We start from the raw sequence: 107767 nt of genomic DNA on the forward strand, positions 1-107767 counted from the left end.
AGTCCCAGGTATTCAGGAGGCTGAGGCAGGAGAATGGCATGAACCCGGGAGGCGGAGCTTGCAGTGAGCCCAGATCGCGCCACTGCACTCCAACCTGGGCGACAAAGTAAGACTCCGTCTCAAAAAAAAAAAAAAAAAAAAAAAAAAAAAAAAAGTGAACTGTGATTGTGCTGCTGCACTCCAGACCCTGGACAGGGTCTTAAAAAAAAATTTTTTTTGACCAATTTAAGATGTACAGCATAGTCACATTTAGTACATTTACAGTGTTGTACAACCATAACCTCATATATTTCCCAAAAGGAAACCTGTACCTGTTAAGTAAGTGGTCACTTTCCACTCGCCTTCCGCCAGCCTCTGGCAACCACTAATCTACTTTCTGTATGGATTTGCCTATTTATTCTGGACATTTTATATAAATGGAATGATACAACATGTGACCTTCTGTGTCTCTGTTTCCCTTGGCATAATGTTTTCAAGGTTTTTTCAACTTGTAGTGTGTATCAGTACCTCATTCTTTTTTTTATGGCAGAATCATCTGTTGTATGGATATACCATATTTTGTCTATCTGTTCATCAATTGATGGATATTTGGGTTGTTTCCACCTTTTCGTTATTGTGAATAGTGCTGCTGTGAACATTGAATATGTTTTCAGTTCTTTTGCGTATATACCTCACAGTGGAATTGCTGGGTCGTATGGTAATTCTTTGAGAATCCACTAAACTTCTCCACAGCAGCTGAACCATTTTACATTGCCACCAGCATGCACAGGGGTTTCAGTTTCTCTACATCTGCACCAACATTTGTTTTGTTTTGATCATATTCATCCTAGTAGGAGTGAGGTGGCATCTCATTCTGGGTTGTTAGTCTTTTTGTTGTTGAGTGTAAGTGTTCTTTATATATTCTGGATGTGAGAGTCTTAGCAAAAAGACTAACAGCCCAACTTAAAAATGGGCAAAGGATTTGAACATTTTTCTAAAGAATATATACAAATGACCAGCTAGCATATGAAAAAAAAAAAAGCTCAACATTATTGTTTGGGTGAGGGAGAAAGGACAAGATGGAGGAAGGTGAACAAGGAGGCACAATCCATGTTGCTTCCGGGTTCTTCCTCACCAACTTTCCCGCGTGCGGGAAAATGCAGCCCACGCCCGGGAAGATGCAGATCAACTGAGCATGCGCCAGGTGACCTCAATCCGAAGAGATCGAAACTTACCCGGCCACGCCTACAGAGACGCCCCTATCACGCCCTTATCCCGTCCGCTGCCCTCCCCCTTCCAGTACCAATGCATAAAAGTCCGCCACCAGCAGGAGCCGGTGTGACTTCTTCGCCCACGGGGCCGGGGAACCTAACCCGAGAGTGCCGGTGGGACTTCCCTGGCCCCCCCCACCCACCTGAGGACCAGAGAACCTCGCCTGAGAGTGTGTGCATATTTGCAATAAAAGACTGCCACTTTCTTACGTACTTTGGCCTCATGTTTAATTACTTAGCTCTCCTAAATTAAGTTACATTAAATTAAAAGTTATCATGGAATGCAAATCAAAACTGTGGCATTAGTGTAAGAATAGACACAGAGTGATGGAATAAAATCAGGAGTCAAGAAATAAACCCATCCATCTAAGGTCAATTGGTGGTTTTTTTTTTATTGTTTTGTTTTGTTTTGTTTTTTTGGAGACAGAGTCTTGCTCAGTTGCCCAGACTGGAGTGCAGTGGCGCGATCTTGGCTCACTGCAAGCTCCGCCTCCCAGGTTCACGACATTCTCCTGCCTCAGCCTCCCAAGTAGCTGGGACTACAGGCGCCCGCCACCATGCCCGGCTAATTTTTTTGTATTTTTAGTAGAGAGGGGGTTTCACCATGTTAGGCAGGATGGTCTCAATCTCCTGACCTCGTGATCCACCTGCCTCGGCCTCCCAAAGTGCTAGGATTACAGGCGTGAGCCACCACACCCAGCAACTGATTTTTGACAAAAGTGCTGAGACTGTTCAGTGGGGAGAGAATAGTCTTTTTTTTTCTTTTGAGACAGTCTCCCTCTGTCGCCCAAGCTGCAGTGCAGTGGTGTGATCTCCGCTTACTGCAACCTCAGCCTCCCAGGTTCAAGCAATTCTGCCTCAGCTTCCTGAGTAGCTGGGATTACAGGCACATGCCACCATGCCTGGCGAATTTTTGTATTTTTAGTAGAGACAGGGTTTCACCATGTTGATCAGGCTGGTCTCGAACTTCTGACCTCGTGATCCGCCCGCCTCGGCCTCCCAAAGTGCTGGGATTACAGGCGTGAGCCATCACGCCCGGCCCGAGAGAGAATAGTCTTAAACAAATTTCTTTTTTCTTAAACAGTTCGTGCTGGGAAAACTGGGTATTCACATAAAAAAGAATAAAGTTAGACCCCTGGCTCACATACACAAAAATAACTGAAAATAGGCCAAGGACAGTGGCTTACACCTACAATCCCAACACTCTGGGAGGCCGAGGCAGGAGGATCCCTTGAGGCCAGAAGTTTGAGAAGACCCTGGGCAACATAGCAAGACCTTATCTCTACAATAAATAAATAAATTAGCTTCCTGCAGTGGTGTAGCCCTAAGTACTTAGAAGGCTGAGGCAAGAGGATTAGTTGAGCCCAGGAATTTGAAGCTGCAATGAGCTATAATGGTGCCACTGCGTTCTATCTTGGGTAACAGAGTAAGAACACATCTCTAAAAACAAACAGAAATGAAACAACAGAAAGCAGATCAAAGACCTAAAGAGAACTAAAACTACATAAGTCTTAGAAGAAAATACTGGGATAAATCTTCAAGACCTTGGATTTGGCAATGGGTTCTTAGATACAAAACCAAAAGAATAATCAATGAAATAAAAAATAAATTGCACTTTATCAAAATTAGAACTTTTGCAAATCAAAAGACACTATCGAAAAAGTGAAAAGACAGCCTACAGAATGGGAGGAAATTCCAGAAGAGGAATAGTTGGGTATATGGTAAAACTAATTTACATTTCTGGAGGAGCCTCCATACTGTTTTTCATAGTGTTTGTAGCATTTTACAATCCTACTGACAGTGCACAAGGGTCCGATTTCTTCGCATCTTCACCAACACTTGTCATTTTTTTCATTTTTTGATAGTGGCCATCATAATGGGTGTGAGATTATATCTCATTGTGATTTTGAGGTACATTTCTCTGATGATTACTGAGAACATCTTTTCATATGCTTGTTGGCAATTTTATATCATCTTTGGAGAAATGTCTATCCAAGTTCTTTGCTCTTTTTTTTTTTTTTTTTTTTTTTGAGATGGAGTCTCGCTCTGTCGCCCGGGCTGGAGTGCAGTGGCCGGATCTCAGCTCACTGCAAGCTCTGCCTCCCAGGTTTACACCATTCTCCTGCCTCAGCCTCCCAAGTAACTGGGACTACAGGCGCCCGCCACCTCGCCTGGCTAGTTTTTTTTTTTTTGTATTTTTTAGTAGAGACGGGGTTTCACCGGGTTCGCCAGGATGGTCTCGATCTCCTGACCTCGTGATCCGCCCGTCTCGGCCTCCCAAAGTGCTGGGATTACAGGCTTGAGCCACCGCGGCCGGCCTCATTTTTTGATTGAGTTACAATTGTCTTTCAGTATCCATGGATGACTGGTTCTAGGATACCTCCACCTTCGCCCCAAGATACCAAAATTCATAGATGCTCAAGTGTCATATAAAATGACATATTATTTGCATATAAATGTCCTCTCATATACTTTTTTTTTTGAGACGGAGTCTTGCTCTGTCCCCCAGGCTGGAGTGCAGTGGCGCGATCTCGGCTCACTGCAAGCTCCGCCTCCCGGGTTCACGCCATTCTCCTGGCTCAGCCTCCCGAGTAGCTGGGACTACAGGCGCCCACCATCTCGCCCGGCTAGTTTTTTGTGTTTTTAGTAGAGACGGGGTTTCACCGTGTTAGCCAGGATGGTCTCGATCTCCTGACCTTGTGATCCGCCCGCCTCGGCCTCCCAAAGTGCTGGGATTACAGGCTTGAGCCACCGCGCCCGGCCCTAAATGTCCTCTCATATACTTTAAATCATCTCTAGTTTACTTACTTTACCTAATACAAAGTAAATGCTATATAAATAGCTGTTATACTGTGCTGTTTAGGGAATAATAACAAGGGAAGAAAGTCTGTACATGTTCAGTACAGATGCAACCATACATTTTTTTCCCAAATATTTTCAATCTAGGATTGGTTGAATCCACAGATGCAAAATCTATGGACATGGAGGGCCAATCGTATTTGATTTTTTTGTTGTTGGGCTGCAGGAGCCCTTTATGTATTCTGGATATTAACTCATAATTATCAGATATATGCTTAGCACATATTTTCTCTTATTCCATAGGTTGTCTTTTCACTTTCTTGATTGTGTTCTTTGATGCACAGAAGTTTTAAAGTTTAATACAGTTCCATTTGTCTGTTTTTTGGTTTTATTTATTTATTATTTTTAAAATTTATTTATTTATTTTGAGACGGAGTCTTACTCTGTCGCCCAGGCTGGAGTGCAGTGGCACGATCTCAGCTCACTGCAAGCTCCGCCTCCCGGGTTCACACCATTCTCCTGCCTCAGTCTCCTGGGTAGCTGGGACTATAGGCGCCAGCCACCACGCCCGGATCATTTTCTTGTATTTTTAGTAGAGATGGGGTTTCACCGTGTTAGCCAGGATGGTCTCGATCTCCTTACCTTGTGATCCGCCCACCTCAGCCTCCCCAAAGTGCTGGGATTATAGGCGTGAGCCACCGCGCCCAACCTTTTTTTTTTTTTTTTTTTTTGAGACAGAATCTCATTCTGTCGCCAGGCTGGAGTGTGGTGGCACAGTCTCGGCTCACTGCAACCTCCACCTCCTGGGCTCAACCAGTTCTCCTTCCTCAGCCTCTCCAGTAGCTGGGACTACAGGCGCACGCCATCACGCCCGGCTAATTTTTGTATTTTTAGTAGAGATGGGGTTTCACCACGTTGGTCAGGCTGGTCTCGAACTCTGGACCTCAAGTGATCCGCCCACATTGGCCTCCCAAAGTGCTAGGATTACAGGCGTGAGCCACCATGCCTGTCCAGAATTGTCTTCTTAATTTCATGTTTAATTATTTATTCATTGATACTGTATAGAAATATGACCAATTTTTTGGCTGGGGGCAGTGGCTCATGCCTATAATCCCAGCACTTTGGGAGACCAATGAGGGGGTGGATCACCTGAGGTCAGGAGTTCGAGACCAGCCTGGCCAACATGGTGAAATTTCATCTTTACTAAAACTACAAAAATTAGCCGGGTGGTGGCATGTGCCTGTAGTCCCAGCTACTCGGGAGGCTGAGGCAGGAGAATCACTTGAACCCAGGAGGCAGAGGTTGCAGTGAGTCAAGATGGTGCCACTGCACTCCAGCCTGGGTGACAGAGTAAGACACTGTCTCTAAAAAAAAAAAAAAATGATTTATGTATGTTGATTTTGTACTCTGCAATTTTGCTGAATTTGTTTATTAGCTTTTTTTGTGGATTCTTTAGGGTTATATATTATATAATATACAAATTATACTGTATATTATATATATTTTTATACATATATAATCCATGTCATCTGCAAATAGAGATAATGTTACTTCTTCCTTCCCAATTTGGATGCCTTTTGTTTCTTCTTCTTGTCTAATTGCTATGGATAGAACTTCCAGTACAATGTTGAATAGAAATAGCACAGGGAAAGTGGGTCTCCTTGTCTTGCTCCTGATCTTAGGCAGATAGTTTTCAGTCTTTCACCATTGTGTGTGATGTTACCTGTGGGCTTTTCATAAATGCCCTTGACCATATGGAGGACGTTCTTGCCCTGCATTTCTTTTTTTTATTATTTTTTAAATTTTTTTGAGACAGAGTCTCGCTCGGTCGCCTAGGCTGGAGTGTAGTGGCACTGTGTTGGCTCACTACAACCTCCGTCTCCTGGGTTCAAGCAATTCTCCTGCCTCAGTCTCCCGAGTAGCTGGGATTACAGGTGCCCACCACCACATCCAGCTAATTTTTATATTTTTTAGTAGAGATGGGGTTTCACCATGTTGGCCAGGCTGGTCTTGAACTCCTGGCCTCAGCTGATCCACGCACCTTGGCCTCCCAAATTGCTGGGATTACAGGTGTGAGCCACCACGCCCGGCCCTTGCCCTGCATTTCTGCTTGTTTCTTGCCCTACATTTCTACCTGGACAGCCCTTTGACCTCTGCTCAGGCAGAAACCTTTTCTTTCCTGTTCCTTCTGTTGTACACCTGTCATGTATTTGTTGCAGTACTCATAAAGAGAACCATGGATTTTTGTTTTCAGGTAACTTCAGGGTGAATAACAAAGGCTTATTCATTCCGAATCCATTGCCTTTGACCAGAACATGTGGAGCAGAAGTAGTGTAGGTGGAGAAAGCAATTGTGTTTATATTCTTTTAGTGGTTTGTATTGGTCGTTAACCACCTAGTATATGCCAAACATTATTTATTGCTGGGATACAGAGATGAATGGATGGCTCCTGCCCTGTTAGAACACACATGATGAAATGTGCAAGTACAAAGGGAATCAGTGGAAATACGATATAATTCTGTCTGGAAGTACTAGCATAGATTTCCCAGAGAAAGGCATTTAACAGTGAGTTCGAATTTGCCTACTAGAGATATAAGAGAATTCCAGATAGTGGGGCAATTTGAGAGAAGGTAGTCATATTCTATTACTCAAAAAGACAGAGGAGACACTCAAGGAGAGCGTTTAACCCTGGGGTTCTAGTATATGGCTCCCTATCACTTACTATTGAAGCCTTTTTTTTTTTTTTAATTTGAGACAGAGTCTCGCTCTGTCACTAGGCTGAAGTGCAGTGGCACAATCTCAGCTCACCGCAACCTCCGCCTCCCAGGTTCAAGCAATTCTCCCACCTCAGTCTTCTGAGTAGCTGGGAGTACAGGCGCACATCACCACGCCCAGCTAATTTTTGTATTTTTAGTACAGACAGGGTTTCACCATGTTGATCAGGCTGGTTTCAAACTCCCGACCTTAGATCTGCCCATCTCGGCCTCCCAAAGTGTTGGGATTACAGATGTGGGCCACCGCGCCCGGCCTATTGAAGCCCTTGAGTGGCTCTCAGATCACAAGGCATAGAAACAAACCCAGTAATACGGGATTCTCATGGATCTGGGTATTTGCTCAGCTTCAGGAAAACCCTATCTCCATTCCATGAGCCAGCCAACTCTTCTTATCACTGAGAACCTCCATAACTCAGGAGCTGTGGGCTCCTAGAACTGGGAAGAATCAGGTATCCAATAAAATGAATTCATATGGCAGATATTTGAGAGCCAACTATGTGCTGGATTCACACTAGGCTCTGGGTGTATAATGGTGAGTAAGACAGATATGGTCTCCACTCTTATGAAGTATACAGTCTGAACGTCCAGCACAATGTGGGAAAATAAACAATGTGGTAAATGTTCTGTGTGACAGGAGGAGGAGGGAGGCACACCTAGTGTGGTTCCTTCCAGGATCCCAGGGTTCTGAATGGGAGCATTAACATCTGTCCATTTTCCATCTCACTTCTTCAGTTCTAAATTTTACCCTCTCTAGTGCTGTTTATCCTATTCTCATTATTTCAGAGGTTCTTGAGCTAGAGACACATGGATGGGCTTGAGAAGATCCCTGGATCTCTTGAAATTTTATGGAAAATTTTGTATATGTGTATCTCTGAGGAGAGTCTATATATTAATACCTCAACAGATCTTTTAAAGCTACATTGTCCAATGCTAGCCACATATGGGTATTTAATTAAAATTAAATAAAATTTAAAATGCATGGGAAGCCGAGGCAGGTGGATCACTTGAGTCCAGGAGTTCGAGACCAGCCTGGCCAATATGGTAAAACCCCGTCTCTACTAAAAACACAAAAATTAGCCAGGCATGGTTGCCTGTGCCTGTAATCCCAGTTACTCGGGAGGCTGAGGCAGGAGAATCGCTTGAAGACGAGAGGTGGAGGTTGCAGTGAGCTGAGATCGTGCCACTGCACTCCAGTCTGGGCAACAGAGTGAGACTATCTCATAAAATAAAATGCAGGCCGGGCATGGTGGCTCACGCCTGTAATCGCAGCACTTTGGGAGACTGAGGCAGGCAGAATGCCTGAGCTCAGGAGTTCGAAACCAGCATAGGCAACATGGTGAAACCTTGTCTCTACTAAAAATACAAAAAAATTAGCCAGGTGTGGTAGCAGGTGCCTGTAATCCCAACTACTTGGGAGGCTGAGGCAGGAGAATCGCTGGAACCCGGGAGGCAGAGGTTGCAGTGAGCTGAGATCGCGCCACTGCACTCCAGCCTGGGCTACAGAGCAAGACTCTGTCTCAAAAAAATAAAAATAAAAATAAGCTGGGCGCAGTGGCTCATGCCTGCAATCCCAGCACTTTGGGAGGCTGAGGCAGAGAATTGCTTGAATCTGGGAGGCAGAGGTTGCAGTGAGCCGAGATCGCGCCACTGCACTCCAGGCTGGGGACAGAGCAAGACTCTGTCTCTAAATAAATAAACATAAAAATGAAACAAAATGTAGTTTTTCTGCTGCATTTACTCCATTCCCAGTGTTCAAATCCACTTGGTCTAGTGGCCACCATATTGGACAGCACAGATATAGAATACTTCCATCACCTAGCAAAGTTCTACTGGGTGGCATTGCTTCAAAGGATCTCTACACAAAATAAGAGTTCCTAACTACAATTACTCCACTAGTCTGCAGACGCCTAAAAAACAGGCTGTGTGTGTGTGTGTTCTTCTATCTTGCACATACTAATCAAGTAATTGGTCTCTCTGTGTTAATTAAATGCTGTGCTTGGGTCTAGTGCGTCCAGAGTTGATTCCTTCGGGTGGGTTCTTGGTCTCCCCGACTTCAAGAATGAAGCCACAGACCTTCTGGGTGAGTGTTACAGCTCTTAAAGGTGGCACGGACCTAAAGAGTGAGCAGCAACAAGACTTATTGTGAAGAGCAAAAGAACACAGCTTCCACAGACCTTCTGGGTGAGTGTTACAGCTTTTAAAGGTGGCACGGACCCAAAGAGTGAGCAGCAGCAAGACTTATTGTGAAGAGCGAAAGAACACAGCTTCCACAGTGTGGAAGGGGACCCCAGCGGATTGCCGCTGCTGGATTTTGGAGGGGCTGGGGGGTGACCAGCTTTTATTCCCTTATTTGTCCCTGCCCATGTCTTGCTGATTGGTTCATTTTACAGAGTGCTGATTGGTCCATTTTACAGAGTGCTGATTGGTGCGTTTACAATCCTTTAGCTAGACACAGAGCGCTGATTGGTGCATTTTTATAGAGCACAGATTGGTGTGTTTACAATCTTCTAGCTAGACAGAAAAGTTCTCCAAGTCCCCACTGACTCAGGAAGTCCAGCTGGCTTAACCTCTCACTAGAATGTTAATACAAAAACCTGTGACAAAGGTACTGCCTGTAAGGAGCTCAGGTTGAATCTAGTTGGCCTTTGCTATGGTTAACAGCTGGCTGTTCTTGAATGTGTTTTTTGTCCTTATAAAATGGTATCCTTTTGGCCGGGCGTAGTGGCTCATGCCTGTAATCCTAGCACTTTGGGAGGCCGAGGTGGGCGGATTGCCTGAGCTCAGGAGTTCCAGACTAGCTTGGGCAACATGGTGAAACTCTGTCTCTACTAACATACAAAATAAATTAGCTGGGCGTGGCAGTGTGTGCCTGTTGTTCCAGCTACTCAGGAGGCTGAGGCAGAATTGCTTGAATCCGGGAGGCAGAGGTTGCAGTGAGCCGAGATCGTGCCACTGCACTCCAGCCTGGGCAAGAGAGCAAGACTCTGGCTCTCCAAAAAAAAAGGTATCTTTTTAAGCTTTTATTTTAGCCCCCTCCCTTACCCCTACGCTGGAGGTAACCACTATTAATAACTAAGGGGTCTCAAAGGGGTGGGGGTGAGGCAGGAGAATAGGGTCTGGAGGCAGGGAACCTAAGGCCATTTCACACTGACTTCCTAGAACTAAATTGATAGGAAAGCCCTAACTTTCCACTCCTAAGTAACAAAAGGACCAGAGGTTACTCCCTTTGCAAACCCCCAACTTCTCTGCCTGGCAGATGGGAAATTGAAAGTACCTCTGATCAGATGTTTGCGTGGGAGTGTGACCTTTGTAACATCACTTCAGCCTCTGATTGGTTGCTGTCTGCAACCAATCGAACTGATTGCTGGCCAAGTCTTCGTTTGCATAGAAGTGCAACTTTGTAACTTCAGTTTAGCCTCTGATTGGTTGCCTTCTGCAACCATGAGGTGAACACCACGTGGCCAACGGGAAACCTCTAGGGGCTATTTGGACCCGAGAAGATTTTGTATTGGGGGCCCTTGAGCCACTGCTTGGCCCACTCCCACACTGTGGAGTGTACTTTCATTTTCAATAAATCCCTGCCTTCATTTCGTTCCTTTCGCTGCTTCATTCTTTCCTTGCTTTGCTGTGCATTTTGTCCAACTCTTTGTTCAAAACGCCAAGAACCTGGACAACTTGCAATCAAGACCCTCTAGTGGTAACGGGGAGGGGGAAAAATAATGATAAAAATTATTAAGGGTTCTCCTGCCTGTTTTCTACTCATAGATACACAAATTGATATGTATTTCCTTTAATAAAAATGAGATCATGCCATACAAATTGTTCTGCAACTTGATTTTTTTTTTTGAGACGAAATCTCTCTGTCACCCAGGCTGGAGTGCAGTGGCGCAATCTTGGCTCACTGTAATTTCCGCCTCCTGGGTTCAAGCAATTCTGCCTCAGCCTCCCGAGTAGCTGGGACTACAGGCGCACACCGCCACGCCCGGCTAATTTTTTTTAAATTTTTAATACAGACGGGGTTTCAACATATTGGCCAGGCTGGTCTCAAACTCCTGACCTTGTGATCCACCCACCTCAGTCTCCCAAAATGCTGGGATTACAGGCCTGAGCCACCGTGCCCGGACTTGATTTTTTTTTTTTTAATAGCTGCATTGTGTTCCATTGTACTGCAATCTATCTCCTGTTGCTGAAATTTTAGGTATTTGCAGTTTTTCACTATTCTCAAACCATAGTAAACATCCTTATACCCTTCCACACTTGTAGCATAGTTTCTACAGGACAGTTTTTTTTTAGTGTAATTATGGGGTCAATGGCTTTAAATATAAATAGGTAATAGGAAACTGCCCTCCAGAAAGATTATACCAATTTTCATTCTCTCCAATCATGTGAGAGGCTGAGGCAGCTGAATGCAGCAACTGAAAATGCAGCTGATCCAGCAGCTGCATTTTTAAAGTTCGCATTAGTTCCAGCCAGGGGTTGGAACCATGGGTTTTCCTGAATGTCTGTATCTTTTCATGGACGACCTAGACTTGCTTGAGTCAATCTTGCTTCCAAAGACTTGAGAGAAAATTGACTCATTTCAAAGCCTTTCAAGGTTTGGATGATGATCCTCAAGACTCACACATTCTAGAACATAACGATTATTGAAAACCAAAGATAGAAGCAGAGCAGCCATGGAATGTGACCAGTTTTTAGTTGGATAAGTTTACTGTGGTCCTGACAAGGTATCATCACCAAAGGCACTCATTCTGCTTAGAACATTGTCTTGTACATGGTGAACAATATTGTCTATGATTATGATTATTGTTTTCTTCCCCTCCAAGTCCTCTGTCCCGTCTTCTTTTCATTTGAAGCTTGTCCACGTTTTCAAAACTGCAACATTTTTGTCAGCCATTAACTAGGTGAAAACAGTTAAGAATTGCCTACTAAAGTTGAACACGCACATAACCTGTGACTCTACTTCTAGCTATCTACCTACAGAAACACTGTACATGTGCCCCAAGAGACATATAAAAACAGTCACAGCAGTGTTCTTGCAGCAAAAAACGGGAGATAACAAAAATATCCATCAATAAGAGAATGGATACCTAATTGTATGCTCAGACAATCGTAAAATAATCAGCAGTGAAAATGAATGAATTATATGGATAAAACAGTGTCCAGTGACAGTCACAGATGAATACATTATATAAAATGAATACATTATATAAAATTCAAAAACAGACAAAACATATTTAAGACTACAAATATGTATAAATATGTATATTTGGTAAGAAAAACAAGAGGATGATTAACATGAAATTCAGAAAAATAGTTATCTTTGCCGGACATGGTGGAATCCCAGCGAAATCAGGGATTGAATCCCAGCGCTTTGGGAGGCCAAGGCGGGCAGATCACGAGGTCAGGAGATTGAGACCATCTTGGCTAACACGGTGAAACCCCGTCTCTACTAAAAATACAAAAAATTAGCCAGGCGTGGTGACACGCGCCTGCAATCCCAACTACGCAGGAGGCTGAGGCAGGAGACTGGAGTGCACACCACTGCACTCCAGTCGCGGCAACACAGTGAGACTCCGTCTCAAACAAACAAACAAAACAAACAAACAAAAAGTAGTTATCTTTTTTTTCTTTTTCTTTTTTTTTTTTTTTGAGACGGAGTCTCATTCTGTTGCCCTGGCTGGAGTGCAGTGGCAGGATCTCGGCTCACTGCAACCTCCGCCTCCTGGGTTCAAGCGATTCTCCTGCCTCAGCCTCTCAAATAGCTGGGATTATAGGTGCCTGCCACCACGCCCGGCTAATCTTTTTTTTTTTTTTTTTAAGTAGAGACAGGGTTTCACAATGTTGGCGAGGCTGGTCTCAAACTCCTGACCTCGTGATCCGCCCACCTCGGCCTTCCAAAGTGCTGAGATTACAGGCGTGAGCCACTGTGCCCGGCCAAAGTAGTTATCTTTTTGGTGGGAGGATGCCTCCAGGAAGGGACACACAGGAAGCATCAAAGGTGCTAGTAATCTGCCACCTGCCAAGAGGATAGAAAAAAAAAAAATAATAATTTTTTTTTTTTTTTTTTTTTTTTTGGGACGGAGTCTCACGCTGTTGCCCAGGCTGGAGTGCAGTGGCGCGATCTCGGCTCACTGCAAGCTCCGCCTCCCGGGTTCCCGCCATTCTCCTGCCTCAGCCTCCTGAGTAGCTGGGACTACAGGCGCCCGCCACCGCGCCCGGCTAATTTTTTGTATTTTTAGTAGAGACGGGGTTTCACTGTGGTCTCGATCTCCTGACCTTGTGATCCACCCGCCTCGGCCTCCCAAAGTGCTGGGATTACAGGCTTGAGCCACCGCGCCCGGCCTAAATAATAATAATTTTTAAGAAAAGAAACAAAGGGGCTGGTAATGTTCCATCTCTCAAACTGGGTTGTGTATATACAGCATTGCTTTTTTTTTTTTTTTTTTTTTTTTGCTTGCTTGCTTTTTTTCTTTCTTTCTTTCTTTCTTTCTTTTTTTTTTTTTTTTTTTTTTTTCAGAGACAAGGTCCTGCTCTGTTGCCCAGGCTGGAGTGCAGTGGCATGATCATGGCTCACTGTAGTCTCGACCTCCCAGGTTCAAGTGATCCTCCGACTTCAGCCTCCTGAGTAGCTGGGACCACAGGCATACGCCACCACGCCCAGCTAATTTTTACATTTTTGGTAGAGGTAGGGTTTTGCCATGTTTCCCAGGCTGGTCTGGAACTCTTGGGCTCAAGTGATTCACCTATTTGAGCCTCTTGAGTAGCTGAGAATGTAGGTACATACCACCACACCTGGCTAATTTTTAATTTTTTGTAGAGACAGGGTCTCACTGTGTTACCTAGGCTGGTCTGGAACTACTGGCCTCAAGCGATCCTCCCCGACCTTGGCCTCCAAAAGTGCTGGGATTACATGTGTGAGCCACTGCACCTGGCCTTATTATTGTTATTTTTAAACTGTACAGGCATATTACATTACATATGTACATATTGTATCATTGTGTAATACTATCAAGATGAAACTTTCAAACAACAAGTATTAAAATATCTCACCTCTTTTTTTAACCTTTGGTTATCTCTGAAATAGTGACTCTCCTCTTTCAGTCTCACTGCACAACTCGTTAAGATCCATTTGACCTTCACACAGCTGGTGGGTGCTACTCCAAAGTGCCTAGACCATGGGTCGTTTTTCACCAGTGATGAAAAGATAACACCATACACCTAGTATTTTGGAAACTAAATGATAAGCAATAATTAATAATTTGCAAAAATGGGCTGGGCACGGTGGCTCATGCCTGTAATCCCAGCACTTTGGGAGGCGAGGCAGGCGGATCATGAGGTCAGGAGATCGAGACCATCCTGGCTAACATGGTGAAACCCTGTCTCTACTAAAAATACAAAAAAAAAAATTAGCCGGGCATGGTGGCGGGCGCCTGTAGTCCCAGCTACTCGGGAGGCTGAGGCAGGAGAATGGCATGAACAGGAGGTGGAGCTTGCAGTGAGCCGAGATTGTGCCACTGCACTCCAGCCTGGGCAACAGAGCAAGACTCCATCTCAGTAATAATAATAATAATTACTATTATTATTTGCAAAAATGACTAACTGCTTTTATTTGCCTTAGCAGATTCAAATACGACTCCTCCATCATAAAAGAACCGAGGGATCTAAAAGCAGTTCATGGCTTTGGAATTCTAGACCCAGCATGCTCTCCGACACAGAGAGCCCAAGAACTTGCGTCTTCTATCTCTTCATTACCAAGGCACCTAGACAAAAGGTTCTTGAAAATGTTTCAGTAATTAAAGTAAATAATAAGTGATGCAATTATTCTGGTTCTTTTTTCTTTCCAACATTCCAAATGTTGATGTTAAAGTAGTTTAGGAATTTTAAAAGGAAAGCTTTATATCTGATCTAAATGCCAACTCTTTCAGAGTCACAACTGAAGCAAAATCGCAAGGATTAGTAATTTTATAAGCCAAGATACGCCAGAACTGCCAGTAAACTACAGAAGCTAGATGAGCTATGTGAAATAGATTCTCCCTCACACCCCTCCTATGGAGCCAATCCTGTTGACACCTTGATCTCAGACTTTAGCCTCCAGAACTGGGAGACAATACATTTTTGTTGTTTAAGCAAAATTTTTTGGTTTTTTCGAGACAGCCTGTCACCCAGGCTAGAGTACAGTAGCATAATCATGGCTCACTGCAGCCTCTAAATCCTGGGTTCAAATGATCCTCCTGCTTCAGCCTCCTGAGTAGCTGGGCCCACAGGTATGCACACCCATGCCTGGCTAATTTTTTTTTTTGAGATGGAGTCTCACTCTGTCTCCCAGGCTGGAGTGCAGTGGCACAATCTTGGCTCACTGCAACATCCATCTCCTGGGTTTAAGTGATTCTCCTGCCTCAGCCTCTTGGGTAGCTGGGATTACAGGCGCATGCCACCATGCCCGGCTAATTTTTGTATTTTTAGTAGAGACGGATTTTTGCCACATTGGCCAGCTGGTCTCAAACTCCTGACCTTAGGTGATCTGCACGCCTCGGCCTCCCAAAGTGCTGGAATTACAGGCGTGAGTCACGGCGCTCAGCCGCCTGGCTAATTTTCTTAATTTTAATTTTGTGTAGAGACAGGGTCTCACTGTATTACCAGGCTGGTCTCGACCTCTTGGCCTCAAGCAATCCTTCCGCTTAGCCTGTCACCATGCTGGGATTACAGGCATAAGCCATGGCGCCTGGCCTCAAAAAAGAATTCTAACGCTTTGCATCTTGGGCTGAAATAAAGGCCACCTCTGATACTTACTAGGTTATATAAAAAATGATTACTGACAGTCATTGAAAGGAGAGTTGATAGGAAGTGATCCTTTTAGTGAGTTCCCAGAAACCGTTATTAAGGAACTATTTCAGTTTTTTTATTTTTTTATTTTTATTTTTTATTTTTTTTTTTTTTGAGACGGAGTCTCGCTCTGTCACCCAGGCTGGAGTGCAGTGGCCGGATCTCAGCTCACTGCAAGCTCCGCCTCCCGGGTTCACGCCATTCTCCTGCCTCAGCCTCCCGAGTAGCTGGGACTACAGGCGCCTGCCACCTCGCCCGGCTAAGTTTTTGTATTTTTAGTAGAGACGGGGTTTCACTGTGTTAGCCAGGATGGTCTCGGCCTCCCAAAGTGCTGGGATTACAGGCTTGAGCCACCGCGCCCGGCCAGTTTTTTTAAAACTAAAAAATCAAAACAAAACATTTTGGCTGGGTGCAGTAGCCCACGCCTGTAATCCCAGCACTTTGGGAGGCGGAGGCGGGCGGATCACGAGGTCAGGAGATCAACAGCATCCTGGCTAACACAGTGAAACCCCGTCTCTACTGAGAAATAGAAAAAATCAGCTGGGCGTGTCGGGAGGCTGAGGCAGGAGAATGGCGTGAACCCGAGAGGCGGAGCTTACAGTGAGCTGAAATCGTGCCACTGCACTCCAGCCTGGGCGACAGAGCGAGACTCTGTCTCAAAAACAAAACAAAACAAAACATTTTTTCAGATGTCAAGTTTCTGTGTTATTCAATAATTTAAAAATCAGAATTCTAAGCCAGGCAGGGTGGCTCACACCTGTAATTCCAGCACTTTGGGAGGCTGAGGGGGCGGATCACCTGAGGTTGGGAGTTTGAGACCAGCCTGGCCAACATGATGAAACTCCATCTCTACTAAAAATACAAAAATTAGCTGGGCGTGCTGTGGCGTGCATCTGTAATCCCACCTACTCGGGAAGCTAAGACAACAGAATCGCTTGAACCTGGGTGACAGAGGTTGCAGTGAGCTGAGGTCGCGCCACTGCACTATGGCCTGAGTGACGGAGTGACTCCATCTCAAAAAAAAAAAAAAAAATCAGAATAAACAACTGGCTAACTATCCATCACCACCTCAGCTTAAGATATACCATCAAGTATTATTCCCTATTTCCCCGAGTCTTTGGCATTTACTCATTCATCTTGGCTTTCCTAAACAATGTTTCTAAAACTGGATTTCCGTTTTGCTCTACTGATCTTCAATATGAAAATGTTTAGTTTTCAGTTCAGTAGACATTCCTAGAAGCTGTTGTAGTATTTTCATACGATAGCATGCATCTCAGGGAATGATTTCAGCAAAGAAAAACATTTTGGGTCGGTGTTGCAGACTCAAAGTAGAATGCATGGATTCACTATGGAGCCTTTCCAGACCCTGTCATCACTGTGTTCCCAGAGATGGTTCTCCAGTGAGAGAACCTGATGGTAAGGAACAAATTGACTTCACTTCTGTCATTGCTTGCCTCTCAAAACCAGTCTTTGTAAGTCTTGGAGCCTGAGGTCCGGGTTTTTCTTGCAAGAGTTAAGAAATAAACTTTAGATGTGTCCAAAAAAAAAAAAAAAAAAAAAAAAAAAAAGCCAAACCAACCACACAAAAACAAAGCATTGATTTCAATTCTTCCTTCAGAGCTATGTCATATAAGGGCAGCTGCTGACACATATAGCCTGTCTGGGCTGTGGACCAGTTTATTATTTCATAATAAACATTGGCTGGCCGGGCGCGGTGGCTCAAGCCTGTAATCCCAGCACTTTGGGAGGCCGAGACGGGCGAATCACGAGGTCAGGATATCGAGACATCCTGGCTAACACGGTGAAACCCCGTCTCTACTAAAAAAAATACAAAAAACTAGCCGGGCGTGGTGGCGGGCACCTGTAGTCCCAGCTACTCGGGAGGCTGAGGCAGGAGAATGGCGTGAACCCGGGAGGCGGAGCTTGCAGTGAGCCGAGATCACACCACTGCACTCCAGCCTGGGCAACAGAGCGAGACTCCGTCTCCAAAAAAAATAAAATAAAATAAAATAAAAAATAAATAAATAAACAAACATTGGCCATTGATTCCCAGAGAACCTCAATTTCAAAAGAGGGAACTGGTCCTCTTAAAGCTGGCCCCAGGCCGGGCGCGGTGGCTCACGCCTGTAATCCCAGCACTTTGGGAGGCAAAGGCGGGCGGATCACAAGGTCAGGAGATCGAGACCATCCTGGCTAACACTGTGAAACCCCGTCTCTACTAAAAATGCAAAAAATTAGCCGGGCGAGGCGGCGGGCGCCTGTAGTCTCAGCTACTCGGGAGGCTGAGGCAGGAGAATGGCGTGAACCCGGGAGGCGGAGCTTGCAGTGAGCCGAGATCGCGCCACTGCACTCCAGCCTGGGCGACTAAGCGAGACTCTGTCTCAAAAAAAAAAAAAAAAAAAAAAAAAAAAAAGCTGGCCCCAGATAATGAAGACCCATTACCTGACACCCCAATAGTAAAAGAGCTGGAATATCTTGGTAATATATTTATGCAACAGTCCTTTCTTGCGGTCTTCCAGAGGGTGAGGTCTCCTGCAGTAGTTGAGGATAGTATTTGCAAGGAAGAACATCGGTGTTGGTAGAGAATGATTTCTTTGAGCTGTGGTTTGTTGAAGAATTTGGGGAGTTAATAGAGATCTCTGTAGACAGAGCATCCATCCCTGTAGATAAGAGCATCTTGTCCAAGTCTTGCGGTAGCTCAGCTGTTCCAGTAGATGGCGCCTCTAACTCTTTTCCTGTCAGCTGCTGCTGCTTTTTTTTTTTTTTTTTTTTTTTTTTTTTTTTTTTTTTTTTTTTTTTTTTTTTTTTTTTCTGAGACGGAGTCTCGCTCTGTGGCCCAGGCTGGAGCGCAGTGGCGCCATGTCGGCTCACTGCAAGCTCCGCCTCCCGGATTCACGCCATTCTCCTGCCTCAGCCTCCCGAGTAGCTGGACCACAAGCGCCAGCCACCACGCCCGGCTAATTTTTTTAATTTTTAGTAGAGACGGGGTTTCACCCTGTTAGCCAGGATGGTCTCAATCTCCTGACCTCGTGATCCGCCCGTCTCGGCCTCCCAAAGTGCTGGGATTACGGGCGTGAGCCACCGCGCCCGGCTTTCCTGTCAGCTTCTTACAAGTTTCTCTTTCCGTTTCTAATTCTAATACTTCTTTACCTTGACTTTTTTTTTTTTTTGAGACGGAGTCTCGCTCTGTCGCCCAGGCTGGAGTGCAGTGGACCGATCACGCCTCACCGCAGCCTCAACCTCTGAGGCTCAAGCCATCCTCCCACCTCAGCCTCTGTAGGACTACAGGCGCTAGCCACCACACCAGCCTCTTTTTTTCTTTCTTTTCCCTTTCTTTCTGTGTTTTTTTAAATAGAGACAGATTCTCCCTATGTTGCTTGGGCTAGTCTCGAACGCCGGGACCCAAGCAATCCTCCCACCTCAGCCTTCCAGAGTGCTGGAATTACAGGTGTGAGCCATTGTACTCGGCCTAAAAAAGTGAGTTTTCAACTCACAATTTTTTTCTTTTTTTTTTTCCTCTATATTCTGCCAGTACATTTCATTTTCACAACTTCTACAGCTGAAGATTTTCCTTTGAAAAAATAATCTTCCCAGCCCGCGCAGCACGACGTCCCATCTAGCATGGCCAACATGGTGATGCTGTGGGACAATCAAAAGATGGGAGAGACCGAACAGAGTGAGTTCAGGAAACGTCTTTATTAAAACTTGATCACCTGGGTGAGTAGGACTAGCGTCCAGGAAAGTCTAAGTCCGGGACAAAGAAAGCAGTCAGTGGCCGGGAGAAACGTGATGCAGGAAGCGGACTTACAGAAGCGAGAACAAAGACAGTTGATCAGTCTTTTACATTTATCTATATTACATGTTCCACATCCCTGAGAAATCAACCTTGTATCAACCTTGTAACTTTGCAGCTGCCCTAGGGAGGTGAAGCAGGAACTCGCTGAGCCTCAAGGAATGTGAAACTAGCAAGTACAGATAAGGCTCGCTGAGCACAGAAGGAAAAACAAGCAGTTAGTATTCTTCTCTAAGTTAGAGTGGCGGCGGGGAGTGGCGGGGGAGGTGGCTACACTACACTTAGCTTTTGAAGGAAAAAGTAAAAAATTTTAGTTGTCTTTGATTATACTTGTAAAATTCATGAGTTCCTTCTTCAATGAAATCCCGCCTCTCCTAAAAATGAAAAATTAACAGCGTGGTGGCACACGCCTGTAATCCCAGCTACTGGGAAGGCTGAGGCAGGAGAACTGCTTGAACCTGGGAGGTGGAGGTTGCAGTGAGTTGAGATAGTGCTACTGCACTCCAGCTTGGGCGACAGAGCGAGACCCTGTCTCAAAAAAAAAAAAAAGAAAGAAAGAAAGAAAGAAAAAATCTACCCATACTCTGCACAGACATTGATAGACCTATAGTCATCACTGCAAGAAGCTGGCAAACCTCAGAAAATGATGCAGCCCTGGCGTCTCTAGAGAAGTTGCAGCACTAATGGGCAATGTAAGTAAAAATCTATTTACAAATGCATTCCCGGCACTTTCCTGGCATGTGCTGGGAAAAGCCTAGCAGGCTACAGAAGGGTCTAGGAGGGTTACAAAGGTCCAGAAGCAAGAGAGAGCACAGGGGCTAGTTGAAATGGAAGAGGGAGCTGCAGGTTGCAGGGCTTGTTGATGGGGGTGATCTCTAAGCTGAGATCCAAAGGAGGAGCGGCAGCCAGCCAGGAAGTTACATGATGGGAAAGAAGAGGGTGGGGTCAGGGGTATGTTGCCGTGAGAGGAGCAGGGACAGTATCTACAAACGTGTTATGGAAAGAGAAAAAAATCCTACTGAAGGAAAGGTAAGATCAGTGTCTCCAGGGAGATTTAGAAAGGTATCTCTCAGGGGCTCTTAACATTTTTTTTTGGTGACACAGACCCTTTTGGCAGTCTGGGGAAGTCAAAGGATCTCATCTCAGAATTTTTTTAAAAATTTTGATTAAATTTTTAAATTTTTTTGTAGAGACAGGGGTCTCACTATGTTGCCCAGACTGTCTTTGAACTCCCGGACTCATGGGCTACTCCTGCCTTGACCTTACAAAGTGCTGAGATTTCAGGCATGAGCCACCATGCCTGGCCAGAATGTTGTTTTTAAGTGCATAAAATTAAATATGTTGGAATACAAAGGCAACCAATTGTGTTGGAATAGTTGCCAAAATATTCTCAAAATTTGTGATGTAATAATATAATAAGGCATGCACTTTTTTTTTTTTTTTGATGGAGTCTTGCTCTGTTGCCCAGGCTGGAATGCAGTGGCACGATTTCGGCTCACTGCAACCTCCACCTCCTGGGTTCAAGCAATTCTCCTGCCTCGGCCTGCCGGGTACCTGGGACTACAGGCACATGCCACCACGCCTGGGTAACTTTTGTATTTTTAGTAGAGACAGGGTTTCACCGTGTTGGCCAAGCTGGTCTTGAACTCCTGACCTCAAATGATCCACCCGCCTCAGCCTCCCAAAGTGCTGGGATTACAGGCGTGTGCCGCCGCGCCCGGCTTGATGCATGCACTTCTTTATGAATGCGTAACATTACAAGATCTAATAGCACGTCTAAAAATTACCATAATTTTGAAGTAGCAATGAGCGTAAAGCAGTAACAGTAATCTGGTATAAAAATATCTGTGATTTCTATTAGTGACAAAATAATGGATAAGGTTAACATTACTGTAGTGAGCTGCTTACCGTTACTGAAGAATGTGCTTTCAATTAGGGAGTATGGAAATAAGGATGAAATCTTTATTCTGAACCAAATAATCCACTGAATTCTATCCATGGACCCCTTGGAAATGCATGGAACCCAGCAGAAACCCTTTCTAGCAGCAGGGTGGAGAATGCATTGGAGAGCAAGGCTAAGGAAGGTTGACTCAATGTCCTGAGCCCAAGGAGGTATCAACATTCCCAACGGATTTGGATCTTTAACAGGAAGGAGCCACTGGAGCCAGCAGAGAATGGGGCCACCGCTTTCCATACTCAGTGCCCAAACCTTGCTGAAGCACCTGCCAGGTGCTGGGTTGTGGAGCATGGTGCAATGCAGACAGCCTCGTGGAGGAGAGAATCTGTAAACCATGGCTTCAAAAGATTGATAAATACTGATTATTAATCTATAGCACAGTACAGGATTGATAAATACTGATTATTAATCTACAGCACAGATTAGGAGGGTGATTAAGCCAGCGTCCAGTAGATTTGGGTTACACTGTTCTTTCTACAATTTAGAAGCTGATAACCTCGGGCAAGCTATCTTTCAGTCTCCTCATCTGTAAAACGGAGTAATAAAAATATCTGTCATGATCAAGGGTTATAGTGATGTGCCTGTAGATAATAAATACCGGATAAATAAAGTGTCTCGTGGTAGCTTTTGAAGTGAAACCTGGTATTTCATAATCCGGACAGGTGTTAAAAACCCGAGTAAGAGTGTACAATAATTGAAACTCCTCAGTTAGGAGCTATGTTAAAGTTGGAACAGAGCAGCATTGGAACATATGGGATGGTAATAATTGTGGAATTCTATACACTGTTGTTAACTTCATATAAAAATAAATTCAGCGCGTTTTCTGATTCCTGGAAAGTCTCTTTCCCTCCCTTTTCTTTATCTGTGATGTCGGAACGTTCCAAATACTGTATTTCAACTATTTCATACCTGAGATTGATGGTGCCGGATTAATTGAGTAATAAATAATGAGTATTCAACTTTTTCCGCTCTGCAAATTTACTTTGGTTATAAAAAAAATTTATTCCGCTCAGCCGGGCGCAGTGGCTCACACCTGTAATCCCAGCACTTTGGGAGGCAAAGGCGGGCGGATCACGAGGTCAGGAGATCGAGACCATCCTGGCTAATACGGTGAAACCCCCCCCCCCGTCTCTACTAAAAATACAAAAAATTAGCCGGGCTTGGTGGCGGGCGCCTGTAGTCCCAGCTACTCGGGAGGTTGAGGTAGGAGAATGGCATGTACTCGGGAGGTGGAGCTTGCAGTGAGCCGAGATCGCGCCACTGCACTCCAGCCTGGGCGACAGAGCAAGACCCCGTCTCAAAAAAAAAAATTTATTCCGCTCTGCAAGTTTACTTTGGTTATAAACAAAAAAAAAATTTGCCGTTATTTCGACGAGGATGGGATTCGAACCCACGCGTGCAGAGCACAATGGATTAGCAGTCCATCGCCTTAACCACTCGGCCACCTCGTCCCCGAAGCATACACTTTCCTGATTGCTATAGGGAGTAATATCAAGGGGATGTGACGCAATGTTATGGAAGCCGCCATTTTGTACGGAAGCCAAAATCCAATCATTTCCTTAGCAAGCAATCGAAAGAAGATGGCCGCTCCCATGTTTGTGGGGAGGTCTGCAGTGGGGAGAGGCAGAGGAAATTCGGTCGAAAATGAGATAAACTTGAAGGAAATAAAATTGGCACGGAGGCTAGGAAAGTAGTTTCCTTAAAGGAGTCTTAGAAATAGGGTTGATGTGGAGCCTAAGGGGCGGAGCCGACGCGTAGAGCCGCTTTGCGCGTGCGCAGCACCTAGGCGGTTAGATTTGAATACTTCACTGAGGCGAGCCGGGCGTTGTGTGGTGACGGCTAGAGGCGGCGCTGAGTTTCCGCTCTGAGGAGCGTGTGGACCCCAAACCTGCGCAAAATTGGTCGAGCAGGTGGGCCACGGCAGGTAAAGAGAATGACCCTTTGCTTCTGGGTTCCAGGGAAGGCTTCGGGTTTTGTCTGGGCGCCCTGAAGTTCCCGCGGTGGGAGGTGGGGAACGCTCCCTCAGCCTGGCGGCCTCCGTTAGCGCCGGGCCGAGTAGACAGACGCCTCTGCCCCGGGCCGGGCACACTGCTCTTTTTTCGTCTCCTCGGCCTGTAGGTTATGGCGCCTCCCGCTTCCCTAATACTTTTCCGCCCGCACCTGGGCCCCACCGGCCACCCGGCTCTGGCTGCTCGTCGGTCGCTCTCTTGGCGTCCCCTTCCGCCCCGCCCTGCGGTCTTCTGTCAGGGCTCGCGGACTCTTCTTGCACCCCTGCTGCTCTTCCCTAGGGACCTCTAGGCTGTTTGTATTTCTCACTTAAGCTTTTCTTGGCTCTAAATGAAGTGACAGCAATGAGTGATTTTAAAATTCTTAGCTCTTCGTGGTTTAAGGTGTCTGCTCGGAGTGCTGGCGGCACGTAACAGATTTTTCGTTTCCTGCAGATATAACATTAACAAATAAAGCCAATATTAGTACTCCGCAAATTAGTTTTTAAAAATCCTTCTCCGTTCATTATTCCTCAGAATTTAAGCCCCCGTTCTTGATGTTTATTTAAATACTGAAGTTTGAGGGGGAAAAAATAATTCAGATAGGTTTAATAGGCATTAACAGAGACAGGATGTGGATGAAGACCAAAGCAGAAGCTTATTCCAGTCTAGATATTAAAATTGACGTTTTCACTTCCGTCTAATCCCGTAGGTATTTATTGGGTTCGTTATCTTGTGATAGGGCTGGGGACAGATGATTCAGAGTCCCAAATCTAGAGGGGTTTACAATCCAGAAAGGGAAATAAACTAATATACCCAAATAACTAGAACACAAGACAGAATGTAAAAGATTATACGACATTCTAGAGTGGAGTGGGAGCATAGAAAAGGGAGAGCTCATTTGATGTTTTTGGTGATGGATTCGTGGAGAAGACCGCATTTGAGGTGGATGTTCGTTGGAGAGATGATTTACAGAGATGGGAGTTAATATATGGTAAAATTTTGGTAATTAAAGGTTAGGGTCAAAGCAGTATAATTCTTGACTTTGTGAATGGCTGGAAATCTTAACAAGATGATAAATACATGTAAATTGAATAAAATGTTTGGAATGGTGGTATTAATGATGTATTCGATGTTAAATAATAGACTGTAAAAGATACTTCAGATATTAACAGTAAAACAGTGCGGTCCAATAGGGCTCCCTGTGAAAATGATAATGTTTTGTATCTGCACTCCAACATAGTACCCATTAGCGACATGGGACGATGGAGCACTTGAAATGTCATTATTGTGACCAAAGAACTGATTATTAAATTTTATTTTAATTAATTTAAATGTAAATAACTACTGTATTGGACAGCACAGGTCTGGAGTCTCTGTCATTTCACTCTTACCCTCCTACAATCCCGGAAAATACTAACTCTAGATATCGGTTATATAAATGTAGGAGTGGGCAAAGAGCCAGATAGTAAATATTTCAGGCTTTGCAGGCTACATGGTTTTTGTCACATTTTCTTTGTTTAGTTGTTATTGCTTGCCTTGTTTTCTTTTTTTTTTTTTTTTTTTTTTTTGAGACGGAGTCTCGCTCTGTCGCCCAGGCTGGAGTGCAGTGGCCGGATCTCAGCTCACTGCAAGCTCCTCCTCCCGGGTTCACGCCATTCTCCTGCCTCAGCCTCCCGAGTAGCTGGGACTACAGGCGCCCGCCACCTCGCCCGGCTAATTTTTTGTATTTTTTAGTAGAGACGGGGTTTCACCGTGTTAGCCAGCATGGTCTCGATCTCCTGACCTCGTGATCCGCCCATCTCAGCCTCCCAAAGTGCTGGGATTACAGGCTTGAGCCACCGCGCCCGGCCTGCTTGCCTTGTTTTCTACAATCCAATAAAAATGTGAAAAAACACTCTTAGCTCAAAGGCTAATTGGGCTCAGTAGCTATTTGAAGACCTATGGATTATTTAGACGAGTGGTTCCTAAATTTTCTTGATGCATGGCACCCTTAGATCAAAAGAAATACTTAACAGTCTATTTACTGAGTACAGTGGTTGGGTCCAAACATTAAGTATATATGTCCCAAACTTAGTAGCCAATTTAAAAAAATACAGAAATTGAAGGAAAAGATTATTTTTTAATATTTTATTTATTTATTTTTTGTCTCGCTCTGTCACCCAGGCTGGGGTGCAGTGGTTCTATCTTGGCTCATTGCAACCTCCGCCTCCTGGGTTCAAATGATTCTCCTGCCTCAGCTTCCCGAGTAACTGCGATTATAGGCGCCCACCACCACGCCCAGCCAATTTTTATATTTTTAGTAGAGACGGGGGTTTCACCACGTTGGCCAGGCTGGTCTTGAACTCCTGACCTCATGATCTGCCCACCTCAGCCTCCCAAAGTGCTAGGATTACGGGTGTGAGCCACTGTGCCTGGCCAAAATTTTATTATTAAATAATCACACTTACTGATTGGATATGTGTGCCTGTTGGACACTGCACAACTTCTGAAACTTTGGAATCAGTTTATACCCTGTCACCCTCATGTCCTGTACTACCTTAATAAAAAATACTTGCTTTTGGGCCGGGCGAGGTGGCTCACACCTGTAATCCCAGCACTTTGGGAGGCCAAGGGGGCAGATCACCTGAGGTCGGGAGTTTGAGACCAGCCTGACCAACATGGAGAAACCTCGTCTCTACTAAAAATACAAAATTAGCCAGGCGTGGTGGCGCATGCCTGTCATCCCAGCTACTCGGGAGGCTGAGGTAGGAGAATCACTTGAACCCGGGAGGCAGAGGTTGCAGGGAGGCGGAGGCTGCAGTGAGCTGAGATTGCGCCATTGTACTCCAGCCTGGGCAGCAAGAGTGAAACTCCATCCCAAAAAAAAAAAAAAAAAAAAAAAGTACTTGCTTTTTATCACAGCAACTGCAAACAGTTTATCTTTACAGTGATAAGTTATTAAAACTAATGTAATGCATATGGTACTGTTTTGAGCTAGTAGTTCACACAGTACCTGACAGATGTTCAGAACTGCTGTGCATCTCTCAGAATTTTTAAATATCCCAGGACACCATTGTGAGTATGCTGCAGCACCCTTGGGTGCCAGGTACACAGTTTGGAATCAGTAACTTTTTTTTTTTTTTTTTTTTTCTTTTTGAGACGGAGTCTCACTCACCCTGTTTCCCAGGCTGGAGTGCAGTGGAACCATCTTGGCTCACTACAATCTCTACCTCCTGGGTTCAGGGGATTCTCCTGCTTCAGCCTCCCAAGTACCTGGGATTACAGGAGCACGCTGCCATGCCCAGCTAATTTTTTTGTATATTTAGTAGAGACAGAGGTTTCACCATGTTGCCCAGGCTGGTCTTGAACTCCTGGCCTCAAGTGATCCTCCCACCTCGGCCTCCCAAAGTGCTGAGATTACAGGCTTGAGCCACCACACCCAGCTCCTGGAACCAGTAACTTAACGTGTCAGTGATCAAGAGTTTGGCCATAACAATGTTTTATAAATGAAGCTTAACTTGTGAGTGTGGAGTCTTCTATTTGTGTTGAAAGTGGAACTTAACAGTTATAGAATATTTTAAAAGGGGGACTTCATTAAGCTTGAATTTCATCAGTTAATTGCCAACCAGTTGGTCTACAGGTTGGACAGGAATTATGCTTAATGACTATTTTAAACAACAAAGATATTTAGGTGATCTTGAGTTGATAGTAGTTAATATTTTTATCTGTATGTTGCATATAATTTGTCATTAAAAATTATTCTTGGGAGGCCGAGGCAGGCGGATCATGAGGTCAGGAGATCGAGACCATCGTGGCTAACACAGTGAAACCCCGTCTCTACTAAAAACACAAAAAAATTAGCCGGGCCTGGTGGCAGGTGCCTGTAGTCCCAGCTACCCGGGAGGCTAAGGCAGGAGAATGGTGTGAACCTGGGAGGCAGAGGTTGCAGTGAGCTGAAATCACGCCACTGCACTCCAGCCTGGGTGACAGAGCAAGACTCCGTCTCAAAAAAAAAAAAAAAACATTAAACATCCCCCCACCCCCCGCCCCCCGAGACAGAGTCTTTCTCTGTTGCCCAGCCTGGAGTGCAGTGGTTTGATCTCTGCTCACTGCAGTCTCCGCCTCTCAGGCTCAAGCGATCCTCCCACCTCAGCCTCCAGAGTAACTGGGACTACATGTGCGAGCCACCATGCCCGGCTGTTTTGTATTTTTTGTAGAGATGCGGTTTTGCCGTGTTGTCCAGGCCCCTTTTGAACTCCTGAGCTCAAGTGATCAGCCTGCCTCAGCCGCCCAAAGTGCTAGGATTACAGGTGTGAGCCATTGTGCCCAGCCCTAAACTTTTTTCTTCATCTGTTGAGATGATTATATCATTTTTGCCTTTTAATCTGTTAGTATGGTAAATTGCAAGGTTGATTTTTCTGATATTAAACTGTGCATTCCTTTTTGTTTGTTTGTTTGTTTGTTTTTTAAGAGACGGGGTCTCACTATGTTGCCCATGCTGGAGTACAGTAGCTATTCACCGTTGCAATCATAGTGCACTACAGCCTGGAACTCCAGGGCTCCAGAGATCCTCCTGCCTCAGCCTCCCAAGTAGCTGGGACTACAGGCACATTACCCCATATGTGCCCAACCAATTTTGCATTTCTGCAAAGAAACCAACATGACCGTGATATATTATCCTATTATCCTTTTTACAAATTGCTGGATTCTTTTTGCTGATATTTATTTGGGATTTTTTTTTTTTTTTTTTAGACGGAGTCTCACTTTGTCGCCCAGGTTGGAGTGCAGTGGCCCCACGTTGGCTCACTGTAACCTCCATCCCCTGGGTTCAAGCAGTTCTCCTGCCTCAGCCTCCTTAGCAGCTGGGATTACAGGCACCCACCACGACGTCTGACTAGTTTTTATATTTTTAGTAGAGACGGGTTTCACCGTGTTGGCCAGGCTGGTCTCAAACTCCTGACCTGAGGTGATCCACCCGCTTTGGCCTCCCAAAGTGTTGGGATTACAGGCGTGAGCCACCGCACCCGGCTATTTGGGATTTTTATACTTTTGAGAATGGCATGTAATCTTTCCTTGCTGTGTGTGTATGTGTGTCTTGGAGGTGGTTGCAGGAAAGGGAGTTAAATTTTTATCTCCCATGGTGCGAAGACAGTTTAATGGCTAAAACTAGAAAAATAGCTGGGCACAGTGGCTTTTGCTTATAATCCCAGCACTTTGGGAAACAGAGGCAGGTGGATTGAAGCACATCAGACATCTTTCAGGTACCTGTTTACTTATTGCTAAAAGCAAGAACATTGATCCTGTTTTTGTGTATTGTATTAATTTAGTGTTGTGGCAGAAATGCTAATATGGTCGAGTCAAAATCTCCAGCTATTCTTTTTTGAAATCTGCAGTGGCATTTTTTTCTTACCCAAGAATGAAGTTCTAAAGTTAATACATAAAGTGAAAATCAAATATAGTTATAGGGAGGCAGCAACTGAGACCAGTTGAGGAAACCTCACATTATGCCTCTTAATTCATATTCTTTCCAGGGCAAATACTCACTGAGTTAAATTTAAAGCATTATCAGCTATGCTAATGTTATTTTCATGTGTTAATTTTTTTTGCTGAGTACTTATAGTTGACTTTTCCTCAGATAAATATACATATGATGCAAATTCACTGTATTTAGATATCTAATTCAGGTGTCCCCAACCCCCTGGGCCATGCATGGAACGGTATAGGTCCACTGCCTGGGTGGCACAGCGGGAGGTCAGCAGGTGAGCATTAGCGCCTGAGCTCCTCCTCCTGTTGGATCAGCAGCGGCATTCGATTCTCACAGGAGCACAAACCCTACTGTGAACTGTGCACACGAGGGATCTAGGTTGCGGGCTCCTTATGAGAGTCTAATGCCTGATGATCAGAGGTGGAACAGTTGCATCCCGAAACCATCCCCCATCACACCCTCCTAGTCTGTGGAAAAATAGTCTTCCACAAAACTGATCCCTGATTTGGAAAAGGTTGGGGACCATTTATCTAATTGATGTCCATTTTGGGAGTAGATTATTAAATAATCTGCAAACTCTTATAAGCTAGGCCAAATTTTTATTTGAACCAGTGAAGTCCCTATCATCCTGATCAAAGTTAGTCACTGATTTTATCTTGAGTATGAGAATTTTCCAGGAATGTTTATTATAATAGTGGTTTAAACTCCTTAAAATGAGTCATGTTTTGTATCTTCCTAAGTATAGTGGTGTTTTCCTTTTTTTTTTTTTTTTTTTTTTTGAGATGGAGTTTTGCTCTTGTTGCCCAGGCTGCAGTACAATGGAGCGATCTCGGCTCACCACAACCTCCGTCTCCTGGATTCAAGTGATTCTCTTACCTCAGCCTCCCGAATAGCTGGGATTACAGGCATGCGCCACCACGCCCGGCTAATTTTGTGTTTTAGTGGAGATGGGGTTTCTCCACGTTGGTCAGGCTGGTCTCAAACTCACGACCTCAGGTGATTCGCCCGCCTCGGCCTCCCAAAGTGCTGGATTACAGGCATAAACCGCCGTGCCCAGCCTTTCCTTCCCATCTTTGGTCTTCCCTCAGAAAGTAACCCTGAAGTCACCAACTGTACTCTTAATCTCTTCTTAGATTGCAGTTGCTTTTCCTTTTTCCTCATCTTTTCTAATATTGTATATTTGTTACAGAAAAGTTTTCTTCAAAAATGGATGGGGCATCTTCAGAGGCTAATGAAGAAAAGTAAGTTCATTTAATGCAGCTAAGAATGTTATATTCTATCAGAGAAAGATATTTTTCTAATTAGTAGGACCTATCCATAACTTCTGAGATCTTTTTCCATTGTGTTCCAATAAAAAGAAGTAGTTTTTTTTTTTTTTAATTTAAGTTCTAGGGTACATGTACACAATGTACAGGTTTGTTACATATGTATACATGTGCCATGTTGGTTTGCTGCACCCATCAACTCATCATTTACATTAGGAATGTCTCCTAATGCTATCCCTCCCCCATCCCCCAGCCCTGGACAGGCCCCAGCGTGTGATGTTCCCCGCTCTGTGGCCAAGTGATCTCATTGTTCAGTTCCCACCTATGAGTGAGAACATGCGGTGTCTGGTTTTCTGTCCTTGTGATAGTTTGCTGAGAATGTTGGTTTCCAGCTTCATTCATGTCCTTGCAAAGTACATGAACTCATCCAAAAAGAAGGAGATGTTACAGACTCATAGTTTTCCTTGCCATTGCCATATCTTTGTATAAACTCATCTACTCTGGGCATGGTGGCTCACACCTGTAGTCCCAGCACTTTGAGATGCTTAGGCGGGAGGATATCTTAAGCCCAGTAATTTGAGACCAACCTGGGCAACATAATAAGACACCCCCGCCCCCATCTCTACAAAAAATAAAATTTTTTAAATGGAGGGCTCTTGGCTTTACCAGCCAGGGAGGATGCTTGGCTTTGCTCAGAAAAGAATTCGGCCGGGCGCGGTGGCTCAAGCCTGTAATCCCAGCACTTTGGGAGGCCGAGACGGGCGGATCACGAGGTCAGGAGATCGAGACCATCCTGGCTAACACAGTGAAACACCGTCTCTACTAAAAAATACATAAAAAACTAGCCGGGCGATGTGGCGGGCGCCTGTAGTCCCAGATGCGCGGGAGGCTGAGGCAGGAGAATGGCGTAAACCCGGGAGGTGGAGCTTGCAGTGAGCTGAGATCCGGCCACTGCACTCCAGCCTGGGCGACAGAGCTAGACTCCGTCTCAAAAAAAAAAAAAAAATTCATGGGCTAGCCAGCGGTGTTAAACAGCACTTTTATTGAAGTGGCTTAGTGTAAAGCAGCAGCACTGGTATAGCTCCTTGCAGAGCAGGGCTACTCTATAGGCACTAAGCCCACAGTAGCAGCTCAGAGGCAGTTCTGCACTCATATATATATATATATATATATATACCCATTTTTAATTATATGCAAATTAAGGGGTGTTTTATGCAAACATTTTTAGAGTGAGGGTAGTAACTTCCAGCTTGTCTGGTCATTGCCATGGAAAGGGCAGGTAACTGCTGGGTTTTTGCCGTGGCAATGGTAAACTGACAAGGCACCCTGATGGGAGTGTCTTATGGGGAAGTGCTTTTGTCCCAGACCTGTTTTAGCTAGTCCTCAATTTGGTCCTGTATCCAAGCCCCACCTCTGGAGTCAAGTTCTGCCTCCTACCTCAAGATCCTGTCTCAAATATCATCATCATCATCATCATCTCATCTAGAGTCAAATCTGAGAGGGACTTTAGATACTATCTCCCATCTCTTCAATTTAAGGATGAGAAAATTGAGAACCAGGAAGATAAAATGATTTGTCTAAAATTGCCATCACAATCTGATGGCTTGTTTGCAGCCTTTAGTCATAAGTTTTTGGCTTATACATAATGTTTTTTGATTGTTTCTTTTTAAGAGACTGTGTCTTGCTTCGTTGCCCAGGCTAGATTTGGACTCCTGGGCTCAAGTGATTCTTCTGCCACAGTCTCCAGGTGAATAGCTGGAACTATAGACATGGGCCACCGTGGCTGGCTTTGGCCTACACATGTTTTTTAGTTTTTGAATTAGTTGCCAAAACTTCAAGATCTCAAAATTTTGTACAATTGGGTTTTCAGCTTCTCTTGAAAAATCAAGCATGGCAACGCTGGGCTGGTATTCTTGTTTGGCAACAACTAACCACAGCAGAGGAATGACTGACCTTTAGGTGAGAGAGGAATTCTCTAGGTCATTACATTTCAACACTACCTATTTTTCTTACTCCTAAAAAATTATCTGTTTAGCCTCAGAGGCATTTGTATTTCCAAAACCTGCTCTAAAAGTCATATAGTAGTAAAACCAAAAGTAGCGTCTCTTGACTTACAGCCCTTTATCATATTATTATATCTCTGTAAATATGGTAAATTATGTTGTACTGATTATTATTCAAGAGATAGTCTCGTAGTACACAGTATGTATTTTAAAACACTGAATTCCTAACTGAATTTAAAGTCTTGTATATAAATTTTGCTTGTCAGAGTGCTAAGTGAAAGTGATGACCAGTTTGAAAGCATGTAAGGGGTGCTGTGATGATCCCTTTTGGGAATTCAGTTGTTTATCAATGTGTTTATAATTTTTTTTTCCTTTTTCAGTGACAATATAGAGAGACCTGTTAGAAGACGGCATTCTTCAGTAAGAAAGACTTTCTTGAATTAATAATTGTCAGCTTTTATTTAATGATAACTATATATCACAGTAGTTTTGACTGTGGCTTCACCATCCTACCCTCACTGGCTTCCTATTGCTCTCTAGGTAAAGACTCAGATATTTAACGTGGTTATGCAATTCTGTAAATATACCAAAATTCATACTTTATGAATTTTGTAGTAATTTTACGAATTTTATGCTATGTAAGTTATATTTCAATAAAGCTATTTAAAAGATATGTTTAACCTGTGGTACAAAGCTGTTGCAAGAGACAAAAGACCTACTCAAACTGTTTTTGTTTTTTGAGACAGAGTCTCGCTGTGTTGCCCAGACTGGAGTGCAGTGGTGTGATCTCGGCTCACTGTAACCTCTGCCTCCTGGGTTCAAGCGATTGTCATGTTTCAGCCACCTGAGTAGCTGGAATTACAAGCGTGTACCACCATGCGTGGCTGATTTTTTTATTTTTTAGAAGAGATGAGGTTTTGCCATGTTGCCCAGGCTGGTCTCAAACTCCTGACCTCAAGTGATCCTCCTGCCTCAGCCTCCCAAACTGCTGAGCCATTATGCCCAGCCCAAACTGCTTTAAGCACAAAATACATTGGGTTATGATACTAACAAATCCAAAGAAGGGATGGCTTTAGGCACAGCTTACTGACCAGAGATTGTAACCATGACACCAGTACTAGGATTTCCTTTTTCTTTTTTTTTTTCTTGAGACGGAATCTCGCTCTGTCACCCAGGCTGGAGTGCAGTGGCGCGATCTCGGCTCACTGCAAGCTCCTCCTCCCAGGTTCACACCATTCTCCTGCCTCAGCCTCCCGAATAGGTGGGACTACAGGCACCTGCCACCATGCCCGGTTAATTTTTTGTATTTTTAGTAGAGATGGGGTTTCATCATGTTAGCCAGGATGGTCTTGATCTCCTGACCTCGTGATCCGCCCCATCTTTGGCCTCCCAAAGTGCTGGGATTACAGGCGTGAACCACTGCGTCCAGCCTCCTTTTTCTTTTTCTACTCTTAGTGCTTCCTCTGGGTAATCTCCAGCAGGTAGATTCTTTCCCTGTAATTACTGTGGTACATCTAGCTCTTTTACTTCCAGGCTTAAGTTCTACGTGAAGAATAGTGTCTTTTTCCTGAAAACAGAAAAGACTCAGAATTGAATCATTTTAGCTCGATTATCCTGATATGGGTCAAGTCCTCATTCCTGAACAAAATCATCATTGACAAGAGAATATCACATTGTTCTAGACAGAGCTATGTGTTTTACCCTAGAGTTGGTGTGACGTTCACTCAGACCACATGGGATGAGAGTGGGTAAAATAATTGGAGAGGATGGGCAGGTAGAAGGGAATAGATGTCAGATATTTAAATCTGCCACACGGTGTAGCATTGAGCAGAATGAATTTGAGGAGTTTCAGAGTTTGTAATGAAAATTTTAGCTTTCTACCTATGATATAACTTGAAATAAACTGATTCTTAATAGATATGCCAAATTTTTTTTTAATAATTCTAATTGTTACCACAGATTTTGAAACCCCCAAGGAGTCCTCTTCAGGACCTCAGAGGTGGGAATGAAACAGTTCAGGTAAGTCTCTTGTGCAAATACTTTATAGATGACTATTTTCAGTTATATTTTTAAGTCAAGAACTTTATTAGCTATATGAAGAGGGAATGTGTAAGCATCCCATGGCTTTCCAAACACTTGAATATACTGGCATTCATGATTTTTCTTTTTTCTTCTCTTTTCTAGAAATGGCATCTCCCTCACTTACCCAGGTTGGAGTGCAGTGGCACAATCATAACTCCCTGTAGCCCTGCATTCCTGGGTTCAATCAGTCTTCCTGCCTCAGCCTCCTGAGTAGCTGGTACTACGGCACATGCCACCATACCTGGCTATTTATTTATTTATTTAGAGACAGAGTCTCACTCTGTTGCCCAGACTGGAGTACAATGGTGCGATCATGGGTCACTGCAACCTCCTCCTCCTGGGCTCGAGATCCTCCCACCTTAGCCTCCTGAATAACTAGGACCACAGGAACATGCCACTATGCCTGGCTAATTTTTTATTTTTTCTAGAGAAGGGGTTTCGGCATGTTGCCTACGTTGGTCTTGAACTCCTGGGCTCAAGCAATCTACCCACCTTGATCTTCCAAAGTGCTGGGATTACAGGCGTGAGCCACTGTACCCGGCCCATAACATTTTTTTTTTTTTTTTTTTTTTTTTTAGTACAGACAAGGGTCTTGCTATGTTGACTGGGCTGGTTTTGAACTTCTGGGCTCAAGTGGTCCTCCTGCCTGGGCCTCCCAAAGTGTGGGTATGATAGGCATGAGCCATCGTGCTGCACCTTTCTTTTTTCATGTCAGATGTATAATGTGCCAACATGTAACAAAGTTTGAGGAAAGCACATCTCACATGCGTGTGAAAACCCAGTCACACTTATGAACTATGAAAATATCAGTTTTCTTTTTTTTCAGTAAGAAATATATTAGTCTCTGTTAGTCCCAGTGTTTACCATGTCAGTATTATAATTGTCATATTAAGCTCAAGGCTACCTGTAGCATCTTCTAGGACCTTAATCACATCACTGCTTTGACGCAGAGGGGTTACCATTTCTGATTCTTTATTATAATAAGACTTATGGTCAGGTATTCAGAATTAACCCAGTAAAATTCTCTGTGGATTTTGTTTCTGTCTTTTGGTTATTATTATTTTATGTTTTTACTTAACAGCAAGCTCATCCTTAATGTCTTTTGGTTTTTGTGTATGGTATTTATGTGAGTAGAAATGTTTGCTCTTGTTAAGGAGGGTGGGGAAGGAAAGTAAAAATACTGTATTCTAATGAAGAGATGCTCAGCATCATTGACCATTAGGAAAATACAAATCAAAACCTAAATGAGATATCACCTCACACCCATTAGGATGGTTAAAATAAAAGACAGTAACAAGTGTTGATGAGGATACAGAGAAATTGGAACCCTTGTGCTCTGTTGGTGGGGATATAAAATGGTACAGCTGCTATGGAAAACAGTATGGCAATTCCTCAACAAATTGAAAATAGAATTACCATATGATTGAACAATTTCACTTCTGGATATATATCCAAAAGAATTGAGAGTTTCAAAGAGATATTTGTACACCCATGTTCATAATGGCATGATTCACAGTAGCCAGAAGGTGGAAGCAACTTAAGTGTCCATTGATGAATGGATAAACAAAATGTGGTAATATATATGTGCAGTGAAATATCATTCAGCCTTGAAAAAAAGAAGGAAATTCTGACACATACTACAACATTTGAAGAGGTAATTCAGAATAAGACGTGATCTCTGGCCAGGTGCAGTGGCTCATGCCTGTAATTCCCGTACTTTGGGAAGCTGAGGTGGGAGGATCACTTGAGGTCAGGAGTTTGAGACCAGCCTGATCAACATGGAGAAACCCTGTCTCTACTAAAAATACAGAATTAGTCGGGCGTGCTGACGCATGCCTGTTATCCCAGCTACTCGGGAGGCTGAGGTGGGAGAATCGCTTGAACCCGGGTGTCAGAGGCTGCGGTGAGCCAAGATCGCACTGTTGCACTCCAGTCTGGGTAGCAAGAGCAAAACTCCATCTCAAAAAAAAAAAAAGACTTGATCTCTGTCTATAGTACTCTGGAAATGTAATTCACAGTGATTTTATTAAGAATTATACCATATATTCTCTGCCCTTAGGAATCCAATGCTTTGAGAAATAAGAAAAACTCTCGTCGAGTCAGCTTTGCAGATACTATAAAGTAAGTTGAAAGCAGAAATAACTAAAATATTACAGGTACTAGTATTTTGTGTATCAAACCAAATGTATTGGTACTGACTTGAATAATCTGTTTTGATGAAACATTAGTTATTATTTAAAAGGTTATTCAGTATTATGTTTAAAAGAGAAACAATGAAAGCATTCCCTCTAAAGTCAGGAACAAAACAATGATATCCAACTGTTACTTGACATTGTACTAGCGGCCAGATGTGGTGGCTCACACCTGTAATCCCAGCACTTTGGGAGGTTGAAGCCAGAGGATTGCTTGAGGCCAGTAGTTCAAGACTAGCCCAAGCAACTTAGCGAGATCCCATCTCTAAAAAAAAAAAAAAAAAAAAAAATTAGCCAGGCATGATACTATGCACCTGTAGTCCCAGATACTCGGGAGGCGAATCTGGAGGATTGCTTCAGCTCAGGAGTCCCAGGCTGCAGTGAGCCATGATAGTGTCGTTGCACTCCAGCCTGGGGAACAGAATGAGACCCTGTCTCAAAAAAGAAAAAAGAATAGCTTCTATATAGTGAGTGATACTTAATATTAGCAAAATTAGAATGAACTGGTCAGATTCAAGGCAGATGTCAAAATGCTCCCTGAAGCTTATTCTTAACCATCCCAGTGAAAAGGGATCCCTTCCTATGGAGTCCATGCTACCATACCTGAATTGTTAATAACAAAAGCCAGTGAAATAATGTTTGTAATCACTGTTCTAGCTCTATTTATAGTGGAAGCTCCTTGAGTCAAGGATCACGTGTTTGTATCCCAGGCCGTAGTATAATACCAGGTATATAGTGAGTGTTTAATAAATACTTGTTGAATTAGATGAATATTTTAGGTTATTGAGAGGGATAAATAATTACTAAGTCAGAGCTCATTTAAAGATTATACCCTCTGCAGTAACAAATGGCTCAGAATCTTAGTTAAAAATAAATAAACTAATTAACTATAATAGCCTTGTCTCTACTAAAAATAAAAAATATTAGGCTTGTTGGTGAGGCTACTCGGGAGGCTAAAGTGGGATGATCACTTTAACCTGGGAGGTTGAGGCTACAGCGAGCTGTGATCGCACCACTGCAATCTAGACTGGGCAACAAAGCGAGATCCTATTTAAAAACAAAAATAAAAACAAAACTATAGTAGATTTTATTGTGGTAAACTAATTTTGGCATTTGAAATACTAGGAGTATATGGCATAGCAAAGAGGAAGCTAAAATCAAAGTATTATCTTTGCCTATCTCAACACAGACTATAAATTAACACCAAAGGATACTGATTACAAATTACAGGTTTTTAATAATCTTTATTTTCTCTCCTAGGGTATTCCAGACAGAGTCTCATATGAAAATAGAGAGAAAGTCAGAAATGGCAGGTAAGTATGTTACTGTAATTCCTGCTAAATCTGCTTTTTTAAAAATTTTACTGTAGCTCTCTAACCAGACAACTAATATAACTTATTGTCTATCTTATTGCTTATAAAATATATGATGGGCCATGCATAGTGGCTCACACCTGTGTTCCCAGCACTTTGGCAGGCTGAGGTGGGAGGATCGCTTGAGCCCAGGAGTTCAGCACCAACCTGGACAACATAGTGAGATTGTGTCTCTACAAAAAATAAAAAATTAGCCAGATGTGGGGGTGCATTCCTGTAGCCCCAGCTACTCGGGAGGCTGAGGTGAGAGGATCACTTGAGCCCAGGAGATTGAGACTGCGGTGATTGCACCACTGTACTCCAGCCTGGGCAACAGAGCAAGACCATGTCTCAAAAACAAAAAAAGTATTCCTTGAGTCTTGGGGGTAGAGAGTAGCGTGGATAGTAAGTAAATTTATTTATTTATTTATTTATTTTGAGACGGATTTTTCACTCTTGTACCCCAGGCTGGAGTGCAATGGTGCTATCTCAGCTCACTGCTACCTCTGCCTCCCAGGTTTAAGTGATTCTTCTGCCTCAGCCTCCCGGGTAGCTGGGATTACAGGCATGCACCACCACACACAGCTAATTTTTGTACTTTTAGTAGAGACTGGGTTTCACCGTATTGGCCAGGCTGGTCTTGAACCCCTGGCCTCAAGTGATCTGCCTGCCTCGACCTCTCAAAGTGCTAGGATTACAGGCGTGAGCCACCGCGCCCAGCAGTTAATAATTTTTTAATAATTTTTTAAAATGTTGTTAATGTCCTTAAGTAATTTTTTTTTTTTTTTTTTTTTTTGAGACGGCGTCTTGCTCTGTCGCCCAGGCTGGAGTGCAGTGGCCAGATCTTGGCTCACTGCAAGCTCCACCTCCCGGGTTTACGCCATTCTCCTGCCTCAGCCTCCCGAGTAGCTGGGACTACAGGCGCCCGCCACCTCGCCCGGCTAATTTTTTGTATTTTTTTTTTAGTAGAGACGGGGTTTCACCGTGTTAGCCAGGATGGTCTCAATCTCCTGACCTCGTGATCCGCCCGTCTCGGCCTCCCAAAGTGCTGGGATTACAGGCTTGAGCCACCGCGCCCGGCCCTTAAGTAATTTTTTAAAAATTTTATTTTATTTATTTTTTTTGAGACGGAGTCTTGCCCTGTCACCCAGGCTAGAGTGCAGTGGTGCGATCTCGGCTCACTGCAACCTCCACCTCCCAGGTTCAAGTAATTCTCCTGCCTCAGCCTCCTGAGTAGCTGGGATTACATGTGCACGCCACCACGCCCGGCTAATTTTTGTATTTTTAGTAGGGTTTCACTATGTTGGTCAGGCTGATCTCAAACTCCTGACCTTGTGATCCGCCCGTCTTGGCCCCTCAAAGTTCTGGGATTACAAGCATGAGCCACCATGCCCGGCCGTCCTTAAGCAATTTTTCCTAATGCTTTATCAGTGTATCCTTGGACAAATTTAATTTTAATTTTATTTTTAGAAACAGAAGCAGGAGAAAATCTTCTTTTGATACAGTAAGTAATTTCAAATTATATTTAAAAAGTTATAAATTAATATTTTGTTTCTTATTTTTGTATTCTTTTTGTGGAATACTTAGGATTAATTCAGAAAACAAGTTCTTTGCAGAATTTAGTATACTGCTATATCTGATTAATATGACCATTGTACAGTTTATAGTTTTAATAGTGATGAAACAATATAATACATAAACCGTTATATTTATCAACTAATATAAAACAATAGATAGCAAGTCTTTAGTTTTTTTATTAAGTCTTTCTTATAATATTATTACATAGAAAAGCAAATACCAGTAGCTCTTTAACAAATGAAAAGATGGCTATCTTTATTCATCAGAAGTACAAATTTAAGTATATTGATATATTTTTGGCCAGGCGTGGTGTCTCACGCCTGTAATCCCAGCGCTTTGGGAGGCCGAGGCTGGTGGATCACAGGTCAGGAGATTGAGACCATCCTGGCCAACATGGTGAAACCTGTCTCTACTAAGAATACACAAATTAGCTGGGTGTGGTGGGCGCCTGTAGTCTCAGCTACTCAGGAGGTTGAGGTAGGAGAATCACTTCTATCTGGGAGGTAGAGGTTGCAGTGAGCCGAGATCATGCCACTGCACTCCAGCCTAGGCGACAGAGTGAGACTCCGTCTCAAAAAAAAAAAAAAAAATACAAAAAAATACAAAAAATTAGCCAGGTATGGTGGCACTGTGCCTGTAATCCCAGCTACTCAGGAGGCCGACGCATGAGAATTGCTTGAATCCGGGAGACAGAGGTTGCAGTGAGCTGAGATCATGTGCCTGCTCTCCAACCTGGGCCACAGAGTGAGACTCTGTCTCCAAAAAAGAGGTTTTTTTGGGTTTTTTTTGTTTTTTGTTTTTGTTGTTGTTTGTTTGTTGTTTAGACAGAGTCTTGCTCTGTCGCCAGGCTGGAGTGCAGTGGTACGATCTCGGCTCTCTGCAACCTCTGCCTCCTGGGTTCGAGTGATTCTCTTGCTTGAGCCTCCCGAATAGCTGGGACTACAGGCGCCTGCCATCGCGCCTGGGTAATTTTGTTCTATTTTTAGTAGAGACGGGGTTTCACCATGTTGACCAGAATTATCTTGATCTCTTGAGCTTGTGATCTGCCCACTTTGGCCTCCCAAAGTGCTGGGATTACAGGCGTGAGCCACCATGTCTGGCCTAAAAAAGAGATATTTTTATCCAGTCAGTTAAGGAAATAGGTAAAAAGTCACTCATTGCTAGTGGTAGTATGATTTGTAGAAGGCAACTTGGTAATATCATTCAGAATTTTTAATGCACATGCCCTTTGACTTCAGTTTTATGTCTGAAAATTATCTCACCAATATACTTGTAAATGTTTGAAATGATTAATAGATAAGGTTATTCGCTGCAGTGTTTACTATAATAGTAAATGTTGTGAAAGGTCCTGAAGGTCCATCAATAAGGGACTGGTTAAATAAATGGTACATTTTCCGTATTAATTGACTACTGTGCAGCCGGAAAAAAAAATTGTATGCTAAATAGAGAAATCTCTAAGCTATATTACTTAAGATAAAAAGCAAAAACAAGGCCGGGCGCGGTGGCTCACGCCTGTAATCCCAGCACTTTGGGAGGCTTTAGCCACCGCGCCCGGCCGGCCTGGCTAGTCAAAAAAAAAAAAAAAGGCAAAAACAAAGTACATCATGCATTACCACTTGTGTAAAACAGGGAAGAAGAAAAGCGTGTGTGTGTGTGTATCGTCTCGTGTGTGTACATATATATATAATGTATGTATATGTAGTGATTTATGCATATATGTGCATAATATCTCTGAAAGAAACTAGTAAGATTGATTGTCACAGAGAAGAGAACCTTGTTATAGGTTACGTGTTGGTTTTGTGGTTTAATTTAAAACCATATGAAAGTATTACCTATTACATTCTTTTTTTTTTTTTTTTTGAGACGGAGTCTCGCTCTGTCACCCAGTCTGGGGTGCAGTGGCTGGATCTCAGCTCACTGCAAGCTCCACCTCCCAGGTTTACGCCATTCTCCTGCCTCAGCCTCCCGAGTAGCTGGGACTACAGGTGCCCGCCACCTCGCCTGGCTATTTTTTTGTATTTTTTTTTTTTTTTTTTTTGAGACGGAGTCTCGCTCTGTCACCCAGGCTGGAGTGCAGTGGCCGGATCTCAGCTCACTGCAAGCTCCGCCTCCCGGGTTCACGCCATTCTCCTGCCTCAGCCTCCCGAGTAGCTGGGACTACAAGCGCCCGCCACCTCGCCCGGCTAAGTTTTTGTATTTTTAGTAGAGACGGGGTTTCACCGTGTTACCCAGGATGGTCTCGATCTCCTGACCTCGTGATCCGCCCATCTCGGCCTCCCAAAGTGCTGGGATTACAGGCTTGAGCCACCGCGCCCAGCCTATTTTTTTGTATTTTTTAGTAGAGACGGGGTTTCACCGTGTTAGCCAGGATGGTCTCGATCTCCTGACCTCGTGATCCGCCCGTCTTGGCCTCCCAAAGTGCTGGGATTACAGGCTTGAGCCACCGCGCCCAGCCTACATTCTTTAAATTAAAATTGTTGAAACGAAGAAATGGAAGTAATAGTAGTCGTGGTTTAAAAAAAGTACAGAATCAAGTCCAGCAGAGCTTAAAGGAAAAATAATTTTTTAAATAAAAAGGTATAGAAGTATATACATTGAAGAGTAAAAATTATTCCCTCTTTCCGTCTTTTTTTTGTGAGACGGGGTTTCATTCTTGTTGGCCAGACTGGAGTGCAATGGCATGATCTTGGCTCACTGCAACCTCAGCCTCCTGGGTTCAAGCAATTCTGCCTCAGCCTCCCGAGTAGCTGGGACTACAGGTGTGCACCACTACACCTGGATAATTTATTTATTTTATTTTATTATTATTTTTATTTATTTATTTATTTATTTTTCTTTTTTATTTTATTTTTTGAGACAGAGTCTCTCTCTGTCGCCCAGGCTGGAGTGCAGTGGCACCATCTCGGCTCACTGCAAGCTCCACCTCCTGGGTTCACACCGTTCTCCTGCCTCAGCCTCCTGAGTAGCTGGGACTACAGACGCCTGCCGCCATGCCTGGCTCATTTTTTTGTATTTTTAGTAGAGACGGGGTTTCACCATGTTAGCCAGGATGGTCTCCATCTCCTGACCTCATGATCTGCCTGTCTCGGCCTCCCAAAGTGTGTGCAGTGGCCTAATCTCGGCTCACTGCAATTTCCACCTCCCAGGTTCAAGCTATTCTCCTGCCTCAGCCTCCCGAGTACCTGGGACTACAGGTGCACAACACCACGCCCAGCTAATTTTTGTAATTTTAGTAGAGATGGAGTTTCACCATGTTGGCCAGGCTGGTCTCGAACTCCTGACCTCAGTTTATCTGCCTTCCTTGGCTTCCCAAAATGCTGGGATTTTAGGCTTGAGCCACCGCACCCGGCCTAATTTTGTATTTTTAGTAGAGGCGGTGTTTCACCATGTTGGCCTGGCTAGTCTTTTTTTTTTTTTTTTTTTTTTTTTTTTTTTTTTTTTTTTTTGAGACGGAGTCTCGCTCTGCCGCCCAGGCTGGAGTGCAGTGGCCGGATCTCAGCTCACTGCAAGCTCCGCCCCCCGGGTTCCCGCCATTCTCCTGCCTCAGCCTCCCGAGTAGCTGGAACTACAGGCGCCCACCACCGCGCCCGGCTAGGTTTTTTTTTGTATTTCTTAGTAGAGACGGGGTTTCACCGTGTTAGCCAGGATGATCTCGATCTCCCGACCTCGTGATCCACCCGTCTCGGCCTCCCAAAGTGCTGGGATTACAGGCTTGAGCCACCGCGCCCGGCCGGCCTGGCTAGTCTTAAACTCCTGACCTCGGGTGATCTGCCCGCCTTGGCCTCCCAAAGTGATGGGATTACAGGCGTGAGCCACCACACCCAGCCTATTCTGTCTTCAGGTGACTCACTCCTCACAGATAACCACTGTTGACAGTTTTTGGTGTACTTGCAGAAATTCTTTTTGTGTGTCTAAGTGCATGTTTAGCTTTTATTTTTTTAAAGAAGACAAAAATGGGATTGCCTAGTAATATGTATTGTGACACTTTCCATGTTATTACATAAAGATTTACCTCAGTCTGTTACAGTCTCTTGTATGGCTGCACCAACATTTAGTGAACTCCCTATTGATGGACACTTGAGTGGTTTCTTTTATGTACTTTTAAGGCTCAAAGTTTAGAAAATGAATTGCTTTATAGGTCTTTTTTTGAAAAAATAAGCAAGCAGTATATATTAAGCATATTTTTGTAGTTTATTTTTTTGGGATGAGATCTCACTCTGTCACCCAGGCTGGAGTGCAGTGGCATGATTATAGTTCACTGCAGCCCTGGACTCCAGGTCTCACGTGGTCCTCCCACCTCAACCTCCCAAAGTGTTGAGATTACAGATGTGAGCCACCACGACTGGCTGATAATATTCTTGAAATTAGCAAACCATTAAGACCAATCTGAAAAGTATCCTTTAATTGCCTTGCAATTGCTTCAGTCAGTATTAGATGAGTCTTTTTTAAAAAGATGTCTTTATAATTTTCTGCATTAGATGAGTCTTTTTTAAAAAAAGTCTTTATAATTTTCTGCTAGTCATTCTATGACAGTCTTTCATCTTCCCTACTCTTTCAGCTGTTATTGAAAGATTGTTGGTAATTGTTTGGGGTATAGATTATAAAAATACTTTTTAATTTTTAGGAATAAGAAATTAGAAGATAATTACTGTGAAATTACTGGTGAGTATGACTAGAATACTTTTCTTACAGTAAGATAGTCTATTCATCTAGGTTCCTTGAGCCACTCTAGTAGTGGCTCCAAACAGAGCTTTGTTATTATTTTGTTTTTTTTTTGAGACAGAGTTTTGCTATTACTGCCCAGGCTAGAGTGCAGTGGCGTAATCTCGGCTCGCTGCAACCTCCACCTTCTGATTTCAAGCAATTCTCCTGCCTCAGCCTCCCAAGTTGCTGGGATTACAGGCATCCACCACCACGCCCAGCTAATTTTTTTGTATTTTTATTAGAGACGGGGTTTCACCGTGTTGGTCAGGCTGGTCTCGAACTGCTGACCTCGTGATCCACCCGCTTCGGCCTCCCAAAGTGCTGGGATTACAGGCATGAGCCACCGTGCCCAGCCCAGGGCTTTGTTGTTTACAGTGTCTTCAGTTTAAAATTTCACAGACTCACTATTACTTCTTTTTTTTTTTTTTGAGATGAAGTTTCATTCTTATTGTCCAGGCTGGGGTGCAGTGGCACGATCTCAGCTCACTGCAGCCTCCACCCCCCAGGTTCAAGCAATTCTCCTGCCTCAGCCTCCTGAGTAGCTGGGATTACAGGCGCCCACCACTACACCCAGCAAATTTTTTTTTTTTTTGTATTTTTAGTAGAGACAGGGTTTCTCCATGTTGGCCAGGCTGGTCTCAAACTCCTGACCTCAGGTGATCCAGCCGCCTCAGCCTCCCAAAGTGCTGGGATTATAGGTGTGAGCCACTGCACCTGGCCGACTTGCTATTATTTCTTTCAAACCTGCTGTTTCTCCTGTTTTCTCTGTCTTGGACTCCCGCTCGTTCAGTTATTCACTTAAGTCAGTAATCAAGAAGTCATTTTCGACTCTTCATTTATGTCTAATGTCCATTTGGCCTACTTTGTATTTTGTCTCCTAAATGTCTTGAAAATCTATTACCTATTCTGTATTCCTTCTGCCCCTGCTTTAACTCAAGCTGCTATTATTTTTTCTTGGGCTATTGTATTTCATTTCTTTTTTTTTTTTTTTTTTTGAGACGGAGTCTCGCTCTGTTGCCCAGGCTGGAGTGCACTGGCCGGATCTCAGCTCACTGCAAGCTCTGCCTCCCGGGTTTACGCCATTCTCCTGCCTCAGCCTCCCGAGTAGCTGGGACTACAGGCGCCCGCCACCTCGCCCGGCTAAGTTTTTGTATTTTTTTTAGTAGAGACGGGGTTTCACCGTGTCAGCCAGGATGGTCTCGATCTCCTGACCTCGTGATCCGCCCGTCTCGGCCTCCCAAAGTGCTGGGATTACAGGCTTGAGCCACCGCGCCCGGCCATATTGTATTTCATTTCTTATCCTTCCAATCTATTCTCCATGTTTCTAAATTTAATTATGTTACCTCCCAGCTTAAAATGGTTCAATGACACTGTTTTGCTTAGAGAATAAAGCCCATACTCCTTAGCAGTGAGTTAGAATGTCCTTTATCACTTGGTCTGTCTTCTTCTCCAGACTTATCTCCTGCCCTTTATAGGTATCCTGTGCTCTAGCCCGTGATGAATTATTTGCAGTTCACTATATGAACTCTTTTTCTGCCTATATGCATTTATATTTCATTGTGTTTCATTTTATTTTTTTGAGATGGAGTCTCACTCTGTCACCCAGGCTGAAGTGAGGTGGTGCGATCTTGGCTCACTGCAACAAGCCTGCCTCAGCCTCCCAAGTAGCTGGGATTAGAGGCGCATGCCACCAGGCCCAGATAATTTTTGTATTTTTAGTAGAGACGGGTTTTCACCATGTTGGCCAGGCTGGTCTCAAACTCCTGACCTCAGATGATCCACCTGCCTCGGCCTCCAGGGTGCTTGGATTACAGGTGTGAGCCTGTGTGCTCAGCCCCTATATGCATTTATTAATGCTATTTTGTCTATCTAAAGTGATCTTTCTACTCCAGTTTGCCTGTCAATCTTCTCATTTTTCACTTCACTTAGCTTAACTTCAGTGCTGTTCAAAGTGTCCATTCCACAAACTAACTGCTCAGTCCATGACAGAAAAGGAACTTGCACCATAATGTGCATTAACTGTGGCATTAAGCCACCGTTTAGTTTAGCATACACTTTTTTTCTAGCAATTATTATTATATGATTTATGTTTGCCACCAGCTCTTTATCTCATTATGAATTGGTAACAAGCAGTTCACAGTCTGGCACTGTACTTCAAGTAGCACTGGCTTACATGGAACCCTCTCTGGCAAAACTAAGGAGTTAGTCGCATGTTCTGCGCTCCCATAACACCTCTTTTATTTCTCGGTGTATTTTATAATTTATTACATTGTATTTTAAGTATTTTTCTGACTGTCTTATTAAAGAGGCCAGAACTATTTGTGGGGGGTAAGGGATACTCCTCCTTGAGGAGCAGGGCTACCCCATAGGCAGTGTGCTCAGAATAGCCTGAACTACCATCTCTGGGAGTCCAGAAATTTTGTCTTGTTCTTCTTTATACCTTAGTAGACAGTTGAGGTGTGTTTTTGTTTGTTTGTTTTGTTTTTTTCATGTAATAGGTTCTGAATCAACATTTGTTGAAAAAATGAATGGAAGCCTGACATATAAATAAGGCTTTTAGTAAAAAAAAGAAAAAAAAGCTTATAATTATTTCATTATATGTACTCAAAGTTGCTATAAATTATTTAGTATGTTCTAAAGATTTGCCTTTAAACTTTAAATGTAAGTGTTTTTTTATTTATTTATTTATTTTTTTTGAGACGGAGTCTGGCTCTGTCCCCGGGCTGGAGTGCAGTGGCCGGATCTCAGCTCCCTGCAAGCTCCGCCTCCCGGGTTTACGCCATTCTCCTGCCTCAGCCTCCCGAGTAGCTGGGACTACAGGCGCCCGCCACGTCGCCCGGCTAGCTTTTTGTATTTTTTAGTAGAGACGGGGTTTCACCCCGTTAGCCAGGATGGTCTCGATCTCCTGACCTAGTGATCCGCCCGTCTCGGCCTCCCAAAGTGCTGGGATTACAGGCTTGAGCCACCGCGCCCGGCCTATTTCCTGTTTTAATACAGCCTTTTGAATCCCTTCCTTATTTACAAAGTATCATTTGTAGTTCTAAAATAAGTCTTGAGTCTAATCCTTTATTTCCATTTTTGTTGCTCTTTTGGTCTAACATGACCTCTTACGTTAATCTGAACTGTTGTAGTAACTTCCTTATTGGTTTATCTTCTCTTGAATCTACTTCTTCTTATTACTTTTTACTATTTTTCTAAAATGCATTATATTTTATAATGGGATTATTTTTATAAAACACAAATGTCTTATCATGGGAACGTCTAGATTCCTTAACATAGAATAAAATACCCTTCAGAATCCTACCCTAACCTTTCAGACTCATCACTTGATGTTCTTCTTCATGGGACTTCTACTATCCAGGAAATAAAAACAGAGAAGTCAATAATAATAATAATAATAATAAGTAGTAGTCCAGACTTTCCATCTTTAAAATCACCACCACATTATAAAAATATTTCAGCCACACAGAGGATATAATAATTATTGGTCTCTCTGTCACTAACATAGGACAATTAAAAGTCTTATGAAATTTAATATGTTCCCAACACAAAAGATAAATGTTTGATGTGGTGGATATTCCAATTACCCTGATTTGATCATTACACAATGTATACAGATATCAAAATATCGCGTAACACAAAAATATGTTCCACTGTTATGTATCAATTTTTTAAAACTTTAAAAAAATTTAATACATAAGTTTTTAAGGGCTTAGTTACTGGTAAATTCTAGTAAATACTTGTAACCGATGAAGAACCTAAGAAAAGGAAAGTCAGGCTCGGTGATATATTTTCTGACTACAGTTTTTTCTTTTTTCTAAATAGGGATGAACACATTGCTTTCTGCTCCCATTCATACCCAGATGCAACAGAAGGAGGTAAGAGTTCATGCAAATACCTTCATATTTTAATGTCTTCTGATTGTTAAAACAGAAAACACAGTTCAATGATAATGGCATAATTTAGGGATGACTTAATAAAATGAATCAGCATAAACTGGAAAGGCTTCCTAGCTTTCCAATTAACTTAAGGGTAGTTAAGTCACTGCCAGTTTAAATAATGGGAGATACAGTATACCAGTACCTCTCAAAGTTTAAAGAGCATACGAGTCTTTATTTCTAACTATTTCTTGAGTGATACTAGTACACAAGTCCGTAGGCCATACTTTCAGTAGCAAGGAGTTAATCTGTGTCCTCACCAAAAAAAAAAAAAAAAAAATCTTGTAGCATAGAGTGTAAAATATATATATATATATATATTTTTTTTAAGCTATCTCCTACAAGAAGGTGGCACAATCTTGGCTCACTGCAGCCTCAACCTTCTGGGCTCAAGCAATCCTCCCACCTCAGCCTCCTGAGTGGCTGGGACTACAGGTGCATGCCACCATACCTAGCTAATTTTGTTCATTTTTTTGTAGACACAAGATCTCACTATGTTGCCCAGGCTCATCTTGAACTCCTGGGCTCAAGGGATCCTTCTGCCTCGGCTTCCCAAAGTGTTGAGATTATAAGTGTGAGCCACCAAGCCCAGTCTAGAATGTAACATAGATTAGCCATCATGGACTTATGCCTTTCCTAGACTTTTAAAATTTAGGATAAGAATGACCTATTCAATATAGTAATTAAATTTTCGTCATGTTTACATTTGGTGCTGTCAGTGTTTTTAATTTTTTAGTCATTCTAGTGGGTGTATAATTAAACTTGAATTTTTAATTTGTCCCATAACACTAAAAAGTAAATTACTCACAGACTTTAGAATTTTTTTTTTTTCTTTTCCTAATAGATTGGGTCTTACTTTGTTGCCGAAGTTGGAGTGCAGTGATGTGATCCTAGCTCATGACAGCTCAAACTCCTGGACTTAAGCAGTCCTCCCACATCAGCCTTCCTAGTAGCTGGGACTATAGGCATGCACCACTGTGCCTGATTTTTAAATTTTTTTGTAGAGACAGGATCTTACTTTGTTACTCCTGGCTTCAGGCAGTCCTCCTGCCTCAGCCTTCCAAAGTGCTTGGATTCCAGGTGTGAGCCACTGTGCCCAGCCTGGAATAATTTTTTTTTTTTTGAGACAGAGTCTCACTCTGTTGCTCAGGCTGTAATGCAGTGGCACAATCTCAGCTCACTGCAAGCTCTGCCTCCCGGGTTCACACCATTCTCCTGTCTCAGCCTCCCGAGTAGCTGGGATTACAGGCGCACGCCACCACACCTGGCTAATTTTGTTTTTTGTATTTTTTAGTAGAGACAGGGTTTCACCGTGTTAGCCAGGATGGTCTCGATCTCCTGACCTCGTGATCCGCCTGCCTTGGCCTCCCAAGAATAATTTTTAATGACAAATTATATGCAACATACTACACCATTGATTCAAACAAACCAATGTGTTATGAAACCGTCACTGAGGATTTTTTATTTTTTTTATTTATTTTTTTTTTTTATTTTATTTTTTTTTTTTTTGAGACTGAGTCTTGCTCTGTGCCCCAGGCTGGAGTGCAGTGGCGCGATCTCAGCTCACTGCAAGCTCCGCCTCCCGGGTTCACGCCATTCTCCTGCCTCAGCCTCCCGAGTAGCTGGGACTACAGGCGCCCGCCACCTCGCCCGGCTAATTTTCTTGTATTTTTAGTAGAGACGGGGTTTCACCGTGTTAGCCAGGATGGTCTCGATCTCCTGACCTCGTGATCCGCCCGTCTCGGCCTCCCAAAGTGCTAGGATTACAGGCTTGAGCCACCGCGCCCGGCCGAGGATTTTTTATATAGTACATGTTGTAAAATGCCTTTTTAAAAGTTTGCTTTTGTTCTGATCTCTTATATTTTGCTTTCATTATAGTTTTCAATTATAGAACATAACCATGAAAGGAAACATGCAAACGACCAGACAGTCATCTTTTCAGATGAAAACCAGATGGACCTGACATCAAGTCATACTGTAATGATTACCAAAGGCCTTTTAGATAATCCCAAAAGTGAAAAGTCCACCAAGATAGATACCACATCATTTCTAGCTAATTTAAAGCTTCACACTGAAGACTCAAGAATGAAAAAAGAAGTAAATTTTTCCATGGATCAAAGCACTTCTTCAGAAAATAAAATAAATTTCAATGATTTCATAAAGAGATTGAAAACAGGAAAATGTAATGCTTTTCCTAGTGGGCCTGATAAAGAAAATTTTGAGATACCTGTTTATTCCAATGAATCAAATAGTGCCTCTTCTATACATCAAATGCATATATCTCTTAATAAAGATGAGAGTAACAGTAATGTTACTAGAATCTTTAGAGAAAAAGATGATGGGATGAATTTCACCCAGTGTCATACAGCCAATATTCAGACATTGATTCCCACATCCAGTGAGACCAACTCACGGGAATCTAAAGGTAATGATATTACAATTTATGGCAATGACTTTATGGACTTGACATTTAACCACACTATACAGATTTTACCTGCAACAAATAATTTTTCTGAAATAGAAAATCAAACTCAGAATGCCATGGATGTAACAACAGGTTATGGAACTAAAGCTTCAGGAAGTAAAATAAATTTTAAGAGTAAACAAAATGCTGCTTTTCAAGACCCTTCCATAAACCCTGCAGACAAAATACATATTACCAGAAGTCATATGGGGGCAGAAACTCACATAGTCTCACAGACTTGTAATCAAGATGCCAGAATATTAGCCATGACCCCAGAATCTGTTTGTTCTAATCCATGTATTCAAGGTTGTAAGACAGTTTTCTATTCTAGTTGTAATGATGCCATGGAAATGACCAAATGTCTCTCAAATGTGAGAGAGGAGAAAAATTTGCTAAAGCATGACAGTAATTATTCTAAAATGTATTGCAATCCAGATGCTATGTCTTGTCTCACAGAGAAAACTATTTATTCCGGAGAGGAGAACATGGACATTACCAAGAGTCATACAGTTGCAATAGATAATCAGATTTTTAAACAAGATCAATCAAATGTGCAAATAGCAGCTGTACCAACACCTGAAAAAGAAATGATGCTCCAAAATTATATGACCACATCAGAAGATGGGAAAATGAATGTAAATTGTAACTCACTTCCTCATATGTCTAAGGAAAGAATACAGCAGAGCCTGTCAAATCCTTTATCTATTTCATTGACTGATAGAAAGACTGAACTCTTAGCAGGTGAAGATATGGATTTGACTGAAAGTCACACAAGTAACTTAGGAAGTCAAGTTCCTCTTGCAACTTATAATCTAGCACCGGAGAATACCAGTGAATCTCACTCTCACAACAAAAGCTCTTCAGATGAATGTGAAGAAATGACCAAAAGTCATAATGAACCATTTCAACGGCCAGACATGATAACCAAAAACAGCTTAACCGATACCTGGAACAAAGACAAAGATCGGGTTTTGAAGGTTTTGCCCTACCTTGATAAAGATTCTCTTCAGTCAGCTGATTGTAATCAGGAGATAGCAACAAGCCATAATGTAGTCTACTGTGGTGGAGTTCTTGATAAACAAGTAGCTAATAGAAATACAGTTTCATGTGAACAATCTTTGTTTTCTACCACAAAGCCATTATTTTCATCAGGACAATCCTCTATGAAAAATCATGATACTACTATAAGTAGTCATACAGTGAAATCTGTACTAGGCCACAATTCTAAACTGGCTGGGCCACTGAGGAAAAGTTTAAGCAATCCCACACCTGACTGTTGCCATGACAAGATGATTATATGTTCAGAGGAAGAGCAAAATATGGATCTAACAAAGAGCCACACCGTTGTCATTGGATTTGGTCCTTCTGAACTACAAGAACTTGGTAAAACTAATTTAGAACACACTACTAGCCAGCTAACAACAACGAGCAGGCAGATAGCTGTGAAAGTTGAAAAATGTGGTAAAAGTCCCACAGAAAAAAGTGGAGTACTTAAATCTAACTGTATTATGGATGTGTTAGAGGACGAAAGTATACAGAAACCTAAATTTCCAAAGGAAAAGCAAAATGTCAGAATTTGGGGAAGGAAAAGTGTTGGCGGACCAAAAATTGATAAGACTATTATATTTTCAGAAGATGTTAAGAATGATACGGATATCACTAAGAGTTATACAGTAGAAATAAACCATAGACCTTTATTAGAGAAACACGATTGTCATTTGGTGCCATTGGCAGGAACTTCTGAAACTATTTTATATACATGTGGGCAGGATGACATGGAGATCACTAGAAGTCACACAACTGCCTTAGAATGTAAAACTGTCTTACCAGATGAAATAACTACTAGGCCTATGGACAAAACTGTAGTGTTTGTAGATAATCATGATGAACTAGAAATGACAAAGTCCCATACTGTTTTCATTGATTACCAAGAAAAGGAAAGAACAGACCGACCTAACTTTGAACTATCCCAAAGGAAAAGCCTAGGAACACCAAAAGTGATATGTACTCCTACTGAGGAGAGTGTTTTCTTTCCAGAAAATGGTGAAAGTGACCGTCTAGTAGCAAATGACAGCCAGCTAACACCTCTGGAGGAATGGTCTAATAATAGGGGCCCTGTAGAGGTAGCTGATAACACAGAATTGTCTAAATCAGCCACTTGGAAAAACATCAAAGCTGTACAAAATTCTGGATTTCTCAATGAACCTCTATCAGGCAAAAGTCAGAGAAGAAAAAGCCTTAAGCTAAAAAATGACAAGACCATTATATTTTCAGAGAATGATAAAAATGATATGGATATTACCCAGAGTTGTATGGTGGCAATAGGTAACAAAAGTGCCCTGGAGAATAAAGAGGACTTCCATTTGGTGCCTTTTGCAGGGGCTTCTAAAACTATTTTGTATTCATGTGGGCAGGATGACATGGAGGTCACTAGGAGTCACACAACTGCCTTAGAATGTAAAACTGTCCCGTCAAATGAAATAGCTATTAGGCCCTTGGACAAAACTGTGTTATTCACAGATAATTACAATGATCTGGAAGTCACCAATTCTGATACTGTTTTCATTGACTGTCAAGCCGCAGAGAAAATACTTGAAGAGAACCCTAAATTTGGAATAGCAAAAGGAAAAAACCTGGGTGTTTCCTTTCCTAAGGATAATAGCTGTGTTCAAGAAATTGCTGAAAAACAAGCACTGGCTGTAGGAAACAAAATTGTTCACAGTGAGCAAAAGCAACAACTCTTTGCTTCTACTAATAAAACTACTAATGAAATCGTCAAATTCCATAATGCTGCTATGGATGAAAAGGTCATAGGGAAAGTTGTAGAACAGGCCTGTACATTGGAAAAAGCCCAAATTGAAAGCTGTCGTTTAAATAATAGAGATAGAAGAAATGTGGGCTTTACAAGCAGTCATGCAACTGCTATTTGTGGATCCAGTGATAATTATTCCTGTTTACCAAATGTTATTTCCTATACTGATATTTTGGAGGGTAGTGCCATGCCCTTATGTGATAAAGATGAGGAAAAAGCCAATAATTGCCCAGTGCAAAATGACCGTGCTTATGCAAATGATTTTGCCAGTGAATCTTACTTGGAATCTGAGGGACAGCATCTCTCTGCTCCTTGTCCTTTGTTAAAGAAGGAAGAAGTTATTCAAACCAGTAACAAAGGACAGTTAGACTGTGTCATAACACTGCACAAAGATCAAGATCTGATTAAGGAGCCACGAAATCTATTGGCTAATCAAACTTTAGTATATAGTCAAGATCTGGGGGAGATGACTAAACTTAATTCAAAGCGAATATCTTTTAAGCTTCAAAAGGATCAAATGAAAGTCTTTGTTGATGATATTCGTGTTATTTCTCAGCCTCATTTCTCAACTGACCAACCTCCATTACCTAAAAAAGGACAGAGTAGTATCAATAAAGATGAAGTGATACTGTCTAAAGCTGAAAATAAGAGTTTAAATATTATAGGAAATTCCTCTGCACCCATATGTGAAAAGCCCAAAATGCTCAGTAATGAGAAGTGGTTTGCTGCAGCCTGTAAAAAAGAACTGAAGGAAAATATTCAAACAACTAACTATAATACAGCTCTGGATTTCCACAGTAACTCAGACTTAACTAAGCAAGTCATACAAACTCATGTCAATGCTGAAGAAGCACCAGATCCTGTAATTACATCTAATGTTCCATGTTTTCATAGTATCAAACCAAATCTGAATAATTTGAATGGAAAAACTGAAGAGTTCTTAGCTTTTCAAACTGTTCATATACCACCCCTTCCAAAGCAATTACTTGAATTACGAAATAAGGCACACAACGATATGAGTATAGTGCAAGCTACAGAAATATGTAATATTAACATAATCTCCAGCAATGCTAAAGATAGTAGAGATGAAGAAAATAAAAAGTCTCATAATGGAGCTGAAACCACCTGTCTACCATCAAAGACAATTTTTAAAGATAAAGTAAGGAGATGTTCTTTGGGAATCTTTTTGCCTAGATTGCCAAACAAGAGAAATTGTAGTGTCACTGGTATTGATGACCTGGAACAGATTCCAGCAGACACAACTGATTTAAATCACTTAGAAATTCAGCTAGTCTCCAGCAAAGATTCAGGCATTGGATCTGTTGCAGCTAAAGTGAACCTAAGTCCTTCTCAATATATAAATGAGGAAAATCTTCCTATATATCCTGATGAGATCAATTCTTCAGACTCTATTAACATAGAAACTGAGGAAAAGGCTTTGATTGAGACATACCAAAAAGATATTTCACCATATGAAAATAAAATGGAAAAAACTTGCAATAGCCAAAAAAGAATGTGGGTACAAGAAGAAGAAGATATTCATAAGGAGAAAAAAATCAGAAAAAATGAGATTAACTTTAGTGATACTACACAAGATCGGGAGGTGAGCTCTGTCCTGAACCAAGGAATGTTCTTGAGTTTTGGGTTTTGTTTTGTTTTTTTAAATTGTGGGTATTCTTGAATTTTAATCTTAGTCTTGGGCAAGCAGAAAATGATTATTTCCACTTACAGGGCTGGAGAAGTATTATGTAGAACCTTCAGGAATTAATTGACTAACAGCTAGACTTCAAAGCAATTTAAAGTGACAAATAGTCACAAAAAAATTAAATGGAAAATTGTTCAAAAAGTAGCCAGAGTTATGATTGTATAATTTCAAAAGGTAAATATTGTCACCTCTAGTGATTTGTCAATTTGGCTTTATATAAGAATCTCTAGGGAGGGTATATATAGCTTGAAAAGTCATCTTCAGTGGAGTTATATTTGGGGAGTAAAAAGCCTTTCTATTTTGCCAGCTGCATGAAGTAAAGCTTGACTGAATTTTCTTGGCTGATAAGGATATGTAGAAGTTGAGAGTCCATTTTCCTTATTTTTTAATTTAATTTTGATTTTGATTTTGATTTTATTTTTGCGACAGAGTCTTGCTCTGTTGCCCAGGCTGGAGTGCAGTGGTGCGATCTCTGCTCACTGCAGCCTCCGCTTTCTGGGTTCAAGTGATTCTCCTGCCTCAGCCTTCCGAGTAGCTGGGATTGCAGGCGCCTGGCACCACATCCAGCTAATTTCTTTTTTTTTTTTTTGTATTTTTAGTAGAGATGGGGTTTCCTCATGTTGGCCAGACTGATCTCGAACTCCTCACCTCAAGTGATCTGCCTGCCTCAGCCTCCCAAAGTTCTGGGATTACAAGTGTGAACCATTGCACCCAGACTTAGAGAGTCTATTTCTTTAGTGAGTAGGAGAATTCCTAGGTCATTTTGTATTAATTGAAAGAAGACACATTTTTTTAAGTAAAGTACTATTTGGATAACTTGGGGAGAACAAAATCTGTCACTTAGACCAAATTTTGTAGGCGGAGAAATAAAGATTAGGAAGTATCAGAGTTTCATAGAAAACAAAGCTTCAACTCTGTTAAAAAGATAAGCATAGGAGGTGATTTCAGTGGCTCTGTAAGATAATGTCATGCGATGGCTAGTCATGAAATTATGAGAAAGTAGCAATGTAAAATTTAACAGTAGCTTTTATGAAAATTAACATTCTATTTTCTTTTTTTGAGATGGACTTTTGCTTTTGTCACCCAGGCTGGAGTGCAATAGTATAGTCTTGGCTTGCTACAACCTCTGCCTTCTGGGTTCAAGGATTTTCCTGCCTCAGCCTCCTGAATAGCTGGGATTACAGGCGCCCGCCATCATGCCTGGCTATTTTTTGTATTTTCAGTAGAGACAGGATTTCGCCATGTTGGCCAGTCTGGTCTTGAACTCCTAACCTCAGGTGATCCACCCACCTTGGCCTGCCAAAGTCCTGATATTACAGGAGTGAGCCACCACGCCCGGACTGCATTCTATTTTCAATAAATATATAATCTGCTATGTCTTAGGCACTGTTATTTTGTTTTTTTTTTCTTTCTTTTTTTTTTTTTTTTTTTTGAGATGGAGTCTCGCTCTGTCACCCAGGCTGGAGTGCAGTGGCATGATCTTGGCTCACTGCAACCTTGGCCTCCCGGGTTCACGCCATTCTCCTGCCTCAGCCTCCCAAGTAGCTGGGATTACAGGCATGCACCAACACGCCTAGCTAATTTTGTACTTTTAGTAGAGATGATCACCATGTTGATCAGGCTGGTCTCAAACTCCTGACTGCAAGTGATCCACCTACCTCGGCCTCCCAAAGTGCTAGGATTACAGGCGTGAGCCACCGCACCCAGCCAGGCACTGTTTTATGTGCTGGGAATGCAGACAAAAATCTGCTTTCATGGAGCTTACATAATAGTATTTATTCATTTATTTATTTTTGAGACAAGGCCTTGCTCTGTCGCCCAGGCTGGAGTGCAGTGGAGTGAACTCAGCCCACTGCATCCTCCATCTTCCTGGTTGAAGTGATTCTCATGTCTCAGCCTCCCAAGTAGCTGGGAGTACGGGTGCACACCACAACACCCTGCTAATTTTTGTGTTTTTAGTAGAGATGAAGTTTCACCACGTTGGCCAGGCTGGTCTCAGTAGAGATGAAGTTTCACCACGTTGGCCAGGCTGGTCTCAAACTCCTGGCCTCAAGTGACCTACCTACCTCGACCTCCCAGAGTGCGGGGATTACAGGCATGAGCCACTGCAGCCCATAATGGCGTTTATTTATTTATTATTATTTTTGTTGTGTTTTGAGATCGAGTCTTGCTCTGTTGCCCAGGCTGGAGTGCCGTGGTGTGATTTTAGCTCACCGCAAGCTCTGCCTCCCAGGTTCAAGTGATTCTCCTCCCTCAGCCTCCTCGGTAGCTGGGATTACAGGCATGTGCCACCACACCCGGCTAATTTTTGTGTTTTCAGTAGAGATGGGGTTTCACAATGTTGGCCAGGCTGGTCTTAAACTCCTGACCTCAAGTGATCTGCCTTCCTTAGCCTCCCAAAATGCTGGGGTTACAGGCGTGAGCCACCGTGCCCAGCCCCCTTAATAGCATTTAGATAAAATAATATATTGTTTTCAGCCGGGCACGGTAGCTCATGCCTGTAATCCCAGCACTTTGGGTGGCCAAGGCAGGTGGATCACAAGGTCAGGAGATCGAGACCATCCTGGCTAACACGATGAAACCCCGTCTCTACTAAAAATGCAAAAAATTAGCCATACGTGGTGGCGGGTGCCTGTAGTCCCAGCTACTCGGGAGGCTGAGGCAGGAGAATGGCATGATCCCAGGAGGTGGAGCTTGCAGTGAGCCAAGATTGCGCCAGTGCACTCCAGCCTGGGTGACAGAGTGAGACTCTTCCTCAAAAAAAAAAAAAAAAAAAAAAGAGTTTTCAAAAAGCATATAAGAAGGTAGATGAGGCCGGGCGGTGGCTCAAGCCTGTAATCCCAGCACTTTGGGAGGCCGAGGCGGGCGGATCACAAGGTCAGGAGATGAGACCACAGTGAAACCCGTCTCTACTAAAAATACAAAAAAAAATTAGCTGGGCGCGGTGGCGGGCGCCTGTAGTCCTAGCTACTCAGGAGGCTGAGGCAGGAGAATGGCGTGAGCCCAGGAGGTGGAGCTTGCAGTGAGCCGAGATCACGCCACTGCACTCCAGCCTGGGCAACAGCGTGAGACTCCGTCTCAAAAAAAAAAAAAAAAAAAAAAAAAAAAGAAGGTAGATGAAGATGGCATTTAAAGCTGTGAAGTCAAATGGTTAAAATAGTAAAAGCAGGACCACATAACTTATTCAGCTAAAGAAGTCTTGGTCAGCTGGAGAGGAAAGTAGAAAAGCCTGGAAATAAGTTTATCTGGACTCTAGCCAGGGCCACCACATTCAGCCAATATTCTAGTCTGGTTTTCTGCAGTGTGGTTGCCCTGCTATTGGTGGCTAGTAGTTGAATAATTGGATAGGTGAACATTTGGTAGCTTACGGGATCTGGTTTTAACTTAGATACATAATGAGAAATAATTTGCGTACACAGTATAATCCATAGAGTTATAATAAAATTACTTTTAACTCTAATTAGGCTTAAGATGCTTGTTACTTGTTCTAATTCTTTACTAAGATATTTCATATGAATTATAGATACATTGTATGTTAGAAGTAGTATTTATGTTAGTGTTCATCGTAAGTGTACAGTATATGTTTTATTTTGATGATATTCCTTAATTGACAATTTCAGATTTCTGATCACCATACTGAAGAGGATATAGATAAATGTGCTAACAGCGTATTGACAAAAAACCTGAGCAGGACCCCATCTAGTTGCAGCAGCTCTCTGGATTCAGTCAAGGCTGATGGGACCTGTCTGGACTTCAGCAGTAAGAGCTTCATGAAGGCTAAATAATAGCAGCCTTCTGCTTACTTGACTAATAATAAGTAGTTTTCAGTTCAGGAAATATTTGAATGTTGTATATGCCTTTCTGGGATTATAAAAAGTTGATCAGTAAAATAATATTTAGTTTATTTTTATTTCTCAGTTATTGTAATGCACTGAGAAGTGACATACTACAGAGAAATAGAGTGATTTCCTTCATGGGCTTATAATTAGTGGAGAAACCCTGGAGCCTTAAAGCTATAATATACTTTGCTGTGTGCTACATTACTGTCTTCCCAGAAAGATCCCAGTGGGTGGCTTCAGGATCAGAAACAATCTGAATGATAACCACAGTTAAGTTTACAGTTCAGTTTTGACTTGTTCTTCACCAGAATTTGCTTTACTTCTAGCTTACCGCAGTAGTCAAATGGAATCACAGTTTCTCAGAGATACTATTTGTGAAGAGAGCTTGAGGGAGGTATGTTAAAATTATTTTTCTTTTTTTTAATTTATAAAGAAAAGAAGTTTAAACATCTCATTTCTAATACATGTAATATTCTTGGTTTTAAATTTTGTTTTAATTACGAAATATTTCAAATATACAGAAGACTACTTTTCTTAGTTAAAGATCCAACATAGCAATTAATTAAATGGAGTAGAAGTCACAATTAAAAGGTAATTTGTTTTGGCTGGGCATGGTGGTGCATGCCTGTTATCCCAGCAACATGGGAGCCTGAGGCAAGAGAATCACTTGAGCCCAGGAGTTCAAGGCTGCAGTGAGCCATGATCACACAACTGTACCCCAGGCTGGGTGACAGAGCAAGACCTTGTCTCAAAAAAAGAGAAAAAAAGATGTATGTTTTGGGTTTTGGGATTTTTAAAACTCTATTGTTTTTCAATAACCTTAAGAAATAATCTTAGATAAAATTTGCTCATGTATAGCCTGCATATATCTGGATAATATTTCCATAAATGTATACAATATACTTTAAGCTTTTAGAAACAAATGAGGTGGTTATATCAAAGTGAGATCACATCAAATGGTCGTGTGAACTTTTTTTTTCTTTTCTCAGAAACTCCAAGATGGGAGAATAACAATAAGGGAGTTCTTTATACTTCTCCAGGTCCACATCTTGATACAGAAACCCCGACAGAGCAATCTCCCAGGCAATGTAAGTGCAGTTTCTTGGCAAATTGGTTATCTCAGTTAAAATATGTTGCACTTTTTACTAAACTGCATCAAAGCAAACATTTATTTAAAAGCACAAAAAAAATGGAAGAGAGCAAATTTTCCTATAGAGAGTTTGCTTTTTTTTTTTTTTTTTTTTTTTTTTTTGAGATGGAGTCTCGCTCTGTTGCCCAGGCTGGAGTGCAGCGGCATGATCTTGGCTCACTGCAACCTCTGCCTCCTGGGTTCAAGTGATTCTCTTGCCTCAGCCTCCTGAGTAGCTGAGACTACAGGCACGTGCCACCACGCCCAGCTAATTTTTGTATTTTTGTAGAGACAGGGTTTCATTGTATTGGCCAGCCTGGTCTTGAACTCCTGACCTCGTGATCCGCCTGCCTCAGCCTCCCAAAGTGCTGGGATTACAAGTGTGAGCCACCATGCCCGGCCAAGAGTTTTCTTATAGTAGAGAGATTTGTTATTAGCATAAACAAAAAACAAAAATTTTCACATGAATTTTTTTTATCATGGATTTTGATAAGATAAAATTTGAATTTTCCCTTCATTCCTTGCCATCTATTTTTTTGATACATTTTCCTGATTACAAAACTAAATGTGCTTTTTCCTCCATTATAAAAATCTAAGGGTAGCAGAGGTTTTTAATGAACAGTTTTCAAAATCAAAAATACGTAAACTGGATAAAAATCATAAATATTTGAATAATACAATCAACAAACTCAATTTAAAAGATTAATAGAAAAACTTATATTCCTTACATAGGAATATTTTTTCTCTCTTCTTTTTTTTTTTTTTTTTTTTTGAGACGGAGTCTCACTGTGTCACCCAGGCTGGAGTGCAGTGGCGCGATCTCGGCTCACTTTAAGCTCCGCCTCCCGGGTTTACACCATTCTCCTGCCTCAGCCTCCGAGTAGCTGGGACTACAGGCGCCCACCACCACGCCCAGCTAGTTTTTTTTATTTTTAGTAGAGACGGGGTTTCACCATGTTAACCAGGATGGTCTCGATCTCCTGACCTCGTGATCCACCCGCCTCGGCCTCCCAAAGTGCTGGGATTACAGGCTTGAGCCACCGCGCCCGGCCTTTTTCTCTTAAGTCTATCAAACATTTCCAAAAGTTAGTTATACTCTTGGCCACAAAGAAAACATTAATAAATTTTGGCCGGGCGCGGTGGCTCAAGCCTGTAATCCCAGCACTTTGGGAGGCCGAGACGGGCAGATCACGAGGTCAGGAGATCGAGATCATCCTGGCTAACACGGTGAAACCCCGTCTCTACTAAAAAATACAAAAAACTAGCCAGGCGAGGTGGTGGGCGCCTGTAGTCCCAGCTACTCGGGAGGCTGAGGCAGGAGAATGGTGTAAACCCGGGAGGCGGAGCTTGCAGTGAGCTGAGATCCGGCCACTGCACTCCAGCCTGGAGGACAGAGCGAGACTCCGTCTCAAAAAAAAAAAAAAAAAAAATTTTTAAAAATGGAGGTTTTATAGAGACTACATCATCTAATCTTGATCCAATACAATTTAGAACTAATAAAAGAACCAAAACATTCTGAGATTCTTAGAAATTAAGAAACACAGTATCTTGTAGACAAAGTGTCCCCAACCCCTGGGGTTAGGAACTGGGCCATACAGCAGGAGGTGAATGGTGGTGGAGCGAACAAAGCTTCATCTGTATTTACAGCCACTTCCCATTGCTTGCATTACCAACTGAGCTCTGCCTCCTTTCAGATCAGCAGTGGCATTAGATTCTCATAGAAGTGCGAACCCTATTGTGAACTGCACACATGAAGGATCTAGGTTGCGCACCCCTTATGAGAATCTAATGCATGATTATCTGTCAGTGCCTCCTATCACTCCCAGATGGGACTGGTTGCAAGAAAATAATCTTAGGGCTCCCACAGATTCTATATTACGATAAGTTATATAATTATTTCATTATATATTACAATGTAGTAATAATAGAAATAAAGTTTAGACTAGGCATGGTGGCTCACACCTGTAATCCCAGCACTTTGGGAGGCCCAGCCAGACAGATCACCCGAGCTTATGAGTTCAAGACCAGTCTGACCAACATGGCTAAACCTGTCTCTAAAATAATACAAAAATTAGCTGGGCATGGTGGCACACACCTGTAGTCCCAGCTACTCGGGAGGTTGAGGTGGGAGGATGGCTTGAGCCCAGGAAGTAGAGGTTGCATTGAGCCAGTATTGCACCACTGCACTCCAGCTTAGGCAACAGATCTGGATCCTGTCTCAAAAAAAAAGAAAGTTCAGAATAAATGTAGTGTGCTTGAATCATCCTGAGGCTGTCCCCTCATCCTGGTCCTTGGAGAAATTGTCTTCCATGAAACTGGTCCCTGGTGCCAAAAAGGTTGGGAACTGCTGTTGTAGACAACATAGTTGGGTAAAAAAACAGGAAACACTTCTAGATAATTCCTAGATCAGATAAGTTGAAACTATTTCTTAGTAAAGGAGAATATTTAATGGCTGATCTGTGGGACATATAGCAAAAGCTATACTTAGCAGGAATTAAAAGCCTTAGATATCTTTGTTGTCATGGAGTCTAAAACTAAAGAAATTTTTATTATTTACTTTTAGAGACGAGATCTTGCTATGTTGCCCAGGCTGTTTTTGAGCTCCTGGGCTTAAGCAGTCTACCCACCTTGGCCTCCTAAAGTGCTATAATTACAGGCATGAGCCACCATGCCCAGCCAGGATATTTTTTTTTGTTTGCTTTTTTTTTTTTTTTTTTGAGACAGAGTATTGCTCTGTCGCCCAGGCGGGAGTGCAGTGGCCGAATCTCAGCTCACTGCAAGCTCCGCCTCCCGGGTTTACACCATTCTCCTGCCTCAGCCTCCCGAGTAGCTGGGACTACAGGCGCCCGCCACCTCGCCCAGGTAGTTTTTTTGTACTTTTTTAGTAGAGACAGGATTTCACCGTGTTAGCCAGGATGGTCTCGATCTCCTAACCTCGTGATCCGCCCGTCTCGGCCTCCCAAAGTGCTGGGATTACAGGCTTGAGCCACCACGCCCGGCCAGCCAGGATATTTTTAATACTCATAATATCCACAAAAAAAATAGAAAGATAGAATTAATATAGGTAAAAAGTGGAGCTAATGAAATGGAAAACAAAAATTGGTGGAAAGGATAAATCCAGGCCAGGCGTGGTGGCTCACACCTATAATTTCAGCACTTTGAGAGACCAAGGCGAGAGGAATGCTTGAGCTCAGGAATTTGAGACCAGCCTCGGGAAAATAGGGAGACCCTGTCTCTACAGAAAATTTTAAAATTGGCCAAGTGTAGTGGCCTGTGCCTGTGGTCCCAACTACTCAGGAGGCTGTCATGGGAGGATCTCTTGAGCCCAGGGGTTCAAGGCTGCAGTGAGCCATGATTGCACCACTGCCCTCCAGCCTGGTCAACAGAACAAGACCCCATCTCAACAACAACAAAAGAATAAATCCAAAAGCTATACTTTGAAAAGATGATAAAATTAGAAAACTCCTGAGGAGTCTAATTAAGAAGAAACAAGCAGCTGCGCACACTGGCTGGTTCCTGTAATTCTGGCTACGTGGGAGACTGAGGAGGGGAGATCACTTAAAACCAAGAGTTCGTGATCAGCCTGGGCAACATAGCGAGACCCCTCCCACATCTTTTAATTAAATGAATGAATGAAAAAAGAGAAAGCCGAACTATAGAAGATTAAGAAAGAATACATACTCATAGATTAAAAGAGGTCAAAATAAGTTTTTGCTGGGTGCCATGGCTCACATCTGTAATCCCAACACTTTGGGAGGCTGAGGTGGGAGGATTGCTTGACCCTAGGAGTTTGAGACCAGACTGGGCAACAGGTAAAATCCTGTACAGAATAAAATAATTAGCCAGGCCTGGTTGCACATGCCTATAGTCTCAGCTTCTCGGGAGGCTGAAGTGGGAGGATGACTTGAGCCCAGGAGGCAGAACTTGCAAGGAGCCAAGATTGTACCACTGCACTCCAACCTTGGAAATAGAGCTGGACCCTGTCTCAAAAAACAAAAAACAAAAAAAAAAACGAAAGTGAAAAGGCAACCCACAGAATGACAGAATGCAAGAAAACAATTGAAATCATACATCTGATAAGAAGCTTTATCCAAAATAGATAAAGAACTCTTACAACTCAATAATAAAAATACAATCCAATTTAGGCCTGGCTTGGTAGCTCATGCCTTTAATCTTAGCACTTTGAGTGGCCTAGACTAGAGGACTGCTTGAGCTCAGGAGTTTGAGACCAGCCTGGGCAACATAGTGAGACCCCATCTCTATTTAAATAAATAAATAAAATACAACCCAATTTAAAAATGATCAAAGGATCTGAAAAGATATTTTTCCAAATAACAGTCATGTGCTGCATAGGGACATTTTGGTCAACAGTGTACCACATATATACAGGTGGTCCCAAAAGATTTTTATGGAGGCCAGGCATGGTGACTCACACCTATAATCCCAGCACTTTGGGAGGCCAAGGCAGGTGGATCATTTGAGGCCAGGAGTTTGAGACCAGCCTGGCCAACATGGCAAAACCCTGTCTCTACAAAAATTAGCCAGGCATAATGGCGCGTGCCTGGAGTCCCAGCTACTGAATCACTCGAACCCAGGAGGTGGAGGCTGCAGTAAGCCGAGGTCACGCCACTGCACTCCAGCCTGGGCAACAGAGCAAAACTCTGTCTCAAAAAAAAAAAAAAATTATAATGGAGCTGGAAAATTCCCATTGTCTAGTGACATTGTAATGTTGTAGCATAACACATCACTCACATGTTTGTGGTGATGCTAATGTAAACAAACCTGCGCTGCCATTCCTATTAAAGGGTAGTACCTATAATTATGTACAGTAACATAGTACTTGATAAAGATAACAAACCATTAGGTTGCTGTTTTATGTATTTGCTATACTGTACTCTTTATTGTTATGTTACTTTATTTTTTTGAACCAGAATCTCACTGTGTCACCCAGGCCAGAGTATAGTGACCTTGTCTCACTGCAGCCTCAAACTCTGGTGCTCAAGTGATTCTCTTGCCTCAGCCTCCCAAGTAGCTAGGATTATATGCACAAGCCACCACACCTGGCTAATTTTTAAATATTTTGTAGGGATGCCGTCTCGCTATGTCGACCAGGTTGGTCTCAAATTCCTGGCCTCAAGCAATCCTATCTTGCCCCTCAAAGTGCTGGGATTGCAGGTGCAAGACACCATGCCTGGCCCTTATTGTTATTTTAGAGTGTGCTCCAACTTATAAATAAAACAAATTAACTGTAAAACAGCCTCAGGCAAGTCCTGCAGGAGTTATTCCAAAAGAAGGCATTGTTATCATAGGAGATGATAGCTCCATGGGTGTTACTGTTCCTCCAGACCTTCCAGTAGAACAAGAAGTGGAGGTGGAAGACAATGATATTAATGATCTTGACCCTGTGTAGGCCTAGGCTAATGTGTGTGTTTGTATCTTAGGTTTTTGTTATTGTTGTTGTTTGTTTGTTTGTTTTTGAGACCGAGTTTCACTCTTGTTGCCCAGGCTGAAGTGCAGTGGCACGATCTCGGCTCACTGCAACCTCCGCCTCCCAGGTTCAGGAGATTCTCCTGCCTCAGCCTCCCAAGTACCTGGGATTATAGGCACATGCCACCACACCTGGCCAATTTTTGTGTTCTTAGGAAAGACAGGGTTTCACCCTTTTGGCCAGGCTGGTCTCGAACTCTTGACCTCGTGATCTGCCCACCTTGGCCTCCCAAAGTGCTGGGATTACAGGCATGAGCCACTGCGCCTGGCACTTGAATATACTTTAAAATTCATTTAATTGTATACTTAAATGGATGGATTGCATTGTACATGAATTATATCTCCATAAAGCTGTTTAGAAACAAATCAATTCCTGGAAAATTATATATTCGAATGGGAAAGGTAAATCAAGAATAGAAATTGGGAAGATGGACACACTCCTTTTGGGCTTCAGCCTCATTGCCATGGTAGCTACCCCTTGCCAGTAGAATCCTCTTGCCTCAGCTATAGATAGGGAGGAGAAAGGTGCTTAAGTGTGCATCCAGGGGCTAATACTCTTTTTACTTTCCTTTCATTTTATTATTTTTTTTTTTGAGACGGAGTCTGGCTCTGTCGCCCAGGCTGGAGTGCAGTGGCCAGATCTCAGCTCACTGCAAGCTCCGCCTCCCAGGTTCACGCCATTCTCCTGCCTCAGCCTCCTGAGTAACTGGGACTACAGGTGCCGCCACCACGCCCGGCTAATTTTTTGTATTTTTAGTAGAGATGGGGTTTCACCATGTTGGCCAGGATGGTCTCGATCTCCTGACCTCGTGATCTGCCCGTCTCGGCCTCCCAAAGTGCTGGGATTACAGGCTTGAGCCACCGCGCCTGGCCTACTTTCCCTTTATAAGAAAAGTAGAAAGAGTATCAGGGGACCAAGACCAAACAGAGGAGAGCAGAGGGGAAGGATAGGAACAGAGAGGATGCTGGCAGGGTGAAGGAGGGAGAGGATGCTTTACGAATTGATCCTTGACAAATTGATGTTTATGAATCTTCCCCTTTCCTCCCAGGTCTTGCTGAAGTCAGGAGGGGCAATGATAAGAAAATACATCTGGGAACAAATCTATCAAAATGGGAAGAGAGTTCAGGGTACCTCAGGAAAGAAGTTGAAAATCCCGCCGGGCGCGGTGGCTCAAGCCTGTAATCCCAGCACTTTGGGAGGCCGAGACGGGCGGATCACAAGGTCAGGAGATCGAGACCAGCCTGGCTAATATGGTGAAACCCCGTCTCTACTAAAAAATACAAAAAACTAGCCGGGTGAGGTGGCGGGTGCCTGTAGTCCCAGCTGCTCGGGAGGCTGAGGCAGGAGAATGGCGTAGACCCGGGAGGCGGAGCTTGCAGTGAGCTGAGATGCGGCCACTGCACTCCAGCCTGGGCGACAGAGCGAGACTCCGTCTCAAAAAAAAAAAAAAAAGAAAATCCCAAAATAGGAAAAGGCCAAAGAGATGGATTATATATGGAACATGGAAAATGAGGTTCATGGCTATGGGAATCTGTTTCAGGATTTGAATGACTGTGGCTCTTTTAAGGTAGAGGAATTTGGGAATTTTTTTTTTTTTTTGAGATGAAATTTCGCTCTTCTTGACCAGGCTGGAGTGCGGTGGCACGATCTCGGCTCACTGCAACCTCCGCTTCCCGGGTTCAAGCGATTCTCCTGCCTCAGCCTCGCAAGTAGCTAGGATTACAGGCATGTACTACCATGCCTGGCTAATTTTGTATATTTAGTAGAGGTGGGGTTTCCACATATTGATCAGGCTGGTCTCAAACTCCCAACCTCAGATGATCTGCCCACCTTGGCCTCCCAAAGTGCTGAGATTATAGGCGTGAGCCACCGCACCCACCTGGGGAATGTATTCTTGAGGCAGGGGGAGAGATGTGTACCAGCCCTCATAGACATGTACACAGCTCCCATGTATACGTACTGTGGCAGGAACTCAGTTGGCAGCATGAGCAGAAGATGCTATTGTAGAGGCCCATGACCCCCTGCATGGTCATGTAGTGACTCAGGCCAAAGCACTATAACTCACATCTTCTATAAGGTTGAGGAACTCTTGTGTTTTTTTGGTTTTTTTTTTTTTGAGTCGGAGTCTCACTCTGTCGCCCAGGCTGGAGTGCCGTGGCGGGATCTCGGCTCACTGCAACCTCCACTTCCCGGGTTCAAGTGATTCTTCCTGCCTCAGCCTCCCCAGTAGCTGGGGTTACAGGTGCCCACCACCATGCCTGGCTAATTTTTCTATTTTTAGTAGACATGGGATTTCGCCATGTTGGCCAGGCTGGTCTCGAACTGCTGACCTCAGGTGATCTGCCCACCTCGGCCTCCCAAAGTGCCAAAGTGCTGGGATTACAGGCGTGAGTTCCTGTCAGATCTCTGGAAACGTGGTCTTGTGCTTCACTTTATCTGTTATGAAAGTTTATGATGAAACCTCCTTTTTAAAAAAATTTTAGTATTATAGGAAATTTCAAACATATCAGAAAATAGAGAATAGTTTTATTAACCCCCTGTGTGTCTGTCACTCAACTTCAGAAATTATCACCTCTTGTCTTGGTGCTATGGCTTATACCTGTAATCCCAGTACTTTGGGAGGCCTAGGCAGGAGGATCACTTGAGGTCAGGAGTTCGAGACCAGCCTGGCCAACATGGTGAAACCCCTCTCTACCAAAAAAATTCTAAAATTAGCTGAAAGTGGTGGTGCATGCCTGTAGTCCCAGCTACTCGCAAGGCTGAAGTGGGAGAATCACTTGAACCAGGGAGATGGAGGCTACGGTGAGCTGAGATTGCGCCACTGCATTCCAGCCTGAGCAACAGAGTGAGACCTTGTCTCAAAATTATCAATTCTTGTTTTCTCTCTACCTAACCCTCCATTTCCCCTGCCCCCCATTATTGTGATGCAAATCCCAAGCATCATCAATCAATCTATAAGTATTTCAGTATGTATTTCCTACATACTGAATACATTTCCCTACATACTGAATACATTTCCTTACATACTGAATACATTTCCCTACATACCGAATACATTTCAGTATGTATTCCCTTTTCTCTCTTCCCTCTTTTCTTCTCTTCTTTTCTTTTTGGAGATGGAGTCTCGCTCTGTCACCCAGGCTGGAGTGCAGTGGCGTGATCTTGGCTCACTGTAACTTATGCCTCCTGGGTTCAAGGTTCAGGCAATTCTCCTGCCTCAGTCTCCCGAGTAGCTGGGACTACAGGTGCATGCTGCCACGCCTGGCTACTTTTTTTGTATTTTTAGTAGAGACAGGGTTTCACTGTGTTGCCCAGGCTGGTCTCGAACTCCTGAGCTCAGGCAATCTGCCTGCCTTGGCCTCCCAAAGTGTTGGGATTACAGGCGTGAGCCACCATGCCTATCTGCCATTTCTTTTTTTTTTTTTTTTTTTCTTTTTTTTTTTTTTGAGACAGAGTTTTGCTCTTGTTGCCCAGGCTGGAGTGCAATGGCGCTATCTTAGTTCACTGCAACCTCCACCTCCCGGGTTCAAGCGCTTCTCCTGCCTCAGCTTCCCGAGTAGCTGGGATTGCAGGATGTGCCACCACACCCGGCTCATTTTGTATTTTTAGTAGAGACAGGGTTTCTCTATTGTTAGTCAGACTGGTTATGAACTCCCAAACTCGGGTGATCTGCCCGCCCCAGCCTCCTAAAGTGCTGGGATTAAAGGCATGAGCCACTGTGCCCAGCCTTCCATTTCTTTTTTAACCAGTACATATAGTTTTGATTTTTATGTTTAAGTCTAGCCTTAAAAATCTTTTTTTTTTTTTTTTGGCTGGGTGCAGTGGCTCATGCTCATAATCCCAGCACTTTGGGAGACCAGAGCAAGAGGATCACTTGAGTCTAGGAGTTTGAGACCATCCTGGGCAACACAGCAAAACCCTATACCTAAAAAAAAAAAAATTTGGCCGGGCACGATGGCTCATGTCTGTAATCCCAGCACTTTGGGAAGCCGAGGTGAGCAGATCACCTGAGGCCAGGGGTTCAAGACCAGCCTGGCCAACATGGTGAAACCCCATATCTACTAAAAATACAAAAGTAGCCAGGCATGGTGGCACACACCGGTAATCCCAGCTACTGTGGAGGCTGAGGCAGGAGAATCGCTTGAAGCCAAGAGGTGGAGGTTACAAATGAGCTGAAATCACTCCACTGTACTCCAGCCTGAGCAACAAGAGCAAAACTTAATCTCAAAAAAAAAAAAAAGGAAAAAAATTTTGTTTTAATTAGCCAAGCGTGGTGGCTGGCATGCACCTGTAGTCCTAGCTTCTTGGCAGACTGAGGCTGGGGAATTGCTTGATCCCGGGAGGCTGAGGCTGCAGTGAGCCTTGATCACACCATTACACTGCAGCCTAGGTGACAGCCAGACCCCATCTCAAAAAAAAAAAAAAGTCTAGTCATAGCTGGAGACAGTGGCTAACATCTGTAATCCTAGTGCTTTGGGAGGTCGAGGCAGGAGAATCACTTGAGGCCAGGAATTCGAAACAACGAATTGCTGGGCAACGTAGCAAGACCCCATCTCTACAAAAAATTTTAACATTAGCCAGGCATGGTGACACACCTGTACTCCTAGCTACTGGAGAGGATGAGGCAGGAAGAGCACTTGAGCCTCGGAGTTGGAGGTTCATTTGTGGGGTTTTGTTTGATTTTTGTAAATAAGGAGCTGACTTGATTTTTGTCTTTTCTTTCTTTCCTTTCTTTTCTTTTTTTTTTTTTTTTTAGACGGAATCTTGCTCTGTTGCCCAGGCTGGAGTGCAGTGGTGGAATCTTGGCTCACTGCAACCTGCACCTCCCGGGCTCAAGCAGTTCTCCTGCTTCAGCTTCCAGGGTATCTGGGACTATAGGCGTGTGCCACCACGCCCAGCTAATTTTTGTATTTTTAGAAGAGACAGGGCTTCACCATTTGGCCAGGCTGGTCTCAAACTCCTGACCTCAAGTGATCTGCCTGCCACCTCCCAAAGTGCTGGGATTACAGGTGTGATCCACCAAACCCGGCCCTGACTTGATTTTTTTCAATACTGCATCAAGGACATCAAAGCCATTGGATTAGTGCTATAAAAACATTTTTAAATAATCAAATTTTCCCTGCCTTATTTTATAATTGGAGGATATGCCAGAAAAGTTGAGTTCAGCCTGGAATAGAGTAAGGATTATGGCTAGAGAATAGGAATAGTTACTAGGAAACTGGCTTAAAAAAAAAAAAATTTAAAAGCATTCCTGGTAAGTTTGAATTTTTAGGTAATATTTATTTTCTTAACACATAGCCATATTCAAACTACTGTCATTCCCATGTGAGTAAGAAAAAACACAATTCCAGTAAACATCTATGGGGAAAGGGACTTAGAAGTCAGAGACTGGAATTCAGATTCCAATTTTTTGCTTACTGGCATTATGAACTTGATGGAGTATTCAAATTTTTCTTTATAGAACGTTTTAAAATAGGCACTCTGAAATTTGAGTTAATTCTTATATATGGTTTTGTCTGCAAGATACCAGTTCTCAGGGACTGAATTGTTTTTTTTCCAGTTTACTATAAACACACCACCTACTCCAGAAGACCTGATGTTAAGTCAATATGTTTACCGACCCAAGATACAGATTTATAGAGAAGATTGTGAGGCTCGTCGCCAAAAGATTGAAGAGTATGAAGGCTTTAATTTTTATGTGTGTTTTTTTGAGGGGAGGGGAGGGGAGGGATTAGTGAATAGTTTGTGTGGTAACGTTTTGATTAGAATAACACTGGCATGGGGTAAGTTGATGGCATTAATTGGCAGTGTGATGTGGGAGAAAGAGCTTTGGCCTTGTAGTCAGATTGAAGCTCAATCTTGGCTTCAACACTAGCTGTGTAGCCTTGGGTAAGTCATTTAACCTTCATTTCCAAATCCATCAAGTGGGCTTAATAAAACCCACTCAGCCAATAGATATGAACAATAGAAATGGCGTATATAAATTGTTTTCATACCATTCTTAGGAAAAAGTAGGTCCTTAATAAGAATAAACAGTAATTATTAGATTATGATATCATAAGTTGATTGCTAGAGAACATCTTCAAAAGAAAATAACCCTTTAGAGATTTATGGAAGTTGAGTAACCCTAATATGGAAATTGGAAATCTGAAATGCTCCAAAATCCAAAACGTTTTAGCCACCAACATGATGCAAGTGGAATATTCCACACGTAAATACTTAAGTACTTTACACAAACTTTGTTTCATGCACAAAATTGTTTAAAATATTGTATAAAATTACCTTCAAACTATGTGTACAAGGTATATATGAAACATAAATGAATTTTACGTTTAGGCTTGGGTTTCACCCGCAAGATTTCTCATATATCAGAATAGTCCAAAATCCAAAATACTTCTGGTCCCAAGCATTTCAGATAAGGGGTACTCAATCTGTATATAGTGCCTGAAATCAGATTGCCTTTGAGTGTATAATTTTACCACATTTACGCTTGTTTACGTATATGAAAGAACATGGTTTTACTTAGAAGATAGCTCATTGCTATGGTATACATAAATACTGCAGACTGATTTACAAATTAGATATATCTAGATTCCCTTAGGTAAATCAGACTTTAAAACTCAGAATAATGTTTATGTCATACTCATCTGGGACTATCCAACTAAATTTGAACCAATCTAACAGAAAAGAAATAAAATAATCTTTAAGAATTATCTGTGTTTTAGAAGTAGAAGAAAAAGAATATTAAAAAATTTTAAAAAGAATTACATAGTTTTAAAATCAGAAATGTAAGATATTTCAGATTTGCCTGATTCTGTTCATTTAACAGATATTTATTGAGCACCTATATCTGCCAGGTACTATACGATGCACTGGGGTTCGTCACTGAACAAAACTGGCAAATTTTATATCTTCATGTTGTTGGAAAGAGTTGGCTGGGTCAGGATTTCCCTGAGAATGTTTGTTTGTTTGTTTCTTTGTTTCTTTGTTTGTTTTAATTGAGACAAGAGTCTTGCGATGTTGCCCAGGCTGGAGTGTAGTGGTGCCATCTCAGCTCACTGCAACTGCCTCATCCTGGATTCGAGCAATGCACCTGCCTCAGCCTCCCAGGTAGCTGGGATTACAGGTGCCCGCCAACAGGCCGGGCTAAGTTTTGTATTTTTAGTAGAGACGGGGTTTCACCATGTTGGCCAGGCTGGTCTTGAACTCCTGACCTCAAGTGATCCACCCACCTCAGCTTCCCAAAGTGCTGGGATTACAGGCATGAACCACCGCACCAGCTGAGAATGTTTATTTTGAATGAAAGAGGATCTTACACTCAATGAGCAGTCGGTTTAGGTGTGCTTTACTGTTTGATTTTGCATCTGTGTGCCTGCATATATCCTCTACAAGAGATCTTTTATCTCCGTTAGAAATTTATTTTCTCCATTTATTAACAAAATACTAATATATATTGAGACTATAATAGCTTTGCTGCTTTTATAAATGCTATTCTAAAAATGTGAAATATGACTTTGAACTGAATTGGAAACTTTATTTATTTATTTATTTATTTATTTATATATTTTTTTGAGACAGAGCCTCACTCTGTCACCCAGGCACGATCTTGGCTCACTGAGAAATCTACCTCCTGGGTTCATGCCATTCTCCTGCCTCAGCCTCCCGAGTAGCTGGGACTACAGGCGCCCGCCACCACACCCAGCTAATTTTTTATTTTTAGTAGAGGCGGGTTTTCACCGTATTAGCCAGGATGATCTCTATCTCCTGACCCCGTGATCTGCCCGCCTCGGCCTCCCAAAGTCCTGGGATTACAGACGTGAGCTACCGCATCTGGCCAGGAACTTTTATTAAAATAACATACAAAAAAATTAGCTGGGCGTGGTAGCGCGCACTTGTATTCCCAGCTAACCGGGAGGCTGAGGCAAAGGCTGAAGCAAGAGAATTGCTTGAACCCAGAAGACAGAGACTGCAGTGAGCCAAGATTGCGCCACTGCACTCCAGCCTGGCAGCCTGGCAACAGGATGAGACTTCATCCCAAAAATAATAATAATAATAATAATAACAGTAGCTACAACTTTATAGCAGCGATCATTGACAGACCTTAGGATTCTTTATAAGCAAAATGCTTCACATTGGAACAAGCTGGTATGTTGAGATGCGAATTCTATTAGTGACAGAAGTTTTTTTGATTTATGACATTCTTGAACTGTTATTCAAGTGAATAATCAGATTGAATAATCAAGCTTTTCTTGAATGAATTCCCCTCTTATTATGTAGAAAAAAACTAGGAAGAATTAAATTAAGCCTGACTGTAGATCTGGGCTGTTTTGTTCAAGCTGGCTTCTGAACCCTGTGCTAATTAACTTTTCTGTATTTTAGATTAAAGCTTTCTGCATTGAACCAAGATAAGCTGTTGGCTGATATAAATAAGAACCTGTGGGAAAAAATGAGACACTGCTCTGACGACGAGGTGCTTTTGTCTCATTTTCTGAATGGGAATCAGTAAAGACATTCTGAACAATGTTTATTGTGAAATAAGTAACTGTTACTTGGTCATCAGTGATGAGTTATTTAACTTATTTTTTAGGTGTAATGTGGTGCCAAGGTCTTATTTAATTACACACAATTGTTAATATGTAATCATTTCAAACCTGAGATGATCAATTTAATATATGAACTATAGTTGAAGTTTATTTAGAGTTCCCTCCTTGCTATTTGCCTTTCACTTAGATTTAGACGAAGAGAAGATTTACTTTAATTGATTAAATAGCAAGCGACCCATTTTTTAAATGTGCCCTAATATATTAAAAAGTTTCCTTAACTAGGAGCCTGTCATTTTCTAATTCATAATATGAATAAGTGAATTAAAGGCAGGAATCAAAACTGAAATATTTTTTCTGGTCTTAGACAACAATTATATGGAATTAAATTTGCCAATGACAAATGTTGTGCCTTAGGATAGGCAAATCCATTTACCTCTTCTGACTCATTTGTTTTAATGCAATGTACTCTATAACTTTCCCTTCCAGCTGAAGGCCTTTGGAATTTACCTTAACAAAATAAAATCACGTTTTACCAAGATGACTAAAGTCTTCACTCACCAAGGAAAAGTGGCTCTGTATGGCAAGCTGGTGCAGTCAGCTCAGGTAATTTGAGACAGTTAATATCATAGAAAGAGATATTAAAATTACTTTATAGTGGTTATAGAATATGAAGAATCTTCCTTAGAAGACATGTGAATAAGACTTGGGCAAAAACTTACAATTAAGAGGTAAGGTTCAATTTTGTCAAAAGTGGCAAATCCTGGCATCTTGAGTAATACTGGAATATAATTACTAATGTGGACCTATGTCTAATCTCAAATACTATTATCCATCATACATACTGAAATAAAATATATAGGATTCTGGTCTCCCATTGCTAAGGACTATATCATAGTATTATCTTCTTCATAGTCCATACTAAGCTGTATATGTGTGTACATGTGTGTAAAGCAGCATTTCCCAAAATGATTAGCTTTTTTAAAAGGCTCTGCATTAAAAAACTTTCCATTGGCAAATAAGTATGGGAAATGTTGCAAGCAATATGCCCTTTCAGAGAAATACAATTTTTTAAAGTCTAAGCATAAATGCTATAATTATTTTTGACCACTGTTTCCCATGTTTAGTTCATCATAGAAATGTTTTTAAGTAATAAATATTAATATATTGTATTCCATGGAACACTTACAGAAATGCTAAAATAAAGTACCAAAATTAGTTTTATGTCAATATACTTTTTAAATTATTTCATTTTCTTTTAATAAAATATTTTATTAAATTTATAAAATAAACTTATTTTCCGGAGTTCTTTTGGCTAAAACTTATTTTAATAAAATTATCTTTTAAGTTCCAACTTAAAGATTTGACCTTCATTTTAAGTTTTGCCTGTTTGTGGCCTAGGCGTGGTGGCTCACGCCCGTAATCCCAGCACATTGGGAGGCCAAGGCAGGCAGATCACGAGGTCGGGAGATCGAGACCATCCTGGCTAACACGGTGAAACCCCATCTCTACAGAAAATACAAAAAATTAGCCGGGCGTGGTAGCGGGCGCCTGTAGTCCCAGCTACTCGGGAGGCTGAGGCAGGAGAATGGTGTGAACCCAGGAGGTGGAGCTTGCAGTGAGCCGAGATCGAGCCACCGTACTCCAGCCTGGGCAACAGAGCGAGACTCCGCCTCAAAAAAAAAAAAAAAAAAAGATTTGACTGTTTGTGATCATGATAGAGCAATTATGTGAGCAATCTGAACCATTTATAATATTTTCTTTAGAGGTTTAACCTGACAGTCTATAATCTTTTGTATTTAGAATGAGAAGGAGAAACTTCAAATAAAGATAGATGAGATGGATAAAATACTTAAGAAGATCGATAACTGCCTTAGTGAGATGGAAACAGGTAAAGTATTTTAAATACTTTTCAAAAAAAAAATTTAATTGTATCTAAATGCTCTCCTACAGTAGAGAATGTTGATACCACAATATTGAAGCCTTTTTTAGCAACTTGAGATATTAAATTAGAGTAAATTGGCTGGACACAGTGGCTCACACCTGTAATCCCAGCACTTTGGGAGGCCGAGCCGGGCAGATCACTTGAGGTCAGGAGTTTGAGACTAGCCTGACCAACATGGTGAAACCCTATCTCTACTAAAAATTTAAAAATTAGCTGGGCGTGGTGGCGGGCGCATGTAGTCCCAGCTACTCAGGAGGCTGAGGCAGGAGAATCGCTTGAACCCAGGATGCAGAGGTTGCAGTGAGCCAAGGTTGCACCACTACACTCCAGCCTGGGTGACAGAGTGAGACTCCATCTCAAAAATAATAATAATAAATACATAAATAAGTAAATTAGAGCAAATTAAAGTTCCTTTACTATAGTCATGCATAATACAATCAAGAGCTTCTCAAGATAACCTAGATTGTAATTTTGTGTTTTTTAATAGATGAATTTATCTCAGTTTGAAAACTGTCTGTCTTTTCAGTTTGGCCTTTCATAATCCCAACTTTTTAGAGTTACTCTCCTGAAACTGCTTTCTCAAAGATCACATAATTCTGCATAGTCATCACATTTTGTTCTTCTCAGTCCTTAGTCATTTTGACCTCTTTCAGCATTTGACACTGATGACTGTTCTTTTCTTCCCGAAATGTTCATCTCCCTTAATTTCTATGATAATGCACTACCTTGACCCAGTTGTTTTCTCCTGGCTGCTCCATCCAACTTCTCTGTTGGCCTCTCTTTCTCTAACTGATCCCTTGTGGGGATTTATATCTTCTCATCTATTCTTTTCTATATTCTCTCCCCCAGTGCTTTCGTCTGCCTTAATAATTATGTGACTGATTCCCAAATTTAAATTCCTCAAGCATTTTTTGAGCATGTACGGCATGCCAGATACTGTGCTTAGTATCAGAAAAGCAATAAAAATATTTAAAACACAGATTTTGCCCTAAAGTAGCTTATAATCATTTCAGGTGAGGGCATCTTTAGCCTCTCTCTCTTGAGTTCCAGACTTAACCTGTATGCAAAAATATCCTTAAACACCTTAAACTCTGAATACAGTTACACTATCTCTACAAAAAACAAAAGTTTAGCTCAGTGTGGTGGCACATGCCTGTAGTCCTAGCTGCTTGGGAGGCTGAGGCAGGAAGATCTCTTGAGCCCAGGAGGTCAAGGCTACAGTGAGGCAAGATCACACCACTGCACTCCAACCTGTGCGACAGAGTGAACTAAATAAATAAATAAATTTAAATACATTCTCCCAGCTCCAAAATAAAATCCAAAAACTTGTTCTCTCTTATGATGTTTCTCATCTTTATTTATAGCAGTCACAATTCTTATAAATTGTAAAAGGCTCAATACTTTCATTGTCTTTGAGGTTCTCTTAACAAGTCCTGTCATCCGCAGCTTCAGTATCTCATGTGTTTATTTCCCTTTCCCATTAAGGCTCATCTTAATTCTGAAATGTGCTATTTCAGTCTTCTATCTAACCTTTATACATTCTTACCATTATTCTGCCTCCTTCCAGTCCAAACTGCACATTGCTGCCAGATTAGTAATTATGAAAGATAGTTTTCATTAATGTTACTCCTCTGAAAAACTTCTGTCTTTCCATTTATTACAAAGTAAAGTCCAAACTTAACTTTCTTTTTTTTTTTTTTTTTTTTTTGAGATGGAGTCTGGCTCTGTCGCCCAGGCTGGAGTGCAGTGGCCGGATCTCAGCTCACTGCAAGCTCCGCCTCCCGGGTTCACGCCATTCTCCTGCCTCAGCCTCCCGCGCATCTGGGACTACAGGCGCCCGCCACCTCGCCCAGCTAGTTTTTTGTATTTTTTAGTAGAGACGGGGTTTCACCGTGTTAGCCAGGATGGTCTCGATCTCCTGACCTAGTGATCTGCCAGTCTTGGCCTCCCAAAGTGCTGGGATTACAGGCGTGAGCCACTGCGCCCGGCCTCTTTTTTTTTTTTTTTTTTGAGATGGAGTCTCACTCTCATTGCCCAGGCTGGAGTTAATGGCGTGATCTCAGCTCACCGCAACCTCTGCCTCCCGGGTTCAAGTGATTTTCCTGCCTAAGCCTCCTGAGTAGCTGGGATTACAGGCATGCACCACCAGGCCCGGCTAATTTTTTTTTTTTTTTTTTTTTTTTTTTTTTTTTGCATTTTTAGTATAGATGGGGTTTCTCCATGTTAGTCAGGCTGATCTCCAACTCCCGATCTCAGGTGGTCCGCCCGCCTCAGCCTCCCAAAGTGCCGAGATTACAGGCGTGAGCCACAACACCCGACCCAAACTTAACTTTCTCTGTGGTTGGCTTAAAGGAAAAAAAAAAGGTCCAAACTTCTGAGCTTGACATTTCATATCCTCTACAGTTGTATTCAGATTTACATGATTTGTTACTACTCCCATAAACGTCTTAAATTCCAACCAAACATTGCTATTTTTATGCAGTTCGGCCACTTTTTGAGACAAAGTCTCGCTCTGTCACCCAGGCTGGAGTGCAGTGGCATGATCTTTGCTCACTGTAACCTGCCTCCTGGATTCAAGAAATTCTTGTGCCTCAGCCTCCCAAGTAGCAAGTAGCTAGGATTACAGGCATGCACCACCGCCCCCATGTAATTTTCGTATTTTTAGTAGAGATGGTGTTTCACCATCTTGGCCAGGCTGGTCTCAAAACTCCTGGCTGCAAGTGATCTGCCCATCTCGGCCTCCCAAAGTGCTAGGATTACAGGTGTGAGCCACTACACCTGCCTTTTAAAAAAAAAAAAAAAGAGAGAGAGAGAGAGAGAGACAGAGTCTCACTGCAGCTTCAAACTCCTGGGCTCAAGGAATCGTCCCTCTTCAGCCTCCTGAGTAGTTGGACACTACAGACACATGCCACTAGCCTGATCATTTCTACTTTTGTCTTTGCTGCTATATACTACATTCTCCTGTTTTTCACCAAAGAAAGTAGTCTATATTCCTTGAGCTCCCACGGCTCTTTTGCTAGTACTTCTTATTTTACCCATCACATCTACTTGTATTATAGTTATTTTGTATAGTTTATCTTCCTGATTAAATTATAAGCTTGGTGGAGGTAAGAATCAGCTCTTCTTTTTCTCCATATCCTTCAGAGTCCCTAGGACTATGTTTCGTTCAGAGTAAGTGCCTGGTACATGTTTTTTGCACTGAATTGACCACGAGTACATGAAGTCCATAGTCTAAACTTCACCCCTTTGTTGACTACCTTACTTTCTCTTTCACAGAAAAAAAATGTATAAGCCATCAGACTGGAACTTCTAAACTTTCTACTACCAAAGAAACAATCTCTCATTGTTTAATAAATTGTTTTTGACTGGATTATTCTTTTTTTTCTTCCTTATTTTGTTTTCTTTTTTACTTATTTTTCACTGAATTATTCTAACACATATTGTCTATTTTAGAAACTAAGAATTTGGAGGATGAAGAGAAAGACAATCCTGTGGACAAATGGGATTCTGAAATGAGAGCTGCAGAGAAAGGTAATTGAATTAGTTAAGGAGATAAATGGGTGTGGGAGAAGCCCTTCTGTTCTGAGTTTATTTGTATACTTAGGTGAGATTAAGTTAGGTAGAATTTTCAATAAAACAGATGATTTTTGTGGCAACATTCTAATATGTTTGTTCTGTTTTTTTTTTTTTCTTTTTCCAAAGAATTGGAACAGCTGAAAACTGAAGAAGAGGAGCTTCAAAGGTCAGCCTTTAATCCAAGTGTTAGAAAATATAATGCTAAACTATAGAAGGCTAGATGACTTCCTGCCTCCAGAGACTGACAAAATTGGGGACATGAGTCTTGACTTAGGCTGACTCAGGGCTTCTCTACTTTGAATGGAAACCTAGAGTCCATCTTAGTCAACAGTAGTTTTGAAGCACTTACTGTTTACAGGGCATTTATCCACCACAGTGTTTCTCAAGCTTGAATACTACCAGTATCCTTTTTATTTAATAAATACAAATATAAACAAGTATAAAATGAACTATATATTTCTTAGGCCTATGAATCTCATTCAACTATAAGTCTAAAAGAAAGTAGATAGAAATAATGACAAAACCACTAAAATTCTAGTTGACAACATTAATTGACAGGTGACAGTGTTTGGCTGAAATTAAATTGATGCTAGCAAAATGATTAACAAAGATGTGTTCTGTTTAGCTGTAACAACTAAACAAAACCAAATACAGGCCAAAAAAAGCAAAACTGTGACATGTCTCAGTTTTAAAGTAGATCTTATCTACATTATGCTTATATTTTTGTATTTTTGCTTTTTATCAAAAATATAAATGTAATATTTAAACATTATCTTAACATGTGAATCCCAAGGATATCTTCATGGATCCTAATTTGAAAAACAATCATTTATGCCTTTCCCAGGTAGACGCACTTTTAAATTAATGCTTATTTTAAAAAAAAAAAAAAAACTAAGAATGCAGAAATGGATGCCATAGACCTAACATTATTACCTCAATGGGGAGTCACGTAGCATGTGACTTCTTATTATAAACCTTTTATATTGATAGAGTCTGCATTCTCTAACAAAAGCCTTATCTCTCTCTAAATACCTGCTTTTATTTGCAGAAATCTCTTAGAACTGGAGGTACAAAAAGAGCAGACCCTTGCTCAAATAGACTTTATGCAAAAACAAAGAAATAGAACTGAAGAGCTGCTGGATCAGTTGAGGTAAGGAAATGCAGGTGTCATTTGTTTGTGTTTTATTCTGTACCTTGTGGTTGTCTGAAGCAACTGGAGCAATTGATGTAATTTTAATTTTTTTTTTTTTTTTTTTTTTTTTTTTTTTGAGATGGAGTCTCGCTCTGTCGCCCAGGCTGGAGTGCAGTGGCTGGATCTCAGCTCACTGCAAGCTCCGCTTCCTGGGTTCACGCCATTCTCCTGCTTCAGCCTCCCGAGTAGCTGGGACTACAGGTGCCCGCCACCTCGCCCGGCTAGTTTTTTTTTTTGTATTTTTAGTAGAGACGGGGTTTCACCATGTTAGCCAGGATGGTCTCGATCTCCTGACCTTGTGATCCGCCCATCTCGGCCTCCCAAAGTGCTGGGATTACAGGCTTGAGCCACCGCGCCCGGCCGTAATTGATGTAATTTTAATGTGTTGCTGTTCTTAACCTATACAGTGCTGTTTCAAAAAGAGTCAGTGTACTCAGCAGTAAGTTGAAAATAGAGTAGAAGAACTATGGAATTATAATTTCTCAATATTTTATACTTTTCATTGCCTAGACTTGGTGTTTCTCCGATATACAACTCAAGATTGAGTTCTTAGTTATTTCAAAAGCTTAAGTTTGTACATTCACAATATTTGAATTGAAATATTGTCTCCCGCCGGGCGCGGTGGCTCAAGCCTGTAATCCCAGCACTTTGGGAGGCCGAGACGGGCGGATCACAAGGTCAGGAGATCGAGACCATCCTGGCTAACATGGTGAAACCCCGTCTCTACTAAAATATACAAAAAACGCCGGGCGCGGTGGCTCAAGCCTGTAATCCCAGTACTTTGGGAGGCCGAGGCGGGTGGATCACGAAGTCAGGAGATCGAGACCATCCTGGCTAACATGGTGAAACCCCGTCTCTACTAAAAATACAAAAAACTAGCCGGGCGTGGTGGCGGGCACCTGTAGTCCCAGCTACTCGGAGGCTGAGGCAGGAGAATGGCGTAAACCCGGGAGGCGGAGCTTGCAGTGAGCCGAGATCGGGCCACTGCACTCCAGCCTGGGTGACACAGCGAGACTCCGTCTCAAAAAAAAAAAAAAAAAAAAAAAAAAAAAAAAAAAAAATATATACAAAAAACTAGCCGGGCGAGGTGGCGGGCGCCTGTAGTCCCAGCTACTCGGGAGGCTGAGGCAGGAGAATGGCGTGAACCCGGGAGGCGGAGCTTGCAGTGAGCTGAGATCCGGCCACTGCACTCCAGCCTGGGTGGCAGAGCAAGACTCCGTCTCAAAAAAAAAAAAAAAAAAAAAAAAAATATTGTCTCCCAGTCCAGTGGAAAAACATTAGCAGCTGCTGTTGGTACTGTTTGGGTGGTATCAGAAGTTCTCTTTTATCTTAATTTTAAAAATGCTTTTTAAAAATCTTGTTTATCTCTCTTCAGCTTGTCTGAGTGGGATGTTGTTGAGTGGAGTGATGATCAAGCTGTATTCACCTTTGTTTATGACACAGTACAACTCACCATCACCTTTGAAGAGTCAGTTGGTAAGGAGCCAAAGTGAGAGAATTCCTTTACAAAAAAATAAATGGCTACACTCACTAAAGATTCAAATCTTTATTTTACTATACTGATAACTGTTGACATGATGAGAGCACTGCTGAAAGTCTTAGAAGAGTCAATCATAAATAAAAATTTTGCTATCAAAATAATGGATAAAATAGACTCATGTCTATTTACTGAATTTCTTTCTTTTCAGCTCCATCTTTCGTGATAGAGAATTTACCCTAATGACTGGTGATTCTTCTTCTTTTTTTTTTTTTTTTTTTTTTTTTTTTACTTAAGAGTGAGGCCCTGCACGCCTGTAATCCCAGGACTTTGGGAGGCTGAGGCAGGGGGATCACCTGAGGTCAGGAGTTTGAAACCAGCCTGGTTAACATGATGAGACCCCCGTCTCTACTAAAACTACAAAAAATTAGCTGGGCATGCACCTGTAATCACAGCTACTCGGGAAGCTGAGACCGGAGAATCACTTGAACCCAGGAGGTGGAGCTTGCAGTGAGCCAAGATCGTGCCACTGCACTCCAGCATGGGCAACAGAGCGAAACTCTGTCTCAAAAAAAAAAGTGAGGCCCTAACAAGCTAATTGGAAGTTCTGTGTGTATAGGTGGGTTTATCATCTAAAAGGATGAAATCACTGTAGAGGGTGGAAATCACTATATGGTAACTGGACAGAGGCCCAGCTGTTTTGTTGGAGTTTACTAATTGTCAGTCTCTTTTAGGTCTTTTCTCTTTAACCAATCAGTGTCAACATGGCCAACCATGAGCAAACATGGCCGTATTGGAACTTAGGATCTTCACAATCTCTGGGCCTCTAAACCTGATTCTCCTTGAAAGTTTCTTTTCTCCATGAATAGTATTACCTTCTGTCCAGGTCCAAAATTAAAACTTAGGAATCACTCTATACCTCTTTCTCCCTCGCTGTACATAATTCAAATCATCAGTACGACATGCTGTTTTTGTTTTTATTTTTATTTATGTATTTATTTTTTTGAGACAGTCTCAGTCTGCCACCCAGGCTGAAGTGCAACAGTGCAATCTCTGCTCACTGTAACCTCTGCCTCCCAGGTTCAAGTGATTCTCCTGCCTCAGCCTTCCAAGTAGCTGGGATTACAGGCTTGTGCCACCACACCTGGCTAATTTTTTTATTTTCTGTGGAGATGGGGTTTCACCATGTTGTCCAGGCTGGTCTCAACTCCTGACCTCAAGCGATTTGCCCCCCTTGGCCTCCCAAAATGCTGGATTACAGGCATGAGCCACAGTGCCCAACCTACTGGTTTTAGTTTCTAATATTCATCCACTGTTTTTCATCTGTTCTGTCAATAATCATCTCTAACCTAGATGACTACAGTAACATTCCAACTGGACTTTATGAATCTTCTCCCTGAAGCTACAATGATTATTGAAAATCTGACTATGCACCTATTACTCTTAGGCTAATGATCAAAGTATTTGATCATTCAATTCATTGAAAAATTCAATTCATTGCCTGAACTGAATTTTTCTCCTTTTCCTGTCTCATACTACCTTCCTACCTCTGCACACTGGCCACAGTGGACTTCTTTTATTTCCTTAAATGATCATGGTCTTTCCTGCTCAGCTGAATTTATCCTGTCTCAACACCTTCATGCTGATGTTTCCTATGCCCGAACGCTCTTTTCCCCCACTTCACTAATGAACTCCTACTGATAATTGTAAGAGCTCAGCTCTCGGTGATCAGTTTCTTGCCCTTCTGTTGTATGTTCTTGCTTCCTGTGGTTTTCCTTAATAGTGCTTATCATAGTTTGTAGTTCTTGCTGTGTTTATTAGTGCAGTTATCTGTGCATCTCCCTGAGTTGTAAGCTTCTTAAGGGCACAGGTTGAGTATGCTGTTTTTCTCATGGTATCCACAGTACCTAACACATAGAAAATATATAACAAAGCATTCAACAAAGAGAAAATAATCAATTTAGGAGACAGAGATAACCCTAGAGTCTGGAGGAACTAGCAGCTATCTCAGCTACCTAAAACGTATTATAGCAATGCTAAAAGCATAACTCGTTTTTACTGTATTTATACAAGGAGAGTAGTTGTAGGGAGATCATAGCCATTTTCCTTATATGATTGCTGAAAATAAAATTATCTTTGCACAGAAGTTAGGGGTTAAAAGAGGAGGCCTTAACAAATATAGCTGTGTACTACCTTTTAAATGTCCTTCAAAGACATACCAATCAGTGTAGTTGAACAGTCTCAGGGGAGCCTTTACTAGATACAGAGAATAATGATTCAAGGATAACCCTTCAACTTCCTGTGGAAAAAAACTCTGCTACGCAGGAGTAGGATTCTAAAGTACTGGGTTTTATGTGACTTCTAATCAGGTAGTTTAAAAAAAAAAAAAAGGCCGAGCATGGTGGCTCATGCCTTTAATCCCAACACTTTGGGAGGCCAAGGTGGGTGGATCACGAGGTCAGGAGATCGAGACCATCCTGGCTAACATGGTGAAACCCCATCTCTACTAAAAATACAAAAAATTAGCCAGGTGTGGTGGCACGTGCCTGTAGTCCCAGCTACTTGGGAGGCTGAGGCAGAAGAATTGTTTGAACCTGGGAGGCGGAGCTTGCAGTGAGCCAAGACCACGCCATTGCACTCCAGCCTGGGAGACAAAGTGGGACTCTGTCTAAAAAATTTTTTAAAAATCATTATTCTGGTTCTTTCTAGTTGGTCTCCCTTTCCTGGACAAGCGTTATAGGAAGATTGTTGATGTGAATTTTCAATCTCTGTTGGACGGTAAGTTGAAAACATTTAAGCCTCTAAAAATTTGTTGGGGCTGGGCACTATGACTCATGCCTTTAATCCCAGCACTTTGGGAGGCTGAGGCGGGTGGATCACCAGGGGTCAGGAGTTTGAGACCAGCCTGACTAACATGGTGAAACCCCATCTCTGCTAAAAATACAAAAACTAGCCAGGTATGGTGGCACCCTCATGTAGCCCCAGCTACTCAGGAGGCTGAGGCAGAAGAATCACTTGAACCTGGGAGGTGCAGGTTGCAGTGAGCCAAGATCACGCCACTGCATTCCAGCCGGGTGACAGAGTGAGACCTTGTCTCAAAGATAAATAAAAAATAAGGCCAGGCGCGGTGGCTCATGCCTGTAATCCCAGCACTTTGAGAGGCCGAGGTGGGTGGATCATGAGATCAGGAGATCAAGACCATCCTGGTGAACACAGTGAAACTCCATCTCTACTAAAAATACAAAAAAAATTACCCAGGTGTGGTGGCAGGTGCCTGTAGTCCCACCTACTGGAGAGGCTGAAACAGGAGAATGGCGTGAACCCAGCAGGCAGAGCTTGCAGTGAGCTGAGATCCCGACACTGCTCTCCAGCCTGGGGCAACAGAGCGAGACTCCGTCTCAAAATAAATAAATCATAAATAAATAAATAAAAATAAAAATTTGTTGGGCCAGGTGCAGTGTGGCTCATGTCTGTAATTGGAGCACTCTGGGAGGCCGAGGTGGGCAGATCATTTGAGCTCAGGACCTTGAGACCAGCCTGGGTAACATAGCAAGACCCTGTTTCTACAAAAATAAAAATAAAAATTTTTTAATTAAAAAAAAAAATTGGCCAGGCACAGTGGGTCATACCTGTAATCCCAACACTTTGGGAGGCTGAAGCAGGCGGATCACCTGAGGTCAGGAGTTCGAGACCAGCCTGGCCAACATGGTGAAACACTCTATCTCTACTAAAAATACAAAAATTAGCCAGGCGTGGTGGTGCATGCCTATAGTCCCAGCTACTCAAGAGGCTGAGGTGAGAGAATCGCTTGAACCCAGGAGGTGGAGGTTGCAGTTAGCCGAGATTCCACCACTGCATTCCAGCCTGGGCCACAGAGCGAAACTCCATCTCTAAATAAATAAACAAATAAATATTTGTTGGTGCTTTACAGGTATAAATTGCTCCTTGAGAACTCTCACAAACTATGTTAAATATAAGCAACGACAACATTAATAATGTTTTCTTAGAAATGTGTATTAGACATAAAACTGCTTGGGTAATGTTCCAAATTTTTGGTAGCTTTTAAAAGAAATGATCTTTTTGGCCAGGCACGGTGGATCACGCCTGTAATCCCAGCACTTTGGGAGGACAAGGAAGGCAGATCACGAGGTCAGGAGTTTGAGACCAGCCTGGCCAATATGATGAAACCCCATCTCTACTAAAAATACAAAAATTAGTTGGGCACGGTGACGGGTGCCTGTAATCCCAGCTACTCAGGAGACTGAGGCAGAATTGCTTAAACCCGGGAGGTGGAGGTTGCAGTGAGCTGAGATCGTGCCACTGCACTCCAACCTGGGTGACAGAGCAAGACTCTGTCTCAAAAAAAAAAAAAAATGATTTAAAAAAGATTATTGGCCGGGTGCGGTGGCTCAAGCCTGTAATCCCAGCACTTTGGGAGGCTGAGACAGGCAGATCACAAGGTCAGGAGATTGAGACCGTCCTGGCTAACACAGTGAAACCCCGTCTCTACTAAAAAATACAGAAAAACTAGCCAGGCGAGGTGGCGGGCGCCTGTAGTCCCAGCTACTTGGGAGGCTGAGGCAGGAGGAGAATGGCATAAACCCGGGAGGCGGAGCTTTCAGTGAGCCAAGATCTGGCCACTGCACTCCAGCCTGGGCGACAGAGCGAGACTCCGTCTCAAAAAAAAAAAAAAAAATTATTACAGGCCGGGGCACGGCAGCTCATGCCTGTAATCCCAGCACTTTGGGAGGCCGAGGCAGGTGGATTACGAGGTCAGGAAATCAAGACCGCCCTGGCTAACACGGTGAAACCCCGCCTCTACTGAAAATACAAAAAATATTAGCCAGGCATGGTGGCGAGCGCCTGTAGTCCCAGCTACTCAGGAGGCTGAGGCAGGAGAATGGTGTGAACCCAGGAGGCAGAGCTTGCAGTGAGCCAAGATCGCTCCACTGCACTGCAGCCTGGGCGACAGAGCGAGACTCAGTCTCAAAAAAAAAGCAAAAAAAAATGATTACTAGGTCTTGAGCAATGATTAATAGTAGCTATTTTCATAATTTAAAAATTACTATTATGGGCACTTAGTCTGTATCAGGCATGTGTATTACTTAACACTATGAAGTCCACGTGATTTGTTCCCCATTTTACAAATTAGGAAACTACAGATCAAAAAACTTAAGTGTTGTGTCTAGGATCACTTAGGTATTAAAGAAAGCCAGGATTGCTGGGTGCCGTAGCTCACGCCTGTAATCCCAGCACTTTGGGAAGCCAAGGCGGGTGGATTATCTGAGGTCAGGAGTTCAAGACCAGTCTGACCAACGTGGTGAAGCCCTGTCTCTACTAAAAATACAAAAATTAGCCGGGCATGGTGGCAGATGCCTGTCATCCCAGCTACTCAGGAGGCTGAGGCAGGAGAATTGCTTGAACTGGGAAGGCAGAGGTTACAGTGAGCCAAGATCATGCCGTTGCATTCCAACCTGGGCGACAGAGGGAGAAGGGAGACTCCAGAAAAAAAAAAGGGACAGAATACTTATGTACCTGGTAGTGTTTAGAGTATTTCTAGCTTATATAATATAGTATTTTTTGCTTATATAAAATACATGTATCATAAATATTAACCTGCTTTTGCTTTTTTTTCCTTCCCCAGAGGATCAAGCTCCTCCTTCCTCCCTTTTAGTTCATAAGCTTATTTTCCAGTACGTTGAGGAAAAGGAATCCTGGAAGAAGACATGTAGAACCCAACATCAGGTACCCAAGGTAAAGCCTGATTGAAGTATTTAAAGGAAAATTTGTGATATCTTTCCAAAAAAAAGCAGAACTGAAACTTTACATAAATGATAGTGGACCCTGAAATGATAAATGTATTCAATTGTTTAACTTTTTTGAGTTAGTTATAAGTGAGCCACTAAGCATTGAAATGTTTTCATAATTTCATTGGATTTTTTTTCCCACTTTTTCTAGATGCTTGAAGAATTCTCACTGGTAGTGCACCATTGCAGACTCCTCGGAGAGGAGATTGAGTATTTAAAGAGATGGGGACCAAATTATAACCTAATGAACATAGATGTTAATAATACTGAGTAAGTGTATTAGTTCCCAAGGACTGCCATGACAGAGTGCTACAAATTGGGTACCTTAAACAACAGGTTCTGGAGGCTGGAAGTCTGAGATTAAGGTGTAAACAGTGTTGTTCTTTCTGAGGGCTGTTAGAATCTGTCCATGCCTTCTCCCAGTGTCTGGTGGTTTGCTGGCAATCTTTGGCATTCCTTGGCTTGTAAATGCATAACCTCCCTTCATGTTCACGTGGTGTTCTTTCATTGTGCATGTCTGTATCCACATTTCCCCTTTTTATAAGGACACTAGTCATAGTGGATTAGGGGCCCACCTTACTCTAGAAGGACTTCATCTTAACATATTACTTGTGTAGCGACCAGGTTTCCAAATAAGGTCACTTTCTGAGGTATTAGGGGTTTGTAATTCAACATATGAATTTGGGAGAATCCAGTTCAACCCAACAGTAAGTACTTGGTCAACAATTTATTAAATGAATATATATATACAGTAAGTACTTGGTCAACTTGGTCAACAACTGACACAGTGGCTCACTCCTGTAATCCCAGCACTTTGGGAGGCCGAGGTGGGCGAATCACAAGGTCAGGACTTCAAGACCAGCCTGGCCAATATGGTGAAACGCTGTCTCTACTAAAAATACAAAAATTAGCCAGGCATGGTGGTGGGCGCCTGTAGTCCCAGCTACTCAGGAGGCTAAGGCAGGAGAATCACTTGAACCCAGGAGGCGGAGTTTGCAGTGAGCCGATATTTCGCCACTGCACTCCAACCTGGGCACAAAAAGACTCCATCTCCTCACACCTGTAATCCCAGCACTTTGGGAGGCCAAGGTGGGTGGATCACGAGGTCAGGAGTTCAAGACCAGCCTGGCCAAGATGGTGAAACCCCATCTCTATTAAAAATACAAAAAATTAGCCGGGCACAGTGGCAGGCACCTGTAATCCCGGCTACTTGGGAGGCTGAGGCAGGAGAATCGCTTGAACTCGGAGGATGGAGGTTGCAGTGAGCCGAGATCGCGCCACTGCACTCCAGCCTGTGATAGAGTGAGACTCCGTCTCAAAATAAAAAAAAGAAAGAAAAGAAAGAATATATACCTAAGTTGGTTGGACATGCCAGTGTGAAAAGAAAATGAAATTGGGCTGGGACAGTGGCTCACACGTGTAATCCCAACACTTTGGGAGGTGAGACAGGTAGATTACTTGAGGTCAGAAATTTAAGACCAATGTGGCCAATGAGGTGAAACCCCATCTCTACTGAAAATACAAAAATTAACTGGGTGTGGTGGTGCACATGTGTAGTCCCAGCTAATCAGGAGGCTGAGGCAGGAGAATTGCTTGAACCTGGGAGGTGGAGGTTGCAGTGAGCCGAGATTATGCCACTGCACTCCAGCCTGGGCAACAGAGTGAGACTCCGTTTCCAAAAAAAAGAAAAAAAGGAAAAGAAATAATATATACCTAACTTGGACATGCCAGTTAAAAACTGAATGAAATTGGGCTGGGACAGTGGCTCACGCCTGTAATCCCAACACTTTGGGAGGTGAGGCAGGCGGATCACTTGAGGTCAGAAGTTTGAGGCCACATTGGCAAAAGCCTGTCTCTACTAAGAATACAACACTTAGCTGGATGTGGTGACAGACGTCTGTAATCCCAACTACTTGAGAGAATCGATAGAACCTGGGAGGTGGAGGTTGCAGTGAGCCAAAATGGTGCACTGCATTCCAGCCTGGGAGACAGATCTAGACTCCATCTCAAAAAAAAAAAAAAAATTGTGTTTCATGCTGTTATTGTGTTGCATTTTTAATTGTGGATCTTGTCTTTTACAGATTGAGACTTTTATTCTCTAGCTCTGCAGCATTTGCAAAGTTTGAAATAACTTTGTCTCTCTCAGCCTATTATCCATCTGTACCATTACCTTCCACCATTCAGAATCATATTGGGAACACTAGGTGAGTAAAGGGCCAACAGGGTAAGACTCTGGACTACTTTTTAATGTTCATTTTATTTGAAGGATTCCTCAAAGTGGTCAGCAAATCAGTGGACCATAGTGAGAGCTAAATATCAGTTCTCTTGAGTTCATTTTGAAGATTGTGTGTGTGTGTTTGAGATGGAGTCTCACTCTGTCAACAGGCTGGAGTGCAGTGGCACAATCTCGGCTCACTGCAACCTCCTCCTCCCAGGTTCAAGTGATTCTCCTGCCTCAGCCTCCCGAGTAACTGGGATTTACAGGCACACGCCACCACACCCACCCAGCTAATTTTTGCATTTTTAGTAGATACGGGGTTTCACCATGTTGGCCTGGGTGGTCTCGATCTCTTGACCTAGTGATCTGCCCACCTCAGCCTTCCAAAGTGCTAGGATTACAGGCGAAGAATTTTTTCTTAAAGTCAGTGACCTTCATTGCTATCTCCAGTGGATGCTGGAGACCACTGGTCTATTCTTTTGTACCTGCTTCACTTTTTGAATACTTCAACCTAAAACATGAATCAAGAAGGAAAAAACTCACCATTAGCTTAGTACAGATAATATGTAAACAACTTTTATGACCTTAAAAACAGAGTTGGGCCGGGCGCGGTGGCTCAAGCCTGTAATCCCAGCACTTTGGGAGGCCGAGACGGGAGGCTCAGGAGGTCAGGAGATCGAGACCATCTTGGCTAACACAGTGAAACCCCGTCTCTACTAAAAAATACGAAAAACTAGCCGGGCGAGGTGGCAGGCGCCTGTAGTCCCAGCTACTTGGGAGGCTGAGGCAGGAGAATGGCGTGAATCCGGGAGGCGGAGCTTACAGTGAGCTGAGATCGCACCACTGCACTCCAGCCTGGGCGACAGCGCCAGACTCCATCTCAAAAAAAAAAAAAAAAAAACAGAGTTGGCTGGGCATGGTTGTTCACACCTGTAATCCCAGCACTTTGGGAGACTGAGGCGGGTAGATCACGAGGTCAGGAGTTCAAGATCAGCCTGGCCAAAGCGGTGAAACCCCACTTCTACTAAAAATACAAAAAATTAGCCAGGCGTGGTGGTGGGTGCCTGTAATCCTAGCTACTGGGGAGGCTGAAGCAGAGAATTGCTTGAACCTGGGAGGCAGAGGTTGCAGTGAGCCAAGATCACACCACTGCACTCCAGCCTGGGAGACAAAGTGAAACTCCGTCTCAAAAAAAAAAAAAAAAAAAAAAGAAAGTTAGGGCCAGATATGATGGCTCATGTCTGTAAGCCCAGCACTTTGGGAGGCCAAGGTGGGTGGATCAGTTGAGCTCAAGAGTTCGAGACCAGCCTGGCCAACATGGCGAATCCCTGCCTCTACTAAATATATGTAAATTAACTGGGTGTGGTGGTGAGTAGTCCCAGCTAATCTTGAGGCTGAGGTGGGAGGATTGCTTGAGCCTGGGAGGTGGAGGTTGCGATGAGCCAGGATCATGCCACTGGCCCCCAGCCTGGGTGACAGAACCAGGCTGTCTCAAAACAGAGTCTGTGGAACCAGACCTAAAAATGTCTCATTCCTCCTAGACTGTGATGTATTCTGTGACTTTTTAGATACACTGCTGACAGATTGGAAGATAACAGATGTTAAAAATGTGCTCACCTAGGCCGGGCATGGTGGCTCATGCCTGTAATCCTAGCACTTTGTTTTTTTATTTTTATTTTTTTTTTTTTTGAGACGGAGTCTCGCTTTGTCGCCCAGGCTGGAGTGCAGTGGCCGGATCTCAGCTCACTGCAAGCTCCGCCTCCCGGGTTTATGCCATTCTCCTGCCTCAGCCTCCCGAGTAGCTGGGACTACAGGCGCCCACCACCTCGCCCGGCTAGTTTTTTTTTTTTTGTATTTTTAGTAGAGACGGGGTTTCACCATATTAGCCAGGATGGTCTCGATCTCCTGACCTCGTGATCCGCCCGTCTCGGCCTCCCAAAGTGCTGGGATTACAGGCTTGAGCCACTGCGCCCAGCAATCCTAGCACTTTGGGTGGCCAAGTTGGGCAGATCGCTTGAGGCCAGAAGTTTGAGACCAGCCTGGCCAACATGACGAAACCCTTTGTTTTTGGCCAGGTGTGGTGACTCACACCTGTAATCCCAGCACTTTGGGAGGCCGAGGTGGGCAAATCACAAGGTCAGAAGTTCGAGGCCGGGCGCGGTGGCTCAAGCCTGTAATCCCAGCACTTTGGGAGGCCGAGACGGGCGGATCACGAGGTCAGGAGATCGAGACCATCCTGGCTAACACTGTGAAACCCCGTCTCTACTAAAAAATACAAAAAACTAGCCAGGCGAGGTGGTGGGTGCCTGTAGTCCCAGCTACTCGGGAGGCTGAGGCAGGAGAATGGCGGGAACCCGGGAGGCGGAGCTTGCAGTGAGCTGAGATCCGGCCACTGCACTCCAGCCTGGGCGACAGAGTGAGACTCCGTCTCAAAAAAAAAGAAGTTCGAGACCAGCCTGGCCGACATGGTGAAACCCTGTCTCTACTTAAAATAGAAAAAATAGCCAGGCGTGGTGGCAGGCGCCTGTAATCCCTGGGAGGCTGAGGCAGGAGAATTGCTTGCACCCGGGAGATGGAAGTTGCCTTGAGCCTAGATCGTGCCACTAACTGCACTCCAACCTGGGCGACAGAGCAAGACTCTGTCCTCCCAAAAAAATAAAATAAAATGTGCTCACCTTATATTTGTCAGCAAACACCAAGACTAACATTTTTTATGACCAACAAAAGTAGCTAGGTTAAGATACTTCACAATTACATATAGAATTGGTTCTTAGGCCCTGTTTTGGAATCCCATTTCAAACTGGACATCTGGTTATTTCCAGAAATGCTCATTTGTGCTTCCTAGGAAACAGAGACCAAGAACATAAATTCCACTCAGTTGGAGACAAGTGTAAGATTTTTTAAAAATTGATTAACCTGGCCAGGTGCGGTGGCTCATGCCTGTAATCCTAGCACTTTGGGAGGTCAAGGCGGGCGGATCACAAGGTCAGGAGACCATCCTGGCTAACACAGTGAAACCCCATCTCTACTAAAAATACAGAAATTAGCCGGGCATGGTGGCAGGCACCTGTAGTCCCAGCTAATCGGGAGGCTGAGGCAGGAGAATGACATGAACCCGGGAGGTGGAACTTGCAGTGAACTGAGATTGTTCCACTGCACTCCAGCCTGGGCGACAGAGCAAGACTCCGTTGCAAAAAAAAAAAAAAATTGATTAACCTTTGTTCTTTCCAGCCAAGATGATATTGCTGCCATTCTATCTAAAGTGCCACTGGAGAACAACTACCTGAAGAATGTGGTCAAGCAAATTTACCAAGATCTGTTTCAGGACTGCCATTTCTACCACTAGACCCTTTGACCACCGTTGGAATAACCAAGCGGAATGTACTTGATATTATTTCAGGGTCCCATTGCTGTTTAGCCTTTGTTTTTAGGTCATTACAAGCTGAGTAAAATTCCTTCTGATGATGTTATAGTTAATCTGTATGTTTTTTAGATTTCTGCAGAATGATGGTGATGAAGTCTGGATAGTAGGCCTCATAGCCTACTGTCAACTTACTCATCTTTGTACCAAAGGTTTAAGTAATAGGACACTTAGGAAAAATGTCTCCTAACTAAACTAGTGCTTTCTGCTTTAGTACAAACCCTAAGGATTAACTTTTAAGTATAAGAAGAAGTGTTACCACTGACAAAAACATGAGCCATTTTCCCATAAATAGATAGAGCTATGATTTTTAGGTTGCCTGGCTTCTGCCTAGCAGATATTTCTGGAGTAGAGATGTATCTGTCTACAAACTTTTATCCTTTTTCTCCATTACTAAAATGCTATTAAGAGAAAGGACTGGGTGCGGTGGCTCACACCTGTAATACCAGCAGTTTGGGAGGCCAAAGTGGGCGAATAGCCTGAGTCCGGGCATTCAAGACCAGCCTGGGAAACATGGCGAAACCCCACCTCTACAAAAAATAAAAAAATTAGCCAGGCATGGTGGCTTGTGCCTGTGGTCCCAGCTACTCAGGAGCTTGAGGCAGGAGGATCACTTGAGCTTAGGAGGCAGAGGTTGCAGTGAGCTGAGACCGTGCCACTGCACTCCAGCCTAAGCAACAGAGCAAGACCCTGTCTCAAAAAAACAAAAAGAGAAAAAGCAATAGCACTCAGCTATTGAAATGGTTGCCTTTTTTTTGTTGAGGGCCTTGCTTTTTATTCTATGGTGTCTATTAATGTTTTTTTTTTTTTTTTCTTTTTTCTTTTTTTTTTTTTTTTGAGATGGAGTCTTGCTCTGTTGCCCAGGTTGGAGTGCAGTGGCATGATCTCAGCTCACTGCAAGCTCCGCCTCCCGGGTTCACGCCATTCTCCTGCCTCAGCCTCCTGAGTAGCTGGGACTATAGGTGCCCGCCACCACGCCCGGCTAAGTTTTTGTATTTTTAGTAGAGATGGGGTTTCACTGTGTTAGCCAGGATGGTCTCAATCTCCTGACCTTGTGATCTGCCTGCCTCAGCCTCTCAAAGTGCTGGGATTACAGGTGTGAGCCACCACGCCCAGCAATGTTTTCTTAATAAGTATAGTTTTTCTAGGGAAAGTTAATTCATTTTTGTCTAGTATATACATGTAAATATATTAATGTTTTTGTGCTTGTGATGTAGTAAGGAGATGTATATAGAAATTCATTGAGATATATAGATACTCACTTGCCTAGGCAGTTTCCGTCTTTCTGAAGAATGTTTTACAGCAAAATTTTCTATTTTATTTTATTAAATAATGACACGTCAAACAATGTCACATCCAAAACACTAGTTTTATCAATTTCTAGCAGTAATAATAGACTTGCTGTAAGTTTTGTTTTCTGATGTCATACCCTTGTCATACACATTATTAAATGACCAATACGATGTATGAAGTAGACAAAAATTTACTCAAACTTCAGTCACATCCTAATTGTGATAATTTTTGTTTAATATTTAATTCTAAACCAAAATACATTTGCATTTTTAAACTAATTTGTCTCAAAATTTTGCTTTATGTTTTCAGATCAGGTTAAAGTCCTGTGGGTCCCCTGAATGTTATTGTCCCTCTTGATTGGTTTTTACTTCTGAGCGATATGTCAAAAGACACATAAGCTTCAAAAGTCAATACAAATCTCATTTGCCATAAAAATCAAGATATAGATGTCTGTTCCGTAAACTCCTTGAAAAACATTTTAAAGTCATCAATATGATCTGCTTCCCATGAAACTTAAGTTAGCTTTCTTATTGGAGTTGTTTTATTTCTTTTCTGTAAGTCTGAAAAGTAGAGATTTTGTTTTATGCATTTTAGTAACCTGCAACAACCAACTCTAAAAAAGATTTGGCTTGTAATGATGGTCTCTGTTTTTTGGGGTTTGGAGTACATAATTGTAATATTTACTTAGTTATTTGCGTTTTTCTTTGTTCAAGGTATTGACTGGTTTCATAAATTTTTTGAAAGTTTTTCTTTCATTGGTTGGAAAGCAGATTACATTTTGTACTATTAAAATAAGTGTATTACTTGAAATCTTTTGTGAGTAGTGTTTCTTTATAAAGAGTATTTTAGCATTTATCCAGTAGACCTTTGAAGATATACCAAAGAAACCTTCCTCTGGAGACACCTACCTTTTCAAAACTGAGATTAGGCCAAGTGCAATGGCTCACACCTGTAATACCAGCAGTTTGGGAGGCCAAGTTCAAGCAGGTTGCTTGAGGCCAGGAATTCAAATCCAGCCTACACAACATAGCAAGACCCTGTCTCTAAAAAAATTTTTTTCTTTTTTTTTTTTTTTTTTTTTTTTTTTTTTGTTGAGACAGAGTCTCGCTTTGTCGCCCAGACTGGAGTGCAGTGGCCGGATCTCAGCTCACTGCAAGCTCCGCCTCCCGGGTTCACGCCATTCTCCTGCCTCAGCCTCCCGAGTAGCTGGGACTACGGACGCCCGCCACCTCACCCGGCTAGGTTTTTGTATTTTTTAGTAGAGATGGGGTTTCACCGTGTTAGCCAGCATGGTCTCGATCTCCTGACCTTGTGATCCGCCCGTCTCGGCCTCCCAAAGTGCTGGGATTACAGGCTTGAGCCACCGCGCCCGGCCCAAAAATTTTTTTCTTGGGTAAAATTTTTTACCCAAGTGGGTACAGTGGCTCATGCCTGTAATGCCAACCCTTTGGGAGGCTGAGGTGGGCAGATCACCTGAGGTCGAAAGTTTGAGACCAACCTGACCAACATGGAGAAACCCTGTCTCTACTAAAAATACAAAATTAGCCTGTCGTGGTGGTGCATGCCTGTAATCCCAGCTACTTGGGAGGCTGAGGCAGGAGAATCGCTTCAACATGGGAGACAGGTTGCAGGGAGCTGAGATTGCACCATTGCACTCCAGCCTGGGCAACAAGAGCGAAACTCCATCTAAAAAAAAAAAAAAAAAAATCATTGTTTTTGAGATGTGGTCTCACTATGTTTCCCAGGCTGGTCTCGGACTCCTGGACTCAAGAGATCCTCCCATCTCAGCTTCCCAAATTGCTGGGATTACAGGTGTCAGTCACTGCTCCCAGTTTGCTATTCTTTTTCTAACTTGTGATAGTAAGTACCTAGCTCATTTTCATTCTTTTTTTTTTGAGACAAAGTCTTGCTGTGTCACCCAGGCTGGAGTGCAGTGGCTGATCTCGGCTCACCAAAACCTTCACCTCCCAGGTTCAAGCGATTCTCTTTCCTCAGCCTCCCAAGTAGCTAGGATTACAGGTGTGCGCCACTACACCCAGCTAATTTGTGTATTTTTGGTAGAGACGGTTTCACCATGTTGGCCAGGCTGGTCTCGAACTCCTGACCTCAGTTGATGCATCCACCTCAGCCTCCCAGAGAGCTGGGATTACAGACATAAGCCACTGTGCCCAGCCTATTTTCATTCTTTTAACAAGTACTTAAGATGATACTTTTGGCCGGGCGCGGTGGCTCAAGCCTGTAATCCCAGCATTTTGGGAGGCCGAGACGGGCGGATCACGAGGTCAGCAGATCGAGACCATCCTGGCTAACCCAGTGAAACCCCGTCTCTACTAAAAAATACAAAAAACTAGCCGGGCGAGGTGGCGGGCGCCTGTAGTCCCAGCTACTCGGGAGGCTGAGGCAGGAGAATGGCGTAAACCTGGGAGGCGGAGCTTGCAGTGAGCTGAGATCCGGCCACTGCACTCCAGCCTGGGCGACAGAGCGAGACTCTGTCTCAAAAAAAAAAAAAAAAAAAAAAAAGATGATACTTTTATTTTTTTAGGTAATACATCTGCCTCAGCATCCCAAAGTGCTGGGATTACAGGCGTGAGCCACTGTGCCCGGCCCAATATATTTGATTCTAAGTAATGTTTTTTATCACTCATTCTTCTCCTAATCTGTTTTTTTGTTTGTTTGTTTTTTAATATTTATGTTGTTTTTGTTTTGAGAGAGAGACCAAGTCTCACTATGTTGCCCAGGCTGGTCTCAAACTCCTGAGCTCAAATGATCCTCTCGCCTCAACCTCCGAAAGGGCTGGAATTACAGGCCTGAGTCATTGTGCCCAGTCTTAAATATGTATGTCTTTCTTAGTCAATAAGAAAATGAGATTATTACTGTTTCGTAGAACATGACTTCATAACAGAGCTCAGCCCCAAAGATCCAGATCAGACTTGAAGAACAAGAGTTTGAAGGTGATTGCTCCACAAATAAAAAATACTTGTGGGGCAAGAGATTGATTCCCGGCACTAATATGTTTGCTTCTAAAATTTTTTCTTTTTTCTTTTTTTTCTAGACAGGGTCTCTGTCACTCAGGCTGAAGTGCAGTATCACGATCATGGCTTACTGCAGCCTTGACCTCCCTGGGCTCAGGCAATCCTACCACATCAGCTTCTCAAATAGCTGGGACTACAGATGCACACTACCACCCCCAGCTAATTTTTGTGGAAATGTGATTTCAACATGTTGCCCAAGATTGTCTCAAACTCTTGGGCTCAAGTAACCCACCCACACTGGCCTCCTAAAGTGCTGGGATTAGAGGTGTGAGCCACCACACCTGGCCTAAAATTTTCTTCAGTTCTAAAGTTTGTGAAAAGGAACAGTAAGGCTGGGCATGGTGGCTTACGCCTGTAATCCCAGCACTTTGGGAGGCCAAGGCGGGCGGATCATGAGGTCAGGAGATTGAGATCATGCTGGCTAACATGGTGAAACCCCATCTCTACTAAAAATACAAAAAATCAGCTGGGTGTGGTGGTGCTTGCCTGTAGTCTCAGCTACTCGGGAGGCTGAGGCAGGAGAATTGCTTGAACCTGGGAGGCGGAGGTTGCAGTGAGCCGAGATGGCACCACTGCACTCCAGCTTGGGTGACAGAGTGAGACTCTGTATCCAGAAAAACAGAAAAGAAAAGGAACATAAATAACAAATCAGACTGAGCCTGGTAGGACCTATAGCTGAGAATAATTACACTTAGCTGAAGAAGGTCTTTAGACTAAATGACAGAATAAATCCCAAGAGGCAAAAATACACATTTCACTCCTTTAAAAATATTTCACCAGAAATATTTAGGGAAAAAAAAATGATGTAAGAGATTTTAATCCCCAGGATGTGGCTGGGCGCAGTGGCTCACGCCTGTAATTCCAGCACTTTGGGAAGCCAAGGTGGGCGGATCACGAGGTCAGGTATTTGAGACCAGCCTGACCAACATGGTAAAACCCCATCTCTACTAAAAATACAAAAATTAGGCGGGCGTGGTGGCGCATGCCTCTGTCCCACCTGCTCAGGAGGCTGAGGCAGGAGAATCTCTTGAACTGTGGTTTGCCACCACAGTTGTCTATGGGTAAATACATAGATTTCACAATGCATAAGCAGATTCTGTCTAAAATCTTTTCCTGGGTCAAACCTTTACTGGAGCTCTGTAAGGTGTTCAGACTTGGCACTAACCAAACACAAGAGACTTCTACATAGCAGCTCTTATATAGTGTAACATAAACACATTTTATTAATTGTTATTAATGAAACCTTAACACATTTATTCATATACTTTATTGTAAACACAACTGACATTCACATTATCAGAACAGCATTATTGCAGGAATCAATGTTATGAGAAAGCAACTGCTATGATTTGAATGTTTTGTCCCCTCCAAAACGCTTAAGACTTAATCCCCAATGTGCCAGTATTGAAATGTGGGGCCGTTAAGAGGTGATTCAAGTCATGAGGGCTGTGCCCTCATGAATGGATTAACGTGTTACTATGGGAGTCGGACTGGTGGCTATTTTAGAAGAGGAAGAGAGGCTGGCCAGGTGCAGTGCCTCACACCTGTAATCCCAGCACTTTGGGAGGCTGAGGTGGGCAGATCATGTGAGGTCAGGAGTTCAAGATCAGCCTGGACAACATGGTGAAACCCTGTCTCTACTAAAAATACAAAAATTAGCTGGATGTGGTGTCACCTGCCTGCAGTACCAGCTACTTGGGAGGCTGAGGGAGAAGAATCTCTTGATCCCGGGAGGTGGAGGTTGCAGTGAGCTGAGATCACACCACTGCACTCCAGCCTGAACAAGAGCAAGACTCCGTTTCAAAAAAAAAAAAAGGGTGAGAGGGCCAGGTACAGTAGTTCACACCTGTAATCCCACCATTGTGAGAGGCCGAGGAACGAGTTGGGGGATCGCTTGAGCTCAGGAGTTTGAGACTAGCTTGGGCAACATGGCAAAACCCCATCTGCACAAAAAATACAAAAATTAGAAGGGTGTGGTGGTGCATGCCTGTGGTCCCAGCTTCTTGGGAGGCTAAAGTGGGAATATCACTTGAGCCCAGGAGGCAGAGGTTGCAGTGAGCCAAGATCATGCCACTGCACTCCAGTCTAGATGAGAGTGAAATCCTGTCCCCCACAAAAAAAAGAAAAAAAAAAAAGGAAAAGAGACTTGAGCTAACACTCTCAACCCCCTCAACCTGTGATGCCCTCTGCCAACAGGCATCCCCATCAGAGTCCCTATCAGCAAGAAGGCCCTCATCAGATGTGTTTCATCAACCTTGGACTTCTCAGCCTCCAGAACTGTAAGAAATACATTTTTGTTTCTTTATAAATGACTGAGTTTTAGGTATTCTGTTACAAGCAACAGAAAATGGACTAAGATGGAAAATATTGTTGTCCATGGCTAAGTATAGAGATTTCATGACATATAAGCTGATTCTGTCTAAAACCTGTTTTTATGCTAAACTTAGTATCACATACAATTATTTTTTAAAATTTTTAATCACCTTGTGTTATCATATACTAGATTTTATTCATTCTATCTAACTGTATTTTTTTTTTTTTTTTTTTGAGACGGAGTCTTGCTGTGTCTCCCAGGCTGGAGTGCAGTGGTGCAGTGGCGCCATCTCGGCTCACTGCAAGCTCCACCTCCCGGGTTCACGCCATTCTCCTGCCTCAGCCTCCCGAGTAGCTGGGACTACAGGCGCCCGCCACCACGCCCAGCTAGTTTTTTTTTTTTTTGTATTTTTAGTAGAGACGGGGTTTCACCATGTTAGCCAGGATGGTCTCGATCTCCTAACCTCGTGATCCACCCGCCTCAGCCTCCCAAAGTGCTGGGATTACAGGCTTGAGCCACCGCGCCCGGCCCTAACTGTATTTTTTGTGCTCATTCACCATCCACACTCGCCTCTATCCCCATTACCCTCCCAGTCACTGGTAACCATCATTGTATTGTCTTTCTCCATAAGTTCAATTATTTAAATTTTATTTAATTAATTAATTAATTATTTTTTTATTTTTTGAGATGGAGGCTTGCTCTGTTGCCAGGCTGGAGTGCAGTGGCGTGATCTCGGCTCACTGCAACCTCCGCCTCCCAGGTTCAAGTGATTCTCCTGTCTCAGCCTCCCAAGTAGCCGAGACTACAGGTGCCTGCCACCACGCCCAGCTAACTTTTTGTACTTTTAGTGCAGACGGGATTTCACCATATTGGTCAGGTTGGTCTCGATTTCTTGACCTCGTGATCTGCCTGCCTCAGCCTCCCAAAGTACTGGGATTACAGGCATGAGCCACTGCTCTGGCCCTCAATTATTTAAATTTTTAGTGCCCACAAATAAGTGAGAAATGTAAAGTTTGCCCTTCTGTGTCTGGCATATTTCATTTACTGTAATGACCTCCAGTTCCATCTATGTTGTTGCAAATGACAGGATCTCATTCTTTCTTTTGGCCGAATAGTACTCCACTGTGTGTAGGTACCACATTTTCTTTATCCATTTGTCTGTTGATGGGCACTTAGGTTCCTTCCAAATCTTGTCTATTGTGAATAGTGCTGCAATAAACATGGAAGTGCCGATATCTCTTTGATATACTGATTTTTTTTTTTTCTATTGGATATACCCCTAGCAGTGGAATTGCTCGATCATATGGTAGCTCTATTTTTAGTTGTTGTTGTTGTTTTTTTTTTTTTTTTGGAAACGGAGTCTCGCTCTGTCGCCCAGGCTGGAGTGCAGTGGCGCGATCTTGGCTCACTGCAAACTCCGCCTCCTGGGCTCACGCCATTTTCCTGCCTCAGCCTCCCGAGTAGCTGGGAGTACAGGCGCCCGCCACCACGCTTGGCTAGTTTATTTTTTGTATTTTTAGTAGAGATGGGGTTTCACCGTTGTCTTCATCTCCTGACCTTGTAATCCGCCCTCCTTGGCCTCCTAAAGTGCTGGGATTATAGGCATGAGCCACTCCGCCCGGCTTTTTTTTTTTTTTTTGAGATGGAGTCTTGGTCTGTCACCAGGCTGGAGTGCAGGAATGCAATCTCGGCTCACTGCAACCTCTGCCTCCCATGTTCAAGTGATTCTTCTGCTTCAGCCTCCCGAGTAGCTAGGACTAAGGGTGCGAACCACCATGCCCAGCTAATTTTTGTATTTTTAGTAGAGATGGGGTTTCACCATGTTGGCCAGGATGTTCTCGATCTCCTGACCTCGTGATCCGCCTGACTCGACCTCCCAAAGTGCTGGGATTACAGGCATGAGCCACTGCGCCCGGCCTATTTTTAGTTTTTTAAGGAACCTCCGGAGTGTTGTACATAGTAGTTATACAAACTTCCATTCCCACCAACATTGTACAAGGGTTCCCTTTTCTCCAGGTCCTTGCCAGCGTTCATTATTCCCTGTCTTTTAGATAAAAGCCGTTTTAACTGAGGTGATATGATTCTCATTGCAGTTTTGATTTGCATTTCTCTGAGGATCAATGATGTTGAGTACTTTTTCATATACTTGTTTGCCATTTGTATGTCTTTTGAGAAATACCTATTCAGATTTTTTGCCCATTTTTAATTGGATTATTAGATTTCTTGTCTATTGTGTCAGCTTCTTATATATTCTGGTTATTATTTTTATTATTATTTTTGAGATGGAGTCTTGCTCTGTTGCCCAGGATTGAGTGCAGTGGCACAATCTCAGCTCACTGCAACCTCCACCGCCCGAGTTCAAGTGATTCTCCTGCCTCCGCCTCCCAGGTAGCTGGGACTACAGGCACGTGCCACCATACCCAGCTAATTGTTTGTATTTTTAGTAGAGACGGGGTTTCACTGTGTTAGCCAGGATAGTCTTGATCTTCTGACCTTGTGATCGACCTGCCTTGGCTCCCCAAAGTGCTGGGATTACAGGTGTGAGCCACCATGCCCAGCCTGGTTGTTGTTGTTATTGTTGTTGTTGTTGTTATTATTATTATTATTTGAGACAGATTCTTGCTCTGTCGCCCAGACTGGAGTGCAGTGGCATGATCTTGGCTCACTGCAATCTCCACCTCCTGGCCTCAAGCAATTTCCCTGCCTCAGCTTCCCGAGTAGCTGGGACTACAGGTGCACACTACCACACCCAGCTAATTTTTGTATTTTTAGTAGAGATGGGGTTTCAACATGTTGGCCAGGATGGTCTTAATCTCCTGACCTCATGATCCACCCACCTCGGCCTCCCAAATTGGCCTCCCTGGGATTACAGGCGTGAGCCACCACACCCGGCCATATCAGTGTTATATAGTTTTCATTGCAGAGAGTTTTCACTTCTTTGGTTAAGTTTATTCCTAGGTATTTTATTTTAATTGTAGCTGTGGTAAATGGGATTACTTTCTTGATTTCCTTTTCAGATGTTCACTGTTGGCATATAGAAATGCTGCTGCTTGGCCGGGGACAATGGCTCGTGCCTGTAATCCCAGAACTTTGGGAGACCAAGGCGGACGGATCACGAGGTCAGGAGTTCGAGACCAGCCTGACCAACATGGTGAAACCCTGTCTCTACTAAAAATGCAAAAAAATTAGCCAGGCATGGTGGCACACGCCTGTAGTCCCAGCTACTCGGGAGGCTGAGGCGGCAGAATCACTTGAACCCAGGAGGCAGAGGGTCCAGTAAGCCAAGATTGCACAACTGTACTCTAGCCCGGGTGACAGAGCGAGACTCCGTCTCAGAAATAAATAAATAAATAGATAAATAAATAAATAAATAAGTTGGGTGTGGTGGCGCATACATGTAATCCCAGCTACTTGGGAGGCTGAGGCTGGAAAATCACTTGAACCCAGGTGGTGGAGGTTGCAGTGAGCCGAGATCATGCCACTGCACTCCAGCCTGGGCAACAGAGCAAGACTCTGCCTCAAAAAAAAGGAAAGAAATGCTGCTGCTTTTGTATATTGATTTTGAATCCTGCAACTTTACTTAATTTGTTTATCTTTACTGAATTTGAGTTTTGTGGTAGAGTCTTTAGATTTTTCTAAATATAAAAGCCTATCATCTGCAAAAAGAATAATTTGACTTCTTTCAATTTTGGGTTCCCTTTATTTCTTTCTTTTGTCTGATTGCTATAGCTAGGACTTCCAGTACTATGTTGAATGACAGTGCTGAAAGTGGGCATGCTTATCTTGTTCTAGATCTTAGAGAAAAGGTGTTATCAAAACACCAGGGGTTAGCCTATAATCCCAGCACTTTGGGGAGCTGAGGTGGGTAGATGACTTGAGTAGCTGAGATTACAGGCATGTGCCACCACACCCGGCTAATTTTTGTATTTTTATTAGAGATGGGGTTTCCCCATGTTGGCCAGGCTGGTCTTGAACTCCTGACCTCAGGTGATCCACCCACCTCAGCCTCCCAAAGTGCTGGGATTATAGGCATGAGTCACCGTGCCCGGCAGTAGGATGAGTTCGGAAGTATTCCCTACTGCTCTATTTTTTGGAATAGTTTGAGTAAGATTGGTATTAATTCTTTAAATGTTTGGTAAAACTCAGCAGTGAAGCCATTGGGCCCCAGGCATTTCTTTGCTGGGAGAATTTTTATTATGGCTTTGATCTCATTACTTGTGATTGGTTTGTTCAGGTTTTAAGTTTCTTCATGGTTCAATCTTGATAAGTGGTATGTGCCTAGGAATGTACTTGTTTCTTCTAGATTTTCCAATGTATTGGCATATAGTTGTTCATAGAAGCCACTAACAATCCTTTGAATTTCTTCCGTATCAGTTGTAATGTCTCCTTTTTCATCTCTGATTTTACTTACTTGGTTCTCTCTTTTTTTCTTAGTCTGGCTAAAGGTTTGTCAGTTTTATCTTTTCAAAAAAAACAACTTTTTGTTTTGTTGATTTTTGTATTGTTTTCTTCATTTCAAATTAATTTATATCTGCTCTGATCCTTATTATTTATTTATTTACTTTTCCTAACTGTGGGTTCAGTTTGCTCTTACTTTTCCAGAGCTTTTTTCCTTTTTTTGAGACGGAGTCTCACTCTTTTGCCCAAGTGGGAGTACAATGGCATAATCCTAGCTCACTGCAACCTCCGCCTCCTGGGTTCAAGGGATTCTCCTGCCTCAGCCTCCCGAGTAGCTGGGATTACACACACACACTACCATGCCCAGCTAATTTTTGTATTTTTAGTAGAGATGGGGTTTCACCATGTTAGCCAGGCTGGTTTTAACCCCCTGACCTCAGGTGATCCACCTGCCTTGGCCTCCCAAAATGCTGGGATTACAGGCCAATGCCTGGGCATTATTTTTCCAGTTCTTTAAGATGTATCATCAGGTTATTTACTTGAAGTTTTTCTTATTTTTTGATGTAGGCACTTATAGCTTTAAATTTCCCTCTTAGTACTGCTTTCACTGTATCCCATAGGTTTTGGTATGTTGTGTTTCCATTATCATCCATTTCAATACATTTTTCAATTTCCTTCTTAATTTTTGCATTGACCCACTGTCAGGAGCATATTGTTTAATTTCAATATCTGTATATATTTTCCAAAATTCCTGTTGTTATTTATAGTTTTATTCCAGTGTGGTCAGAGAAGATGCTTGATATTATTTCAATTTTTTGAATGTTTTAAGACTTGTTTTGTGTTCTAACATATATGGTTTATCCTTCAGAATGATCTATGTGCTGAGGAGAAGAATATATTCTGCAGCCATTGGATGAAATGTTCTATAAATATCTGTTAGGTCCATTTTTTCTATAGTGCAGATTAAGTCCAATGTTTCTTTGTTGATGTTCTGTCTGGGAGAAAAGGGGTCTAGGAGATCTGTCCAGCTATTATTGTATTCAGGTTTATCTCTCTCTTTTGCTCTAATAATATTTGCTTTTATAAAATCTGGGTGCTTTAGTGTTCAGTGCATATATATTAATAATCATATCCTCTTGCTGAATTGGCACCTTTATCATTATATAATGACCTTCTTTGTCTGTTCTTACAGTTTTTGTCTTGAAATCTATTTTTTTTTTTTTTTTTTTGAGATGGAGTCTCGCTCAGTCGCCCGGGCTGGAGTGCAGTGGCGTGATCTCAGCTCACTGCAAGCTCCGCCTCCTGGGTTCACACCATTCTCCTGCTTCAGCCTCCCAAGTAGCTGGGACCCCGCTGCCACACCCAGCTAATTTTTTGCATTTTCAGTAGAGACGGGGTTTCACCGTGTTAACCAGGATGGTCTCGATCTCCTGACCTCGTGATCCACCCGCCTCGGCCTCCCAAAGTGCTGGGATTACAGGTGTGAGCCACCGCGCCTGGCCTTGAAATCTATTTTGTCTGATATAAGTATGGTGACTCCTGTTCTCTTTTGGTTTCCATTAGCATGGAATATCTTTTTCCATCCCTTTATGTTAAGTCTATGTGCATCTTTGTAAGTTAAATGTGTCTCTTGTGTGCAAGAGATCATTGGGTCTTGTTTTTATATCCATTCAGCCACTCTGTGTCTTTTGATTGGAGTGTTTAGTCCATTTACATTCAATGTTATTGATAAGTAGGACTCTTACCTTTGTTTTCTGGTTGTTTTGAGATCTTCTCTTCCTTCTTTCCTACCTTCCTGTCTTCCTTTTAGTGAAGGTAATTTTCTCTGGTGGTATGCTTTAATTTCTTGCTTTTTATTTCTTGTGTATCAATTGTATGTTTTTCTATCTGAGGTTACTATGAGGCTTGCAAATACTGTCTTACAACCCATTATTTTAAATTAATGACAACACTGATTGCATATATAAACACACAAAAAGAAAATAAAAAGTCTACACTCATTTTATTTCCCTGCTTTTTAACTTTTTGTTTCTCTTTGTCTTACTGTACTATCTATGTCTTGAAAAGTTGTAGTTAAGGCCGGGCATGGTGGCTCACACCTGTAATCCCAGCATTTTGGGAGGCCAAGGTGGGTGGATCATGAGGTAATGAGTTCAAGACCAGCCTGGCCAAGATGGTGAAACCTCATCTCTATTAAAAATACAAAAATTAGCTGGGCATCGTGGTGGGTGCCTGTAATCCCAGCTACTTGAGAGGCTGAAGCAGAGAATTGCTTGAACCCTGGAGGCAGAGGTTGTAGTGAGCTGATATAGCGCCATTGCACTCCAGCCTTGGTAATAGGAGTGAAACTCTGTCTCAAAAAAAAAGTAGAGATGAGTTTTCCCATGTTGGCCTGGCTGGTCTTGAACTCCTGACCTCAGGTGATCCACCCGCCTCAGCCTCCCAAAGTGCTGGTATTACAGCCATGAGCCACCCAGCCTGGGTCATTATTTAGTCTTTCTACTTAAGACTAAGAGTAGTCTACATACCACCATTACAGTCTTGAAATTTATTTTGTCTGATATAAGTATAGTGACTCCTGTTCTCTTTTGGTTTCCATTAGCATGGAATATCTTTTTCCATCCCTTTATGTTAAGTCTATGTGCATCTTTATAAGTTAAATGTGTCTCTTTGTCTCTGTTATATGTGTCTCTGTGCTTTTTGTGTGTGTGCTTACTATTACCAGTGAGTTCTGTACCTTCAGATGATTTCTTTTTCTTTCCTTTTCTTTTTTTTTTTTTTTTTTGAGACAGAGTCTCTGTCGCCCAGGCTGGAGTGCAGTGGTGCGATTTTGGCTCACTGCAACCTCCACTTCCTGGGTTCAAGAGATTCTCCTACCTCAGCCTCCTGAGTATCTGGGATTACAGGCACCCGCCACCACACCCAGCTAATTTTTGTATTTTTAGTAGAGACATGGTTTCGCCACGTAGACCAGGCTGGTCTCAAACTCCTGATCTCAGGTAATCTGCCCGCCTTGGCCTCCCAAAGTGTTGGGATTACAGGCCTGAGCCACTGCACCTGGCCGAGATGATTTCATTATACTCGTCAACATTCTTTTCTTTCAGATTGAGGAGCTCCCTTTAGTATTTCTTGTAGGATAGGTCTGGTGTTGAGGA

General features: G+C 42.8%; 1 protein-coding gene, 1 non-coding gene and 1 pseudogene across 5 annotated transcripts; 1 reads left to right on the forward strand and 2 right to left on the reverse strand.

The window, feature by feature from the left end:
* Positions 1-18527: 18527 nt before the first annotated feature.
* Positions 18528-95674, forward strand: KNL1 (kinetochore scaffold 1). Of its 4 annotated transcripts, none has more exons than XM_050799338.1 (26): positions 18528-20131; positions 30038-30089; positions 32497-32536; positions 34076-34135; positions 36258-36319; positions 37651-37703; positions 39213-39246; positions 43945-43982; positions 47850-47902; positions 49841-54841; positions 58564-58702; positions 59109-59176; positions 59772-59870; positions 70960-71075; positions 73779-73869; positions 74429-74545; positions 75743-75830; positions 79338-79415; positions 79587-79626; positions 80509-80610; positions 82028-82128; positions 84839-84907; positions 87774-87883; positions 88088-88206; positions 90018-90140; positions 93386-95674. In XM_050799338.1, the coding sequence occupies exons 2-26, from the start codon at positions 30055-30057 to the stop codon at positions 93498-93500; spliced, it is 6951 nt and encodes a 2316-aa protein (XP_050655295.1). In that variant the 5' UTR covers positions 18528-20131; positions 30038-30054; the 3' UTR covers positions 93501-95674. The 4 variants fall into 4 exon arrangements, with proteins under 4 accessions (XP_050655295.1, XP_050655294.1, XP_050655297.1 ...); XM_050799337.1 differs by lacking the exon at positions 18528-20131 and adding an exon at positions 22949-23320; XM_050799340.1 differs by lacking the exon at positions 18528-20131 and adding an exon at positions 22949-23320 and having other exon boundaries at positions 49841-54397.
* On the reverse strand, positions 22766-22847 carry TRNAS-GCU (transfer RNA serine (anticodon GCU)). Its single transcript has one exon. It is a non-coding gene; the product is annotated as a tRNA-Ser (tRNA).
* LOC126960479 (uncharacterized) lies at positions 34908-35005 on the reverse strand (annotated as a pseudogene).
* Positions 95675-107767: the final 12093 nt, after the last annotated feature.

Source organism: Macaca thibetana, chromosome 7 (genome assembly GCF_024542745.1).
Source record: "Macaca thibetana thibetana isolate TM-01 chromosome 7, ASM2454274v1, whole genome shotgun sequence".
In the NCBI taxonomy this organism is placed as follows: Eukaryota; Metazoa; Chordata; class Mammalia; order Primates; family Cercopithecidae; genus Macaca; species Macaca thibetana.

Coding starts and splice junctions, on each gene's coding strand:
- KNL1 (XM_050799338.1), top strand. CDS start 30,055: ATGGATGGGGCATCTTCAGAGGCTAATGAAGAAAA. Junction 79,416..79,586: donor AATGAGAGCTGCAGAGAAAG/GTAATTGAATTA, acceptor CTTTTTCCAAAG/AATTGGAACAGCTGAAAACT. Junction 87,884..88,087: donor CCCAACATCAGGTACCCAAG/GTAAAGCCTGAT, acceptor CACTTTTTCTAG/ATGCTTGAAGAATTCTCACT.